The sequence below is a fragment of the Rhamphochromis sp. 'chilingali' genome, assembly GCF_963969265.1.
Source record: "Rhamphochromis sp. 'chilingali' genome assembly, chromosome: 11".
Lineage (NCBI taxonomy): Eukaryota > Metazoa > Chordata > Actinopteri > Cichliformes > Cichlidae > Rhamphochromis > Rhamphochromis sp. 'chilingali'.
In genome coordinates, this window is record NC_137938.1 from 24,470,441 (window position 1) to 24,611,656 (window position 141,216).

Below are 141,216 nucleotides of genomic sequence, written 5' to 3' on the forward strand. Positions count from 1 at the left end.
GATATGTGAGTGATTTGTATAACAATGACAACTTTACTATGGTTATTAACTACTGAGAAAGCCTGACATGAAAGCTCTGAAATGCTGTGACTCACTCTCATTAGCATTGTTAAATAGAAACCCACATGATTACTGTCACACTGCCCTGTTTCACAACTTTGTTGCACTTTCAGCTGCGCTCAGATTTTATGCACTTGCTAACCGAATTTGCACAACACCACGTTTTTTAAAAACAAAAATACTGTCTGCTACACACACACACACACACACACACACACACCTGGCTAACTGCAACAGATCCAACTTCCAAGAAGTAACTACACCCCATGAGTCAACTTTACTGCATTTTACTTAAAGCTGAAAGGTGTTTCTTACACTTTGCCTTTCCCATTTACTTTATAACAAGGAAATCCGTTTACTTTAAAATCTGTCAGATGATTTTATATACATGGCCACACCTTGTTTAAATGACTTGTTCAGCACTCTGTCGTTTGAGAAGATTTTATCACTGTCAGATTTATGTCCAAAAGTAGATTCTGTTCATCTGGACGTAGCATTTTCAGTGGGAGAAACGTTTTGTCACTTATCCAAGTGACTTCTTCAGTCTCAGCTGATTGCAGCTTTCCCCAATCTTATAAACAGATTTGTGCACTACCTATTATATTAGGCATGCCTACTCAGCGTCTCACCAGTGAACTACAGGATTTCATTGCATTTAGGCATGTAGAAATGCTGACAACCTGAAGTTCAAACTGAGCATCAGAATGAGGAAGATGGGTGATTTAAATGACTTTGAATGTTGGATGGTTGTTAGGACCAGACAAGCTGGTCTGAATATTTCAGAAGCTGCTGGTCTACTGGGATTTTCGCACACCAACATCTTTAGAGTTTACAGAGAATGGTCTCAGAAAGAGAAAAAATCCACAGAGCGACACTTCTCTGGGTGAAAATATTGGTGTCAGAGGAGAATGGTCAGACAGCTAGGGACGACAGTAACTCAAATAACCACTTATAATGATAAAGAGATGGACTAAAATAGCTGAAGACCACACCGAGTGCCACTCCTGTCAGCTAAGAACGGGTAAATTCCCGTTGGGACAACATAAGCTTGGAGAAATGTTTCCTAGTCTGACGACTCTCAATTTCTACTGTGACATTCAACATGCTGTAAACAACATGAAGGCATGGATTCATCCTGCCTTCTATCAGTAGTTCAGGGTGGCTGATACAACAGAGAATGAACAAACCAAATAGTAAGACAGAGTTCTTTAAAGCAAAAAACCTGAATGGAAAGACTAGTCCATCCAGCTCATGGTCCATCACTATTCAAAGGTTGCTATAATGTGAGAAGTACAGAAAGCAAATTATAGGATTCCTTGTCAGGGATTGGCTGCATTGCACAAGCTAATGAGGATTAAAATCCACTGAAAACTCAAAGACCCTCAAAAACAGTCATATCCGAGATGCATTAATCTCATGTCACTAAAATCTGACCAATAATCTAAGAGAAGTAGTGATTTTTATGAAAGTGGAAACGTATTCATAAAACAATTGATACGCTCTTGACCTTAATTTAGATGCAAGTCCATTAGGTGATATATTGTGTGAAAGGTTAACTAAAATCTTACCAATACTGCAGGAAGAGTAGCAACTGTGAAGGGCCGCCTCGCGAACATCTCAACAAGTGTTTCAACCAGATGAGCTAAAAATGACATTTTAAAAAAGGATCTCGATAAATGCTCAATCATTCAGGCAAGGAAATTCCAGAAAGTTGATTCTGTTGATCTGAAAATGCTACATCCAGATGAACAGAGTCAACTTTCTGATATTTCTGAAAATGGTATAAAAAAGACGGTACGTACAATGTAAATGAAGTCAAAGAGCCTGATGTAGCTGAGCTAATCAGAGCATGCAGGAATGAAAGAGCTCTTATAGCACACTTACTGGTCTCAAGCATAGCGAGTGCAGCTTATTACCTTTTAGTGAAATCCAGCAGAATGCAACAGACACTGAGGGCCATAGATTCTCAAACACACAGTCAGAGATCAATCTAAAAATACTGAGGGAAGTGAAACAGTGATCAAGGTGTGTGTGTGTGTGTGTGTGTGTGTGTGTGTGTGTGTGTGTGTGTGTGTGTGTGTGTGTGTGTGTGTGTATATACATTGTACGAAAGCTGAGCAAGTCCATACTTGACCACTGTTACTAAATGAATTTCAAGTTCATGGTAATTTTAGAGGCTATTGTTTAGTTTACGCTAGAGTAGTGTGGGGGTTAATCTGCCTTTCAAAACACTGAGTAATGATTATATTTCAGTAACCTCAGTTATGCCATCTTGAAATGGAAATCTGTGTTGTTGGTCTACCAGTCATCCACAAGTAAACATTCTGACATGTGAAAGTGAAAGTACACTCTCTTTCAGCTCTAAGGTTTTACTTATCACAACATATTAAAAATTACCTGTTCGTTAGCATGTTCTCAAATTCTCTAAATACAACCTGACATTAACAGCAACATATGACATATTCCCCCATCCTTATTTAACAAAATGCAAAAGCAGCTTGTGAGAAACTACACCCCATGATTCAGTCGCTTGTAGAAGCACCTTTGGTGTCAATAACTTAAAATAATTCTTTTCTGTATGACTTTATGAGTCTATCATTTAGTTGCACAGAAATTTTGCCACAACTTTACAATGGTGCTTCGGTTCATTGAGGTTTGCAGGCATTTCTTGCACAGCTCTATTAAGGTCAGACAGATCTATTGACTGGACCATTGCAACACCTTGATTCATTTCTTTTTCAGAACTGGGATCATTGCCCTGTTGTATGACTCAGTTCTGGCTAAGATTAAGCTTTTGAACAGCTGCCCTTGTACTTGGCTCAAGAATGCTTTGGTATACAAAGGAGTTCCTCATCGACTCAGTGACTGCAAGGTGCTCAGGTTCTATGGCTGCAAAATAAACCCAAATCATCATCGCTCAACCACTGAGGTTGACAGGTGGTGTGAGGTTTTATGATTGTTTTTTTTACCAGAGTGGCCTCAAACTTCTAGTACACTGTTGCATAGGTTTTTGGGTTTGTTCAGTGTTACAATGCAGCCATGTTCATTACTGGGAAATCGACAGGAGGAACGTGCCGAACAGGCCAATGACAACATCTGTAGACTGTGCTAATCTGACATGTAGTTACTTTTCTTGGGAGGTGCACCTATAGTCACAATCCCTGGGTAATTAAAACAATGAGATACCAGATACAAGTTTTCTGATGAATTTTCTTGATGTTCAAACCTTTTATTGATCTCTTTTTCAAACAGAGCTGAAAGAATGTCTAAAACATCAGAATCAAGGCATCTGGGATAAATGTCTTGAGCTAGGTCCTTAAAAACTTTTGGGGTAAATATCTGACATATTCATGTCTCTGAATATGAATTCTCAGGAATGTAGCTCAGGCTAACACAGAATGATGGCTTGCTTGAACTATAAATATTTGGATGTCTGATTTCCAGCAGCAGATGTCTATAGTAACCAAAATTTTGCAGGCGAGGAACTGATATTTTCATCCAACTTCATTGCAATATTCATCAGGTATGATACCATGTGCCAAGCCCATAACACCCTTTTTAGATAGACAAAGTTGTTTTAATTCCATTTATGCATGCTCACTCCCCAGAAAGTAGTTTTGTTTTCCAATCAAGAAGGTGAATTATTTTTATTGTTCGGAAATGTTTTCTTAATTTTGATTCATTTCAGTGTTTTAGTCTTTTTAATGATCATGATAGGGAAGTAATACCATACAAATTAAAATACTTATTGTCGGCAGCTGACTGGCAATCATGTAGAGTCTGAGTCACAGTGAAAACCTTCACCACCTGACTAAATACTGAAACTGAAATTATTTTTTATACTTAGTCAAAAATTTTTTTTAGCTCATTTTAAATTAAAGCAATGTTGATTTTAATGTAATTTTTACTACATTTAGCAAATTTGAAAAACATGTATTTACATAAATTCATCTTATTAGATTGTCAGGTAAATGAAGCACAAGACAGTATTGTGTATTATGACATATTATTATTAAAATTAAGTAATTTTCTTTAATTATGATTTCTTTACCAAAATATGTTTTTTGGATCTAAATCATAGAAATAACTCCAAACAATGTCACATGTGACATTGTTTGAACAAACAAGAATTTCCACTATGTAGTTATAAAGATAATATTTGCTATTTATATCAGTGATCAATTAAATTTACAGGTTTTAGTTAGATACATTTGTTTGAATAATAGTTGTTTAATTCTGTTTAGCAGCGCACACAAAACTCCACATTATACCATCAAGCGCATTTATTCATTTGCTTACTTTATTTTATTTATTTTAGTTTTATTTTATGTATTAGTTATGCATTTATTTTATTGTATTTATATGTATTATGTATTTATTATTCATTTTTTTGTTTATCTTGTTTATTTACTTACGTATTTATTTTATTTATTATTGTATGTATTAATTTTTTTTGCCTGACATAGAAATACCATGAATGGTGACGCTGTGACTTAGCAAACCCTGTCAGCTGACGCGGGTGTGCGTGGCCTCAGCCGCCTTTCATTGGCTGAGTTTCATTTGGACTGTCACATGCGCGTGTTGCTCTGTTTGGTTTCACTTCCGCACTCCTTCACCGCTATCTCTAGCCTGTTAGCCTCTTGGGCACAGTTGAATGGAAAGCGTGTTATCTCTTCAGGGCAGAATTAAAAGGGCGGAAAACGTTGATTAAAAATAATAATATAAAACAGACTCCGCGCAGATGAAGTTTGTTTTATGCGCATATCTAAAGAGTCGACTAGTTGCTAATTGAGTCAACCAGGAAGCGACGTTAGCGTGAGGAAGCTCAGAGCAACTGTTTAAACTGTCAGCTTGTATGATAAACTGTTAGATTTCTCACAAAGAAGATTTCCCCGCTGATTCGCCGTGACGGAAATCATGAAGGTAGGTGTGCAATCCAGGCCAAAGCAGCATCTTTGTCAGAGAAATTATAAACGGACTGTTTTCTCATCAGTAAAACTTATTGCCTCGTGCAAATAGAAGCAGACATTTTGGATGCATACTTTCTTTTCAGGAAAGACTTGCAAACATCGCCTTTCACAACTGAATTTCCTATATCGTTATTGTCTTTTAGTTTAGTGCTATGTTTTATGTCTTTAAATTTTTAAATGAATAGGAAAGTGGGCGTCTCTTTACTCCCCTCTCTTTGTTCAGGAAGCATGTGAAAGGTGCTTCATATTCAAAGTTTAACCACTGAAGCTTTGAGTATTCCCTTGTTTTACCTATTTTTATGAACTGTGGTGTTAAAAAACGCAAACGGTTTGTGGAATAATGCATTAAATGTAAGTACCTGATAACTGAGGTACTTTGTGTTAATGCAAAAACCTGCAACCTGTAACAAGGTGTCAAAAGCATGAGAACTGCCACAGATTCATTTTAATGTACACATTAAACTAACATAACAGGTTCATTGTGTTTTGAAGTGTCAGACGATTATCAAAAAAAGTGCTGCTAAATATTTAGATTTTTTTCTAGATAGCAGTCTTAAAACCCAAAAGAATTCAGCTGAATATAACAGATGATGAATATTCAAATTAAATGAGTAAATATTTGTTTTTAAATTTTTTAAATATATTTCTTTTTCTAGTTTTCTGTCATATGACTATGACATTACCCAATAACTGTTTCAGCTCTTAAAGGGATAGCTACCACACTGCAGTTGTTTCTGCTTCTTATTTGGTTGCTCCCTTTAGAGGTCGCCACAGCACATCTGCTTTCAGCTTAAGCTACCTTTATCTTCTGTCACATGCATGTCCTCCTTCACGACATGCATGAATCTACCCTGTGATTTTCCTCTTTTCTCCTGGCTGGCAGCTCCATATGAATCTAAAATCCCTCCTCTGCACATCACAACCTTGTCTCTCAAACTATCTTTCTAGACCGCTCTACGTCCGCCGTCCCTCGGATGTACTCATTTCTAATCCTGTCCCTTCTGATCACTCTGACTGAAGATCTTAGCATCTTCAGCTCTGCTACCTCCTGTGTGCCTGCTATTTTAGACCCACTGTCTCCTTTACCATCTCACTATAATCATGTAAGCCTTCCCGTTCAATCTTGCTGCTATCCTTCAGTTACAAATTACCCCTGATGCTCATCTCCACTGCCTTTGTATGGTTGACCGCAAGTATTTCAATAATGCCACCGTTTATATTACTGTAATGTAAATGGTATGAAACAGTCTTGCATTAGACAGTTTGTATGGTCTCACAATAAACGTAATCCTACTAACATGAAACAAATAGCAAGCAATCACAATTGAGAATTGCCCATTTTGATTGTTTTTTCTTTATCATCTAACATCTGTTCCAGGTGTTCAGTAGCTGCAGAGGAATCTCGTTCCTCATGTGGATCATGGCATTTCATCTGGTCCTCTCTGTGAGTGGGGTGTATAGTGTGAAGAGCACCAAAGACTGCAAACTGTTATCTCACAGTCCATTACAGCAGAAAGTTCTGGAGCGACTAGAGCCGCTCGTAGGAAAGAAGTAAGGAATGAGTCACTTGTGTACCAGCGTATTCAGTGCTTGTTAGGAGATGAGATGTTTTTGGAATCCCTGTTGTGTTTAATAATATAATTTTATGTTAAAGGAAGAATCTATATGGGCCATGTTTATTTAAATTTTCTCTGGGATTTGTTCTTTTTTGACAGCTTTACAGCTGAGGACAAGGCTTCGAACGAGAGCTACACATATGTGTTCCAGTTATGTGGGGATGCAGGGGGTGCTCCCAATGCTGGGGTTATTCAAGTGGACAAGAAATTACAGAAGACAACAGTGATTGGCAAATACACGCATACACAGGCCATTGGAGGAAGTAAGACTATGCAAAATCCGAAAAACATTCTCTTATTAGTTCAGACATGACCGTAAGGGCATGTGCGTGAATCTTAACTGTATTGGAAACTGATAAATAATTCATAATTGCATCATAGCCTGAGGCCAACTCTGAGGAGTAGAAATCTAAATCTTATCAAACGTGTCCTTTCAGGTGACTGGGTGATGCTGATCTACACAAATGGTGAAAAATACGATGCACACTGCAATAAGGAAGAAAGGAAAGCCATCATTATGATCTCTTGCGACAGGAATGTAAAAGTGGTAAATGAAATGTGCAAAGCTTCTAGCCGAGCAGATTTGAGTTTGAGGAAAAAAACAGAAACAAAAAGCAGTCAGCTGCAGCCGTGGCGGCATGTTGCATCAGGTCTGTGAAAATGAAATTTGATCCATGAGGACGCTCTGAATAATGTTTCCGTGAAGCTCAAGGCTTTCCAGACACCTGAAACCAAGCAAGGATATTTACAGTAGAGTGACGAAGACGTTTAATACAGTGGAACACAGAATGAGCCTATTTGTATTAAACAGTAGAGTTATTGAAATAAAAACATGTTATACACATGTTGCATGTTTAGAAAGTTGCACAAAGACACTTTGTATACACCTGTGTTTCACTCTCTCTCCCAGAGTAAGCTGGAGGTGGGTCTGGAGGAGAGGGAAAAGGAGGAAAACTGTTTCTATCTGTTTGAGTTGGACACCAGTTCAGTGTGTCCTGTAATTGAGTCCAAGCTCAGCACTGGCTCCATTATCAGCACTGGCTCCATTATTCTCATCATGTATGTAAAGTCATCTGTTAATTTAATGAATGTGAGAGCTTGTGATATTACAGATGATCAATAATCATAACCTCTCACATTTCAGTGGTTTCTCTCTTCTGGCTGTTTACCTTGTTGGAGGTTTCCTCTACCAGCGGGTGATCGTTGGAGCTAAAGGGGTGGAGCAATTCCCCAATTATGCTTTTTGGGTGGAGTTTGGAAACCTGGCAGCGGTAAGCTAAATCTAATTGATGAACACCGTCAGTGAAAGGTCAGAGTCTGATGAAATAAAAATAAATAAATAAATAAATAAGGACAATTGTTTTTGTTTTTTTCTTCGCTGTGCTTACAGGATGGATGTGACTTTGTGTGCCGGTCGCGCAAGCGAGAGGAATCGCCAGCTTACAGGGGAGAGGCTACAGACAATTTACAGGAAGAGCCAGAGGAGAGAGATGACCAGTTGCTGCCTATGTGACCTTAGTATGTTGGGACTAAAATCTTCACTGTGTGATGCAGTTTAATCGGTTACAGCTTATCAGGCTGCTTGTAGACACAAGTCTGTTTTCTTGTGGGGGGGTTGTGAGTGAATTACGTCAGTACTTGCTAATTCTGTGTTTATTCCAGACTTGTGCCTAGGGCAAAAAAAAATCTTTCATCTCCCTGTCACACAGGAGGGCATGTTACTCATAGGGCTGATGATCATGTCCACACTTTTTACACCGTACGTTTCAAACAGTTGTTTGATGTCAGACAAATGAGTGATTCCTTCAAGAAAGCTATTTCACAATAAAGACTCTTCTGTGAAAATCTGGCAGAAAAGGGAGAATTTGAAGAATCATATTTCTATCTTGTGTCAGCTAAATGCCACATTGTGTACAGTTCTTTTCTGCTAAACGAATGCTTTATTTTTTTTCTCAGATGTTGTTGGTTTGTCACGAGCAGAGGGGTGTACTGAAAAGCAAATTCAATATAATTGGTGGGGTTGTGTTAGCTGGCTTGATAAAAGCCTAGAAGCCCCGATAAGAGATAAGGGTTACAATGGTGGTTATCAGTTTTCTTCATTAACTCAGGCTTTCTGCTTCATGCTCTGTGCAGTTTTAGATGCGTCATTTAACTCTTTGACTTTACAAAATCGATCATTTGAGCTCCGTCTAATCAGGTGATACAGATCTATAAATAACATGCAACACTGCAGCTGCAAAGGAAACGAGAGTAATGCTGCCGAAAATCTTTAATCTTGTGAAGTCACGATCATTACACGCACACTTATCAGTAAATGAAATAGTTTACCTCATAATATATTTATTTCACCTCTGCTGTTGATTTCTAATGTGACAAATTACAGCTCTTAAACTTTAACACACTCCCACAGCCTAAAGAAAGCATCACTTCAGTTTGTCGTCACTTGTAAGATAAATTACTTTTATTCATTCAGAATTCTTGGTGTAACAGTTCTAAACTTTGTTCCAGTAGGTGGAATTCTAGCAGATTAGGACCAAAAATAAAGACATTTATAAAAGAAAAATTGAATATTCCAGTTAGAATCTGCAGTGCTGTTTTAGAAGTGTCTCAACAGGTTTTATATTCTGGATAAATGACATTCCTACAGCAGAGAATCTGTATTGCAGCTAAAGCTTACTGTAAATAAGAGAATCAGTGAAAATGTGGCTCTTCAGTTCAATTACAAACCGAAAGGCTGCGCAGGACCAGGCTACGTGTATGACAGTAGTTAAGATGCTAAAAAGAGAGTGAATGAAAGCCCAACATACCTCGCTAACCCATTAATCTGGCTTCATAGTACACCCCTCTGTGTTTATTTGGGTTGAGCTTGCTTAATGTTCACAGGCATACAAATAAATGTGTGTGCAGTTTAAACAGTTATTGTTTAGGTTAAAAAGTCAGGTTTGTAACATGTGAATGTAAATGTTTAAGTACAGGGACTGTACTTACAGCCTTACCACACATTTAGAAATCAGTGCAAACAAACCAAAGTTGAACTGAATTTGATTTTTAGCTGGGCGTCGTCCTTTCTCACATGTTGCAGAGAAGCTTAGTGCTAAGATCCCAGTCAGAAGGTCGGCTGCTTGACTGAAATCTGAGCTCCACGGTTTAATTTTTGTCAGAGGTCAGTGGTGCTGACGCAATACCAATGAAATTTGTGGTGAGGAGCAAAGCATCCAACTAAAATTCAAAATTAAATTCACTTAATGTATCTTTTGTCATTTAAATGTGATGAGAATTTGAAGGCAATTATATCTGAATTCTGCTATTTATACTTATTCAGAAATTGTCTTCTGTGCTTTTTCATGAAATAATCAAATATAAAGGAATATTTACATTTTAATAATCACAAAACAGTTTAATAATGAACATTATAGTGCTTAAACGCTGACCTGCTTCTTGATGTGGTGAAATTGACCCAAAGCGCAGAAACAGTGCTACATGTACCCACCTTACTACTATAGACTCATGTTCAGGCTGCAGTAGGAGATACATACGGCAGCAATGAGGGTACTTCATTTTCAGTACTCTAGTTGTAAAAATGTTACACTTTTAAACTTGGGATTTATAATATTTTTACATAAACCTAAACATCAGTGCTGCTAAGGACTGAACCAGGCTTTTTTTTTTTTGAACAGGACATGAATGTTATTTTTCTATTAATTATCATTGAGTTACTACTTGTATTCACTGTGAGCACTGATATTTGGTCTTTTTCGCTTTTGTGTTAACACTGAATTTTCTTTGCTTAGTTCACTGGTCTGAGGTTTCATATGATTAATGTTATGTTTGGCTAAAAGTTGACACAAGTCACAAATCTTTGTTTTTTTTTCTGATTCTATTAAAAAGAAATGATAAAACTAGTTTATGCTGTGATAACTCCATAAACCTATGTGCACTCATCTTTTAGGATTTGATGGAATAAATTAGGTTATATTAGAAATAATGGATTATATAAACAAATGCATTCATAAACTAGAATAGTCATAAACCTTGTATTAAATTAGGTGCAATTAAGCGCTTATAGTGATAAACTGTTGTTAACTAACATGGAGAAAGAGGCTCAGACATGACCAATGTTTATTCTTGAGCACACATCTTTTAGCAGCTTTCTTGTAATTTTTAAGTAGCCTTCAGGAATAGTCCTCCAGGCTTCTTGAAGACATTCAAAACTCTTCTTTAGGTGTTGGGTAATTTTTGCTCCGTTGTCAAAATAATCCCGCACTCCTTCAGTAAAATTGAGGTCCAGGCTATGGGGAGGTATGTTTTCACTGTACTGACAGTGTTTCTGGGAACACTGTGAAGATTTAGGCTAGGCGTCTTTTTATGCTTGAATCACTAAAAGGTTAGTGTATGACTCCTAGAAAATATAAAGAAATGAAGAGTGTCTTTTGCAGAATACTGTAGTTATCAAAAGTACTTCTATTCATTACAAAGGTTAGCTCGCTGTAAGTTTTTAAAAAACATATAAAAACTAATTGCATAAATCCCAGTTTGTTTGCCAAAGTACACAAATAGATTTCGATGCAGTTTACACACTGAAACAGTAGGTGGCTCCGTCCGTCTGTTAACAACGGTTTACAGTCTTCCAGAATATCCAAAAAAGAAGAAGAAGGAGGGGAAAAGAACTGCTTTGTGAGGGGCGGGGTTTTGTTGGAGGCAAAAAACCTAGAAATCCCTGTCGTTGTTGGCAGCTACAACCAATATCCGAAAAAGAACTCAATTTAACTGTGAAAAGGACGGAAAGCCAAGAAGAGGTAGACACAAACGGACACCGAAAGGCATTAAGCTCTGACATGTAGCAGCAGTAATAGTCAGCTAGCTGCTTGCTTTCTCTCTGCAGAAAACAGATAGCATTGCTAATTAGTTAGCCTCTGTTTATGTTTTTTAGTTAGGTGTTTGCGTCAAACAAACGACTCATCTACTTTCATTTTTCTATATATGCATTCGGAGTTTTGCTGCACACGGGAATGCATTTTTTAAACTATGGTATACTGTACTAGTGTCGAGAGATCGTTAAACCTGTGTAATCCTTTGTAGTTAGCCATCGCTGGATAGCTAGCTTCCTTTGCTATTTTCAACTTTTCCTCCATGTTGGTCTTTCTTTCCTACCCATCTATCATCTTGACAACAGGCCTGCTGTAGAAAATACCACAATGCTCCTGCTTGCCACGATAGTAAAAACTCGTGATATGCCCACAAGAGCGAATAATCTGCTGCACTTTAAAAACATAAACAATCAATTGGAAACTTTGAGGGTGCAGTCCAACAAAGGACGTTTAATAATCCGCCTTTGTTTATATTTAGTGACTAATCATTTCATTTGTCGTCTATTAATTATTTTTTTCTTTATTTTTCTCTGTACCCACAGTGAGAAATAGCAAATACACCATATAGATCGTTTATAGTTAAAACTGTTGACACAGCTACTTCTGATGATTGGCCTTTTCGTTTTGAGCAGTAAACATGGATGCAGGTGAAGACCAAAATACAGGCACCAACAATGGAAATTCTCAGACAAGTGGCAATTCTCATGCACCACAGATAGCCCGCATGTCTCTGTATGAGAGACAGGCTGTACAGGTGAGTGATTGTGTCCAAATGTTAACAAAACGAATGCTTTACATGTTACAATAACAGTACCATTTAAATTAAAAAATGAAAAACAAACTTTTGAATTGGTATTAGCCAAATAAGTATGTATGTGTTTTTTTTAGGCTCTGCAAGCTCTGCAAAGACAGCCTAATGCTGCTCAGTACTTCCAGCAGCTCATGCTGCAGCAGCAGATCGCAAATAGTGCTCAGTTCCACAACTTAGCTGCTGTGCAACAGGTATGACAAGAATATACATGCACAACAACAAGAAAAAGACTAAAATAAAAACAAACAGACATGTCCCAATCAAACCTTTTCATGTCTCTTTAAAACAGGCCACACTTGCTGCTAGTCGCCAGTCCAATACTCCAAGTAACAGCATCTCCCAAGTGCCCACCACTGTAAGTTTTTGTAAATTATTATTTAATTATATCTTACAGATAATTAGAAAGATTTGAATCTTCTTTCAGCTGCACCCTTTAGGGGTTGCCACAACGGATCATTTATGTTCATCACAGTTTATCCCTTGCTTCCTCTTTTGTAACACCAACAATCTGCATGTCCTCCTTCACTACATCCACGAACCTTCTCTCTGATTTTCCTCTATTCGTCTTACTTACCAGCTCTATATTCAGTATTCTTTGTCCAATATATCCACTATCAATCCTCTGTACATGTTCAAAACACCTCAGCCTTGGCTCTCTTAAAGTTTGAGTTAAAATATAAATATGTGTGTGCCTTCCAGGTCAATCTAAGCACCACCTCTGCGGGAGGGACTATGTCCAGTCCTCGTCCTCATGGTCCAGCCACCTCTGCAACCAAAACTGCTATCAACCAGTCAGTGCTGCTGGGTGGAAACTCAGCAGGACCGGGACAGATGTATCTTAGAGTGGGTTAAAACTGATTATCCACAAAATCTATTAAATGCATATACTTTGAATTAATTTATGTAACATATTGTTATGATATAGTAAGAACGGTTGGAAACCTTTGTGTAAAATTCACACTGACAATCCAGAGAAAATGCAGGGAAATCATTAAATCTTTCTTGCAGTCATTAAGAGAAATAAAGGTTGACCATCTCTGCTGTTTCCCACATAGGTCAACCGTTCTCAGCTCATCTTCATGCCTGGTGGCCCAGCAACTGCTACTGTTGCAGCAGTTGCTCAAACTCAGCCCCAGCAGCAGCAGCAACAGCACGAAGTTGCTTCTACCGGTGCTAGCACCCAGTCTGACAATGATCAGGTTTGTGTGCTTTTACCAAATGCTCTAGCCATGTAATCTTGAAGAAATGGTTGTGAAGGAAGAACTATTTAAATTTGATCACACGCTGCTCCTTTCTTCATCTCTCAGGTGCAGAACCTTGCCTTACACTGTGCTTCCACAACCAAAGCAGTTGCTGTTAAATCTGAGCTTCCAGAAAGGAAAGATGCTTCTGGTTTTCCTCTTGGTCAGCAGCAGCAACAGCAACAGAGTTTCCCACAGACAGTTCAGCAGCAACAAGTGCAACCACAACAGCAACAACAAATTGCCAAGAGCAGCTTTACACAACAGTCTGCCACAAATCCACTGACTGTAAAGACTGGAAATCAGGCTGCCATGACTGTAACTCCTACTTCTTCTGTAGCTTCTTCATCCACTTCCTCTCCAGGACTCCCTCTCTCCCAACTCCTCCTGACCCCCTCTGCTGCACCGGTGATCCTAGTACCCACGTCAAATGTTCCTACCTCCACCCAGGGCTACCCTATTGGCTCAGTAGCACCAAAGGCAAATGTTAACACTCAAACTCTGGTGGTGCAACCCCTGCAACAGTCCAGCACTAATGTAGACAAAGGTCCTGTTCCAATACAGCCCAAGACAGTTCAGGGACACCGTTTACCGTTGCAGCTGCCCCCTCGACACCCACCGCCCATTCTCCCAGCTCCACCTAGCAATAATCAGTCCACTGCTGCAGGTCACAACCCTCCTCACATCCCTGTCCAGCTTGTGGGAGCCAGGCAGGGCGTAGCAGGAAATATGCAAGCTGTGGCCCTGGCACAGGCACGAAATAGCACAGCCCAGGAAAGTCCATCTGGTGGGAATGTTGGCACGGTCTCCAGCAACAGTACTATGGTAAGATCAAAGGATTTACTGCTTGGGTTAGGTGTAGGGAGAGACGTCTTTGTACAAGGGATTGTAACAAGGCTTTTTCCCCCCCCACATGCTGTTAGACAAAAGCTCCTCTTGGCTCTCTCAAGAGGAAATATGACTGTGATGGCCTGAATGAGATGACAGAATCTTCAGACTCAGCACCCATGAAAGACTCGGCTCCTCCTTTATCTCCCGCACCTACAAAGGACTCAGGTACGTCAGCTTGTCTTCTCCAATTCATGCATAAAACGTTTGTAGAACGTCTTCAAAATTCTCACTGTAAGCTCATTATTTTTTCTTTTTCATGATTCACCAGCTCCTCCTTCAGAAGCTGCCTTCTCATCTCCTCCCACGCTTTCTTTGCCTCTCCCATTGTCAAGAGTAGGGCACGGGGACAAAGACAGAGCACCTGTTCCCCAGGCTGTCGTCAAACCACAAGTTCTCACTCATGTTATCGAGGGCTTTGTGATTCAGGAGGGAGCTGAGCCCTTCCCTGTAAGTGTGATAATACATGCACAGTCAGATAATGAATGTTAAGGTTACCATGAGAAAAAAAAAAGTGTCTTACTAGCTTGATGTGACAGGTTGCTCGGCTTCCCAAAGACGGAGATTTTGCCCTGGTTGGCTGCACAGAAAATGGACCTCCATGTAAGTGGTGGTTTATTATTCATTAAGTATGGTAGCTTTAAGCTGTGTTTATGGTCAGTAGTGTAAAGTCTTTCTTTCCCTACTCAGTGTTGAAGTGTGAATACTGTGGGAACCTTGCTCCAGCCAGCCAGTTCAGAGGATCAAAGAGGTTCTGTACTAATACTTGCGCCAAAAGGTACAGTTTTGTTTCTGTTTCAGCTTACATACACATTATGTGTTGTTTTGTTCCTTCTTAATTAGCCATAAAAGCTCAGAGGTTCAAAGGACATTCATATCTTATTAGGAAAACAGCTAAAGCCTTTGCAGTTTAAGCCACTGACTGCAGTATTTGGTTAGAACAGAGGTTCCCAAAGTGTGGGGCGTGCCCCCACGGGGGGGGGCGCAGAGCCATTGCAGGGGGCGGCACGATATGAGGAAAAAAAAGACTGCTTGCACACTGGTAGCATAATGGAGAGGTTTTTGACGGGGCTCCCACACAAACGCAAAGCAGGAGATGAAGCTTCGCCAAATTTGGCTTCACCTGCACAAGTTCCAAGGTAGGTCTCCCCTGCAGAATTGGTTTTCCCTGCGTCGGGAGCACGCGCTGGGCTCTCCAAATCACGGACAAACAGTATCCCACATTCTTGATTTTAAGTTCACAAACACTTCTTATAATAACTAACTACTCCTGACATTTTGGAGATGTTAGCTCTTCATACAGTAAAGTTACAGTGGGATACAAATAATATCAGGCTGATCCTGCCATAATTTGTTCCCCCCGTCCAAATCATGGACAAACAGTATCCCACAGTTGTTTATGTTTTTAAACTCATTTTGCACAGACGGGCATTTTTTGAAAAATGTATCGAAGATGTTTCTTGTAAAACAAAGGGGGGTCTAGCACTGGGTTAGAACATGCAAGCTCTGAAGAGTGAAATTCAAAGCAAAGAAACAATGTGCTTACAGTGAGTTTGAATTATTTGGAGGGTATTTTTGCATTTATTTGCTTTAAAAATGCTTTAAAAAGAGAGCAAGTTTCTTACTATGTTCTGGCCTATCTAGTTGAAGCTGCCATCTGCAGGTCTTGTCTAAGGGCTAAAATAAGCAAATTTAACCACTTACACTGAAGTTTGAAGCTAGCACACTAGCTAACAGGGTGGCACGACCGATTAAAGCAAATGATGAAAGTAGACAGATTCAAAGGAGGTGGAAGTACTTCTTTATCTAGGGCTCACGTAGCCCTTTGTCAGAGACAGTCTCTGCCATTTTAAAAATCCTGTAATTAGCATTGTAATTTTGAATCTACACAGCTGCAGAGCCACAGAGCCAGAGAACAAAAGCTTGAGAAAGTTAGTGTAGTAGAAAGTGATGTACATCTTTGAAATATTTTTTCAGCTAAATCTCAAATTGATGGGGCTTTGAATGCAGTTTCCAATTTGCCACTATGGCACAGATAAAGCTGTTTCATGTTCGGGCTTGTGAGAAATGCTGTGCAAGAACAAAAATATTCTGCTTTAACATCAGGAAGCTTTTTTCTTTTTTAATTCAGGCAGTAGCTTTTATACTCAGGCTGTTGTGAGTTGGCGCCATGGTGGCCTACTCTTATCTGAAAACATTTTTCTTGACAGAAAGATGGCTAAAAAATATGTTCATCGATTTGCTGTTAATTGGCTTTATTTGAGAAGATTAAGCAAGATATGTGTGCTGAAGACATCTGATCCTTAATGTGATTTTTATTTTACCCGTTTCGTTAAATGTGAAACTAAGTTTGACCCCCTTTTTAGACAATAGTAACACTGGAAATTTACTCAGGGGAGGCAAACAAACAAGAATGTCTCTCTCAGTGCTGACTTTGCTTTTCATTTGCAGGTATAATGTAAGCTGCAGCCAGCACTACAAATCCAGCAGAGGGAGAACAGCTGCAGGGCTGGCACCAAATCCAGCACCCACAGAGAGCACTGCTAGGCGTAGGGGCTCCACTCGCAGGAGCAGTTCTAATATCACCTCTAATAAAATATCAACCAAGCATCTACCTGTCAAGGTAACACCTGTAGGTTTTAAAGGATGTCTCGTGTGTTTTCTGTTGTTAACAGTCTTAAAAACAAAACAAAAATCAAGGCCATTATGTTTGAAAACTAACATTCACAGCTGTTTTTGGAAATCCTTTTTTCTTTTTTGTCCTGCAACATAATAATAGTATAAAAATGCTGCTGATTGTAGTTCAATGTCTGCTGTTTTGGGTGCAGTTTAACTCAGAGTCCAGTCGTTCAGATGAAGTATCCAGCGATGGCGAAGAAGACGATTCTCCTTCACTGTCTCCGAGTTCTTCCCGCTCCTGCTCAAGAGCCGAGCACAGCGCTCTTCAGTCTGACAGCTCAGCTCCTGGAAGTCTTCCACTAGAGGGGGCTAGCTTCCTGTCTTCGACTCCTTCCCAGTGGAGCGTGGACGAAGTCTACAGGTTTATCTCCTCACTTCAAGGTTGGTGGTCCATCTGATTACAGTTCACTCGTCACATGTTGTTTCTCTTTATTGTCTCCTGCATTAACCGAGTCTCTTGGTCGATCAGGTTGTGAGGAGCTGGCTGCCCAGTTTCAGTCTCAGGAAATAGACGGGCAGGCGCTGCTGCTTTTGCGTGAGGACCATCTCATCTCCACCATGAACATCAAGCTGGGTCCCGCTCTCAAGATCTGTGCCTCCATCAACAGCCTGCGTGAGTAATGCTGCCAGAAGGACTCCAGGATTGTGTTCTCATAGCCAACTTCTCACTGAAATCAACACTTGGACTCTTAAAAAAAAAAAGACTGAGAACTTTGGGATTAATGAAGATGCTCCATCGGTCTTGTAGAGACAAGAAGATGGCGAGTTTACTTTCAGGACACTGAATGTGCAGAAGACATGAATGCATATGTGTGAGTGGTTCGTGAGAAGTCCAGTATACATGTCAGTAGTGTTTTTCTTTTGTTTTTTTTCTGTCACTGTGAGTAGAGGCGTTTTTACGCGTGGAAGGAGAAACTGCAAATCAGACAGCATAGCGACATCGGTGCTAGGACAGTTCACCACTTGGGTGCAAAAAAAAAAAAAAAGAACCTTGCCTTCTTGTTGTATTTCAATCGGTGCTTTAACTTTAGCGACGTGATTAGCAACAGTCCATTACGTTGATATTTCCGTTCTTTTTGTAGTTAAGCTTATAGTTTGCCATAGATGTTCCATCCAGGCTCCAATCATATCACGGAAAAGACACAGAAAGCCTGGGCTTTTTAAATTAGGTTATTAAAACAGTTATTGAAAGTTTAGTTTTGTATCTTTTCCATTTTATACTACAAACAAAATTATTTTTTCATGGATACTGTAGTTTTAGTGGCTTTAATCAACCTAACTACCTGAAAATAGGTTTTCCTCATGGTTTGCTCTTTCAACAACTGGAAGCGCTCTCTGTGCGTGTATGCAGTACTACCAATAAAAAGTACCTGTTACTGGAGCTTTGTGTGTTTTTGTTTTTATCTCCTCCACTTAATGAAAGCCGCATGGAAAAATAAGGTCATCTTTATTTTATTCACATTTGAGTTCATGTAAACAGATTTTCATGTTCACATAAACTGAACTTGATCAGTAAACATAATTTACAATGGAAATAATGGAAAAATTACATTGATGGGTCCTTCATTTCCACACTTATGTCTGATACGAAATCATGAAAAAATGTGGCAAATATATATATTGGAACATACATTGGCATCTTCAAACAAAATTAGCAAACCATCATGTATGGACAGTATTTAGCACAGGTTCAGGTTGAAGCTGTACGTCGGTCAGGTTTACGGGTCCAAATGTCGAGTCGGAGGTTTTATTTCTCCAACTGAACATTAGAGACATTGGGAAAGGCAAGACACATGAATGAAATTTGGGGAAAAAAAAGAAAAAAAACAACCTAATGTTTCCCAAAGTTAACTGTTGAAAGAAGGAAAAAGGAGCAATTTCAATTCCCAGAGTGATCATACCCAGAGTTTTGAGCTATTGTATTGCATCTGAACGTCATTTTTTTGTTTCGTAAAAGTGCTTTTGCTGAGGATAACTGCAATCAGAAAACAGTGTAGCTGTTGGCTTCGCCGTATCCAGCTTCTTGAAGGTATTGCTCAATGTTAACTGTCCCAGATGCCTTGATGACCTTGTCAGAGGCCGCCTTCTCTCCTGAAGCCAGCTTCTTGCGCACTTCTGCCAGAGTGGGTCTTTCTTGATCCTTCCACTGGCAGCAACCTTTAATGATCGTGTACCTGTGCGAAGAAGAGATGAAGAAATTTATCTGACTTTTGCGGTGATTAACGAGAGGAAGTGTAGCGCTTCATGTTTGGCGTTTCTGGAGTATTGCAGTGGACACTCACAGTGTGTTGGAGCAGTTTGATGGTTTTTTAAGATTTTTTCCTCGCTGATGAAACTGCAGAAGCTCATTAGCCGGGATCTCTGCAAACGGAGCTTCACCTGGACAAACGCAAGAGAAATTAGTAGATACATTATAGCGTATAAATGTGAAAACTCTTTGATGCAATCCTGTGAAAAAAACCAAGTCCACCCTTACTCTTTCCATAGGAATTAAGATGGTAAGTAGCAGTCTGGGAAAAGATACCAGTAATGATCTAAAAGAAGAAACTGGTGCTGTCCATCAATCTTGGAGGAATTGAAAGGCTATTTTCAAACAATTTGAAGTCCGTGATTCACATGGAAAACATTCAAGACAGCTGCCAGGAGTCAGTGAGGCCGGACTGTGCAAAGCTCAGAGAAGCTTGTGAAGTTAATGACAGTACAATTAGAAAAAGACTGCACAAGTACGACTTGTTTGGAAGGCTTGCCAGGAGAGAACCTCTTCTCTCTGAAAAGAACACGGCAGCATGACTTGGATTTGCAAAGCTGCATTTGAAGAAACCACAAGACTTCTGGAGCAAAGAGACTAAAGTGGAGATGTTTGGTCAAATCAAACACTGAGTTAACTGTGAAGTCCTCTGTATACCAAAGTATTCTAGAGTCAAATATGAGGCCATCAATCTGATAGCTAAAACAACAGAATTGCTCAAATGACCTCAATCTGACTGAAATGCTGTGGTAAGACTTTAGAAGAGCAGTGGATAAATTAATCTGAACTGAGCAAAGTTTCATGTGACTGCATAGAAATAAGTACACAAGTGTTACTTTGCAATGTTAAAATACAGTAAATTCTAACGGTTTGCATGACTTTCTTAGGTAACTCTATCGAATTAAATATTTACAGATTAAGGATCAACACCGGCACAAAAATCCTTTTAAAATCCAAAATTACTGTCACACAAATGTATTGTTTTTAAAACACTGAGTCCATCTGCACACAGGAACCCAGAGTAAAAAGTACAGAGACATGTCTAACAGCTAATTCAAATTGTTCTATTATTCAACTCTTGAAAGATGTATTCATTAATAATTTTTAAAGTTACGAGTATATTCTAAAAAGTAAGAATTGAACTTACCCAAAGTTGTCATTTCATACAATAAGATACCAAAGGACCAGCTAAAAAGGGACAGACAAAAGCAACTGATGTTACAGTCTTTCTTCCAGGAGTTTAATAACAAGCTTGTAGACTACACATTTCATGTAGCAACATCTCTATCAGAGGATATTAAGGTAAACAGCACCAAGACATCTTTTATAGACGTGACACATAAAATTAGGCTCAAATGAGATCTAACAAGAACTCACACGTCGCTTTTCTCACTGGCAGGCCTCTTGGCTAGCACCTCTGGTGCCTGCCATTTCTTCATGCTCGGATCCTCCTTCTGCGTGGCTCCTTGGTTCTTTCGTGTATAGACTCCATGCAGGCCCCAAAGCTTGGCTGTGAACATCTTACTGATCAGTACACTACGGGCACGGATGTTTCCATGGAGAAGATCTTTGCTGTGAAGGAACGCCTGATCGGGCAACATGACAGCGAAGTCAAGATTAACCAGATGAGCATGTGCAGTTCCTATAAATATTAAAAGACTGCCCTCAAGCATTAAAAAAGAGCCAATGAAAATACAGTATATTTGTATACTAACCAGTGCACTGGCCACCTGGTTTGCCATGGTAAATATTCGTCTCTCTGTCATTTCACATGGCGGATCCCCATTGTCCTGGAAAGGCAGTCACAAAAATGTCTAAATAATTCTTCTTTTACATCTCGATTTGGAGATTTACATTTAGATTTTATCATACTTGAAGGAGAATCAATGTAGCACACGCTGCATCTTTGAAGCTCATTAAAAATGTATCTCCCTACCTCTCTGCATCTCCACAAGAAGCTGAGCAGGTCTCTGTTTTCCAGTTCTTCCACAACTGTAACCAGGGGAGCTCGCAGTGACACCACACCTAGGAGCTCAGGCAGGAAGGGATGTGGTCCGAGCTGGGCCAGGAAGGAAGCAAAGCCCAGGAAGTTGTGCCTTTCTGTGGCATTAGCCGAGTCTGCCAACGAGAGAAAAAGAAAATGCTGAATCTTGCACTGAAAACCAAATGAGATCTGCAAAACTCACAGACAAACCTCGGTGAAAATCTCACCATTTAGCACTCGCAGTACCACATTCCTGTTTTCCATACGGGCCCTGTAGATGGACACGGAGGAGTCTGTGCGCAGGGAGAAGGTGCCAGAGAGAGGCGTGACCAGGTTGAAGGACTCGGGGAGCCTCTGGCGGGGCAGCTCTCTGGGCTGCGGCGGGAGAGTGAAAGTGGGCTTGAAAATCTCCTGTGGCGGTGGGCTGGGATGTTGAGGGAGTGTCTCCACAGAATTGGAAAATGCTTTATTGAGGTAGGTGTGCGGGGACTGGAAGGTAGAGTAGGAATTGGGCATGTCCAAAGCAATGCTTTCATGCTCCAGAACATTGATACCTGATGGAGCTGCAGAGAGAATAGAGGCTCGTATGAAAACACAGGGAGTAAATGAGACCATAACCTAGACACTATTTCAAGTCATGTTATTTAACATTTATAAAAAGTTGAGAAGCAGAAACATGCATGTGGTTTTGAACACATAAAATTGTAGTAGTTGCTTATATAAGGATTTTTTCAGTACTTATTAATGCACAGTATTTGTAAACTCCTTCACCTGAAGTTACATCTGCCTAACACAACATTACAGTGTGTTACAAACCATTTATTAAATGTTCGTGTTTGCTTATATGAGTTAAATAAATTAAACAGTTCCAGAAAAACAATTAAAATTTGCACGTCTCACAGAAGTGAACAAAATTAAAAGGACACAAAAGCTTAAAATATTATTATTGTATTATTTTTGTTCATTTAGATTAAATTTTATATAATGTTGTTTCATGAACAAGCAAATACAGGCCACAAATTTGACTTAAACTACCAATATCACAAAAAACATTCAATCAATTTAATTTTATTTATGCAGCCCCAAATCACAACAAGAGTCGACTTCATTCTTTTTTGTGTTCTTACCATCAATGCCATGCAGTATCCTCCTGGTAGTGACCTTTGACTTTGGACGGATACGATCGACCTTCTCTGGACAGAAGCGCAGCAGTAAAATGAAGACCAGAGTTATCAGAAAGCTGGCCAACAGGAAGACGGGCACGACGATCACCTCCTGTTCGTACACTCGGATCTCTGCAAACAGGGAATGTACACAAGGAAACGTCCGTCTTTAGATTCAAAGTACTTAAAGAGGCAGATGTGGTTATGCAGTCTATGCTAATATTTTTGCTCAGCTGACGTGCAGAGTTTATCTTCTATCTTCAGGCGAAGACAGAAGACGTCTCTCTAACAAGGGTTAGGCTCGTCAAGCCCCATAAATGGTCAGACCTGTTTAGTGAGCAGAAGTAGCCACAAAACTTACCACAGATAGCGTCTCCAGTTTTGCACTGAGAGTCTGCAGCTGATACTGAAGACATCCTGTCACATATTTAAAAGAAAATAAAAAGCGATGAAGAGATGCAAGAAGCTCACACAACCAGACTTCATACTGAGGTGGTTTTTAGTGCTTTCATACACTTAAAAGTTGTCCAGATATTTTCTCAGTAGGAAAACCATTGATTTCTTTGTTATGGATGAAGTAGTCAAATTAGAATGTATTGCCTGACAGGCCTGTTGTTCCTGCAACAGAATCTGTTAATAGTAATGTGACTCTTACAGGTAATCAGTACGAGGAGGCATCTGAGCAAACAGGTAACTGAGACCAGAAACGTCAAATGTCGTATTGCTATCTGTGAGGTATACGGAGCATTTCCCTCCTGCTACAAACTAGTCATAAACATAAACAGCCCGTCAGAGTTAAAGTCTAGCACCTTTATTTTTGTCACGGAGGCTTTTGGACTACTTTAATCAAAGATGTATATCAGAGAAAGCCTAACAAAGCAGTCCTAATGATTTATGTCTAAATTCATAGAAGCTCATCTTCATGAGCACGCTTTTACGTCACAGCCAAGAGCTCCAAACCTGTTTACCTGCATTTTTTCATCACATTAGTTCCAGTGATGCACTACACGCCCAAAGGCCAAACATGATTGGCAAAACAGCACCGGCTCATTCACCCAGACTAAAAATAATACATTATGTCATAAAAATCACTAAAAGGCTCCAACCACACTACAGCCGCTTTCATAAAGTTAACATAGCGTGCATTAATCAGCTCACTCTTCCTACATGCTGCCACAAGGACAGGTCATGTGTTACAAACAGACAGAAGAAAAATAGGGGTCAAAGCCTTACCTCACCACCTGCAGTTTACTCTTAACAGCCAAACGAGAAATAATCAAAAGTGAAATCCTGTTATTGCGGTCAGGCACTTTTCATACATCTTCCCTGCTGAAGAGTCCGGGCTCAGCTGGGCTGTTCAGAGCTTCATTGTCTTGTTGTTCTCAGGTGATTTGTCAGGCTCAGGGGATCAATGCGCTCTCTGCTACTCTTCGTTCAGCCTTCTGTGTTTTCTTAACTCCACCCTCACCTGCTTCACCATATCCTTCTCCTATTTACTCCTTCCTTCTTCCTCCTTTCCACCTCCCTCCTCCTCAGAGTGTGCTGATGTGCTCTACCACATTCTGTAATGTGCTTTTCCCTGAAGTACAGCAGCGACTCGTGACCCTTGCCTTCCTCGTCTTTGTGTAAGGAAACTGGTACTGCTGCTCCTTGTAATTTTGTTTCAGTCGCTGGCCCTTTGTTAAACGTGTTTGGTAGTCTTTTGCTCAGAACTGGTATAACAAGCTCTGCCATCTCTAGTGAAAAGATTATCTTGGTCCAAAGAATTCACAGCAACCACATAACAGATTCTTTTTTTTGTGTTTAGTGCAAAATATTTACACCTAAAATTTTAATGTAGGGGGTAGAAGGAGAGTCTGTAACCTTCACTGTACAAAGACACGGTTACTTACAGTATATTTACAAGTAATTATTCATATGACAGCAATACTTGATGTTTGCAATATTACAGTTATTGTCAAGAAAACACGTAGTTCAAGCTAAACATTAGAAATGCTGAACACACACAGACTTGTGTTACTTTACGATACACTATGTGCTCACACACCACACATTAATCGCTGGCTCTCCACTCAGTGTGTCTTTTGTCCCGTCTTCAGCACTTAAACTCCCAACTGATCACAGCAGATGGCTGCCTGCTTCTGCTGGAGGTTTCTTCCTGTTAAAGGGGAGTTTTTCCTTCCAACTGTTGCCAAGTGCTCATCTGTAGGGGAGTCGCTTGATTGTTGGGGGTTTTCTCTGCGTTATTATAGGGTCTCTACCTTACGATATAAAGCACTTTGAAGCGACTGTTGTTGTGATTTGGTGTTATATAATTAAAAATGAATTGAACTGAACTTTATGCATGAATCATTTGATTTTATTCAGGAGTTTAACAGCCGAGCTGCCCTGCCGTTTGAGGCGAGGCATACAATCAAAGGGGCACGGCACTGTAGACACTGCGCCAGTGCTGTCGAAGTGATTTCAGCTATTTGCACAACAGCAAGTGCAGTATTTCAGTATACTGTAGCGTCTTTCTTTCCACTTTATGTTGTGGCATCATACATTTGTGACATAACAAACATTTAATGCATTTATCCATTTCCACATCCCGTTCTTACCCAGACCAGGAAAAGAGAGGATATTTACGCCCACAACAGGTCAGTAATCTCACACAAATCTAAAACAAACAAAAAGCCACATCCTCTCCAACATTAATACCTGAATGCAGTTCAACTGAGGGAGGATATGAAGGCCTCTGCTTGCCTACCTGTGAAAGGGTTGAAATTCAAAACCTGCTTGCTGTGAATGATGGGTTACAAAGGGATCGATGGATTAATTAATAATGACGTAGTAGTTCTCAGCGAGGTGACAAAAATCTCATCTCGTCTTTCTAAGAACGTCTGAACTTTCCGTCAGGAAAGGTGTTTCAAACCTGTGGCACAAGGGCCAGAAACGGTCCATCAGATATTCCAGTTCAAATTACTGTAAAGTCATTAGTTGTTAATAATTTAAATGAAAAGCCTTTTTATGGTGTTGTAATTTGATGCCAGGACTACTAAACAGGAAAGAAAATATATGAGAAGTATTTTTATATTTAGACGAGATCATAAAGGCAGAAAACACTTTTGCTCTGTTACAAAAACTTTACATATGAAGGTTTTGGTGCCTTGAATGATTCACTCTTAAATGTAAATTGTAATGTACATTTAATGAATAATGACTCATTATTATTGTTTTTTTTAAATATGTTAACTATGAACATTTTAGAGGGATGTTTTTTAGGTTATCATTACCATAGTTTTACTGCTTCAGCCCACTTGAGATTAAACTAAGATGTACAGCCTCATAAACTATGACTCCTCCTGGTTTAACCAAATTAGCACTTAACAATATGTTAGATATCATCCTGAGGATGATATATTGGTCCAGGGTGTACCGGCCCCACTGCAACTCTGAATTGGTGAAGTGGAAGAAAACGGGTCAATATTTCAGTCATGAATGGAAATAATGGGCCAACTGACCAGCTGGCAGTTAGAAGACATTTAAAAAAAAAAATCACAAATGTCAGCACTGGCAGAGAAAAAAAAAGTATCAGCTGGGACCATGAATATTACTGTAACAATAACAATAATAATAATAATGATAATAATAATAAGAATAATACTAAGGTTTAGTACAAGCTGCCAAAAATACTTTTCTTGTATTTCAAAGGCTTTTATTAGGCACATAATTAGCAGCACAATTGTATGATGCATTAATCACAATACTAGCAGTAGATTACATGATATGTCAAAATATGAGCACTGAGGTCTGTGAACACTGGTTGATCCTGGTAGACACACATCATGTGACCAAATCTACACCCACATTCGTTGTTGTTGTTGTTATTAGGGTTTTTTATGACTAACATTAAAAAAAAAGTCATATGTATACGCATATCTCAACAGTACCAGTTTGGAAACTTGTTACTGCCACTGACAGAACCTTTCACAACTTGGAAAACTGGGATTTTAATTCCAGAAAAATGAAAGATGGAACTTAATGACAAATCAAAACTGTGAGCAAATCGTCTTTAGATGAAAACAGGTTTCATTTTACAGCTTGGCAGCTGATTTGCTGGGTTGAGGTCCCAGCCATTTCTCTCCTGAAACAGAGAACAAAATGTGACTGAATAAGAAACTGCCAACAATAAGAAGGAAAAGTAGTGCCACTGCCAGAGTGCCAAACACTTTTTTGTTTGTTTTTGTAATTTTGAAATCATAGGTGATTTACAATAAAAACAAAACTAGAATAACTTTAATTGTTAGAGAGCAACAAGTTCAAAAAATAAGTGACAATTGATTCCTTAATATCGATTCAATATTCAGCTATAAAGAATTACTAAAAGAGCCAAAAGTATGCAAAGTCTTTCACTGACTACAAGTTAAGGTGTCATTTTATTCCATTTACTTGAGCCAGTTTGATAGTAAATTTGTAGAGATGGTAGAATCGTATTCTCACCGATGCAGTGGGCCATGAGCTCAAATCTGTCAGATCCAAAGAACATCTCTGGCTTTCCATCAACATGACACACAATCATGGGGAAACCAAAAGCCTGACAAGGATTTAGGAGGAGAGATTTGGGTTATAGCTGATGGTTTGTTTGTTTTTCACTTAGATCTACAAGAGGAGCTGAAGGACAACTGACCCCATAATCAAGAGCTGCCTGTGTTGTGCTTTTAAGCTTCTCTTTGACCTGCGTTGAGGTGGACATGGCCAACAGTTCTTTTATCTCACTTTCAGACAATCCAGCTTTCACTGCTGCCTGCAAAAACACAAAAAGTCTCAAAATTAAATTGTGCTTCTTAATTTTGTTTTAAATGCAGCCAGGATGTTAAAGAGTCTGCACCTCAGACAGCGACGCAGGTTCAGTGATGTCTTTGTCTTCACTCCAGATTCTTCTCCACAGCTCACGGGACACATTCACCACCTTCTCTCCATCCTTTTCTTTTTCTTGCACTGCTGCCACAAATCGCATTGCAGCCAAGCTGCCTATAAGAAGAAGGAAAAAAAAAAGGGCACTAACATGCATCTGTTACCTGAACCACTATTGACAAAATCATGAGATGTCACATCTCAAGCCTAATATTTCAATAAATCTCTTAATCTGCAGTTCTTTATTCGATCTTTGGTGAAAATCATTAAAAATTTTGAAGGAGGGTTTCTTATGAACCATACAACAGTATCTGGAATTGTTGGCTCTCTATAAAAAGGGAAGTAAACTTTCTTAGGTACACACATTCATTGCAAATATTGATTCAGCCAATCACATGGCAGAAATTCAATGCATTTAGACACGTGGACATGATTAAGACAACTTGCTGAAGTTCACACTGAGCATTTGAATAGGGAAGTAAGGTGATTTAAGTGACTTAAAATGTGGCATGGTTTTTGGTCCCAGACTGGTCTGAGTATTTCACAAACTGCTGATCTTCTGGGATTTACAGAGAATGGTCTAAAAAAAAAAAGAAAATATGACAGCGGTAGTTCTCTGGGGGAAAATATCTTCTTGTTACCAGAGCTGGTTTTGTCTGGTTTCTTGAAATGTCATCAGACGTCATCCAATAGAGCACCTTTAAGATGTTGCGTAACTGGAGACTCACGTCATGGATGTGCAGCAGCTGTGTGATCAACATGGACCAAAATCTTTGAGGAATTCTTATGAATTAAGGCAGTTCTCAAAGCAAACGCGGGTCCTATCTGGTACTGGTGAGATGTACCTAATAAAGTGTCAAGTGTATATTGTGTTGTGCTTACAGCTTGTTTTGCCACAGCCAAGTGTTTTAAAGTATTAAATTAAATTTGCTTTGTGTTGCTTTAACACCATGTCACAAGTCATGACTACGACATTATCACTTACCCAAACTTTTGGGAGTTAAGAATAGTAGAGTTCAGTTTCCCATATCTGAAGATAATCTGTTTTAGTTGCATGTTTCCCCCCCTTAAAAAAACAACAAAAAGTAGTAGACAGTTATGTTTTTCTTTAAATGTGGAACTTCTGTCAAAATCAAGCGTCATTGCTTCAGTTAAAATGTCTTTAGGGGTCAAATAAGGTCTAATAGGGTCAAATAGCTTGGGTCTAATAGTCCAATCAATAGACATTATAGAGCTGATTCTGCTTGTACCTTTCTGGAACATGACCTCAAAGGGGTCAGCAGGCGACTGCAAGGGGACACTGAAGTATTCTGCCAAGCGGTTGAGATCTTTTGTCATGTACGCGAACTTGTTAGGAACCAAACCAGGAGGCTTGTTGCCTGTCAAGAAAGAGAAATGTGAGAGCAAACAGAGTCAGTGCGCACCCAGATTTGACCGTGCAGCGTGTCCTGCAGCAGGTTTACAGGTGCCTGTCTGATCTTTACTGACCCGCTCCGTGCATGATGCCACCCAGAAACGCAGGGCGCAGTTTGAGGTCGATGTTCCAAACGTTTCTGTAGCGGCACATGACCTGCAAACACATGAGATATTTGCGCATCTCCTAAACAAACCGATCTGATGCTGTGGTGCACATCAAGACGGCACAAACCTCGAAACCAAGCCATGAATACGGAGAAACTACATCGTAGAACAACTCCACAACTTTTCTGGAGGTCATCCTGGGGTCAGCAGCCGCTCTTTGAGTTGTTAGCAAGAGCTTTAAATGAAGAGCAACAAAAACCTTAACGGCAGCGTGCGAATAATTCTCAAGGAGTGTTTAGTTTTTGGGGGCAGCCTCTGAGCAATGTTCACTGTGTCAAAGTTCAACTAACCTGAAGCAGAGCTGCTCGGGCTTAGCAGAAATAAAACTAATCGCAGCAAAGACCGCGAGCAGAAACCACTCGTTGTTTTTAACAGTTAGCTACAACCGATGCTATATTAAATGGTGTTAAAGACGGAGTTAAAAAACGATAGCAGGAGTTAGCCTGAGCTAGATAAATAACGAAAAAGCTCAGTAGCAGTGTCTGACCACAAGGGGGACCGAAATGATTTCGCCTACCTGCTCTAAAAGCTACAAATCAGGTGGTACAGAACAGCCAAAAGCCTTCCGCACGGGCTTCTTCTTCTTGAATGCTTAGCAGGCAAGACAGCCTACATGTGCATTACTGCCACCTACCGACTTCGAGCAGTAGTTCACTCTCTGATAACCCTAAAGACAACCATGACGATTACAAACTTACGCGCCAAAGCACGGGTGTGAAACATAAGGCTCGGGGGCCTGGCAAATACTCCAAACCGGCCCATTGTACTGCTTTAGAAAATCTGAAGAAGGACATACATTTTTGACTTTTTATTGTATTTTCACAAGTTTTACACCTTTTCCTACTGATAAACACCTCTTCCATAGCTATTCATGCGACAACAAAGGAATAAAGTAATAGATATTTAATAAATGACAGAAAAGTGCCAGTTTTCCACTATCTAATATATATCTACTATAAAAATGTCCGGTTTTTTTTTTTTTTTTTTGCTATGAATAAACTTTGTCTTTTATAATTAAAAAAACATCTAATTACAGAACTTTACAGACTGGCAGTTTAAGCCAGAAAAGTCATGATGACAGTTCATTTACTGCAGCAGCATTTCTTTACTATTTAGAAGAAGTGAGGTTTAGTGTTGAAAACGCACTTTTTACTTATATGCTGATTTATAATGGATTGAATATATAGTTAAACTTCTTTACACTGACAGCAAGGGGAATTTCACAGGTCCAGCTCACTCAAGATCAAAGTGGGCTGTATGTGGCCCAGAATATAAAATGAGTTTGACATCACTGAATTAAAGCATAAGCATGTAATAGTTATGCCATATAGTGCACTATAGCTGAAATACTTTTTTTTTTAAACTTATGCATAAAAATGAGTATTTTCTGCATATGTAAGAGATCTGAATACTTCCTGTACTGCCAATCTTGCTTCTCATCACATATTCTTCTTTCTGGCTGAGTGCATACACTAAGTGATGACCTATTTAGTGCAGTTTTATTTGACGGACTCTTGCATATCTTATTCGAATCAAACAATCTTATATATTATGCAGTAACAGTTCACCTCCTTCTGCCTCCTTACCTGCATCATCACTCCAGGACAGAACAGCACGTCCCTTTATTTTGTTGCTTCATTTCATTGTTATTCCAGTGTTCTTGCCACACTTTGTTAAAATCAGTTTAGAAACAGTTTTTATTGTGCATGTGTTGCTTTTATCCACAACCACCACACTCAAGTGACGATTTGGTGTGAGCGGTCAATTTATCAATTTATCAATTTTTTACAATATTTAAAAGGTTGGTTCTATCCAGATGCTGTATTTGTGCTTTATGTTGGTTGATTTGTATATTTAAGACATCAAAAATAACCAAGGATTTTTCCCAGTTTAGGTTTTGTATGGTTTTTCTGTTGAGCAATAAAGCTGTTTTTGAGTTCACGTTTTGTCTCCGGAGTCTGCACTGTGGGTCCTCCAGACCTGCACACAGCCAACACCTGACAATAGTAACTGATTTTTCAAATTACCGGTACATTTTATTGGTCTTTAAAACAAACCATTTATTTTCTACATTTTATGTTCAGTTTTAATTTAATTCATTATATGGTGTTGCCTTCCTGCAAATTCAGTCTCTGGCATAAACCTGATATTGTCTTATCATTTAAACTCTTGTCATCTGTTTTAAGTCAAAACATTTAAATTTAACGATTCTCATGAATCTAGAATATCACTCCTATAACAGTCATATAATTATATTTTATGCATTCAGAACTATTTACTTTTACAGTCTATTTACATACAGGTCATCCACCAGGATTTTAAAGTCTAACCATACAGGCCAGCAATGTCTATATTCATGTCTAAAATCTACAAGTACATTTTTGCTTTTATATCTCCTCTTGAGGACTTGTTTGATCTTTGAGTTCAGCTGCCCCCAAACTGTCAGTGGGAGCAGGCAGAGGTCCTGAAGATTTGTCACTAAAAAGAACAAAAAGTGATTTGTTTTACTTCCTCAGCTCATACACAACTGAACATTTTAATTTTTTAGAATATTTTTATGAGTCTCACCTATCTCCATCTTTCTCTGTCTGTCAAGGAAGGTAGAGGAGAACATCAGTGCATTTAGTATGAATAATCTTATGACTTTATTCAAACAGTTTCCATTGCACAACAAGCTTTTTCTTTCTTTTTCTTTTTTTTACCTTAGCCTTCTGCGATGTGCTGCTAGCATTCTTCCTGGGGACCCCCAGATTCTCAAAAGAATGGCTCCGCACTCTGATGGCTCTCTGGTACAGGAGACAGAGGTAAGAACGCTTAGTTAAAATTGTAAATTCAAACATGCAAGTATTTCAGAGAAATACAAACATTCACCTTAAAGTTTTCAATAAATCCCCCACTTCCTTCAGATGGCCCCCGCAGGCCCTCTGAAGTGGGGACAGCAATCAGTGATTGATCCCCCATCATGCACTGGGAACGGGTGAAGAGTTCAGCCTGCAAGTTCTCCAGGAGTGATGAACGAGTGCGGAGCTTTGTATGAGTGAAGGAGGGGAAAATGCAAAGGGCAGAGGTCAAAGTCAGAAGAATAAAAAACACAGATATTCAATAATGAAGTGCATTAGGGAAAAGTGTTCCTCCATCTACCTCCAGTCTGCTGAACTGCTCAGCCTTATAGCAGGATATCTCAGCGTTAATGAGTTTAGCCAGCAGAAACTCTCTGAACTTTGAATGCTAAAGGAAGGACAAAGGAAGACAAACCTTGTGAGATATTTCACACACTGATTATACTGGTAAATACTGAGCTCCCTTAAATAAAGGACTGACACAGAGAGCAGGTGGAGCAGAAGCAACCTTTCACTAATTAAATCAAGGTGTGTTCGCATTCAAGCAGTCTGAATGGTCAATGACGTCCAAAGGAGCAAAGCAAGGCAAGACAAAGGTTAGACTGACATGTTAAGCTGTGTCTTTTTAGAGCACATATTTAGACCTGTAAGGAAGGTGCAGGAGTTACTAGTAACACAAGCTCTGTTTTAGTGTCTCAATAAGCCATGACAGTGTGGCAATGAACCACAAAATACCAGAATTCTGAAACCACTTTCAGCCATCATATTACTATTTACACCTGTGCTCACTGTGACGAGTCGAACTGACATGTCTCCACTGAAGAAGGTTTGTCCACTAGAGCCCTAGTCTGGACAGCAAGTATACACTTTAGGGCCACTTTGCCACTGCCAGGTTGGACCTCCATGTTTTGAACTAGTGGTTATTTGAGTTACTGCTGCCTTCCTATCAGCTCAATCAGCCTGAATTGTTGACACAAGGATGAACTCTTCTTACCTTTTTCATGCGTCACAAATTGTTGTAGATCTTTTGGCCACTTACTCTCAACTTACGTAGCATGACTCCTATTTCTAAATATCTTGTGAGACCTCAAATTATTATGTAAATCTTTTCATAGCATGCAATGGGCCCCTCAGTACCAAGCAAGTAGGAAAAAAATTAGGAAGATTTCATTTCTGTAGCAAGCTCTGCCATCCAGAGATGAAGCAACAAAAGCTATTAAACATTTGACGTCCACTGACATTTCTGGGAGAAAATCGCAGTGGACATCAAATGAATATTACTGACAAAGCAAATAAAGTACAATATACCTAAAAAAATATGAATTGGCTGTAGCTGTTGCATTAAAGAATAAATAAACACATAAACAAAGTATACTGAGACAGATGAAGCTCTGTTTTTTCTTACATCTGTAAAGACAGGGGGATCTGGAAGCACTGGACCAAAGGGAGGAACATCTTCTCTTGCCGTGACAGACACCTGCAGAAGACAAAAATGGCAGAGATTAGCAGAGATTGTTGCATGATGTCAGTTTATCACAGATATATTTGAATCAACAGCTAGTCTCATCAGCTGGTTTTCAAACTGCCAGGGCATTCGCCCCTGACTGCCACCCAGCAGTCATTAAACCTGTACTCTACAGTGCCTCCTGCAGGTGGTCAGCCAGCCCGTGTTGCCTGTTCAGGCTGTGTCTGAGTGTCAGAGTGGGCCCCGTGGGATAAAGCCTGGTCATCAGGCTAGCTCCTTTGAGCTTCCTCCCAAGGTACATAGTATTCTGGTACCTGATGATTTTTTCTTCATCGGGGTTGTGTAAAATGCTCTTTGTCTGGTTCCCCAACAAGAAGAAATTTCCCTAGAAAGACCCAGTCAGGTTCAAAAGTTCCTAACAAATATAGCCCAGTCGTTCAGTCGTTCAGGACGGATTGAAAGCAGCGCTGCCGTTCTTCCGCACTGAGGTGGTCCAGGCATCTAATTTGGATACCTCCCTTCAGTGTACCTCTGGATGAGAGGGAGGTCTGGAATTCTCTGGTTAGGGTGGATGGATGAATGGATATTTGTATCTATATGGCAGCATATAAGTAACAACAATGGCTTTGCAAAAATGTCAGTGTTAATGCTGTAAGACACCAGCACTACCACACAACCACTACATCACCGGGCCACCCAGCTGCTATATTCCTTTACAAATATGGTGAATTTATTCAATTTGCATTGATGGGGATGTATTTTGCCCACTTACTTGATATGCTGCTCCACCTGTTTCCTCTTGCCTCTGAATCCTCCGGACGACAATAAAACAGTGAAGGAAGTGAGACTTGATAACATCAGACAGAAAGGGGGTTTGGCCCTCCTGGCAGACCAAAGCTACGATGTCATTACCGATGTGCCTTTTTCTTTGTAGCTGTGCAGGGTGATGAGAAAAATGTTGGTTAGTGTCTAAAAATAAGTTGATTCGTCCCTCCCCACATAAACTTAACTACACATAATATCCTCAGAGAGACTCTCCTGTGAATCATCAGCACAAACAGACTGAGGATGATGTGATTAATGACCTGCTGTGGGTCACCCTCTGTGTAAGGCAGTTTAGTTGCGACATGAAACATGATTTCTCTCCCATGAAAGGAAGTGTAGACTGCTTCACTTCCTGTCTGACCATGACACACATCCAGTCCTCCTCTAAAGCTGAGAAAAAGAGCGAGGAGAGAAGAAACCATGTGATTTTCCACATTTCTTGTGTCACTTCTTCACATTGTCAGCATACTTTACCCCGTGAATCCTTGCAGCTGAACCGTCTCTCCCAGAATAGACAGGAACTCTTTAAACTCCTCACTTTCCTCATTGTTACCCAGTATGTCTTCCTCAGTGAGCTACAGAGAAATGGATTTCTCTGAGAGGGATTGGTTATGATATGCTGCCATATTTTAGCCATTTTTTATAAAAATGCATGGCATTTTGAAGTAAAGCATCAGTTCTTACCTGCCTGTCCTTTTGGCACAAAACACCAAACTTGAAATTAGGAGAAACTCTGTGTTCATCAAATGTGGTTATAAGTTCTGGAGCCTGAGAGAGGAAGAAGAGAGAGTTGAAGAGCGAAGAGCTTCATAGAAAACATGCTGACATGTCACAGTAGGAAAGGCACAGGGAGAAAAACCACATCAGGTTCTTTGTATTACCTTTCTGCTCACTGTCACACTGTTTGGGACACCCGTTTGTGTTTAACTGAGCCATTCTTATTGTTTTTGGTGACACCTGTGGCATTCCTCCTGTGACGTATGTGAAATATGTGTCAATTTTTCAAGTCATTTCAGAGCATATTACCTTCAGGTAGCAGACCACGTCAAACTTTGAGGCAGTCACTCGGTCACAAAGCATCTAGAAAGAATGTGAGGAATAATTATAAGTGCTTGTCACGTATTCGGTGCTTGAAAGTGAGAACATTTATTCATGTACTGAGGTTTGATTTTGGGGTATCTTGAGCATTTCTTTTGGTTTATTTCTCCGTTTTCTGCTGCCTCTCAGAGTGAAACAATACTTTTTACTATGCTGCATTTTTTTTTTTTTACATATATATTACTCTTTTAGAAAAACTGCAAGATTAAAAAGTGCTACAGTCACCATCTGCAGTACTGCAAAAAGTGCTGTCTGCTCAGTAGCTCGTAGAACCACACTAGCAGCAGCAACTTGATGTGATTTGAAGATTTGAAGTTTCTGTATGACTTTATCAGACTCTCACTTCATTGCTTCAGTTCTTGGATGCTTGGAGACATTCCTTTACGCACAGCTCTCTTTAACTCCCACCACAGCATTCCATAGTTTAAAATCTAGACTTTGGACTGGGCCACTGAAACACCTTTATTCTTTTTTTTATGTCGCAGGTTTGCTGCTGAGTTTGAAATGATTGTCTTGTTGCATGGCCCTGCAGTAGCTTTAACTGGCCAACCAGACAGATGGCCGCCTGTTTGATTCTCCTTTACATACAGAGGGGTTCATTGTCAACTTAATCACTGCATGAAGCTGCAAAACAAGCAAAACTATTGCCCCACCGCCACTGTGCTTAACAGTGTGCATGAGGTGTTTTAGGTAATATGTTGTGTTTGGATTTTGCCAAACACTGGACTGTGCACTGTGATCAAATACCTTCATTTTAGTCTCATCGGTCCAGAAGATATTGTTCCACAAATCTTGTGATTTACACAGCCGTAGCTTTGCAAACCTAAGTCATGCTGTCATGTTCATTTTAGAGAGAAGAGGCTTTCTCCTGGCAATGCTTCAAATGAACCATACTTGTTCAGTCATTATCTAATTGTGCTGTCATGAACTTTAACAGTTGATGTGCTAGCTGAGGGCTGCAGAGTTTGAGATATAACTCTTGGGTTTTTTTTCTACGAGCATTGCACAATCTGACCTTGGGGTGAATTTGCTGGCATGTCCATTGCTGGAACAGTGTGTCATTGTGTTAACACACACACCTAAAAACTGCCAGAAGTTATGGTTTTATGGAGGAAGTCAGACTTGCGGATGATTGTTTTAGCATCTTACTGTCTTAATTCCTATGGAAGCATTAAGGGTGTGCTTAATTTTTCACAGAACAACATAGAGTCCAGTAAAAACTTTATTTTTCAGTGTAGAATGTAAGGCAATAAACAGTCTATAAAGTAGTTAGCCTTAGCCGCTCATCGTTTAGCTATTATGATGTCAGTGCATCCATAAAAATAATAAAACACATATGTAAGCTTTTAAGTACTTTAAATACACAGAATGTGCACAATTAATGCTTTTACTTGAAATAATAGTTTATCATTTGTGGTTACTATTTTGCCAAATAGAAATATAGGTATGATACAGTAAGAAGTTTGATACCTTTGCTAATTCAACTGCAGATGGCAGGGTGGGGAAAAGAGACACAGAGAAGACTCCATGCAGAGAACACTCCTTCATCCTGTGAGACATAAAGCACAATCATTATGCCTCCTTTTCTGTGATGCAGTTTCTTGTAATAATTGATCAACCACACTCTACATTAAACATATAAACTATAACAAAGAAACCTTAAAGATTCCTTTCAGAGCTACTTTAAGATCTTTTGTGATGCACAGCATGCACACGGGAAGTTTTAAATGACCTTGTTATGCTTGTAAAAGTTGCATATTAAACCAGGATTGACTTCTAAAATGAAATTCTGCTTGTCCCATGACACCTTCACATCAGATTTAAGTCAGATAAACATTCCTCTTTCAGCATATGAATCTGAAAGTTTACACAATAACCCTAGGAGAAAGACATTTTGGAGCTGAGGGGGCATTTAAGGAGAAGCACAATTTTCTGTTAAACATTTTTGGCTGCATTGTAGCTTAGAATAAAAAATGTCTCACAGTAAGCCAAAATAGCCAAAGATCACCTTAGAATCACCCTGAGCCTATTCTCCTCTTCCTCCAAACACACAGAGAGAACCAGCGAGCCCAAAGTTGGATCCACTGCTGTGAAAGAGTGATGGTACTGCGTGGCAAAAGGGTTAAAACATTAATATCAATGCAGAAAGAATATTCCTATAGATTTTACAGTTAAAGTCTACTTACTCGTGAGCGGAAGAACTCGTGATAGATTTTGGCCTCACCGTCTCTCTCCATGATGTCATAGCTCTCTGGGTCAACGGCATAATGGGAAGAGGTGGGACTCACATCTACCAGTCTGTCCAGAGGGGGGTCTATCCAATAGCCTCCCAGTTTCGAAGGAAGGATAAGCGGCAGCTCTCTCCCAGTTGTAGAAAGTGGAGACTGACAGACACAAAAAAGAAGAATCTGATTGGGCTGATGTTTGTTTGGGGAAACACCTGTTATCATCAGTACAGAGCCTGTGTCACTTTTTTATTATTACTATCAAGTAGAGAAACCTTGAGAGGAAGGGGGAATTCACATCGTTGCTCATCGATCCTGCTGCCCTGATGGACAAGAGCTTTAGTGATTACAAACATCTGCTGCTCAGGCATTGATGGATGCACACACTGCACAAAATGATGGACACTGTAACTCACCTGCAGCTTCTCAATGATTTCAAACAGCTCTGATTCCTAATATATATATAAAAAAGTGAAATTCAAGTTGAGAGAAAGGAAAGCAGAAGCACGGGTGAGGAAGAGGAACATGACTCATATTTCAGTCTTTCTCTAAACGGACTTCTAGAAATGTAGAACATGGATATTCATCCCTTAGAGTGAATTAAAATTAAAGCGAGAAAGTGCACACTAAAAATGATAAGGATGTCACCTTCTGGTTGCTGCTGGAAGAACGGAAAGGCTTGCGCTCACTGGTAGGAGAATCCAGGGTGTCCAGACTTTTGTCCTGCACGAATTCAGGTCTGCAGCAACAGGTTGGTTTACACAGCAAGACAGCACAGTTAGTAACTCCTTACATTATACAGGAAAGGTTAACATGTTAACTCGAAAAAGCTGCAGTAGAGAGGAAAATAAAGCCTCACCCCGTCTCATCCCCACATGTGAATCTATCCACACTGTAAACAAGGAAGTAAGAGCTTTTCAGAAACTTCTGCATAAACAGACAAGATGACTTAAATCTAAAAAAAGTGCCGTTTGTTCAGGTTGTGCCGCTGCTCCAAGGACAATGCCAGTCCTAATTTAAGACTAACAGTGTCTTTACTTACCTGCCATATGCCCCAAAAGTGAAACTTCTCTTTCTAGAGTAGGACATATCATTCCTCTTTTCTCTCTCCATGCCTTTGGTGTCACTGTGAATGTTTGTACATGCCAGTTTGGTGCTGAGTCAATCAGGGCTGGCTAAGGTTGAATTAATTCACTTTATCATTCTGTCACTCCTCTTCCTCCTCCTCTGCCCCCTGCCATTCACTCATTTAAGCTTCCCTTTCCTGCCTCTGTCCTGCTGTCAGCCAGACAGGCAGCATTAACCCGCTCGTGGTCACAGGTGCAGCCGCCGCCGCTAACTGTAAGATGGACACGGTCAGGTGCTCCACGCTGCTTCGCGCTATCGATCCCGAGTGACGCTTGTGGTAGTTTCACAGACCGGCTGAGCTTAAAGATAGGCGTGTAAATAAATAAAGAAATGAGTGAGACATTTTCTCCCGGACCTGCTACCCTTTGAGTCAGTGAGAATCATCAATTATTGACAGGTCACACAGTGAGGGTGAGGAGATAGACAGCAGGGGAGGGTGAAGGAGGGAGTGACAGAGAGAGAGGATGGAAAAGGAAGTAAGAAAGCGAGAAAAACAGAAAGGCAGGAATACATGCAATGCAAAGCACTCACCTGTTGGTTCTAATGCATTAATGGTTGCTGTCTGTCTCTGTGTTTGTCATAATGTGTGTGTAACTCTGATGCCTTATTGTAAAATACGCCCAGTAAGAATAAATTGTACCAGAAATGTTCCTCCATTAGTTTTATGTGATTCGTCATATTTTATTCATTAAAATGATTTATTTAGTATGGTTTTATTGCACTAATTATTATTTTAGTTCATGGTTCTCAACGTTGGAGCTTGTAATATTATTACTGAACTGGGAAAGAAGAAAAGAAACCTCTGGTACAACAATTTGGATTCAAAATTGTAAACTTTATTCTGAGTATTGCTTTTTCATGAGCAGATGGACTAACTTTCTAAATTTCAATCACCAGCTCAAATAAAGCTATGACATTTAAGTGAAATATCTCTTTGAGGGAACTGCAATGGCAAACATTAAAGAATAATTTAAAAAGGAAAACAGGTGGCTTCCTTTCACACACAAACTTTGCAATGTATACAAGAATGCTCTGTTTAAAATGTCAATTTTATATATTTAAACAGCTAAACAGATAGGTTTAGCTATCAAGTAATCATGGTTGAGTGAAAAGCATAGAGTACTCAAGTATAAGGGATATGACTGACAGAAAAAGATGCACCTCCACTGAACTGGACACTTCTGAAGCTGTGGTGGAAGTCACTGAGCAAACTGTTATCAATCATGACCACCTTCTGCACCACTTCCTGGACAGGCAGCAAATCACCTCCTCTTACGGACTGATAATTTCATACCACATTTTGTCACCCTGTATGATTAAAGTCCACTCTACCTTTTATCATTAGTGTGTCCCACACTTATTTTGTTCCCCCTCACTGCAAACGTGTGTCTCAATTTCCTTATCATATTTCAAAATTTCCTGTTCCTCTTGTTGTGGCTAGAAGCAAGTTTTGTATTTTTGTTTGTTTGTTTGAAAAAGTACAGAACTGTAATAACAGAACTGTTATAACAAAATAATTTCCCAAATCTGGGATAAATTCATTATTTCTTAGTTCTTATTATTTGGTATTTTAACATTTGTTAAATATCAATGGAGCTTGTTTTTCCCCTTTATACTAAAAAACTGACATCAGGTTGTTTTGAATATCAGATTGTAACTGGAGGCAGGACCTTACATTACAACTTATCCTGCCATTGCTCATTTACAAACTCAAATTTTAAACCCAAGTTTCAAGTTTTATTGTCATGTACAGATAAACAGTGTAGCCACATTTATCCATAATGAAATTCTTTGGCTCGTGCTCCTCAGCTTTAAATGAGCATATAGAGAGTGTGCAGCAACCCTGCTGCAAATATGTGACCTTTAAGTGTCTTTACACTCCTCCTTTTTAAATAGCTCTCTATTCGAGAGGCCTTTGTGCCTGCCTTCTTATCAATTGGTTACTTATTAACTGAAATGAGATTCAAATTCAAAATACCCTTATTTCTGTTGTTCACACAGCAGTTTACTGTACGGTTAAGATGCCATTAAGAAGAAAAGAAGAAACGATTGGTTCACTGAAACGCCACTCAAACTGTACAGCGCTCTCATTGGTCAGAATCAAACTCGAAGAGTCTGATGGTCTGTTTACCCCGCGGAAGTTCGTCTGTGGCTTGTAGACGGGATGTTGTTAGTTTGCGTTTAGTAAAGAGACTTACGGAGACATTTTGCTCATTTTTAGGGTGTGTTGATAGTCTGTTGCAGGAACAGAAGAGAGGTAAGTAGTGGGGATGCGGGGAGTCATATTAAACCCACTTCAGTGCAGAGAAAGTCGAAGTTAGCTAGCTAGTTAGCTAGCGTTTATCACCATCACCCAACACCATTTAGATTAGCGTAACTTCTCTTTTATTGTAACTCAGCATAGTAAACTTACATTGCTAATATTATACTTCCATTATTTTTCCTCTTTATCTTATTATTTGGTAGATACTTTACTGAGTTTACCATTGTATTGTTCAGCTTCTGTTGTTACTGGTTTATTATTGCTGGCTCAAAGAGTGCCTCATGGTAACGTTATCGCTTGTGTTGTATTTTGTTATAAGGGTGTAACTGAGGAGCCAAGCTAATAAAGTGACTGTTCCCAGTGTTGGACAAAAACGTCCATATGCTTGTATTGTTCACAATGTTCGTGTATCTTGTTACCTGCTCTGGATACAGTTTTTGAGGGGAAAAATGTTGGAGTGTGGCATGATGGAGCGGGACAGGCAGGCTCTCCGAAGAAACTCAGCTATCCTGTGCAGACAGCTGGTGGTGGATGAGCTGCTCATACAGTCACTGCAGGCAGAAGACATCCTCACGGAGAGCATGGCAGAGAGCATTATGGTATGTGGATAATAACTACTATATTAACAGTGAGACAGCTGATTCTTAACAGTTATGTGACTTTGAGTTACCTTCAGTTTGCTTAAATTGAAGTTAACTTGGCTGTCAGCAACTTTGCTGAAGGTTATGGTCAGTTTTTAGCTTGTGGTTTAAATGTATGTGGGAGTCAGAACCTCTAACCCTCCCATGAAATAGCTGTTAAGTAAAAGGTGACTACAGAAATGTTTCCTGCAGTTTTACAGGAACTACCACCATTTCTGCACTCTGGCAGCTAGTATAGGCTCCAGTGGCAGAGAAAACATGAGTTAGATAGGTAGTTAATAAAGTAGATGATTAATTCTACAATTAAAAAGATCTCTCACAGTCAAATCCATAAAGTTCGACAGTGATATAGTTTATAGTATAGTATAATATTTTTCTTTCAGCATGCTAACGCTTTTGATTAGAAATAAAGCAGTCATGATGTGATTGATGGATCCTTCTACATCTATTATCACAGCAAATTATCAACACTGCCTATTCAGTGATGAGTAGTTGTGCTTTGAATGAGGCCTTTATCTTCTGTGCTGTGATTTAGGTACACTTTAATTAGGTTTATCTGTCCCAGAGAAGTTTTGGGTTTTCTAGTTAAGTATAATCGAACTGTATACTCTTATTCTTCTTTAAAGTCCGTCACCTCAGGTATTTACATAGTTGGTTCACTGTAATGTAAATTCTCCTCAGATGATTCTGCATAGTCACAAAATGCAGGCGGGCACGTGGCTGTCCACGTGGCCACTCACGCTCCCCATCTGATGACAAAATTTACTTCATTCAGACCTGAGCGGACTCACAGAAATGGAAAATATAATTATGAAAATTGAACACATTTTAATTCTGTCATTCTGCAAGCTTTTTTAATAGCTATGTAATGTTTTTACAGCCTAATAAAACCCTTCATATTTATTTATCATTGGATGCATATATAGACTAACTGCAAAGTCAGCACTTAAAATCTCTACATGCTTTTTATTATTTTGATTTGGTAATTGAAATAATTAGGGAACATGCCACACCTGTTCTAAATACTTCAAGCATGTGAAAGATGTGTAACAATGCAAGAAATGTCTGCTTTCCTAAATTATTAACAAAATACTTTTGCTAAACCTTATGCATTTAAACTGAAAGTCTAGACTGGAGAGTCTAGTGTCTCACTATCCAAAGACTTAGGGATCTTACTATTTTAGAGGTTTACCAGAGAAAACCAGCTGGGAACCACAGGGCAACGTCCTTCAGAGACATTAATATCCCTTTTCCACCGACACAATGCTGGTTACCAATCTAGAACTAATGCCAGAAAGCTGGCACTGGCACAGCACCACAAATTGCCAGGCTAATGTCAGAGGAGATGCCATAATAAATAGTTTGTGTCTGCCATGATTTTACTGCAACTTCTAATAATTACAGCATAGTAACCTTTCAAATTGTCGGCTGTTTCTCAAAAGGCATCAACATAGAACAGGCTTATATTTGGTGGAAAGCCAGCTTTCTTCTCAAGATTTAAGATGGCGGCGCGCACAGACGCAGCGGCCCGGAGCTCCTACACTTTTGCACTTTGCCTGGAGAGACTGGTCATGCCTGGAGAGACTGGTCATTAAACACATCAGAGCTGCTTTTCCACCATCCCTGGACTCGCACCAGTTTGCATACAGGGAGAACCGGTCAACCGAGGATGCGATCGCCACAGTGCTGCACACATTACTGAAGCACTTGGAACACAGGAACACCTATGCACGGCTCCTCTTTGTAGACTACAGCTCGGCTTTTAATACCATCCGGCCATACAAACTCCGTCCCAAACTCCACCAACTGGGACTTAACTCCTCTCTGTGCAACTGGATTGTGGACTTCCTCACTAACCGTAGACAGAGTGTCAGAGTGGGTAAGAACACCTCTTCCACCCTTGTGGTCAACACCGGTGCCCCTCAGGGGTGTGTTCTGAGCCCTCTGCTATACACTCTCTTCACCCATGACTGTATTTCCTCCTGCGCGTCCAATCTCATTGTTAAGTTTGCAGATGACACTACAGTGCTCGGACTTATATCCAACAATGATGAGACAAACTATAGGACAGAGGTGCAACAACTAGAGTCATGGTGCCACGACAATAACTTGGTCTTAAACACCAAAAAGACCAAGGAGATCATTGTAGATTTCCGGAAGAGGGGTCATAACAACCATCTGCCTCTCTTCATTGGCAGTGAGGCGGTGGAGAGGGTGAGCAGTTTTAAATTCTTGGGGGTAACTGTGACCGAGGACCTGTCCTGGGGCAACCATATCACCTCAGTTGTACGGAAGGCCCAACAGCGCCTCTACTACCTGAGGAGACTGCGGAGCGCACACATTCCCAGATCTCTGATGTTGAACTTCTACAACTGTGCCATCAGCAGCGTTCTGACGTATGGATTTCTAGTGTGGTTCCCCAGCTGCACCAAGGCCGATCAGCAAGCACTCCAGCGGGTGGTGAAAGAAGCTGGCAGAATTATTGGAACAAGTCTGCCAGAGATCAGTAATATCTTCCCCTCTCGCTGTCTGAGGAGGGTGCACAGTATCCTGCGGGACCAACATCACCCTGCGCACCACCTTTTCCATCTGCTGCCCTCAGGGAGAAGGTACAGGTCTATACAGGCCAGAACATCCAGACTGGCCAACAGCCTGTATCCACAGGCTGTGAGGCTCCTGAACTCTCTGCCCCCCTCTCACGGACAATAACCATATCCAACTTCTTAATAGCAATGAACTGGTCTGCATTGGTGCATCATATCTTTATTCTCTTCCCCCTCCTGCCCCCCCCCCCCCCCCCCCCCCCCTCTTTCTTAAATAGATAACTATCATATCTGATATCATATCTCACAGTACAATAATATTGAATGGGTTGCATTGTTGTATTTTGTCATGTTTCTCAGGTCTTTGTCTGAATTTCTACGAACATTATTGCTAAGGATTGTCTTATTGCATTGGAGTCACACTGGGTTAAATATGTACACTTGGGTTTTAAGGGGTATTTATTATTTTCTTCTTTTTTTTTTGGGTTGTATGGAAGCCCCAAACGCAATTTCATTGTTCTTGACAATGACAATAAATAAATAAAATACTAAAATACTAAAGGCATTTGTGAAAGTTTTGATTTAATCCCTCAAGGTTGAAATCTTTACTTCCGACTGTCCTGTCTGAGGACCACCTTTAAACATCTAAAGTTTAAGGTGTCTGGATGAATTCACAATCAAATGTTATAATGTTGAGAAGGTGAAAAAAAAGTAAAACCAAATGTATTTTTTAATTAATTCATTGTTAGTAAATTTTATGTTTCCGATGTGATCTCTTCTACTCCAGGCAGAGCAAACGTCTCAGAAACGCAGCTGGCGTTTGCTTCTACTCTTACCAAAACGTGGACCCAGAGCCTTCAGCAGTTTCTGCTCAGCTCTTCAAGATACTGAACAGAAACACCTCTACGACCTGCTCATAAAATCACCAGAGAAAGATGGCAGAGAGACACACACAGATGTGAGTGTGTACTTGACATCAACCATACACATGTCGCACAGCAGCAGTATAAACAGCAGATTTAGTGCAGTTCTTAGACTGCTTTCTGCTCACAGAGTTTTCAGCCTGAGGAGGAGCCACAGGAGAAGGCAGGGCAGCTGGTTATGGAAAGAACAAAAAAGAAGAGAGAGGTGAGCTTGCCTAAGATTATCGAAGGCAATGTCACTCTTGGCATTTTTGAAGTAGAAGACATCATTGCATCATTGAACGCCTTTCATGCCTCTTTAATAGATTTTTCTTTAATTATAAATGCTAAGATTATATAGAGTAATATTTTGGGAATTGTAAGCTTCAGTAACATGACGTTTGGCAGGCATCTTCAGAAGACAGAGAGGAAATGTATGAGGTGAGCAGCACCTCATCATTCCCAGTCCAGGCATCAGATAGCTGGCCTGGCTCAGAGTCATCAGTCAGAGACTTACCCACAGTCAGGGCTGAGGACAGGAACAAACAGAGACTGAGGACAAAGAAACGAGGAGCAGATATGCAGACAGATGTGAGAATCACAAAATGCATCCATCTCATTATATATATCCAGATGGCCCACCTGAAGTAGAAAGGCAGGCAGGAGTTTCCCAAATATTTAATCTAGGACTGCAGATGTCATATTCCTACAAAAACAACAGCTGCTTCCACTGTATAGAACAAAATCCTTCATTATCTTTTTTGTACGGTCTGTCTTTAATAATTTGTGTATCATTTTAAATTTCAGAGGTCTACGGACTCTTCTCTTCCACTTCCAACTCAGGAGGAAATTGCAGCCAAGAGAGCGAGGACACATGGTGAGCGGTGCTGCAGAGCGTCTATGCGTTCATTTCAAAATGGGTTTCAGTGTGTGTAATGTTGTTGTCAGTCTTGTTTCCCTGGAGACATGAAGTTGTTTCTCAACAAAAGGCTTTATGTGTTGTTCATTGTTAAGACAATTTAATATATATGTCACAAAAAAAACCATTCTGTAGCCACTGACCACTTTAGGCCTTTAGTCTCCTGTTATTCTGTTGATTATTTGAACTGTTATAAACACACATCATAGAAAAAAGTGTAGAAATGTTGTTTTTCTAGCAGGTACCTACTGTCTCTACCTGCAGGCACCACACCCCAAGAATGACTCATTGACAACATGATACTCTGCTGTTAGACAACTCCATTCAGTGATGAGGACTAAGAATAGTTCAGTTTGTATTAGTTTGTGATTGTTTGTGTGTATGTGCTGCAGAATCCATGGAGTTTAGTCTGGATGCTGACAGTCCCATCAACAGTCCGGTCCTACCCTGCACACCTGACTTTTACCTCTCCCGCTGCCAGCAGGTACGATTTTGTTTTCCCATCAGCGGGTCAGTTGAGCCCATGCAAAGGTGCTCAGTTTTGTTTGGATTTACTGCGACCGCCTAAAAATGCATGTCTTCAGCATTTAGCTATGTTTATGTAACAAGCATAAAAATTGCAAATTTAATCTTTGGGTTTTGTCACTTTGTTAAGGTTTTTTGTTTTAAACAGATTAAAACAAAAAACCTTATTGTGTATGAATTTTCTTATATAGGTCATTCCATTCTTATTCAGTCTTACAGGTTGAGTTCATCGCCTCGTGGTTTTGGCTTGGTGATCAGTAATGTGACCTTTGACCCTTGTGCTGCCCCTGACCTTGACCCTAGAAAAGGTGGCGAGGTGGATGATGAGGTCCTCAGGAAGGTTTTTACAGAGCTGGATTACATTGTTGCTGTGCACAGAGACCTCACTGCTCAGGTAAAATGATGGATTTTGCAGGATGTTGGAAATGTGACACTTTTATCTTATTTATTGATAAACCTAAAGAAAGGACGTTTGGGCCAAACAAAAGAAGATGTTAGATCCTCAGCAACCTCTTCACCTGACACAGTTTGGAGAAAGTCACTTGTTGAAATGTTTAAGTTAAGAAAGACTGGGGATATGGTGTAGACAGGTTTTTTTAATGTAGGATTTGTTCTGGTTAGCCCACTTTCACTGCTGTCTGAGGAAGGTGGGAGGTTTGTCACAAAGTAAACACACTTCACGTTTAATTAATTTAAGTCCAGATGCACATATCCTGCCTTGAACCTGATTGTTTACTGCACATCATGGTCTAATGAATCCATTGCTAGTGAGGGGGTGTCATCCTGCACACTTTAAGTCAGACCCTAAGTTGAGTGTTTCCATTAGTGAGAATGAAAATGTTTGAATACAGCTTCTATGAAATTTGGACTGAAAGATTGTTGCGTTTGTGTTAACGCTGACTTTGACCACATATGCTGATGCTTGTTCTTGTTCGTATTCTTGTGTAGGGTATGAGGACCTGCATTGAGAACTTTTCCAGACGGCCAGAGCACCGGACAGTGGACAGCTGTGTGGTGTGTCTGCTCTCCCACGGAGTGGAAGGGGCAGTGTACGGTACAGATGGCAAACTCCTCCAGGTCAGTTTGTCTGACACTTTACTGTGTAGATGTATGGTATGTCATTCAATAACAAAGATTCAACTGCTTTTTTCTGACATTTAATGCTAATTGTGTTTAACTTGGTCAATTTCAGTTGGACTGGGTGTTTGAGGCCTTTGACAATGCACACTGTCCACTTCTACAAAACAAACCAAAGATGTTTTTCATCCAGGCCTGCAGAGGAGGTAAGATGAATGAGATTGTGCAGCACAGCAATAAAAAAGAATTATACGGTAAACATGTTCTGGGGACTGCACTGTCCACAGTTCTGAGAAACTACCTGGGTAAAATCTCTCAGAGCCGTGCAGCATTATGAAATAGTGGTACCAATCTTCCCCTTCACATGGCCAGATGTTGTCTGCTGTCATTGTCATGCCCACTGAGAGAATCACAGTGGGTGGCAGTTTCAGAATCGCCCATTTACTCTACAGTTCCAGCTGTGGATTGTGCCAAAATCTCAGTTTTGTGTCAGTTTTCATCTTCTTTATAATATTTTGATGAAACTTCAAACAAATTCAGCACAATAAAAATAAAATGAATCTGTGGCTTAACAAGCTCCAAGTCAGTTGTTCTGTCTCTGTGACGGAGGTTATGGCCTGACTGCACACCCAGTGATGCTCATGACAGATCCTTAGACCCCTCAGGAGCAAACCTAATTACTTCCCACACTCCCTCGCTGCACACAGAGCCCAACACAGGTGTGCTGCTGAAAGGCTATTAGATGTGCTTAGCAGCTCTGGAAATAGCTTCAGTGAAATTCAGATATTGCTTATTTAGAGTGTTCATGGATACATTGGTATACTGCCAGTTTTTCTTAATAAGTAAGAAAAATAAGTAAGTGTTGTTTGCAACACAGTGGTTAACACTGTGAGGTCACCGCAAGAGGGTCCTTGTTTTGTGGAATATACATGTTCTCTGTGTGCCTGCATGGTTTTCCCTCCAAGTAACCCAGGATCCTCCACCAGTCTAGGGCATGCACGTTAGTGGAATTTGTGATTCCCAGTTGGCCGCCGGTGTGAATGTCTCTGTGATAGCCTGGAGACCTGTCCAGGGTGTATGCCACTCCTCACTCAATGTTAGCCGGGATAGGATTTAGCTCTCCTGTGACCCTGAGTCCTTTAAACGGTTAAAGAAATGGATGGATGGATAGCTAAAGGCTTCAAAGTGCCTGCGGCGTAGTGCTGTGTGAATGTGGCTTGTGGTGTAGAGTGCTTTGGGGGCAGTCAGGAGGACTAGAAAAGTGCTATGTAAATTTCAGTGCAAGATTTCTTCGTTTTCTGCCGTTCAGAAGTTTAGAAAAACATTTCAACCAGGGCTCATGCTAAATGCCAGTGATAGCTTCGCTTTCAGACTTTTTCCAGAATTCATTTGGAATAATACTTGAGTTTATCAAAGAGCTGCAGGAAACCCATTGAGTTCAAGCTGTTTAGCTTTTTTAAGACTGGGGCAACAGCTTGAGAAGCATGCTAACTGAGCAGGCACAGCTTCATTGCTCCATCTATGTCTGCTCAGGTGGTGTTACAGTGCAGCGTTGAATCACACATGCATTTTTTAATCTTTCAGTTTTAATCTCTTCTGCTTTGGTTTGTTTTCACTGGCCTATAGTGTCAATAAAATGCTTTGCCCCTTTGGTGGACAGTTGCATTCATTATTAAAGAATATTTGAGACAAATGACTAAAAACTGCAGTAATCCAACCCAGTTATTGCAATAATATTGCTGCTAGATCTTTTTGGGCCTAATTGAAACTTACTTGTCTTCCAGAGGAGATGGACTGTGGCGTGGAGCAGATAGACGGGCCAAAGAGGACGTGCTCACCAAGCTGTGAACAGCGGGATGCTGGCAGGGAGGGACAGGGGGATGCAGACTCCAGACAGAGGGGGGACACAGGAAGACCCAGGATTAAACTTCCCCAGCGGTCGGACATGATCTGTGGCTTTGCGTCTCTCAAAGGTCAGAGAATTTGTAAGTTTATCTAATTTGTTATTCTGGGGTGGGTTTATATATGATATTTTATTCATTAACTGAAACACTGGTGTAAGAGGAAAACTAATGAGGCCATCGGGATCAGCAGTAATGGTTTTGTAATTCTTCTTTTTTAAATTATCTTTGGCCCTAATCATTATTTCTGCTTTTTGTGCAGTGCAATTAAAATTTCTGCTTGAGAGCGAATCAAAAGTGGATCTGAAATTGATTCTTATTATGTAAAGCTTTATTATGTAAAGCTCTACCAGACAACACCTTCGCTCTGTCTTTCTGTGTCTCATCTTGATGTATTACACTTCTGCTGTTTGATCTTTTCCTCCTCAAGGCACAGCAGCCATGCGAAACACTAAGAGAGGATCCTGGTTTATCCAGGAACTCAACTCAGCACTCCGCCTCCACGCCAGAGACACCCACCTTGCGGACATATTGGTGCAGGTAAACATGTTTTTTCAGACTGCAGTTGCAGATTACAAACTGCTATTTTGATATATAATACATTTTTGAAACCAACATGTCTTTTTTTTTTCTTTTTCTCCCAGGTGAACAGTCGTATTAAGGAGAGGGAGGGCTACGCCCCAGGTACTGCCCACCACCGCTGCAAAGAAATGTCAGAGTTCACCAGCTCATTGTGCAAAGACCTCTACTTTTTCCCCAAACACCAGCCCCAGTATTAATATGCACATTAACACACACAGATCATTCCTTGTATTGAAGCCTGGAGTAAGGGCATCACAGCTGTTTATTGCACACCACACACTCACACATTCCCCCCTGTTACAACTTGACATCCAAATGTCTAGTGGTTTTAATTTGTCCATTCAAACCACTAGACATTCACAAGCACACACACATATACACAAATCCTGGAAAGAAAAAAGGAGCGAGCTTCTGTTAATCTACATGTACATGGAAATGGGCAACCTATTGGCATACAATGTGCTCATGTATATATTTGTGTGTCTGTGTCTATGCCAGTTAGAGGGTTTAGATGTTAATCCTTTGCAGTCAAACTGCACAGCTACTTTGAGCTTTCACAAGCCTCTTTTTAAAATGTATTTTGTACACAGATCTATTTTTGTGGCTTTATTTTGTATGGAATTCTTTTTATAAGGATTGTAAGGCCCATTCTTATATTTGTACATAATGTATGTTAAATGTTATGAACATTTCTTGTTATTAACGAAGTGACAGGCAGGGGGCAGCGCAGCAAAATGCATTTCAGCATCTTGATTTCATCAATATTAACATCTCCTTCAGTTGAAGAAGAGCTTTATTGTCATGGCAGCCATGGTTACAGACAGCTATGTTTAAAATTAAACAATAGAGTTTTTGAACTATTAAATTAAAATATATGATTTTTTTTCCTCACATAGTTTGCCTTACGAAAAGAACAACACCTACAGGGCAGCTTCAGTATGAAGTTTATCTTCTCACTTTAAATTGACATTTACTGATATTTAGTAAATTTCTCTGTCAGGGTGGTGGAGTGCAGTCTGGTGCTACATGTAGGGTCACTTACAGACAGTATGAACTCTGACCTTTACACATTTTACTTGTAGTGTTTGTTCCTGCATAGGAGCTGCATATTTAGTCAGTCTCGCCATTGTATTTTACTATAATCGATGCACAACACATAAAAAAGTGTCTTCCATTTAAAAAAAGCCTGTGCCAGCTGAGGATGATGTGTTGGATAAGTTTATGACCATGGTGCTGCTTTCATAGCATATTATAAGTCTCTGGCACACCTCCAAACAAAGTATTTCTGAAAGCTGCTCCAGAATTTATGGTTCCCAGAAAGAAAAGAAAACTGACCAGGCAAAGTATGTTTTAGTTACAGCAGTGTTGCAGTGAGGGGCACAGTGGTTGAAACAGTATTGATTGTTAACTATCAGTAAAGGGATGATTTTAAAGATCCTGTGTATGAGGCGGTCTTAGCAGAGTTTACCCTGGTCTGAAGCGTGCTCACTCCACTTAGGTTTTAGTTTTAATAATTAAGAAACATAACTTAAGAGAGGAAAAGATTGGACTGTTATAAGAGGATAGTTTTCCTGTAGAATGAGACGTTTTGCTGCCAAACTCTGCTGAAGTGCTTTGTAGGGTGATGTGATGTAGGGTGGGGAGGGGGCAGGAGAGACTTCAATATTAATTACTGCCAAATGTTGAGTATAATAAAAGGCTGTGGGTTTTAAACAATAAAAAATGTCTGTGTTTGTTCTTAAAGCTGTGTTTGTAATTGCATTTTCTGCAACGACAGCTTTTATGCACAGGTTTAGATCACGTTGCATCCGTAAAGTCAAGGCCCTCTGCTCAAATGTACACTGTTGCCGCTCCTGTGCATGCTCCGCTCCATTTGATCCTCCTTGTTGCTGTGTTTGTGTGTGTTGTTCCCGGCGTTCAGCCTGTCCCCCTCCGTTCTCAGGTATAGTATAACTGGCTCCCCACTATTCCGCTGTGCTCAGGTCGTGCTGCGACCGGGACAACGTACACATCTCTCACACTGCCCGCCACCCACTGATAATGTTCTTAGTGTATCAGATAGAGCCCCCCGGGCCAGCTGTCCACAATCATTCTCGTTTGACATACACGCACACGCCGGTGGTCTGTGTAACACATTTCTCCCTGGCCTCCGGTATAGCTGTGAGATCAGGCTGTTATGCATTAGCGTGTGGGCCACAAAGCAGGGCTGGGTTAGGGGGGGATCTGCCTGTGCCTTTGTGGTTGTCATAATAGCTGCCGGTGTCAACGGGTTAGGAGGAGGAACCAGAGGAGAAACCCGCCAGTGAACTAGAGATGTTTAATTTAAAGTTGCTTGAATGGGATGTTGGCTGAGCACACCAAAGGCCCGATGTAAAGCACAAATTCACCTCCTCGCTTATCCTCTTGGTACCTGGAGCCTGTGCAGAGCTGATCAGTATGAGCTGAGCTCTTGCTATTGGGGGTGTGTTTAGGGGTGATTTTTTTTTCTTTCCCCCTCCTTCTAAGAGAGGGCTGCCATAGCATGTGAGTGTTACGGGGATTGCCTTGCGGCATTGGCTGAATAGGTGCGGGCTGTCATAGGGGTGTCATGTGCACCTTCCTGCTCACGTTGCAGGGGCAGCCCTATGTTGGGGCGGGGGGGGGGGGGGGGGGGGGATCCTTCCAACTACCACCCCTCTCAACACTCCTGTCCAAACAAGAACAGGCCATCCAAACACACACACCTAATGGCCATCTGGCAGGGAGGGTGCTGCTTAGGGCAACAAGTTGTGTGTGTGTGTGTGTTATTAGGTGTCTGCAGTTCTAATAAAGGAAAGCAGTGTGTCCTTCACTGCCTCATCAGATGGCTTTGCTCTGCTTTGTCTGCCTTTCTGATTTCTGTCTGTGTCTGTCGGTGTTGCGGTGGAGCTGGATGGCTCTTAGACTGTGGGTCATCTGGAGAAAGGCGCTTTCGGGATGGACCTCACCTGTGCTTACGGACTATCTCTATGCAATGAGTGTGTTTGAGACTGAGAAACTTTAGATGTTTTTGTGGTGTTTTTGACCTGGTGTGAAGTGGGTATACAATAAGGCAGCGTGTGTGTGTGTTTGTGTATGTGTGTGTGGCATTGCTGTTGCCCACGCCATTAGAAATGCTGGGGTGTCCAGCGAGATTATTTTTGGATCAGTGACAGCGTGTCAATGGCTGCAGATGCATCGCAAAGGAAGGCTCTGAGATACCAACAGACCCTGGTAGGTCTTTCCCAATCTTCCTTTACTTGCCTGCCTGTATGCTGTCCTATCTTTAACTTCCAAAGGTTTTCCCTCGTTTCTCTTGTTCTGCCATCACACCTGCTTCTCTCTCATCTTTCCATCAATTCACCTGTCACTTCCTCTCTTCAAACCCTTTTTTTTTTAACCGTTCTTCATTCTTAATGATTTTTTTTTTTTTTGGTCTAGCCTTCATTACTTCTCTCCTACGCCTACTTTTTCTACCCATCATGCTTCTCTGCTCCATCATACAAAGTCCTCCTCGTGCTCTCCTACTAAATCAATAATCTTCATCTCCGCTCTCATCCTCCCCCCACCCACCCCAACTCTGTCTTTTCTTCTCGAACAAGATTTATGCAACTTCATGTCAACTTTATTTCTGCAGCTCGGATAGACACGAACAGTCTGTACAATTTCTCACCGCCCACGCCTCAACCAGCTGAGTGAAGGCGATAAATGGAAAGTCATCCCTGGGAAAATGGAAAAAACCCTCGATCGTTTACATTTCGTTTGCGACTCATGTGCATCTTCTTTCTGATGCCTTGTAAAGTCATTGCTGTTTACATGTGGCGGTGGATATAAATACCTATATACAGGAAACCGGAGCAGACAGGTTAGATGTACGTGGTGAGATGAAGTCATGTCACTTTATCCTCCAGTTCATCTGTTTAAATGCTTATCCAGAATGATAGTCATTCCTCCCAGGAGCATCTCAAGATGTCTGGTGACATTTAGCCACTATTGACTCTTTTTTTTTTTTAGCATTTTTATTCTCTTCTCTGCTGTGGTCATAGATTACTAACAGCTTCAGCATGCTCTTTTCTGCAGAGCTGATTGTGAGTTTGAGACAAGACAATGAGCAATTGAGGCTGGAGCAGCTGGGCTGTGTATATTCATGTAACTGATCAAGTGCGGAGGAGCAACAGCAGTGTGTCAGTCCGTCCTTCTGCTCGTCTTCCTCTTCGCCTTTGAGAAGATGGACGATTGTCCAGAGCAAATCCCAAATCCCTGGTCCTCCTTCAGTCCCTTGGTGCTGCACAAGTCAGATATAAATAAGACAATTAATTAAATCACGCTGTTTACAAGCTTAATGTCTCTGTGAAGTCACACATCTCTCAGGTGTGAAAGCTGTGTCTGCGTGAGAGGAAATTCGAGCCTTGAAGGATCAGAGGATTTTATGTGCAGAGCTGTTAATAGATCGTCCTGATATAATTTGTTTATTGATCAGGAGAACTCTCCTGTGGTTAGTTTGGCTGGTTCACAGATTCACACTGGTGCCTTAAACTGAAGATGACTGTCTGTTTTTAGTGCTTGTTTTTAGGTGCAGTAAGTGTTGATGTTACGCCTGAGATTTGCTTTTAGATCACATATAACTGTTATTTCAACTTAATTCACAACAAGCCTTTCAATGATGTTCAAACAGCACTCGAGGGTCAGTTTTTGCTTTAGAGGATTGTGTGATGAATGAAGCCGTATTACAAAAAAAAGTAACTTTGCCCTCAGAAGGTTAATGTTTAGTTTTCATTCACTTACATGATTTGGTTCTTCACAAATTACACAAACTAGGTGACGAAAGATTTTAGTGGCACCAGTCGACTGATTTATACATTTTCATAACAAGCAAAAGTGTGACCTCTTTTTTTTTTCTTTTTTTTTCTCATGTGACCTCATGCGCAGATTACTCTCGAGCTATGGACCAAACACTGGTTGCCCTGGAAAAATGTGTTTTCCCCAACTGGTTGGCAGTGGTTTCTGGAGGTTCCTGGCACAAAAGTGTGCGGACTGACCAGAGCTTTTAGGAATAAAAGCAATTTTAAGCTGCTTCCTTATTCGCAATGATTCGCCAATACAGTTAGCACCAAATTTTTAATTTGGCAGATTTTTACGCCAAATGCATTTCCTTAAACCAAAAGGATTTGGGACTGAACCAGGGACCCTTCTGTGAATGTGGAAACCACTAACCTATGGGTTTTCTGTTAAATTGCTTAATAATCTCAGCTAAAAAATCTTTTTTAAAAAGGCAGTGAAGAGATCATGAGGATGTCTGGAAAGAAATGCTGTCCACCCTTCAATTTGGCCTCGGGCATGTCTTTATCCACACCTCATCAGGTGTAGTCAACAGTTTAGCCCAGGCAACACCAAAAGACTTGCACTGTCAGTCCAATGAGGGTAGAGAATATGGAGAAGTTTAAAAATACCAATATAATAATTAGAAAAGTTCAACTTTAGACAAAAGCTAATAAAAGATTTGAATTAATTTAGTTTCTTTTTTGTTTATCTGGTTTTCTGTGATATTTAATGACATTTAAGTGATGGATCTTTAAATTATCCACCCACAAAAATTAATGCTCACTGGCCTTGCAGAGTAGTGTTTATTAATTTAAAATCACACAACTGTTGGTGACTCTTCACTTTCCCAAAGAGGAAGCTCCCTCTGTGGACTCTTGTCACACTGACAGACGTTTCCACAGTGACAAGAGCAAATCGCTGCTTGTGAAGATGTACACACACACACACACACACACACACACACACACACACACACACACACACACACACACACACACACACACACACACAGTGTATATTTGTGCCTGCTTTTTACATCTGGTTGTGTGTAACAGTTGATGTGATGGATGAGGTTAAAAGCGAGGTTGTGTGAGGAGACGAGTCTCAATCTGTGAGAATGTCAACAGCAGTGAAATAGATCCCATAAGTCTCAAATGTTACAGGCTACTAAAAGGGATAACGTTCACCTGCCAAATGTCCCGTGGGCTGGAATGACTGCAATGTAGACGATTAAGCCATTAAATTTCATACGATAATGCGGACACGTTTTTTCAATTACAGGGGTAGTTCTAATGTAATAATTAAACAGTTGGATGTTACTTCCATAGCATAAAGGTGAAATGTCACATTGCTAAATAGTGTCAATAGCTTGTTATTGTTTTGTGTAAAGGTTAAAGCCTTCCATCTGTCTGTTCAACAAGCCTCCTGGGAGAGATGGCCCGAAAGAGAGGCAAACAGTGTCAGAGAGAGAGGCAGAGGGAGAACTGGGGAGAAGTGTGTCAGTGAACGTTGGATCACACTGCTGCTAAATTTATCGACGAGTAAGGTTTCACCTCAGGGGTGGGGGGGTTGGATGGACGTGGACAAGGGTTGGTGAACGGGAAAGTTTGAGGGTGAAGAGTGAGGCAGAAAGGTGAAAGGTCTCCAAAGAGTCCAGATGCAAGAGAGACCGCTTGGAAAAATAGACAAAAAAGTAACTTTTTGTGTTTCTGAAATTCATAAACGCAGATTTCTGATCTGTAACGGTACCTTTATGGGTGTGTGAAAGTGGAAAATCATAAAACATTGTGTTGCTTATGGAGAGTGGAGCCAAAATCACAAGAAATAGAACATTTAATACTGCTGGTGACTGAAAATATGAAAGCTTGTTGCCACCACTGGATTGTTTAAATTTCTTTTTTTTAATGTTGAAATTTTACTACAACTTTGAGTTAATTACTCTGAATTTCAAGATGCATAACTTGAGCTTTTCAGATAAACCCAAAAACAAACTTCCATAAAATGGACTCGTGGGAATTTGGTACTTAAACGCTTTCTGTCTAATAAATGAATACATTTCTATTAATATATCAGTTTTAAAAGAAACCCATTGTACTTTTTTCCAACTTTGTATTTTTAATTTCAGATTCAGGGTAGCTTTGCATAATTCAGTCACAATAAGCCTTGATTAACTCATACCGGACTTTGATGTCGCTCCAGTGTTCAACTATTGTCTGAAATAAGCTGTTTTAGCCCCTTTTACTCCTTTGTTTAAGGGATTTTATGGAAATCCACTCTACTTCATAGCCAAGAGTTGTTAGGATGCCTGGGTCGTTGACCCAGGGTATTTGAGTTTATTATATTATTTATACTTTTTAGTCTTTGGTTTCTTTGAGTTCTGTCTTATGGTTTATGTCTCTGTCTTCTTTAGTTGCTCTGTCTCCCCTATCACCTGTATCCCCTTGTCTAGTTCGCGTCTCTGTGTATCCTTAGTTCCTATATCCCCGTGTTCAGTCAGTGTTTGTGTCTGCCCTGGTCCCACGTCTCTGTTCCCTCTGTAGTGCCTGCATGTGAGTCTGTGTTATGTGTTTCCTGTTTTACTTTGAAGGTCTCTGTCTTATCTCAGTGTGTTCAGTTTACGCTTCCTTTTGTCTCGTCAGTTCTGATTTGCCCCAGCTGTGTTTCCCTCCTGTTATTCATTCCCTGATTGCTCCTTCTGTGTATTTAAGCCCTGTGTTTCTCTGTGTCCGTGTTGCGATCTACCGTTTACCAAGCTGTGTGTTCTGTCAGTCCTCCGGTGTTAGTTTATTTTGATTGTTTCCAGTTATGTTATATTTGAGTTTAACATTAAAGCGGTTTTGAGTTCACATCTGTCTCTGGAGTCTGCACCTTGGGTCCTATCCCTGTCCGCACACAGCCCTCACCTAACAAGAGTAGAAAATAACCCCTGAAACCAAGCTTTTTGAATATTTTGAACTCTGACCCTTTGGTTCACAGTGATTGCTTGGACATATGTTGATCTGACAACAGGAAACTTCAACCATATATGAACATCTGCAAAAAAAACCTCATTACAGGTCCCCTTTAAAAATCACAAATGTAGAGTTGTTAGACTGCCCAGAAGAGAACAAATGTAAACAAATAATAAATGTTAAACAATGAATCAAACTGATATCAAAGGGGGCGGGATTAAGGATTTAAGCCACAGTCAGACTATGTCAAAGTGTCAGTCCACCACATCTCTTCTTTCCACTAATTTCCTCTCTAATAAGGAATAAAATACCCAAAATACTGAGTGATACCTGAAATATTTACATCAGGAAAAAGAAGGCCATCCATTACACTCACAGCGGCTTAATATTTTTTCAGACTGATGTGCATTAGTTCTCTATTAAAAATCTGTTTTCATCTGTCTTTTTTTGGGACATGCTTGTGCAAAGAAGAGTGGTTGGATTCTGTCTTCTACTACACATATGAAGTGAAATATTTCTTACAAACAGGTAAAATAATAACTACTAATAAAAGTGCAGGGCTAACTGTAGTTGCTGGTGATGATAGGGGATCCTATACTACCACAGTTCAAGTTAAATACAACCCGACAGCCCTCCAAACTGACTGACGTTTCTTGTTTTTGCCAGATCTCAAGAACATTACAAACTGCTTCCTGCTGGGATCATAAATCATCAGCTCCCCAAAATAGAAGCCGACTGATATCCACGGCTTATCGCGGCTATACTGGCATCACAGTTCATATCTGTGCAATATGTGTACAAAAACGCGTATGCTTCTCCAAACAGAAGAGAAAAGAAAACCATAACTTGGGGTAATTTTGTGTGTTTCCAAAGGCATTGTTTACGATACTATCAGCACCTTCTACAGCACATGTGGCAGAACATGCAGCACATATAATAATAATAATGGATACTTTATTGATCCCCATGGGGAAATTACTTGTTTTTCTCTGCATTTGACCCATTCACTCAGTGAAGCAGTGGGCAGCCCACTAAGCAGGCGCCCGGGGAGCAGTGTGTAGGGACGGTACCTTGCTCAGGGGTACCTCAGGGTAGCCGTTAAGTGGATTCGAACCGCCGACCTTCCGATCATGGGGCGACCACTTTACCTACTGAGCTATCCCTGCCCTATGCAACAAAGTCAAGAGGTGTCTTCACAGTAAGCTATTAACTAATCTGTGAAGTGCATTGCTGGAGTAAACACATAAACACAAACTAATCCAGAATAACAATTATAGAGTTTATAAATCCATAAAATCGCCACGTCAAACTCAACATTCCCAAATCAGACTGCCTCTTCCCCAAATGGCACATAAACCACGTGAGAATTGCTGGGTCAGAACAGAACACCAGACTGACCCATAAGTACCACAGTTGGGAAAACAGAAGCTGAGGTCATCAACTTAAACCAAAGAAATCGCTTTGAGTTTGTAATGAACATTTTATAGAAGATTAAACTGTTTTATAGGCTGTATTTTATAATTAAAGGAAGCTAATTTGTGCTTTTACAGTAAGGTTTACTGTGTGTAAAGTCTCACATCATGTTTTTATGTAACTTAAGCATTAATTAATGGCACCAAAAAAGGCTTCTGTGTACAGAAACAGAGGAATAAAAACATGATATGGCACATTGTACCGGGGCTCAGCCAGGCTTTAGTGAAGCATGCCATTCATGCTGAAGGCACTTGAAGAGCAGTGCAGCATTATCCATACACAATGTTAATATATTTATGGTCCTCTCTCAGTCAGCAGGTATTATTTTCATGCCTTGAGCTTGCATCCTGCCTGCTGGGTATCATTTATGATCCTGCTGCTGGAATCTGCCAGATTGGCTGCATGACTGGGAATCTACCCTGCTGAATTAAGAGCTGCTGACAATTTATTGTCAAGCTTCAAGTGTCTGTATTAACCTCTGCTGCTTTCCCTTTTTAGTGTGTGTGTGTGCGCGCACACTCACCTAAGAGTCACTACACTCTTTCACTGTATGGAAGCAGGTAGCAGGTACGTGTCCCTCACACTGGCAAAGACAGGGAAGGACAGTTGTAAGACAGATATTCAGAGAAGGCATTACTGAGTGTTGGACACATGCAAGACAGTGAGCAGGAGGAAGAGCTGAGAAGATGAGGGAGCGCATCAATACTTTTCAGACAGGTCTGAATATCGATCAGTTTCTGGTAAGGCTCACTATTTCCTCCCTAAATAGTGAACTGCTTTTGCAAGATGAAATGCATGTATGCAAAAGTAATTGAATTCTAGCTTCCGTTTTCTTTTCGCCGACTTTAAATTTCATGTTGTGCCTTTATTTATTGAACATGAACCAGGTTTAGATAGGATTTAATGGCCTCACTGGTTTGATTTTTCTGAATTTCTTGGTGGTAACATGAAGTGTGGTCTCGCATGTAAGACACAGTTTGTTTTTTTGTTTTTTGGCTGCCTCGATTTGCCTTAATTAGAAAATGACAGCTTGAACAGTGTTTGGATGAGGCATGGAATTGTTATTGTGCTGGCTAATTAGTGTATGCATATGGAGACACTCGTGGAAGTGTGTGTGATAGCTGGGATGTGTGTGTGTGTGTGTGTGTGTGTGTGTGTGTGTGTGTGTGTGTGTGTGTGTGTGTGTGTAAGGGAGGTAATCTGCTGATCTGTCCATCAGTGAGCAGGTCAGGTTTTATCATTAACCTTGTGCTACAGGACAGGGCTATATTGTTGTAAGGCCTCACCACACACACACACACACACACACACACACACACACACACACACACACACACACACACACACACACTTAACAAACACACGTAATGTTCATTTAAGACACAAACACAGACTCTGTGCGCTGAGAAACCTGCACAAACACACACAGATATTTATGAATATGCAGTGCTCCCTCACAAGGGACACAGGAATATGCTTGTATTTTTTAATTAACTCTCAATGTCACACTGCCCTTCAACCTCTGCATCTATCAGCAGCTCTCACTGTGACTGAACCTCTCTCTCTCCATGTCTCTCTCTCTCTCTTTCTCTCTGCAAACCTGTTTGTTTTGTTTACACTTGAAGCTTCTTTTATTTTACAATATTTAATATCTTGTTCGAGCCAACTCGTACAGAACAGATCCATGAACAAATTAAAAGCTCGCGACTGCTCACCGGCGTAATTTGAATACAGGGTTTTAGTCTTAACAAACCCGAGGGAGTGATGTTTTACATTTTTCCGATTTCCTTCATCCCGTGAAACTTACATTAAGAACAACAGTAGAAGCTCGGGTTCTTGCGAGAAATTAATAACGAGATGTGTCAGGACCGTACAGTAACGCCTGGCTACGTCCGTGTGTCCGCGGAGATTAACGAGAAAAAAGCAAGGAGAGCTACGCAGGAATCTCATGGAGAGTAAACAAGTGTGGGAAAAGGAGGAAGAGGAGTTTGGAGAGGCGGGGATATGTCCTTGTGTTCTTGACTTGGAGTGGGAAGGTCATTCCACATTTGGGAGCCAAACAATGGCAACAGAAAATGTGCAAAAAGTATGTGAAAGTTGGACAAACTGTGGTTACTGATGATGATTGATTGTGAGATTCGGTGTGTAATGAACATGCAAGGTTATGCGAAACAGTGTAAACATAAGGCTGAGGGATGAAAACAGCAAAGTCACCTGACATTAATAAATCGCGGCTTTCAGTGTCTTTCTCACGCTGTCAGTCGGCATTGTTGTCTTGCTGAGACGTGCTTGCTCTCACCTTTTATTTGTCTTTATGTCTCACCATTTCACAGTCAGGTGACTTTCTGACAATGCAGGAGCTGCGGCTCAGTTTGTGACAGAAATATTAAAAGCCCAAAGTGACATTGTGAATTTCTCTTTATTAATAGTCCAAAAATGCCCAAATATGACATTTTTGAATAAACTTTTCACACTTGTTGAATTTGTTTTTGATTGTGACATGAAGACAAATGCAAAAACCCCAAACTAACATAAAACACAAAGATAAAGAGATTGAAACAACAAAGATTTTAGACTTTTTGAGATTTTGAGCAAGCAAACAAATAAAACTCAGCAGAAGAAGGAGGTGCATCCACTGCACTATGTAGATGATATAAAACTTAATTAATTAATTAAATAATTAATAGCAGCAATCACTGATTTATCCCTTTGATCGATCTGTTGATCTTGAATGAGAGGTCAGAGGTCAAATGTGGCATGATATTTTAAATCCTTACACAGTACTTTCTATATGTTGACAGTAAACACCACACTTTTAAGAATTTTGACCAATAAATCCTCAAGTTGACCTTGAAGACTTTGGTGAATGTAAGCCAAATGTTAATGGATCCCCTCTGCACCCCTACAAAGTTTTATCAGAATTCATTAAACTCTTTTCGAGCTCTCGTGTTTACAGGCAGAATGACACACACACACATACAAACGTTGCCAGAAACACAACCTCTTTAGTGAAAGTGATAAGACCAGTAAAATTATACTTAAGTGGGATTTGGCTGAGTAATAATTCCAGTTAATTAAAAATAATTACTTTAAAACAAGAGGAATATGTTAAGATATTTACTTTTAAAGATTATATTTACACAACATGAGATTTGTAATTCGTTTGAGGTTCACAGTGTGGTAGTGAAAAAAAAAATCTTATCAGACATCTGAAGGTCACTCGGCTCATTTTGAGGCTCCATCAGCAGCTTCAAGGCAACCTGGATCTCATTTGAACTGAGGGAAAGTGTAGAATAAAAAATGTCTAACTATGTTAAATGGGTCCCAGGCTCAATCTGGGAGTGGGTTGGGTATTATCTTTTAAACAATGGTCATGATCTGTCAGCCGTGTTCATACGCAACACACCTATTCAACAAGGATAGACACTAGGAAGAAGAAGCTTGAAAGACATCATCAACTGTGCTGCAGTTATTTTTCTCTTTTCCTTGAGGCAGGGCATGAGAGGTCACATTTTTTCCTCTCTCTCTATGAACAGTGCACAGGTTCCTGTTGTTTCTGTCCCTGGTTTTGATGCTGTCTGGTGCCAGCGGCTGTTTGATGATGTTGATGGATTAGGGCTTTGGTGCTAATGTGTAGTGCAGTGGTGAATTTGCGTGCAGTGCAGGACACGGAGACAGAACAGAGACAGAGCTGCTGCAGCATCATGCAACAGACAGGTGATGAGAACCAGGTAAAGACATGAGGACCGAAGGCTGTAGCTCGTCAGAGGTTGATTCTTTTTTTCTGTTTTCTCTGCCATGACTTAATTACACAGCCCTCTGCTGTCTTTCTCTAATCTTCAAAATTCACTTTGGATCATATGCATGCACTGAATTTGAATCTCTATTTCTTTTCGTAGCTCTCTTTTCCAACATTTTACCGATTGATCATTTTACTGATTTGTGTACTTTGACATATAAAATCAAGAAACCTGTATTGTAAAACCATATTGTTAAATATTTGCTGTTTTTTTAATAAACGTATGAAAATACGGCTTGTTTACCTGCCCTGTTCTTCCATACAGCGGAAGATGACAGAGGTCACTGTTATTTGTGTGATACATTTGCAGGCGGTGAAATTAGAAAGTAATCAGCAGTGACCTCTGTGATCTTTTGCTAGACTGAAGAACTGTAAAAGTATGTGAGTTCTTGTTGCCTTTAAAGCAGCAAAATGTGAAGGTAAACTGGTTTGCCCCGAAATAAAAACATGTTTTTTCACATTAGAACATTTTTATTCGTTTGTAGTGCAGACAATAAACAATCACAAACAGCTCACTGACGGATTCATTCCTCATTTTTAAGGTTGTAGACAAAGAAAGGAAAATAAGATATGTCAGTGTCATGAGTGGAGACCGTTTTATCTTTACTTGCAGCAGAAAATTCTTCAGTACGATATCTTTTTAGCACAGCTCTATTTTCTTGTCATATGTTTTATTTCTTTTACTTAATCCCCTTACCTAGGTTGTTTCCATCGTCAGAACAACAGAACAAAACTCTAACAACAAACATGGAGGGTTTTTTTCTTTGTTAATTATTTATTCAGTAAATTTGAACAAATTTATAAACAATAATCTAACATTTCATAATATATTATCTTAGTGCCTAACCATCTGAGTCCTCTTCAGTCCTGCATTTCTCCCACACTTTCATGTAAAAAGGTGCCTCCTTTAGATTTCAGCGACAAAATCATCCTCTCTGTTATAAAGATCTCCCTCACTATGTTCTTCCATTGTTCACAACTTGGACAGACATTTGTGTGAAATTAAATTAAATTCTGTATTTAAAAAAGTGATAGGAAAAGATCCTCCTATGTGCTTATAGACTCGCTGGCCACTTCATTAGATACACCTTGCTAGTACTGGTTGGACACCTTTTTGAAGCCGTTTCACCTCTCATCCAAGAAGCTTCTTCAGTTCTAAGGTCAAATGGTGGAGAGTCCCAGATTTAAACCTAGCGGGAGTTTCCCCCCACAGAGGGACAAAAGGACCCCCTGATGATCCTCTAATTGCCTGAGCCAAGGTGTGAAATTGGGTTTGGGTCCCAATCAGCCAGAACTGAAGAAGCTTCTCAGATGAGAGGTGAAACGTCTTCAAGCAACTTAAAGAAGTCCAGACGCTTTTCTTTGAAAGCTCCTTTGACTACGATGACCTGGATGACTGAGAACCTTCACAGACTTTAAAATTTACATTCTCCCAGTTGGTACTGTCATAACGAATCATAATATATCCTACCACTCTTATGCAGATGATATACAGTTGTACCTATCAGTTTCCTCTGAAGATCTGACCTCTGTTTATTAGCTAATGAGCTGCATTAATGACATCAACTGCTGGTTGTCTCGAAACTTTTTAGAACTGAACAGAGACAAGACAGAAATATTGTTGTTGGTCCAAAAAGTCAGAGACTGACAGTCTGTTTGATCTTAGATGGTAATCTCACATGTTCACAAAGCTCCTCCGCACACTCCACCTCTCTGTTTTGCTTCTTTAGCTGAGAGTGCTTTCAGTTCCTGTAGTCCTGTTCCAAGCTTTCTGCTGACCTGAGATCAGTAACATCTGTGCCAACATTCAAAAAACAGACTCAAGACGCGTTTTTTAATGTTTTATTTCGCTGTTTTCATTGTCTTGAGGCACTGTAAACCTAAATGGAGTTTTGTATTTTTATCTTTTGTGCTACTCAGTTTACATATAATGAATTAAATGTATTATATAAATAAAATCCCCATTGCCTGTGCCACTGAACAGGTGTGTCTAATAAAGTGTCCAGTGGGTGTATGCAGATAGAAACAAGACGGTACCTTCAGTTGCTGTCAAAAAACATAACCTTTGGAAGAAATAATCGCAGCAGAACTCAGGAGAAGTTTTCCGTTGCAAAAACTTTCATCAGTTTCCATCTTCACATCACACAGAAAAACTTGTATGTAACTTACTTTAAATATAAGTTTTCCCGCGTGATGCAAACTCTTGCAACCCGTTTTGAGGAGGTAATATTCAACCAGCTCTTTGCATATTAACAAATAACTGACAATACTTTGTTTCTCCTGCTGTTAGCTCAGGTTTTACGGGGCTGAAGGACAGGAGTATTAAGCTGTTAGTGGTGCAGCATTGTTCTGAATAACAGTTTGTGGTTTGTGGTGTTTAGTGAGATTTAAAATAACCTCCTCGACGATTTAGAGGCATCAAAGGTTTTCAAAAGCCTCCAGCAGTAACTGCTTGGCCACCTGCTATGTGGTATATTCATGTATTAATTATAAACTTCTATATCAGTCACGTTGTCATGTGGTTGTAGTGAGTCATGTATTGCAGTGGACTGGTTATGTGAGGCTGTTTTTTGTGTGCACTTGAACTGGAGAAAAATGAACTTGCGCTCTGTAGACGTAAAGACTTTTAGAGAAGATGTGGATTTTTGTCTCACCTTTCTTTCATTTCACCAGCACATAATTATGTGCAGTTAGCCGAGCTTTTGTCCTAGTTGGGCCTCATGGTTGGATGTGGCCGCTCTCCTTTCCTGTGTGAACATGAGACAGAAATGTGTGGCAGCCAGCTCTCTGTATGATTCAGTTTCTTGCTTTGCTGTGTGGTGGGATGCATGTGATCTGTAGGTTTCAGTTGCACACGCCATAGCTGCATCCAGATCTGCAGTATTTTACAGCTTCTACAGTTTTAACGAGTCCGGTGCAAGCTGACCGAATGTATGTGTGTGTGTTTGACAGCATGTGTGTAGGTGTCTGTGTAGTCATAGGTGTAAAATGCACACGCAGTCGGAAGTGGAACGTGTGGAATGTCCTCTCTTTCCGAATATCTTCCTCTGGCTTTTTTCCAGACCGTTCCTTTGCTCAGGGCGGGGATTTTCCAATCTCTATGCCCATTTTGTCTATTTCTGTCTGTCAGGCTATTCAGGTTGGTGTGTATCCCTTACATACACGCCACACATTCCCCATCTCTTTCTCGTTATCTCAAGACTCTTCACACTAGATCCAGTTTTATCCTTCTTCCAAGTCTCAGTTGTCAGAGGTATTTCGCCTGTTTTTCGTTCTCTCCCTCCTCTCCATTCTAGCGTGTTGTTTCTCTTCTGTGCAGCCCAAGAAACACATGATTTCTCGACTGGGTGCTTTTCGTTTCATAGTGATTGCCAGTGTGTCCCCTTGGTTACAGCTCTACGGAGAGTACAGGGAGCAGCTGGGAAACTTCGCCCGACGGGAGGCTGCCCGTTTACTGACAGAGAGACAATGGAGAAGACAGGCAGGGGACAATACCGCAGCCACAGGCCGCAAAGGCCACGGCCGGCGGCATCATCATCAGCACCCTGTGACCCTGGAGTCGCATCACAGCCATGCCTCCTCCACCAAGAAGCCTCGTCCCTACTCCAAATGCCAAGGTGACCAGCATGTGGTTATGAAAATGTATATGGAAACATTTGGCTGCTTTGCCACTTCCACACACTTTGTTGTTTTATTACATGACTTTTCAAAGAGTGAAGCTTTGCATTTGTCTAATGGTTTCAATTTCTGGTTACTTTGCACATTATGATTTTACATGCAACATGATGAGCTCATAAAATATGAGGCAGCACGGTAGTTTAATCAGGCTACACGAGGCACTTAGACTTAATACCACTTGAACTTAAGGGCTACTGCGATGGGGTATCTAAATGTAACCTACCCAGAGTTATAAAAAGAAAATCTCTAAAGGTGCAAGACTCAAAACATTTACCCAAATCTTAAGGTATAGAAGGTATTTTGTAGCTATATTTTGGAGGCTATAAATGCAGATGATTATGACATAAGAGGGACTTTAGAGTAAGCACTTGAAGGAGTTGTGCTCAGTATTGTGAACATGTGCACAGAGTTGAACTGTTGGTGTGTATTTATGTTGACATGGTGTCAGGGAGGTTGAGTCTCCTCTCTGACCTTCTTGCTGCTGTTTTAGGTTTTGCTGTAATGTCTATTTTGACTTTAATACATTTTGAGTGACTGCAGCTTTGTCTGAGTTTTTTTAAACTGACCTAGAGGGCCCCTCAAATCAGGATCCTCATCGTCATTGTTTCAGCCAATTCCAATGATTTTGAGAAGGAAAATAAATATGCAGTTTGTATCAAGTGGGAGTTAGTGCAGGGAATATTGAGATTCTTATATTATAGGAGTGTCACCTCTATCTGTGTAAATAATTACACTGCTTTGACTTTGTGATCTTTCATGTTGCATTTGTTGACTATTTGACTGAGTTAATCTGTACTTATCAGTCTACATTTACTTTATTTACTGCATCTGTTTCATCCATGATCTCACTAAGTGACTCCCTGACTCTTTGATTTTATCTCTCTGTTCCAGATTGTTTGGCTCGTGTGCGGCGCTACATAGTGACAAAAATGGGAGAGGACTGGATTTTCCTGGTTCTTCTGGGACTGACTATGGCTCTAGTTAGCTGGAGTATGGACTATGCTAGTGCCAAGAGCCTGCAAGGTAGAGCTGTCATGGAGATTATTGCCATTTCAAATCTCCAGTTTTTCTCTGCACTGCTCCTTTGTGTAATGTGCTTTTTTTCCTGTTCTTGTTTTTTTCTGTTTCTACTGTTATTCTGTCTTGCAGCCTATAAATGGGTGCATGGGGAGCTTAAGGGCAATGTACTGCTCCAGTACCTCGCCTGGGTTACGTATCCCATGATCCTTGTCATGTTCGCCTCGCTCTTCTGTCACCTGGTTTCCCCGCAGGCCATCGGTAAGCCCTCCATCACCTGTCAGCCTCTATTATCCTCTCTCATTATATTTCCTCCTGTATTTGCTTCTTTTTTCTCATTTTGTCTATTGTAAAGTACTGACATGATAACTTCTCTCTCTGTTTTTTAAATACAGGTTCTGGTATCCCTGAGCTGAAAACCATCCTGAGAGGTGTAGTCTTAAAAGAATATCTGACCCTTAAAGCCTTCATAGCTAAAGTCATCGGCCTAACCGCTGGCCTGGGCAGTGGGATGCCTGTGGGCAAAGAGGTAAACCCCCGTGTTAGGCAACATTACTTTAAAAACTATCGTGTTACATTACAAGATCAGTTGTGTTACAGTGTTTCCGACTGAGGAAACTCTTTAGAGTAGATCAGCCTCTACCGCTCTACTTCTGACTATGTTAACTTTACCTCATTTCAAAGCAAGTTGGTACTGGCAGCATTTCCTCCACCATAAAACAGGAACAAGCTTATTCATTTCCCTCAGAGTGACAGGTTTAGCACCAGCATCATTCATCTGCTCAGTTTGCTTCACTACCAGTGTTTTAGCTTACAGATGTTTTTTAAAAATATGACATAGAGCTCCTTGGCAGCTCAAATACACTCAATGATAATAATTCAAATACCTCAGCAATGTAACATCCACCCTGTCTGTCGTCACAAAAGCTGATCTTAATATTTGCACTCACCATAGGTTCTGCTGGATAATAGTGTGTAAGGCATAAACCTGATTTATCTACTAATAGGCGTCATGGGTGTTTACTGAGGTTAAGGAGCAAAAAGGGCCGTTTATCACAGACTTTTATACAACAGGGAACTTTTAAGAAACTTGTGCACTGGCTTCATCTTGCAGACCCAGGAGCTGCATCAGTCTACAGCACTAACACAACTGTAGGATTAGATACATTCCACTATGCATGCCAAGGATTCACAGGGATGTAGAAAAATATTATTCTTTCCTCACTGCAAAAGAGAAGGAAAATCTGGTAATATGTTAATAATAACACATATTTAAAAAACAGCTTAATAAGCGATTGTTTGCAAAGCTAACAGGTTGTATTACTACAGACTCTAGCCCATTGCTTTGCATTGCATTAAATCCAGCACTGAAGCAAACACATATTTTCACCTCCTTACTACTTGTGTGCTTCTGTGTCTATCCCCACTCATTCAGCATCTTGTTCCACATCTTCAGTCCTTTTTCTGTCTCACTCTCCAACTGGGAGGGGGTAATAAATCATCTTCTGTCATGTTGTTCCTCTCGCCCTCTTCTCACGGGACTGAGGCAAATTACTCCAGTCCTCAGCAAAGAACCACATTCGTTTTCCTTATTACAGTAGCATGGAAAGTGTCACATCCAGTAATTACACAGTGATTTATCAGTTCTGATAAAATATGTCCCAGTTTAGACTCTCTGTTTTTACAGACAGCACTCTGTGTCTCTGTAGATAACATTACACGTCACTCATATCTGTGTCAGTAATGTCCTCCCATCACCCCCAGGGTCCCTTTGTCCACATTGCCAGCATCTGCGCCGCAGTGTTGAGTCGATTCATGTCCATCTTCTCTGGAGTCTATGAGGTAAGCTGAGCCCCTGACCAAAGCCGACTACATTACCCACAACCCCCCCATCTCTTTACTGACCACAGTCAACATGCTGATTTAAATGAAGAATGCAGTGTTTTTGTAATAACTTATGGTGTTGCTGACATCTTTGTTGTAATTACAGGGTTCCCACTATTTTTCTCATTATTTTTTAAAATCTGAAAAACAGAAAAAGTTCAGGTATTTCTAGATATGTACAATTATCTCATTTTAAATTTAGTGCCATTTATCTCAACATCCCTGAGAACCTTGCTTTGTTTCTTAAATGTTATCATAGCACCATGATAGACGATGATTGGGAGAGCAGAACGCTGTAACTGTAATATCAACAGGTCAGTGTTGAGCATTCATATCAGGGTCCTTGAACTTGAACCCTTAATTATAGAATTTTAAATGAAGCTACTTTTGAGTCCCTGAAATTTTTGAAAGAACTTTAACACTAATGAAAAAGTGGGAACCCCGTGGCTGTGTTTTGTCTCTGTCATCCAGCTCACGCCAGCCCCTCCCCGTTTCTCCCGTGTCTTTGTTTTGGTTCGCCCCCTCACGCCTCGTCTGTGTTTGTCTCACTGTATTAATAGTGTGACCGTTATGTCTGGCATGTGTATTAACAGTGACCTCCCTGTCTCCCTCTTTCCCTCCCCCCCCTTCCCTCCCCTTGGCTTTCTCATTCATCTCTGCATTCACCCTTGACCTTTAACCCAGAATGGCTCCCATAACCAGGACCTGCTGGTGTGTGCGTGTGCTGTAGGAGTAGCCACTTGTTTCGGTGCCCCGATCGGAGGCAAGTCCCGCTCTGCTCGCTCGGCCTCAGGTCTACGGTCGGCTTTGACCTCATCAAGAAACATCAGTTACAATTAATTTGGAGGTTAAAACTGGCCTCACATCAGTGTGCTGCACTACTTGAAAGTGAACCAAACCACTATTCAAACATTTATATTTAGAATCAGTATCAATGCTACACCTGCAATGGATATTTTAAAGGTGCTGGCTCTTCATTTGCATACATTTTGTGCTACTGAAACATAGTGTGTTTTCACAAGGTTATAGTCTGACACAATCCACATTAAAACTCTAGGAAATATGAAAGCAAAATCACGGAAGAGCTGCTTTTCTTTTCTTTCTGACTGGACGTGATGCAAAGGTCAGGATAAGAAATACAAATTAGCAGTCAGGGCCGAGGATGTAGAATAAAACAAATATGGAGCGCAGATCCACTTTGTTTTTGCTGACAACTGTGCAGATAATCAAATTGCCCTGTATGGATGTTTTGTATGGATGCCTCCTTAAATCACGAGGTGGCTTTTAAAGGGGGCACTTACTGTTCTGTCTTGTCTGTCATGAAAATATGACAGTATGATGTTCCTCAAACCTTTTGTTTGTACATGGTAGCAAATCAGAAAAATAGCTGCTTTAAAGGGAGGGGGATTGGAGCTAATGAGGCTTGTTTAGGAGCTGAGGGGCCAGCTAAATAAGATAAATAAGGATTAGTTTGCTCTCTCAGTCATGAAGATCTGCTCTAGTAGACTTCATTCATCCATCCATTTTTTTCCCCACTTATCCAATTAAGGGTTGCAGGGAAGCTGGAGCCCATCCCAGTTGTTGCTGGTTGCAGCTGCTTCGAACCCGTAGTCTTTCTGTTTGCTGTGAGGTGACAGTGCTACAAAACTGTGGCACCCCTCTGGCAGAGTACAATAATAAAAATATGGAGCGATAATAGGCTCCATTAAACACCACAAAAGTGACCAATGTCAGGTGAATATTGGATTTTTTAAATGTAGTTGGGATAACTGAATTTGAATCCCCGATGTTGATGTTGTTACGCATTTATCTGTGTATTATTGGAGAATCTTTACCTCATAATATAAAGTGCCCTGAGGCCCCATTTGTTGTGATTTGGCGCTAAATAAATAAAACCGAATTGAATTGAATTACTGCACAATAGCCCACAGTCAGTCGTTTATATGGTTCAGACAAATTTAATGAGAACTTGTGAATTAGCTGTATTTGCTAGAAGGTACATTAAGACTGAATTAGGCTAATTCAACTGCCTGCTGGCTTAAGCTTTATGTTTAGCATACATATATAAATATGGCATAAATTTTTCCATCTACAGTGCTGCGAAAAAGTATTTATCTTTCTTTTATATTTTTGTCATGCATAGACGTTTCAGATCATGCAAATGAAACAAACTTGAATATGAAGATAACTTGAGTACATACAAAATGCAGTTTTTAAATGATGATATCATTCTGAACTCAGCTTTTAAAACATAAATGTGGGTAATCACAGTTAATTCATTATTTAACCAAGGGGACAATTGCTAGGCGTGCTTGGATAGCTTTTTCCCCTTGAAATATGAAATCATCATTTAAAAACAGGATTTTTTATTTACCTGGGTTATCTTTGTATAATATTAAAATTAGTTTGATGAGCTAAAACACATAAGGGTGACAAATGGGCAAAAAAAAAAGGTAAGAAATCAGGAAGGGGGCTAATACTTTTCACTGCACGTTAACTCTCAGCAGAAAGACAAGAATTGCAGATTATTCCTTTAAAACTATCCTAAAAAGTTAAACAGCAGCTCATCATTCAAGGTCATGAATAATCAGTGGAAGTATTTCATGTGTGCTACCTTCAATTTTCAGTCTGCAATCAGTTGCAGGGATCTGTCTCCAAGGACAATGTGACCACTTGGTTTGCTTCCTGATTGCTTAATTGCTTCCTCAAAGTCTGTATACTCACACTGGCATGCGCCTCCTCTGCTTCATATCCTCGTGGTGTAATTTCCCCTCCTTTATAACTTTTCTAATCACACTCTAGTGAACATTATTTATTCACTTTATTCCAATTTTCTTTTCTGTCATTTCTCCCTCTGTGTCCCCCTCTTGTCCTCACCACCTTGATCTTTTTTTCTCTCCCCCTCTTTCCGACTCACTCTGCTGTCTTTCTGTCAACACTCATGTTTCTTGTTATTGTCCCCCCCCCCCCCCCCCCCCCCAACACCACCACCACCCCTCATCATCTCTTGCCTTTCATCCCTCACTCTGTGACTCACCCCTCCACCTTCCCGCCCCCCCCCTCTCTGTTTTCTGTGTCAGTAGAACCCTTATGGTTACACAGATATACTGACTGTTGGCTGTGCCGTGGGGGTGGGATGCTGTTTTGGCACTCCACTAGGAGGTACTGTACATCTTCCACACTGCCTCTCAGCCACAACCTCTGCACCAACCGTCCTCCTGTACTGGATCAGATTCTTAGACCTGTTTGTTTCCCAAAGGGGACACATTATGCTTGTCTTTATTTCTTTACATATATAATATGTCTGATTTGTGAATTATTGAACGTGAGCATTACTATTACAGTTACTGAAGACCAGTGACAAATATGCACTTAGTTGCCATTTTAAGAGATACACATGTGAGCAATCAAATAGCTCAAACAGGTCAGCCACACCTTCAGTGGAAGCAATATGTACTCTTACAAGGTACTCTCCTCCAAACCAGTGACTGTGACCACAATGATAAACGTTCTGCATAATTTCATGGTAATACTTCCCCATCTCACATTGTAAATACACTTTTTAGGCCAAATTATGGAGTGGATTGATCTTGCCTAGCAAGACTAAACTTAGTACTTAGTGCTTCAATTTACTTACAGTAAAATTATCTCTGTTTCCTGTAAAAACCTGACTTTTTACCCCCTTATTGCAGTGTACATGCCCTTAAGTATTTGTAGTATTACACTGTAAATTCAAATAAAATATATTGAATTTCCATTTTTTATAAAGTGTTACTTGAAAGTTATAAAGAGTGTGAGTAATTCAAAGACTCAATACTGGTTCATATTAAAAATCAATAAATCCCCCTTAGTAACAGAGGTTAAACAGTTCAACGGTCCAATCAGCTGAAGTTAGTAAGCCAATAATTAAACTCTTCTAATGAAAAGCTTTGTAAAGATCCCAGTTTTTCGATAGATCATTTATTGAATAGGTTAATAATCTGTTTATTAATTATCAGTGCGAACAATCATGAGCTGAAGTACCAACCAAAGTACAAAAGTCAACAAAACATCGAATGCTGTGCAAACGTTTTAGGCATTAAAAAAAAAAAAAAAGGAAAGTTTGAAAGATAATGCCGTGAATAGTATTTAGTTAACTTTGACCACTTCTCAGCTTTTCAAGGTGCTTGTTGGGTAATTAGTCTGTCTCAGTGTCTCTTGTCTCTTCCTGTAATGCTGAGCTGAGGGGATTAAGGACAGACCGTCTTCTGCAAGGCTCGCTCTTACTGTCGAATGTGGCTCTTTTAATGACAGCGGCTTATTGTTTGGCCCTGTTGTCACGCTGCAGAATAATTTTGGGACGATTAAACTCTCCCCGAGGGCGGATGGGTGTGTGACAGATAAGAATCTAAACTTCTGAAATGCCTACAATTTTTGCACAGCACTATACTTAAGTCACTAGATGTATACAAAACAAACTAGAATGTATTTACTGCTGACATAATGTTGGTCCCAAAATATGTTTTTTAAATCTTTTTTTAGAAGCTTCACACAGCTTTGATTATTGTTTTATAGCTTCACATGCTGATTATGTCTCTGTTTGTGTGTCAGAGAGCGAGACTACATGTAAGTGTGTGTTTAGCTGCGTTTGAATGTGTGTTAACTCCCCGTGGTTCTCCTGGTGTGCATAATTACACCCTCAGCTTCAAGTGTTTTTGAATTCATTTTGTTGCTTTAACTCATAATACCGTCCTCTCTCTCTCTCGCTCCCTTCTCTTCCTCTCCTCTTCCTCCCCCTCATTTTCTCTCACTGCCCATCCTCATTGCTCTTCCTCTCTGTAATCCCTCCTCTCCCTCTGTCCTTCCTCCCCTTTTTTTCTGTCGATCCACCGTCACCAGGGGTGCTGTTTAGTATTGAGGTCACGTCTACCTACTTTGCGGTGAGGAATTACTGGCGGGGATACTTTGCCGCCACATTCAGTGCCTTCATATTCCGGGTGCTGTCTGTTTGGAACAAGGATGCTGGTGAGAAGCAGAGGAAATGCATATTCAACAGATATACACAAACTACTGGAAAAAAGACAGCTGAGCTTGCTGTTTATTAAAAGTAGCTGAATATGACAGCTGAGTAATACTTGCTTCTTTACATAAACCTGAAATGTTTCAATACATCATCGCAGTCTTAAAGCAGCCCAGCAGCCCTGTAGCCTAAAATCCCTACAAGCTGCATTCAGGTGACCCTGTCTCTTTATTACAATACTAGATATTTTCACATTTCCAGTGTAATTTTATAAATAATATATAACTCAGAAAAGGGTGATCATTACATAGCCACTCTTACCCAAACAGATTTTGGGAAATCTTCATCTTTTAAAGTCTGAAACCTCAGTTTCATGGAATTTATGTTAAAATATTACAGAAATGTGCCAGGGTGAATTTTTTTTCTCTATTGCAAACATAACCAGTTAGATTAGGTTCGATTTTTCAGAATACACTGTTCATGAATCTTCTTCACTGAAGCTCCGTTAATCAGTATTTACATTATTTAAGTATATTACTTCAAAGTATTTAAGTACCTCAAAGTATTTAAGTATCTGTAAGCTCTGTTTTCATTGTTTTGGTTTTCAGGCCTGCAACTTTACTGTTTACTGCTCTTTTAATATACAACTAATGGACATTTTATTAGGCACACCTTGGTAGGGTTGGGCTGTTTTTACCTTCAGAAAGTATTCATTCATTTTTTTTCATTTTTCATGGCATAGATTCACCAATTTTGGCCTGTATTATTATGATAGCGTCACACAGCTGCTGCAGATTCATGATGTGAATCTCCCGTTCCACCAAATACCAAAAGTGCTGGATTGAGTAATGTTGACTGTGGAGGCATATTCGAGAAACAAGTTTGAGAGGATCTGAGCTTTGTAACATAGCACATTACTTACCTGGAAGCTGCCATTAGAAGATGGGTACAGTGTGGTCATGAATGGATAGACATGGCATGTAACAATACTCACGTAAGTTGCGGTGATTAAATGATGCTCAGTTGTTACTCTTGTGCCAAGAAAATATCCCCCACACATTAAAACACCAGCACCATTAGCCTAAACGATGATACAAGGCAGGACTGATCCATGCAATCGTGTTGGTTGCACTAAATTCTGACCCTAATGTTTGAATGTTATTGTGCCAGACAAGGTTTTTTCAATCTTCCATTGTTCAATGTTGGTGAGGCCTCAGGTCCCTGTTTTTATTTGACAGGAGTGAAACGCAGTGTGGCCTTGTACTGCTGTAGCCCATCTACATAAAGTGCATTCAGAGATTCTCTTCTGCTCAAATAATCACTGGTTATTTGAGTTCCTGCTGCCTTCCAATCAGCTCAAAGCAGTGTGATCTTTCTCCTCTGATCTCTGGTATCAAGCAGCCAATCTCTGCAAACCCTGCAGGTGGTTGGATGGGAAAATTCCAGATCTCAGGCCAGCTTGTACAGCACCAACAACCATACCATGTTCAAATTACTTAAATCACTTTTCTTCCTCATTCTTACGCTCAGTTTGAACTTCAGTAGACTGTCTTGTCCGTGTCTATATGCCCAAATGCACTGAGTTGCTGCCACGTGATTGGATGAGCCAATATTTGCATTAACAAGCAGTTGAACAGGTGTACCTAATAAACTGTCAGAGAGAGAGAGTTGTTTTTAAAAGTTAGGGAACCCATTGCATATTACATAGCAGCACATTGTGGACTGAAACGAGCCACATAAAGAATCATTTGTTTCCTTCAGGAGTTGATGGAGACATAAAAACAGCTAAGGGAGCTTAAATATGGGCTCAGACTCATCAGGTGGACTGGAGTATTTGTTTTTTATTGTTATACTTTGTTTAATTTATCTTGTTGTCCCTGTTGTCAAAGTATTAGCATAGGAATGACAGACTGAGACCACATGTTCACTTGGTGGGAAACAGTTATTTCTCTCTTCCTCTCAGTCACAATCACAGCCCTCTTCAAAACAAACTTTCGGATGGATTTTCCCTTTGACCTTCAAGAGCTGCCTGCATTTGCAATAATAGGGTGAGGAGACTTTGTGAGCACTTGCATGCCTGCATGTGTTTGTGTTGAAATAATATGAGTCAGCAAGGTTCCTTTAATCTGAGATAGTCACGTAAAAGCTGCATCCTTGCTCCTTAACCCAGCTTTCTTTCGTCTTTCAGGATCTCGTGCGGCTTTTTGGGAGCGTTCTTCGTTTACCTGAACAGACAGGTGGTTCTCTTCATGAGAAGGCCTACGGCTCTTACACGCTTTCTAACCAAACAGTAAGATCCCCATACAGACGCAGAAACATAACAGAGACCTCCCCGCTGCTGTGGATTAATGTGGCGCTCAGCCCTTAAACTGCTGTGACTCTGGTAGCAGAAACTGTTTCTTGGAACTGAAACCATTTGTGCATTTAAATCCAATTCCTCTTAATGTTTCTCAGCTCCACTCTCCAAACTCATCAGTCTCACAACACTGGTCAGGACAGCAGCAAAGCCTTAACAACCTTTCAGCCAGTTATTCACTCAATGGGGAGATTCACTTACCCTCTGAGACTCAACAGTCAGGGAACATTAGTCTTCACCATTAGAGAAAAGAGAGTAGCAGCATCAAGAGAGCTCTACAATCAGCGCTGGTTCACACACACTGGTTATTTCTATGACAAGACAACTGTAGTCCTCTGGGGATACACTGCTGCTTTTAATGAACTCGTGTGTGTCTCCGTCTGTGTGTTGTCCCAGTCGTTTGATCTATCCAGGTGCAGTGACATTGATCATCGCCACCATCACGTTTCCTCCTGGATTTGGACAGTTTATGGCTGGAGAGGTCAGAATTCATCAATCTTGTTAATTCTCTGACTTTTTTCATGTTCATTTCTGGTGGTATTTTTTAAAACCTGATATGAATCAGGTGACTTTTCACTAAGTCCGCAAACACTAAAACCTTACCTGTGAAAGTGTGGCTGTCTGTCGCATGATTGTAAATTAATAGGATTGTTCTTTTAATGTAAATGGCCTGGAACATATATAATTTCTATTCTTCCTGAATATTTTTTATACTACATGTCACATTTTAGGTTTTTTTATTATGAACATGTAGCGTCATCAGGATGTGATGATTTTGTGTTTATGTAAACCTTGTTTAGGACAATTTTTTTCTGTGTGTTTGTGTTTCCTCTTGCAGCTGATGCCTAGAGAGTGTATCAACTCACTCTTTGATAATTTCACCTGGACCAAAATCTCAGAATACCCTGCTCCCCCCGGCCTGGGTCGCTCTGCCGCGTGGCTTCATCCTCGTGTCAGTGTCTTTATCATCCTTCTCCTCTTCTTCATCATGAAGGTATCTCTTCCTTCTTGCCTCCTCCTCACATTGTGTATGGAGTGGGTTTTGCCTTGAAAAGCACTGTGTGCGATAGCGTGAAAAACCTCTGGGATCGGTCTCGATCCTACTTTGATCCTGTTTTTGTGTTGCAGTTCTGGATGTCAGCAGTTTCCACCACTATGCCCATCCCCTCAGGTGCCTTTATGCCGGTGTTCATATTAGGTAAGAGGATTTTGTAATGCGAGTCTCCTGCTGATCTTCAGTTCAATTTGTCTTTACCAGAGTGCCTTATCTCTCTCCTCAAGGAGCTGCTTTCGGTCGCCTTGTCGGGGAGATCATGGCCACTCTGTTCCCAAATGGAATCCTGTTTGATGGGATAGTCTACCGCATCCTGCCAGGAGGTTACGCTGTCATTGGTCAGTCTGTTAACCTTCCCCCAGGTCCCCAAAGGCTATTTGAAGAGTTGTAGATTTAAGAAAAGTTTAAGAAAAGTTCTTTCCTTTTTTGGTGTTTTATATTCTCTTGTTCAAGCTGCAGATTTAGCAGCAGAAATCACCCCCAACATGCCAAATGATCAGTTTGTGTGCTAAAATAAACAAATTATAATTTAAAAAGTCATTACAAAATATTACATTTGATAACAACTGAGTGTTTTTTAAAACTAGATGTACTTTATCTGCCTCTCAAGACCGCTAAACTCTTGACGCTCCTAAAGGTTTCTGATTTACTGTGTCATAAATAGTATAATGCTTTCAAAGCTAATTGATGGTTTGTTTTATTTAGCTGAAATAGGTGTAGTGATTTACTAAAACATTCAACCACACTGAAATACACAGAAAACAGAGTTTGTACAATTCTAACGAGCTTAAAAGTAAAAGTTTCAACAGTCTGAACTCTTTCAAACTTTCTTATAATTTCTTTAAGTAATCTTCAGGATGGTTCCCCTGCCTTTTGTCCCATTCTCTGTTAAGATGATCTCACACTGGTTCAATAATGATGAGGTCCAGGCTCTTCTATTTTCTATCCAGATATGCTGTTACTGCATTGGTGGTGCATTTGGGATCACTTTCATGCTGAAAAATGAAGTTAGTGCCAATCAGACACTTTCCAGATGGTGTTACATGGTGGATCAAAATCTCACTGTACTTTTCACTGTAAAATCCCCAACACCAGTGACTGAAACACAGCCCTGAACTATGACAGAGCCTTGTCAGTGTTTTACAGACGGCTGTAGACACTCGCTGTTGTACCTCTCTCCTGACCTTTTCTGTATATACAGTCAAGCCCATAATTATTCATACCCCTGGTAAATTTTGAGTTAAAGTTACTTTTATTCAACAGGCAAGTTTTTGGTTTTTTTGACCAGAAATGACACAGGCGTCTCCCAAAAGATGATAAGACGATGAAGAGGCATCATCGTTCTGGGAAAAAAATAAAATAAAAAAACAAAATAAAAAACTTGCTGGTTGAATAAAAGTACATTTAAGTTGACTGTACAGATGATGATTTGACCCAAAAATTTCAATTTGGATTCATCAGTTTCATATATCTCAGCCTTTTCTACCCATTTCCCTTCCTTAATAATGGCTTCTTGATAGCCATCCTTCCTCTGTGTCCATTTTTGCTTCGGTGAACAGAAGATGATCAGCTGAAGGGCATGAAGGACATTTATCAGGTCCTGTGTCAGATCGTTACTGAATATTTTTCTCTTTATTAAAGGCATGACTTTGAGATAGACTTCATGCCTGCATTTTTTTGCAGATTGAACTCAAGGTTGCTAGTAACAAAGTGTCTAAAGATACAATTCAAAATGGACTCTTTGCTAAGTTGTAGATAGAAACAGGTTTATTTGGTGTCTTTTTTATGCTTGACTCATGGGTCAGTTTTAAGTGGACTAACAAACAAAACCATTCCTCTGAAAATGACGATGTACAATAATCAGGAGGAATTATATCACACCCCCATCACAGGTGCAGCAGCGATGACGGGGGCCGTCACACATACAGTTTCCACAGCAGTAATTTGCTTTGAGCTCACTGGTCAAATCTCCCACATCCTACCCATGATGGTGGCCGTCATCTTAGCTAATATGGTGGCGCAGGGTCTACAGCCGTCTCTCTACGACTCCATCATCCAGGTGAAGAAGCTACCCTACCTGCCTGAGCTGGCCCTTGGGCACATAAGGTAAAGTTAAAATACCTAAAAGTCCTTATTTTGTTTTCATATCGCTGTCATGAAAGACAACCTGTGCTTATTGTTGTATCCCGTCATTCCCAGCAAGTATAACATCTTTGTGGAGGACATTATGGTGCGCAAAGTGAGATTTCTGTCTTCTCAAGCCACCTTTCGGGAATTAAACCATCTGCTTGACACCACGACCCTGAAAACCATCCCCATCGTCGACTCCAAAGGTAGGATGACCAACATCTTTGCCGTCTCTGTGAGCCATAATTGTCACGGCTGCGGGGGCAGACGTGTGATGAGTGTGAGACAGGATCCAGACGCAGGCACTGGCTTGGAAGTGAGCGAGCTTTATTTAACACAGGTGGCACAAACAGAGCGAGTAAAGCAAAACCTCAAGGTGACTTAAACTGGGAATGACTAACAAAACGAACCTGAATGGACGACTGGGAGAACCACGAAGGGGAGAAACCGAGACGGACTAGCAACTAACATGAGTGAACACGCACACTATAAATACACAGAAGGGAACGAGGAAACGACACACAGGAGGGAGGCACAGCTGATTATGATCAACAAGACGAGACAGGGGAAACACAAACGAACACACTGGCATAAGACACAGACTTTCACAATAAAACAGGAAACTCAAAACACGCGCGAAGGCACAGACTCAGAGACGCGGGCTTTACACAGAGACTACACTAGAGGGAATACACAGGTAGGGATGACACAGAACAGAGGGAGCACGGAATTAACACTGGGAGGTCAAAGAACGAAACCTAAAAATCAGAACCACAAAACTAGGGAGCTAGAAACACTAGGATAGAAACCCAAAACACAAACAGTCACAAACCATGATGAAATCAAAAGTAAAAGTACAAAAACCAAAAACACTGGGTCACCGACCCAGGACCATAACAATAATACTTTATTTTGCTTTTAAAAGGCTTAGTACTAATGGGATAGACCAGGTCTATAAGTAGCTTTCCATGATTAACAGTTCAAAATAATTCCTCTTAGCCTTGGTGCAGATCTTCAGTTGACTATCCGTCTGAAACAAGCTTCTGATTGGCCGCCCTCGTAAACAGAAGGGTTTAATCACATGTGGGTGGAGCTTCTGTGCGCAGAGGCAAAGCTGTGTCCATGAGATGATCATATTGGGGAGATATCAGCTCCTAATGATATCATATGGAGCCAAGAGTAGAGAAAATTTTAAGAAAACAGCTTTTACTGTCTGAAGCCTGAGCTTTTGTCTAACAGGGATTACTCTCACCTCTTTTTTGGAACCTTGGCCACTGTCAACATTATCCATTGTAACAATATATATATATATATTTATGACAGAAAATAAGGACCATTAAATTCGTTTTTTACCTTAAACTTATTTTTTCTGACTTGGTGCTAAGCTGATCTCATGTAAGTATCAACAGTTTCCCCCTGAATGCCAAACTTTTTCTCTGTGAAACTTCCTTTTTTGCAGAATCTATGATTCTGCTAGGTTCAATTGAGAGGACAGAGCTTCAAGCCCTCTTGGACTGGTGGCTTTCACCTCAAAGACGAGTCTTTGAAAGAGGTCAAAGTTCACCGGGTCAAGCCTCCAAAATCAGCTGGGAGTCATTCACCTTTGTAGATGAGGAGGGAGGCGAGGAAAGCCCCGACAAGGTGGAAAAATGTGACCTATTCCTGACCATCAGGTGTTGTTTGTTTGTGTCTGCAACCCCCTTACTGACAGCGTTGTGTCCATCAGACCACCACTCCTGTGCAGGAAGAATGTAATGGACCCGTTCCTGCCCCCAAACCTCAGGAGCCCTCCGCCAACCACACAGACTCAGGTAACACGTTATTTCCACTACATACAAGGACAGGTTCGCTCATCCATGTCACTTGTCTCTACTCTGACATGCGTTGCCATACCACATCCCCAGACAAGCGCAAGCTGCCATCTGTCAGGAGGACCCTTCAAAGACTCTTCTCCTCCACGTCTTTGTCAGGCCAGACAGATACTCAGGTACTGGGATCAACCTTATGTATCCATTGCTTTGAGGCTAAACACTCAAAGAAGCAGTGCATCAGTGATCTGCTACTGAGTTGGCAGTGACAGCTAAGACAGGGATATCAGTCCAGCATGGCAGTCTAAGCCAGCCTCAATAATGTGATGAGGGGGGTGGGGGCATAACCTGAAGCTGACCTAGTGATAACTTTTGCAGTAGGTAATACTTTAAAACCAGCAGGGGGCATCTATCTTTCTTTTCATCATTTGGTCTATCATCTCTTTCTTCCTCCACCTTTCTCAGGAGACCACAACCCCTCAGCTGACTGACACCATGTCTCCAGAGGAGGTACTTTACACTATTGATTGCGCAGCCTCATACTCAACGATGGACCAACAAACCACTCTAATTGATAATTACAACCTAGTTTGCGCCTTCGTCTCTCTGCTTTGTGATTGGCTGCAGATCAAAGCCTGGGAAGAGGCAGAGCTGAACAAACCAATTGATATGGAGCAGATACGCATAGACCCCTCTCCATTTCAGCTGGTGGAAAGAACGTCTCTGCATAAGGTGATCATCAAAACTCATATACACATACTGGTTCTGTACACTTACAACTATGACTTATTTTCATGTCATGATCTCTGCTCACAGACTGGAAACGGGGGGAAAAAACTCTTCATAACTAAACTATACTGAAACTATATCCAAGTTCATCTTCTGCCTGAAACAAACTGTTTAGCCTCTCTCCCATAAATGCTATGCTCCCTTTGAACCAGCTTTGTTGTGTGTGACTTTGTGAGTTTTTGATTCATCTGTCCCAGCTTCAGTTTTCAGTTTTTTAAGTGTATACCAAGTCCACCTGTCTGCCAACTGTAGCTCTAAAGGAGCTTTCTGAAAGCTGTGATGAAACATTAGACTCATTTCAGCTTGGCCTAAGAGTCTGAACAAACAGAACGCCCTGTTTGTTCTTTGTCCATATGATAAAACTTTGAAACTTGAATTTTTTTTATTATGCATCTATTTAGCAAAGCCATGCATTTCCTCTTTTGTTGCAGAAAAATTGCTTATGAGAAACAGTGCAGTCATGCAAGCAGAACACTGTCACAGTACAGCACATCTAACACTGACTGGATCGTGTCCTCTCTCTCCTCTCTCATTACTCAGACCCACACTCTGTTCTCCTTGCTGGGTCTCAGTCACGCCTATGTCACCAGCATTGGTAAGCTGGTGGGTGTTGTGGCACTGAAAGAGGTAAAGTCACTTTTTGCTTTTCATTTTGTTTTAATTTATCGGCTTGTTTTTTGTCACCTCTCTGGATTTGATCCGGTAATGTGGCATGACGAGCTGTGAGCTGTTCTGTCACCGCGTGCATCATTCTTTACGCTCTGATTCATGCAGTTATTCCACTAACCGCCCTCACAACTCATCTCGCTGGATGTTCACTTTAATGATCTTATGTTGTTGCTCTGCTTCGTGGTATGTTTGGGTTTTGTTTTTTTTGCTTCTGTGGATGTTTAAACCTCGTTCACTCTTGTAACAGTTGCAGAAAGCCATAGAGGGCTCAACTCGGAGCGGGGTGAGGCTTCGTCCTCCTCTGGCCAGTTTCAGAGACACCAGTAGGAAAGCCAAGAAGCACCAGCCTCCCTCATCCACCACTTCCTCGCCAACACAGGACAGAGACCTGTGGGGGGAGGGTAGCAGAAGGGAAGGGGAGCTGGTGAGGAGGGAGTCCAAAGACGATTCCCGAGGGAAGCCTTCAAGAGGAGCTCCTGGGTGTGACGTTGCTTCCTCTTCCCCCAGCACCATGGAGAGCAATAGTAGCTCCACCTCCACAAGAGGGGCCGAAGGCCCTGCTCAGGAGGCAGCATCCCCCTCCACCTCCTCCTCTACCTCGCCGTCAGCCCCTGCCTCTCCCATGTCAGCCACAAGCCCTGTCCTCACACTGTCCTCCCTGCAGGAGGAGAGGGAGAGCGAGGACTCTGATGAGCCCATTTAGGAGAAGTGGCTTTCAAGAAGAAAAACTTTTACCTTCTTTTAATGTCACTCCTTTTCCGAAAAGACAAAGCTGCAGTTTAGATGGAGGAGTCAAAGCCACCTGCGGCTGTCACAGACATTCAGCTCTCGGTGGGCAGGAGGAACTGGTGCACACAAAGCTCAAGAAACTTTTAGTACAGGATATTTTTTTCTATTCTGATGATAGTTTCACTTTTCCACTCTTTAAAATCTCAGGTGCTTTCCCGTGTCTTCTGAACTGCTGACAACCGTTTCACTGAAGTTCAATCTTCCAAGCGTATCTCTGAAATGCCGAAAACAGCTGATTTTCACATGTATTAAGATCTGTTAATGTCATTAAAGGTATAATATGCAGCAATGGTCAGTTATTGTAAACTTGGCCTTGAGAATGAGGATGGAGGGAACAGCTTTAGCAAGAAAAAAAGCAAAATTGTTTTACAATGATGGAGTTCTGAAGCAGAAATCACACAAGTCAGCAGGGAAGGTGCTGCATTTCTTAATTTAGTGTGAATTAGGTGTGGCTCTAGGCTATAAACTGGTGTTGACAATGACTATAACACGTATGATAACATTACCAGATAACATTGCATTAATACTTTCTGTAGTTTTTAAGTAGCTACTGCCCAGTGTGTGACACTGGAAACCATAAAAACATGAGTGCCAGTCAGTAGTAGTTATTCCAGTCTAATTATTAAAATTTCTTTCTTATTTTGGATATTGGTGTAATGAAAACATGCAATGAAAACTAACATCACAACAGCTCTTTTATAATATTTATGAGGAAAGAAATAGAGGCAGTGATGTAATCCCGCCCTCCTGTTGTTATTAGCTGGGGGCTACACAATCATTGCCCAATGCTTGCAACCCAGGAATGTACAGAAAACAGGAAAAACAGAATATATTAAATCAGTCTGTGCAGATAAATACAACAGTAAAGGAAAACTGAGAGATTTTACTGTTTTAGGAAAATCCTGCATATTATACCTTTAAGTACCTGTAGGGTAGCTGACAGTAAAGAATTGTATTATAATGAAATAATATAGTGATTAAGACTTAATTAATTTGACTGATGGGTCAAAGAGATCACACATTTAAAGTTTACTGATTGAGGTTAATTTAAAATTATAACTTGTTATAACATGTTTATTATGTATTTTCTGTATTGTGAATCTAAATCATTATTACTGGTTTGTAATTTTTAAAAAAAATAAATAAATACTATATTTGCCCACTAACTTATTTGAGTTCTTTACTGCTGTTAAATATCTTTCTCAGTGAGGCTGGATGCAGCAGTGCTTCCAGCTAAATGCTAAAATAAATATATTTTCATTTGTTTCTGGATTGAGACGCAATGCTGAAAATGTGGGTTTTGTCACTGAAGAAATATTTAACACATTAAAAAGGAAATGTTTTTATAGAAGGTTGAGATTAGCAGATGGAAAACAAAAGTTTGGAGAATGATTGATTTGACTTTATGGTCTGAAACAGCAATTTTGCAGAACCCCCAGTTTACTTAATCCTGTATCAGCGTTACCCAGGAGAAGATAAAACAACTAATAAAACAAATAAAACTTTATCCAGCTAACTGCAAATCCATTTTTAATTATAAAGAGAAATCTTCTATATTTATCAGGTTTATTTGAAGACACTGTACTCAGATGGTTTTAGTAACATTATCACCTTCAAGTTTAGCCTGAGCTGGCTTTAGTTTAGTCTGTTAGCATGCAAACATTAGGAAAATGTCAGCAGCAGAGAGCAACAGTGTGCTGTTACTGAAGTAGTGTTCTTTAGCACGGTTGTACTCACCTTTAGTACTCTATTTCTATATTATGTCATAGCACTGATCTGTTGTTTGACACAGTTATTGTAAAGCAATGCAATTTTTTTGTCACAAAAAAGCCAAAGAGGGATAGTATTAATAATTATCATAATTATAAGGTAAATAGACAGAAACTTCAGAGCTGGAGTGGACAAATTTAGTGTGCGTGGGGGAGCATTTCTCTCTAACCTGCTGCTGAACCCACTATTTTTTTTAAACGCACAATTTTATCACCACTGACATTTTTCTAAAATTTGACAGACTTTTTAATCTGCAGGATCTGAGAAAAGGTTGGCCATCTTATTGACATTTTGGCAATTTTTGGAAAAAATCTGTAACTTGCTGCTGCATATCTTGGCCAGGTCTCCCTTGAAAAAGAGGTTTTTAATCTCAGTGGGATTTTCCTGGTTAAATAAAGGTTAAATTTAAATTAAAAACTGTCTTGTTGTATGTCACTCCCATGACTTCATGTTTAGCATTGGTAACATTAGCACCTGCAAAGCAACTTCTTAAGGCGCTCACAGTTTTTAGTGTTGAGCTTTGGTTTGGAGTTTCTGGGTTCCATAATGTAGTTATCAACTTAATAATTACTGCAAGGTGTATAGATCACAGATTAAACAACCCAAAGTATAATAAGTTGTTGAAAATTACAACATGTATCAATAGAGTATATATTACATCTATACATGATATAAGCGTACTTCATATTTTTTAAAATACTCCACATTCAGTAAAAGTAAAGCTTAAGTGGAACACAATTATTTATCCACTGAGGAGCATTAATGTTTGTACAAATTAGTTTTGTAATTGTTGGGATATACTACGTCAAGAAAAGGAGGGTAATAAAAAAAAAGTCTAAAAAGAGAACATCTGCATGCATATAAAGATTTCTGTGCTGTGAAGGTCAGCAGTGTGTTCCAGCCTCTGATTCCTATGTGAGCTTGAACAAATCAGCAGTTAGTCCCTATGGAGGAGGCCTGGCTGTGTTAATATTCTCCTGGCATAAAAGTCCCTGATAAGGACTGGAGAGGGATGTTTTTGGAAAAGCATGACAGGCTGGATTACTCTGCTGCCAGCTCCTTGTGACTGCTGTTTTTGCCTGTCAAGCACATGGTCGCAGACACCCACTGTCAGTCCAAAAAAGAAAAAGACCCCCCCCCCCCCTCCCCCAAAAGCATATCACTAAGCTCTTGAGAGAAAGGAGGTGAACATGTGAGAATCTAATTATTTCCAACCTGTGAAAACATGAAAACATAACCACACGTGTGCACAAGAAATGCCGTTTGTTGGTTTTGTTTATTTGCTCTTTCTCCACCGGAGGAAAAGGAGAGGAGGCAGGTAAAAGGAGCCGGAGGGTCAATAGGAGGTCGTGCAGGAAAAAGAGGGGAAAGGAAGAGAAACGGGAAGAAACAGAGAGTTGACAGAAGAGAGAGAGAGGGGGGAGCACGGAAGAACCATCCTGTGACAGCCATCCAACAAGCATGCATAGGTGGGAGTGTTATAAGTGTTCACTGGTATCACCAGTCACACTGCCTCATTTCAAACAAATCCAATTTTATGCAGACTTTTACAGAAGCCATCCAATTTTATACAGCGTTTTATACAGCAGTTACTTTTTTTGCCAGACACTTCCAGATTATAATTATCAAATTCCCTATGACTGATGTGAAAACGTCAAGTTATTTTTCTGTTTTTTTTTCTCTCTTTTGTTGGCAGTGATTTTTCCAACAAGACAGTGGACATCTTACTGTACACAGACAGACATACAGACAGACACAAATATACAGAGCAGATACAAAGAGATAGACGGAAAGGAAGAGAAGGAGCAAGGCAGAGGACCAGAAGCAGGTTTTGAGCATCATGCCTGCAGACAAGTTGTAACTGTAACTGGAAGATGGCAGTAGAAATACAAAAAGAGTGACTCAACTGCAAACCAGTAGGTTAACAAAGATGTGATCAGTAAACCTTAACATCCACAGAAATATTTTTGGCTTCTTATTATTTGTTTATTCATTCATTGAGATTTAATTAAAAAAGAAAAAAAAGAAAGAAAGCAACAACACAAAATAAATAAAAAGATAAATAAATAAATAAAAATAACCCAAAGCGAAGCAGTGTCTATAATGGAGTTCATGCATGTTTCCTTGTGATGTAGCTTATTAGCAAACAGTCAAGCCCAAATAAGCTGCGATGGTCAAAGAAATATATATAAAGCATTGGTCTTTCCACCACATTACGTCATCTGACTCATTAAAAAAAAAGATACTGCTCCCAGAAGGGTTGGTACCCGCGTGAAATTATACTCTGTACAAGATGTCTTATTTTTCCTCCCCACCAAGTAATTTTTCAATAAATAAATTAATATTTGCCATTGCGTAAAGACATTCTGTTTGCAGTTTTGAGCAGTCTTCAAGTTGTTTTTGTCACCTGGCACTACTGAAATTCTTGAAGTTTTTAAAAACAGTGAGCTGCCAAACTGCTCCATCTCTTCTTGGTTTAAAGTGCTCAAAACCAGACAAAACGAGAGTGCTTTACAGCCGTGACACCTACTCTAACTCAGAATTCAGCAGGTCAGTAGAAAAATAAACATTGTCCCCAACATTGCATAAAGAAGCAATCAATAAATAAATTCATTCAAGTCAATAAACCATATATCTTATCATCTTAAAAGTTTCTCACACAATCATCAAAGTGAGAGAAGGTGCTCCTTCAACAGAGAAAACAGTGGTTTTGTAGTGTCGTAAAGTTTTGTCAGTGAGCCATGCACGGAAAGTCCACTTTGTTCACCGCCGCTGTTTAACTCCACGTCTCGCTAGCAAACACCGTCCTTCCTCCAGTGAAAGAAAAACAAAAACCCACAAAAAATAAACCATGCTTGTCAAACATCCAGGCAGCTGCTTCACAGTAAGAACGATGAGCAGGAAGACACCGATCTTTTCAGCTCCAGTGTTCAGTCCTTATCGTCCGCTCTATTCCCTGATTGGCTGACTGAATGGCAACCTTCTGTCGCCGTCGCCAAACTTTTTCCACCGCCGATGATCTCAGCGAGTTGAATGCCCCTCAGTTTGATTCGATCACCCAACTTAAAACACAACATCCCTCCCATTTCCTCCGATTTTGTCTTTGTGTTGTTGCACACAGAAGAAGAAAAAACTAAACTTTGCTAGGCTAAGCTGTGAGTTTGAGAGCAATCCCCAAAATAAGGTGGGACCCAAGAGGTGTACAAAAATAAAGAAATCATACTGTAATAGAACAGTTGTGATTGTGAGCGAGAGGCAATTTCTTTATTTACTCAGAATATTTACATATTTGTGACAGAGCTGACACTGATCTGGGAAGCCAGTGTCTCGCCTGCCTATTGCTGGTTACAATTTAGATATTCATATCTGTGTGTGCGTGTGTGTGTGTGTTGTTGTGGTCTTGGTGAGCCAGCAGTGAATCCACTTTCCAACATGGTTGAAAGACTCCCCCACTTGTTTTTGTTTCACAAAACAGAACAGCGCTCCCTTCTCTCTCTTGTGGACCACGGAGGAGGCATCAAAGCAGCACTCGTGTACTGCCGCCTGTCTTCCAGTACATTCAAAATAGTGGTTATCATCCTTTATTCATCGCGATTACGTCTATGGAAAAAAAAAAGCAGCTGAGGGTTCGCGTTGTCAAGTGGCTCGGTTTTGGTTGTCGGTGAAAGCTTTCAGAGCGGAAACTGGGTAACCTCAACAGTCCAAAGGGAACCTCTGATCTGTTGGGATTGCATCAGTGCAAAAGAGATTCACATATGCAGCTCTTTGTTTATTTCTGAGTCATGAAAGCCACCGCTCAAACCCACCGCAGGCCCACTGCAGGGCCACTGTGGCCACACCTGGGATACTATGGTTCAGTGCAAAGTCTATACAGAGCTGTATAGTACAGGTACTCCATAGTACTCTGAAGAAACATGCATACAGAGAGACAGAGTAGGAAGCACGGTATACAGTACAATCCTTATCTGTGCAGGGTTTTTGGGTGTCCAGTCAGCAGGGCGAGCCTGTCCCTGGATTGTGCCTCGGGGAAAACGGCATTTCACTGAAATGCTGAGATTTTCTGGGCCTACTTCAATCATCTGTGAAAGTGCTTGGGTTGCCAGATGTAAAGTATAGTGCATGTGTTTGATGCAATGGGGAAATAAATTTGACTAAACTCTATCTTATGTGTTGAATAACAGCTGTAAACAGAGTAGTTCTCCCACTGGAAATCTCATATCTTATCATACACTTATACATAGATTGTTGTCCTTTTTTTTGTTTCTTTTATTACAAAATTATTGTTATTTTTTTTATTACTTTAGATTTCTATTATCATTATTAGATGATGACAGGGTTGAGTTGCTTGTCTCATAAAAAGCATGCATGTTTCCATTCCCCTCTTTTTTGTCTCAGTGCAGTTTCCCGGTGGATATAATTCACTCGGTTGGTGCTTCTCTTCCGCCTTCATCTGTCTTTTCTTCAGTTACCTTTGGGATGTAAGGCTTGCAAAGAAACAGGTGTCCATTGTTGCATCAGCTCTACTGTTATTGGGAGTCCACCAAATCTATTTCTCACCATTTTGAAGAAATGACCTTGCAACCAAAAAAGTTGTGGTTTTGATACCTGAAAAGGAACAGAGTAATAGAGATATATTGTGTTATTATGCTCATTTCTTGCTGACTCCCCAGTCAGTTCTTCATTTGTCTCTTGTCTGCCACAAACTCAGTTGGCTGCCACAGAAGCAGGAGGCCCCTCTTCTGGCTCTTCCTTCTCCTCTAGTGTCTGAATGAGACCAGAAGTGACATCAGACAACTTCCGCTCTGTGATTGGCTCTGCTGGCAGCTGCCCCGGACTACTGCCACCAGAAGCATCCCCTTGTTGTGTGGGTGGAGTCAATGTGGCCGACTCTTGCTCCATGCACAGTGCCACATCTTCTTCCTGATCAGGGCAGAAAGAGTGAAACACACAAGGTCAACTAGATGACTAACTTATGTATGTGGATAGATTTTTACCTATTGTCCTCTTCAGTAGTGAAAACAAATATTTGATCCCCTGCTGAATTTGTAAGTTTGGTTACTTACAAAGAAATGAACAGTCTCAGGTTTTTATGATATTTTCATTTTAATGGAATATCACCCCAAAATCCAGGAAACACATTATATAAAAGTTATAAATTGATTTGCATAGCATTGAGTGAAGTAAGCATGATACGTATAATCATTCAACCAATCAATCAACCAGTCAACCAAGCAACCAATAACAGAGGCACTTGATCTCAATTATGTGTATAAAGCACACTTGTCCACAGAGTCAGTTTCTTTCTTTCCAGCCTCTCCGCCACTATGAAAAGACCAAGGAGTTGTCAAAAGATATCGTGGATAAGATTATAGACCTGCACAAGGCTGGGATATACTACTAGACCATCAGCAAGAAGCCTGGTGAAAAGGTGACAACTCTTGGTCCAACTATTTGCTAATGAAAGAAATATAAAATGACCATCAATTGCGCTTTTCCTGGAGCTTCACTCATAAGATCTTGCCTCATGTTTTGAGGATGATCATGAGAAAGGTGGTGGATCAGCCTAAAACTACACAGGTGGAGTTTATTACTGATCTGAAGGCAGTTGGGACTACAGTCCCCAAGAAAACCACTGATAACACACGCCATAGGGTCCCCCCTGCTCAAGAAGCAACATGTGAAGATCGGTCTTAGGTTTTCTACTGAACAGTGAACAGTGTGGTCAGATGAAACCAAAACCTTTGGTATCAACTCAACCCGCTGTTTTTGGAGAAGAGAAACAATGAGCCAAAGCCAGTTTCCAGACCTCAGTCCTGTAGAAAATCTGTGGAAGGAGCTGAAGCTTCAAGTTGCCAATGGGCAGTCAAGAAATCTGAAGGAATTAAAGTTTCTGTAAAGAGGAGTGGGCCAAAATCCATCCTCAGATTTCTCCTACTGTATCAGCTAACAGACTGATTGGCAAATATGAAGATCACCGTGACGCATCAAAGTACACTTTGTCAAGACAGTCTCAACTCAAGGCCAACTGTCAAACTGTTTTGAAGCTTGCAATACATAATCTTTCTCTGCAGACCTCAAGTCAATGCTGGTTTAAAGTCAAGGTTTCCAAAGTCCAAATAATTAATTTTTAATGGTAAATGGTCTGCACTTAGCATGCCTTTTAACTTTAGCTGTGTCTGCAGAGCTCTTTGCAGTCATTCACACAGACATTCTGAAGTGACTTGGGGTTCAGTGTTTTGCTCAAAGACTCTTAAATGTAGTCAGAAATCGAATGACCAACCTATCAGCCTCTCTGCACTATAATAAAACACTATTGGGATACATAATAGTCCGTTTTTAGTGGCTGTTACCATTTTCCCCCTTTCCCCCCATTTCTCTCAGTAAAATTGCAGTTATATTGTGACATAAACAAGTAGGAACAAGCTTACTACTCTCTAACAGGTAGAAATGTTAGCATGTTTGTTGACATGGGTGGAAAAGCCAATGAATCTTTTCCTAAAGCTTTTTGTGCTACCATGATACCACTGTAGGTTGTCAAAGTCAAAAATTATATTCAATATATCCAATTGGGATAAAAACAATTATTGTGTTATATGATTGTGTTTTATAGGGGCAGCTGTAGCTGAGGATGTAGAGCAAGATGTTGACCAATCAGAAGATCAGTCACGACGCATCCATCAGAGTTTGGCGTGTCTGTGTGAATGTTAGATAAAACCGCTTAGGTGTTGATTTGTATGAATGTGTATGTGATTGGGTGAATGAGGTTCGTAGTATAAAATGCTTTGAGTGCTCAGTTAGAACAGATAAGTGCTACATAAGTACCATTCAGCATTCAGTCCATTTATATGGACCAAAATAATTGTGATTACGGTTTTTGTCATAAGGAAGAGCAGCCAATCCTATACCACTGCTTATTCAATGATGGATTGCCAACAAGAGCTCAGCTGCTAAAAAGTGTTGCCTTCTTGAGCTGCACAGCAAAATCAACCTGAAGATGAGGACTTCATGAATTAGATATATAGGTGACTGATTGTTTTGTGCATTAATAAGGTTGCTCCCTGCAATTTTCATGAAAACTTTCATAGCAGTCCCTTTTGCTTCACACCTTTTACATAATTTATCCCCAAAATAACTGAAGTTTGGAGGCCTGTCGCAACTGTGGTTTTCAACTCTCCTTCTTGTTTCCTGACATTTCTGCTATCTAATCTATTCAAATTTTTCCATCCCCAACTTTATCTTATTGAGGCCACAAATCTAATATTTTTATCATCAGTTAATGTTGTCATCAATTCAGTCAAAATAATGGAAATGTAAAAGTATATGTCTTCGGCAGGTCAAAAGTTAAAAAATCCATCCATTCAGTTTATTCCGCTTATCTAATTCAATGGTCAGGAGGCCGGAGCCGATACCAAGGTAGGGTACAACTGCTCAGGTTGCCAATTTTGTCGCACAGCTAACACAGAGAGACAGATAAGCATTCACACCTATTTCACCAATTAACTTAATATGGACGTCTGTGCACTGTGGCCAGAGTGCCCATATAGAGCCCACACAGGTACAGGGAGAACATTCATTTCATTTCATTTCATTTATTTGTTCATTTTCAGGCACAACAAATACCTATATTGAACATAAAATGCACAAAACAAAAAACAAAAATTGCCTGAAAAAGGAGTGAGACGAAGAAAACTTATTAAATCCCACCCCTATACTCACTCATCAACAAAAAAAACAAACTTCCCGCAGCTACGCCCATCATTGCATACAGACCCATCAACAGCCCCGGGCACATACAAGCATCTAAACGGCAGCTCGCAAACAACAATTAGAGCCTTCATAACTGAATACAGAATATATAAATTATAAATTGCATTACCACAGGTAACAGGCAGTAATAACTACAAGTAACAGACACACATACATATACATACATATATATCTGCACACACATGTACATATATGTACATACATACGCACACTTTTTTTTTTTTGGAATCCATACCAGCAATGGTAAGAGAACAGACATTACAGAGCACACTAAAAGCATCATTGAGTATACTGTGACCAGACCAACTGTTTGTAGAGAAATTTAAATCTATGAATATTTTTGCATTGTTTCAATTGTAAACTCAGACTGTTCCAGATTTTCACACCACATACAGACACACAAAAACCTTTACGGGTTGTTCGAGTTCTGGGTAATTTGAATTCTCCAAAGCCTCTCACATTATAAACCTTTTCTCGAATTTCAAATCTAGTTTGTAAATTTGCCGGTAAAAGTTTAGTAAAAGCTTTATACAAAATTATGGATGTATTGTAATTAACCAGATCCTGGAATTTAAGTAACTTTGCCTGAAGAAAGAATTTGTGAGTATGATCTAGATAACCAGCCTTGTGAATAATACGCAGTGCTCGTTTCTGTACTGTGACTAATGGATTAGTTGTATTTTTATATGTGTTTCCCCACACTTCCACACAATATGGAAGATATGGAAGAACCAGAGTACAGTACAGAGTACGAAGTGCATCTTTATCAAGGTATGGTTTCACTTTGTTCAAAACTGCGAGGCTTCTGGAAATTTTGGTTTTTATGTGTCTGACGTGGGGTTTCCATGAAATTTTGTTATCAATTACGACTCCCAAAAATTTGTTTTCACTCACATTATCAATTGGTACACCTTCAATGATAATTGGTAATTCTACATTATATTTTAAATTACCAAAAAACATTGCTTTAGTTTTATTTATATTTAATGATAATTTATTTATGTCCATCCATTTTTTTATTAATTTTAGCTCCCTGTTTACGGTCATTACAAGATCAGCATAATCATCGCTACTGAAAAATATGTTGGTGTCATCTGCGAACAGTATGAGTTTAAGTACTTGAGAAACATCAAAAATATCATTTATGTATACATTGAAAAGTTTTGGTCCCAACACTGACCCTTGGGGAACACCACATGTAATACCAAGTTTCTCTGAATGGTAATGCCCTATGCTAACATATTGTTCCCGACCCGTTAGGTAACTTTTTAACCAGTTACCAGCTTTCCCTCGAATACCATATCTTTCCAATTTATCCAATAATATTGAGTGATTGATTGTGTCAAAGGCCTTTTTGAGATCAACAAAAATACCAACTGCATATTTATTTTTATCCAGTGTATCAGTAATTTCTTCTACTGCCTCAATTATCGCCATTGAAGTGGTTCTTTGCGTTCTGAAACCATACTGACCAACATTTATTATTTGATGTTTTTCAAGGAATTTTTCTAATCTTGAATTAAAAAGTTTTTCTAGAATTTTTGAGAATTGAGGCAGTAGAGAAATAGGCCTATAATTGGTAAAACTGTGTTTGTCATTACTTTTATATAGTGGTATTACTTTCGCAATTTTCATTTTTTTTGGAAAACAACCGGACTGAAATGATAAATTACAGATATATGTTAAGGGACTAGCAATATTCAGAATAACCTGTTTAACTACAGACATATTTATGTCATGATAATCCATTGAAGACTTACTTTTACATTTTAATGTGATATTTATTACTTCTTGCTCATTTGTAGTTGAGAGGAACAGTGAAAAGGGATTTGATGTTATATTACTGATATTTTCATTTTTATGACACGGGATGTCTGCTGCTAGTTCAGGGCCAACATTTATGAAGAATTTATTGAAGCCATCGACAATATTACTCATGTTGTGATTTTCACCATTTGCATCAGTAAAATATTCAGGATATGATGTTCCAGAAGATCCTTGTTTAATTAAGTTGTTTAACACATCCCAAGTTCCTTTTATATTGTTTTTATTTTCATATAATCTTCTTCTATAATAAAGTTGTTTGCTCGTTCTTATAATATCAGTCAATTTATTTCTATATGCTTTATATCTTTGTTCCACTTCTTTTGTTTTTACTTTGATGAACTGTTTATACAGATTGTTTTTCTTTTTGCAAGCATTAATAATTCCTTTTGTGAGCCAAGGACTTTTTATCTTTTTTTTCTTTGTCATGTGTTCGTTTACAGGACAATGTTTATTGTACCACATAGTAAAAATATCTAGGAAATTATCATAAGCCTTGTCCACATCTGACTCTTCATACACCGAACTCCAATCTTGTTGTGCTAAATCGAAATTGAAGGCATGAATTGCTTTTTCATTTATTGTTCGCTTTGCTATCATGATCTTGGTATCTATTTTTTTTAAATCACAGTCACACAAAGTAAAAACTGGTAAGTGGTCAGTTATATCACAGACAAGCAGGCCACTATTAATTTGGAAATCCATGACATTAGTAAAAATATTGTCAATAATAGTGGCGCTATGTGAAGTTATTCTGCTTGGCTTTGTTATTGTTGGATATAGTGATAAGCTGTACATCGTGTCAGTAAAGTCATCAATGGCTTTTAACCTTGTTGGATTTAGCAAATCAATATTAAAATCACCACAGATAAATAGTAATTTTTGGTTCACCGAAGCAAACGTTTTTTCTATCCATTCATTAAAAGTGTCAATACTTGAACTGGGTGTCCGATATATGCAACTTATTATAACATTTCTCTTTTTGTCATTCATAATCTCAATAGTCAAACATTCCAAAATTCCATCAATAGCCATAGACATAGTTGTTACAAAATGAATATTCCACATGGGAAAGCCCCATCTGACCAGCAAATCCTAATCCAGGACCTTCTGGATGTGATGGTGTTAACCCTTCTAACAATCATGCACATACTCGCACCCTGATCGATGTCTCGGGGGAAAAATGGGTTCAGTATCTTAACCAAGAACACAGCTGCCCGGCTAGCGTAATAAAACTTTTAAATGTACCCAAGGAAAAGCTAGAAATCCTCACTTTCCTCTTTTTGCCATTTCCCCCAACCATCCACAGCAGATGACTGCCCGTTCCTGACCATGGTTCACTCAGAGGTTTCTTCCTGTCAAAAGGGAGTTTTTCCTTTCCAATGTTGCCAAGTGATTGCTCAAAGGGGGTCGTCTAATGGTTGGGGTTTCTTCTGTTATTGTAGGTTTTCTAGCTTATAATATAAAGTAACTTCAGGTGAATGTTGTTGTGATTTGGTGCTATGCGTACAAAGAAAACTGCACTGAATTAAAGTACTGGCAGACAATTCTTTTCAAAAATGTCAATCAGTATCCCCTCTATTGACAAATTGATCTTAGATTGCTACACGTGCATAAAATCAAACCAATCTTATGATTAAATGATTCGAGACAAAACTTTAAGTACAGTCTGCAGATTTAAAACAGAAATGACACACATGTTGCAGTAAGCAGAACTAAACCTCCAGTCTGGTGCCTCTGAGAACTCGCTTAGAAAGCTACAAAATCAAATATTAATCACTGAAGAGATAATTTTATGTAATGCAACCCCATGTTCAACTCACCTTGACCTCCTCCTCCTCCTGCTGTTCCAGTAGCGGGGAGTGTTCCGTTCCTACTATCTCTTCACCAGTGGGAACGCACAGGCTTGGCTCCACTGTCGCCGCCACACCCATGTACCCGCCGGCTTCTGCCTGATAGGTTTCCATCTGCCCCGTGTTCCACAGATCAACCAGCGGAGGGTGAATTTGATGAACCAGACTGTGGATGGTGCTGTTGGGTGTTGCTTGCAAAGAGTGGTTGGCACTGTGTAGCCTGTGCTCCAGAGACTTGAAACACACAGAAAAGACTAATCAGTAAAATGTGAGGAATGAGCAGTGCGACCTGTTTGCCAGCTTGAATGTTTCATGACATGCTCCCCATGTCAGTATGCAGTAAGCTGACTTTGTTTTCCTTAGGCAACAGAGGTGATATGCAGATCTTTTTGTACAGTATAAGAAATTCCATCCTCATGCATGGAATTCTTTTTATTTTTGTTTAAAAAATGATTTGGATGCGTCCCTTTGGAAGAATGTCATATTTTTGCAGGTTCAGCTGAGCATTTAATGAGGGATTCTTGACAAGAGTGATGACTCAACAGTGTGAGGTGTGTCAGCGTTCACATCAGATGCGGTTGAGTCATTGCTTAGGCTAAAATCTTTTCTATGAAGTAATGCAAAAACAAAAACGAATAAAAGGAGATGATTAGATAGAAAAATGTCGAGTTAAGATTATTTTGTTGAATTTCTATTTCCACAGTCAAGAGCGAATTTCAGACTGAGCATGAAACCCAGGAGGTAAGAGTTTCTGAGAACATGTTCTGAATAAAAGCCCAGCTTTTTTAGTCTATAAATGCTGTGATGTGTGGGTTTGTTCATGTGCTGTACTTGTGCCTATACAAAAGTGAACAAATAAATAAAATAATGTGTTGATAGATTTATTTTACCAGACAGTATTTTATAACAACCATCTCTGATACTCAAGCCTTACGCATTAGCAGCAACATGTAGTGTCTCATTTGGATTAAAACCCAGACGGCGGCACTCTCAATCAATCACCTGCTGTTGCTGATACTGCAGAAGCTGCTGTTGGTGGTAGTGCTGAAACTGTTGGATCTGCTGCAGCTGTTGTAGTTGACTCTGCTGGAGAGTGAACTGCTGCTGCTGTTGCTGAGACAGGAAGTGAGCTGCGGCCTGCCCATCGTAGCCCTCCGTACCCATAACGTAGGAGCCAGCAGGGGGAGACGCCACAACGGAGGGATCGTTGTTGATGGGCTCCCAAGCGTCAGAAGAGGAGAGGCAGTAGTGGCCCTGGGAGACGTATGTGTGAGGCCACACCTCCGCTGAGGAGTGGTGCAATATCTGATCTGCAGGAAATAAAAAAATGTGGCAGCTGTTAGCACTCTTCAAAATGGGGGCAGCAGATGGACGCAGGAACACTGTGTTTTATGATTTTTACAAAAATCCCACTTTTCAAATTTGCTGGAATTGGAAAAAGAATGAGCAATTTCTTAAAATCTTGAAATTACGACTTGACCAACAGTTAAAGCTAATAGCTGTTGAGATAAATGTATATCTGGCTGTTAACTACTCTGAAAAAAACTCAGCTGAAATCTTTCCACACTGGGTGAAAATGTTATGACAGAAACTCTCCAGTATGAACCGAACAGAGTTGAACACTGGCACACCTCGCACTGTTGAGTCATCATTTTGTCAAACTGTATAGTGCAGACAGAGCTTTGATTGCCTCCAGTGTTTCTTACTCAAAGTTGGAGGGCTATAAAGTGGGCTCACAGCCACATATTTTGCCAAGTGTCTGACTTAAAAACGATGGGATCAGTTAAGACGAATGCATTCAGGGTGCAGTTAAGAAAGTCTATTTTAACTCAGCAAAGCACTTACTCTAATTTTCTGCATTCAGAAGTCTGTGCTAAGGCAACATTGCAGTAAATTGCAAATATCCAAAATCACTGTTTATATCGATACAGTGTCTGGGTTTACCTTCCAAAAGTTCATGCTGGAAACTGAAATGGCCTAAAGTCTAGAGCAGAGGTGTCAAACATAAGGTCTGAGGTAGAGTTGGATGTCTCGAGACCCGTCTCGAGACCCGTCTCGAGACTACTTTTACGTGGTCTGGGTCTTGTCTTGGTCTCGACAGACTTTGGTCTTGGTCTTGGTCTTGGTCTTGTCTTGGTCCTGATCCCTCGGTCTTGTCTTGGTCTCGCTGTCTCGGTCTTGCTGTCTCAGATTGGCATAGAGGTCAGGAGATTTGGACTCAACAGTATCCATGACACACAAGGTAATGTTCGATAATGTGTCATTCGCAAAAGCATCAGCTCTAAGAGCCGTGCTTAGAGAGTTAGAGAGTGCTTTGTAGTGAATCAGAAGAGTCGACTCCCATTGAGCGAGAGCCAGCTCCTCACTTAATTTCCTTTAGCTGCTCAGGTCTCACACAGTGGCTCAGCTATGCTCCAATCCCTCCATATTGTGGCCAATCACATGCGAGGATATAGGATAATATCATTATGTGAAAAACAGAGAGGGTGAGAGACGCGACAGTCAAGTGGAGCGTGCGTCTGTCCTCTCAGTGAGTGAGTGAGACAGTAGACAGCGGTGAGGAGGGCTGTGCGAGTGCATCGCAAAGACACATAAATATGCCTGACACCCGTAAACGAAGCAGCATCTGGCTGCAGTTTAAAGACTTTTTTGTCTTGGTCTCGTCTCGACTTTGTCTTGGTCTTGACTCAGTCTGTCTTGGTCTTGGTCTTGTCTTGGTCTCGATAACCTCTGGTCTTGGTATTGTCTTGGTCTTGGTTTAGGCGGTCTTGACTACAAGTCTAGTCTGGGGTCTGTGAAGGTTCTCAGTCATCCAGGTCATCGTGGTCTAAGGAGCTTGGAAAGAAGAGCATCTGGACTTCTTTAAGTTGCTTGAAGTCGTTTCGCCTCTGATCCGAGAAGCTTCTTCAGTTCTAAGGTCAAATGGTGGAGAGTCCCAGATTTAAGCCCCGTTGGAGTGTCCCCCTAAGAGGGACAATTGACCCCCTAATGATCCTCTACCTAATCACACGAGCCAAGGTGTGAAAACGGGTGTAGGTCAGAGTTTCGGGTGAACTCATTGCGAAACCTGGCCCCGCCCTATCATGCAATTTCCTGAGGTCAGAAGGCCCAGGATGTGAGTGGGCGTTAAGGCATCTGGGAAGGGATCTCAAAACTGGATTATAGATGGTAAACAGTTGGTGTAGTAAACCACCACCTCTGTTCAAAGATGGCTATTCACAGTGGACATAGATAGCTTCTTTCACTCCTCTTTCAAACCAAATTGTCCTCTCTGTCCAAAATGTGAACACTGGCATCCTCAAAGGAGTGACCTTTGTCCTTAAGATGCAGATAGACTGCAAATGGTCCATCCCCATCTAAAGTCCAGACGCTTTTCTTTCCAAGCTCCTTAGAATAAGGTCTGGGGGCCAGAAGTGGCCTGCTTAAGTCTCCAATCTGGCCCACTGGACAGTTCTGGAAAATGGAAGATTGGCATAAATTCCAGACTTCTGTGTTTTCATAAGTTTTACAGCTTTTCCTACTGGTTTGAAATATACAAGTAAATAAGTAATAAGTAAATAGGAAAGATCCTGTTTTTACGCCATCTACTATAGAAATTTATGACTTTTACAGTGGGTTCATTATAAAAAATTAAAATTAAAAAAAAGCCCAAGAAAACAAAAAGAGGACATTCAGTCAATTAACAAAACTTTTCTGTTTTATGATTATAGGACAGTCTGCGCAACGAGCTAACAGAACATTTTCTCTAAATTTACCAAATTATTTCTTGCAGTTTATGGCCAAAGCAGCACTTTCTTGTCATGTAAAGAAAGCAGTGCATTGTTTGTTTTATTAAACTTGCTTACGCTTACAGAAAGAGGAGTTTCACTTGTCCAGGCAACTTACGATCAGAGCGGGCTGTCTGTTGGCCACAATCTAAAGTGAGTTTGACATCTCTGGTCTAGAGAGACGAGACGCTGTAACACAATACTCTAACTACTCTGTTTAAAATTGATTTGCCACTTTCCAACCTCTTCCATTTTCTTACTCATAAATGATGTGGCTGTGTTTCACCAACAGCTGTTTCCTGGACTTTAAGCCTCAGACATATTTGTAGTCCTTTACCTCGACTGGTGATGCTCTCCTGGTTGACCTCACTGAGGTGAGCCACGCTTCCCTGGTTTGATCCTGACTGCGGAGTCTCACCATCCATTGACGACCACGCCAGGAGCGTTGCCTCTGAGATTGCAAACTGCTGCAGGATGCCTGAGGTGAGAATTCAGAGGGCAAGTCAGGATAATTGTTACTAAGACCTGCAGTACCACTCAAGTGGCTGATGACAGTTAATAGGGTGTGAAACTCTTGTCCTCATCCAACCGACCTGCTGCAAAGCGAGCCTCTTTCTCCCCATCACTGAGGTCACTGTAGGCGTCGTTCTCCAGCCGCCGCTCCTTTTCTCGCTCCTGGGTAGTGATGCGGGACTGGAGGACGCTCCCCGAACCCACCGTCGTCATGCCCCAGTTTTGCCATTCAATCATGTGAGCGACACGACCCTGGGCCATGGCTGTGGGCTTGGTCACTCTTTCCTTCATTGTGCGTGTGACACCTGTTTTAGGAGAAAGACCCAGACAAGGAAGGAGCAGAAGGAGGAGGGAGGGTGGCCAATTTAAACAAAATGGGTGGAAGTAAGAGAAATTAAAAGACCAGAGGTTTAGAGAGAGGTGATTAGCCGAGTTGAGGGAAGGAGTAGAGAATGAACCGGTAGATGGGGAACAAAATGGGGGAAAAAACAAAAGAAGAGGAAGGAAGAGACATAAGATAGATTCGTTATTATCAAGTGTGCACTGGTTTTGGGAGGAGGAGGGTATGACGCTATGATGTGATGGCTCATGGAAATATGGATATCCGGCACGGTTCGACTGATAAATTGATTAAAGCAACTGTCATATAAATAATAAACCTTTCAGTGTTGGAGTTGTTGTGTCTGAAATTGGCTTTACCTCACATGATTAACCAGAACGAGTTTAAGTATAGCATACCGTTCCCATTTTTAAGGATCATTTACAACAAAAGCGCCTGATGTATTATATATATTTGTTTTGATGTTAAACAGGACCTATTAGGCTCATTATTAACTCACATTTTAATTCTTGGACTTCACTGGAGTGGCTTTAAATGACTCGGGATCAAAATAAAACTCTCTCATCTTACACTGTGCCTTGGTTTAGCCTCTCTGTTCATCACATACAGTTTCACTTTGTCTCCCCTGAAATCCACCTTACCTGTGAGCCAGCTTTCTTTTGATTGGCTGCCCTTTGCAAACAAAAGGTTTGAACAGCAGGTGGTGGAGCTCATGTGCTCACAGCCAGAGCTGTGTCCCTGAGATAACCACATTAAGGATATCCGCATTCACTGACGTGTCTGAAGTAGTCTGAAAGTGAGCGATTAGAGCAATGTGAAGCCTGAGCTTTTGGCCTGCTGGGATTACTTTCACACACGCTGACCTCATTATTTAAAACTTTAACCATATTTAATATTAGCATCCAGAACTGTACCAGTGTATAAGCCTATTCAAGATTATTTATCTAAAGTTCAGGAGCAGGACCACACCCACAACAGTTCCTTTTCCAGCCGTATTTCTATAAGTGCCTATTTGGCCCATCATCACTTTTTCTCTGCTTGTAAGCCTCTCTCAAAGGTATCAAGGGATCCACCGCCTCAGCGAGCCTGTGGCATAGTTCATTGCTTCGTTATTAACAAACATTTTCATTCGCATCTGGGGCTTTAGTCCTTGGTAGTGAATATCAATCTATACATTTATCTTTAGAGAAATAAACAAGGATAACCACAATAGGCCCGCCTTTAAGAAGTAAACAAAATACCCAAACGCCTCTGGGATGTTTGAGACTGCTCATTTTCTTAAAATATTGAATATCTTAAATTAATAACTGCTCGTAAGGAAAACATTATCAGCCAAATCCAACTATTCAAAAGTCTGTAGTTAAAAGAGGGTTTTCATGAGCACCCATTATAAGCTCAGAGAAATGAAAAAGGGTTGTGGAGGTGACATTCGCGTGTTTAATGAGACTGTTAACATCACATGGAGGGGAGACGGCAGGAGACGTGTCTTGTCTGACAAAGGTGCATCATGGGATGGAGCAGGTTAATTGGGGTGAGGCGGCTGTGTGGCATGAATAATGAGAGGTTGGCTTGTTGACATGATAGCTTCTTCACACCTCTGCTAAGCTGCGCCGGGTAAACAAAAAAACTCCTCTCTTTCTCTTTATTGCGCTTCGGAAAACTCAAAGCTGCTGAACATACATTTAATTTCCTGGTGCCATGCCACTACAAACTCATATCTGTTTAACAGCTCTGCTCCATATTTCCACGCGACTAACATGTACTGTAAATCCCTGGCTGCCTGATTCTCTCTGATGGTAGCACATGACGATGGGATTCATGAATAAATTATAGGACAAATCCGTACCACAGCACACGGTATAGCAGCTGGACTTCATTACACTGTACTGCAGTACAATTCACTGCACTCAAATAAACTGCACTACACAAAACAGCTGGATGAAACCAAAAAACGCTGCACTAAAAGAAAGCACTTCACTACACTAACTCTGTTTGACACGGCACTTTGCACAGTCAAAACATCCATACTAATACTTGCTCAGAACAGCACAATTTCACAACCACTTAACATAAAAAACTACACTTCCCACTCACCTTTCCTTAGAGCAACAAGCTGTGTTTGTGTGTGTGTGTGTGTGTGTGTGTGTGTGTGTGTGTGTGTGTGTGTGTGTGTGTGTGTATGTGTGTGTTGTTTTTGAAGCTGAATTTGTTCCGTCAATGACTCACGAGGAGTCATTGACGACTGATATCACAGCGTGGAGAGGAAGTGATACAGGGGAACCCATTTAGGGTACCATGCTGACTCCAGGGCCCGTCTGAGGACAGAGCCAGCATGGGGTCGTTTACCAGTTACAGCACAGACACACACCTGACACACCTGACAGAGAAGACTTAGCCAGAGCCCCGATGCCATAGGCGTTTGAGTTCCTCTTGAGCCGGGGCAGGATTGATGTGGTGTCTTCCATAGACAGCTAGAAGGAGAGAAGAGAGAGGAATGGAGGAGGAAAGTGTGGAGAAAAGGACAGCATGGATGGTGTGAGAGGCCACACAGAGACAGTGTGACATGACAGTGTGTGTGTCAGAGGGGTGAGTGGAGAGGACAAGTGATGGAGGTGTTGGGTTAATACAAGAGACAGAATTTGCATTTCCCAAATCTTGATTCAAGAGATATTCTACAAAATAAATATCATATAAATCTAGGGTTTCTGATTGTGCTCACACCAGTATAATAAACCGCAAGACGGACTATACGGCTCAGGAGGTGGGGATGTCATAAATCAAAACGCGCAAAAGCAACAAATAGATAGGGAGAGAAAAGTAGTAGATGAAGGAATGATGCCACAACACTTACATTGATTCCTTCCCATGAAAATTCTGAACGTCCATGCTGAGGAAGAGAAATAGGAGGAGAGAGGGATGGGGAAAGGAGGAGCAGGAAAGAGTAAGAGAGTGACAGGACAGAGAGGACATTGACATGCATCGGGGTTGGGGGAGTGGGGGAGTGGGGGGAGGACGGAGGGGTTGATTGCACATCAAGCATGCGGAGGAAGAAATTAGGAGAAGGGAGAGGAAAATAAGAGGCAGACACACAGGATTTTCCAGGAACAAGGAAAGTGAAGAGCCAGAATGACAGGGAGAAGGGAGGGGATTAAACAGGGATCAGTTTATATTTGCTTAGTTGTGTAAAGCAAACTGAATACGCTACGGATGAATGAATTTCCTCTTCGGTTACATGTGCTGCCAGAAACATTGAAAGCCAGCAGAAAACTGTGTGTGTTTGCGAGAGCGAGATATCAATAGTGTGTTGAACTGTATCTGATCCTGCACACAGACAGGGGACTGAGGCTTTCAGGAGGAAGGGGACATTATGTGTTTATGTGTGCGTGTGGCAGACGCTGAGAACAAAGCAGATAAACACTCTCTCTATCAGCTGGACTGATACTAACCGCACTGGGAACACTGGTGTGCTACTGGCTGAGCTGATATTTTGTCCCCTTTACTGTTGATGTACACAAGCGGCAGACAGACAGTCAAGACTGTCAGAAAGCTCCAGGTCTACTTTCTTCTGGATAAATGCAATGCAAGCTGCACTGATGGCACAAGTCTGAAGATCCTTCACTTCAGTAAAGGCATCACTAACATCACGTCAGTGATTACATACATCAGCTAGTTTGCATAAACCTGGGAACATGTAGCCTGGCACAAAGTCTCCCTAAAAGCACCTCTTAAACTCACTAATTAACATTTAAATGCTTAATTAGTCTTCAAATCCCTCTTTTCCTAGATTTGTGTCATTAGCTTATTTTTTCTGGTCAATCTGCAGACTCAACAGAGTGTCACCTGAGAAGAAATAGCCTGTAATTAGAAAAACAGCTGTGGCCCTTCTTCTTTTTTTTTTGCACATTTATGCAGATTAAACAAACAACATATGGTGCTGATAGTTGGAATTTTCATTTTTAGACTAGTTGTTTTTAGTTAACTACCTGCTGCCTGTAGCTTTGTGTTTCTTTTAAACCTCCATTTAATCAGGAATTAAAACTTGGGAAAGTCATTCCAGTCCGGCCCTTACACTGTCATGCTGTTTCAAATTCATGCGTAGGATCTGCCACATTTAGTCCTGTTCCAAACCAACTATCCTTAAGTAAAAGTAGAATAAAGACTTCCCTCAATACTGAGTCTGCACCCATGCAGGCTTACTAATTACATGAGGTAAAGGTGCCGCACCAGTTTTGTGATGTGAAAAAAAACTCCATGCACTTCCAAACATAATATGCTTGTTATTCTTTCAGTAATAAAAAAAAATTAAAGTGACTTTCATGGAAATTTAGTACATTTCTGCATGTTTTTGTAATTGCAGGTATAGGTCCCAGAGAAAACACTATACTATATATTTAGCTTATAGTAATGTCTCCTCATTGTATTCTCAGCATCTATTTTCACATACTGCAACACATCAAATTTTAAAAAAAGTAATAATACAACGTAAAATATGCTCAACTCGAAGTAAATAAATTAGAATTAGAATTTTTAGCTACATTAAAAATAACAGTGTAATGTTAAATAATTATAGAAATGAATTAAAGTTCAATGTAAACACAGTTCTTTGTTAGTCTTACTGACTGCTCTGCTAGTCACGTTCTAGTGCTTTATTCTCTACACGTCAAGCACTTTATCGAAAAACTACAAAACTTTGTGAATTAACTTCAGTGGTCAATAGAGTAAAATGTAAAGATTATGTAATTCAATTCTAGGTTAAGATAATATAATAATGAGAGTGTGATGAGAAGGGAGTGTTTATAATCTCCTTCAGCTACATCTAGATGCTTTATGTTAATCAATGTCTGCCTCTTCCTTCCCTCATGTAATTCTATTCTTTGCTCCCACTTCCTCCATCACTCGCTCTCTGGTCGTCCCTGTCTCGCTCTCCATTCACAGGAGTGGGTGTGAGGAGAGAGCTGGGCTGCCTGGAGCAGCTTTCCCTATGTTCTTTTCCAATAGCCCTGACAACACTGATATATATGTATAGAAAGTGTTTGTGTGTGTGTGTGTGTCTTTTTTCCCCTCTCTGCAGAACCACGGGGGCATTCTGGGGCACGACACATAAATAAATGATGCAATCAGTCCACAGTGCATTTGGTGGAAAAGTGAAGGTCTCTACACTTTAGTCCAAAATGGATCCTGCTCCTGTGTCCTTTCTCAGAGGCATCAGTTTTAGAGCACGAGATCAGTAATGCAGCGGGAGAGGAGAGGAGAGGAAAATGTACAGTGATAATGATGTGTAGGAAGTTGGAGAAAGAGAGGAGTGATGCCTCTGCCATTCTGCTTTGAACCAGCACTGAGGAGTGACTCTGTCAGACAGCTATAACAAGCTTCAGACATCCTAGCAACAGCAATAAGCCAACCAAACCAGCGATTATTCAGTCATCCAGCCACACCACCCCATCTTGGCGATGGAAGTGTAGCGGGAGCGACTGACATTGCCATGGCGTGATCTACTTCGCTAATCTACTAGCATAAGCACTGGTGTTACAGCTCATCGTGTGGCCATGTTGGTTCCTCAGGTGGTGTGGAAAACAGTTCACTGTCAGAGGAAGTCAACAACACGGATGAGCAGGAGGAATCACTGAAGACTTACTTGTTCCCCATCCTTTTGGACTGGCACCCCATCTGACGCTGAGAACGCGTTGAACAAGAGAGACAGAGAGGCACACAGAGAGAGGGAAGAGGGGGGAGAAGAGAAAGAAACATTAATATTTATTCTTAATTACATTCAGTGACAAAACTGCTTCCACAAAATGTTCATGAAGACATGGTTAAAAACTAATAAGGGAGATATTTTTCTCTTGTGTGCCTACATTAACAAATCATTTTTACACTTTATTTATAAAAGTAGTAGTAAGACCCACCTCCAAAAGAAAACCAATAACTCAGATGAAACCACAAGTGTCACACCTGAATTATAATAAATACATCCACTAAGCACTTATTGGCAAATGTGTGAACAGATTTTAATGTCACATAAAAATCTGGACATTTCCCTGAATTCCTCTCAGCCTTTTCAATCTCGATGAATCTGGATAGATTTTCCAGGAAAATCCAATCACCTTTAAGTCTCATCCTTTTCTGCTCCTCAGCACCAGCAGTGCGTAAAACTGGTGAGAATCACCTTAGAAATACAATCTGATAATGTCAACAAATAGAGGCTCACTGCACAGTGGATTCCAATACACACCACACAAAAAACAAACACACAAAATCTTGTGATTCCACTTTTACAAAGACAAACAGATGGCAATGTTTTATAACATATGTATAACACTTTTATAAAACCATTTATGTTCGTCAACCAATCGCCTCTCACAGTCACACATAACTACACGATGTTAGTGATGCAGCACTGATGAGTGGCAGTCTAAATAATCTTTAATTACACCAGTGAGGAGAGTCAATAATTTATATATAAAAAATGATATAAACAGAGGGTTTAATGGCTGTTTGTAACCAAGAAATTGAATTGACAATTGTTTTAGGAATATATTTATAAATACGTATATATTTTTTTTACATATTCTGTACTTTCTTTATGTTTGGTGATGTATTAATTAATTAAAGGACGGATATTAATAAATATCAAGGAGAATAACAGCATATCTCTGAGTCCGTGCTGCCATTTCACTTGAATCTAACAGGGCGCGCTCCACTTATGTAGGCTAACTAACCTCATTAAGGTGTTAGCCCTTAATGAAGGACGCCTTGGACATCTCTGTGCTGTGTCAGACACCATAACATTGAAATCTTGCAAAGAGATGTGACCAAGCCAGCTGTTCTCATTGGGGTGAATCACGGTTAGTAACATTTTCAATCCACATGGATATTCACGCATAAGACAAATAGTGCACTAAAAAAGGAAATATATATAGTAAATATTAGCCCCATTAATGATACGAAGAGAAACAGAAAGTTCTTGATTTTTGTACCCAAGCCTGTACAATAAAGGTGAAGGTGGCTCTTCACCTTTATTACCGGAAGTTAGTATGGCTGAGAAAAATACTGCTCAGCCACAGCATATACTTACCTCTGTGTCATTAAGGCTGTAAACACGATATCTCAAAAAGCTTTGAACTCATCCTGATTAAACTTTGTAGGGGTGTAGAGTGAGGTCATGTTAACGATCCATTAAAATTTGGTTTACATCCATTGAGGTGTTCAAGTTCAACTTAATGATTTGTTGGTCATAAATAAACAAAAAGCGTCATAACTGAGAAACCATGGTTCTTAAAAGTGTGGTGTATGTTGCAAACATATAGAAAGTACCTTATAAAGATTTGAACTATCATATCACATTTAACCTCTGACCTCTCCTTCAAGGTCAATAGATTGCGCTGAAGGTCAAAGTGATAACAATGCTCTATAGAGTTATTTAAAAGTGTTTCTTACTGGCATGTAGTCACATCACTTGCTTTGGACCTCTGACCTCTTCTTCAAGGTCAAATAAGGTCAAACATTTTTAAAACTATGTTTAAAATTCTACCGCCTTTGTTAGTATTGACAGCATTTAGGAAGTGATACAGGTACATGTGGATTCTAAATATAACTTTATTGTTTGCATGTAAATATCATGTCATATTTGACCTGTGACCTCACTTTTACATTTCACAGCTGCCTTTCTTTCAAGCTGACCCCAGAATGTGTTACATCTTTAAAGAGATCATCAGGAGAAAGAGCTGCCTACTTCTACTGCTATTACCCATCCACTACTCCTGCATAATGTTTGCGTTATAAAAGTAAATATCTGTCATGCAATCCTCATGTGATTTTTATTGCACTCCAAACTTCTTAAAGTATGTTTAAAAAGATAAAAAAAACAAAATTAATATATAAAAACCACGTTACAATTCCTTTAAAAGTAAATACTGCCGAGAGAGTGAGCTGCAATGGTGAAGTTTTCCAGCTGAGTGCTTCTTGTCTTACATATACAGTCGGACTACAGTAACAATGTACCTTTAGTAACTTATCAACATGACTTCAGTCGGTTCTGTTCATTGTTATGCATTATCACTGCTTTGCCTAGTATGTTAGCCCAGGCCTACATACCTAGCATTAGTGCAAGCAACAGGATGCTGACTGCAGCTCACTTAGTGGCCACAACAAGAGCTACTACACAATGACCTTAAAATGTAATTACCTTCATTCGGCATTCATGGCAACACATTCAACAAACCAACATATTCCTCCTTTTTTTAAAGCCTTTAAGTGTTCATGGTGAAGCAGACTGGAGTAAATAAAAGATTTTTCTCCCAAGTTTGACTCTTGGCTGAACCCGTTAAGCTGTCATTAAAATTTTGTTATTCTGCATTTCAGACCTGGTCAGTCTACTATGCTTCAATCAAGACCATTACCTCCTTGTTTAGCTGAGAGCTTCTATCAGCCCCCTGCAGGTTTTACTCTCAAATCACTAGAATGCAAACCAGTGCTGGAGAGCAACAGAGGAAATTTAATCAGTGATTGTATTTTGGTCAAATTCTGAAGTATACTAGAGAGGAAACAACACCACTGCATCAATCTGCAATCTTAACTTGTAGTTAACTGTACTGAAAAATGACATTTGAAAGCTGATTAATCTATTTGTGGTCATGCAGTTTCTAACATACTTTAACTGCATCTTGTTAAGTAAACTTTTGAACATTTACATAAGTAAGATTTCATATCGCAGACTTCTAATAGTCTACTTTGCTTCTATTGTGTTCCTATAAAACTGATAAATATTGACGCCTGCGTCACACTTAGCAATGTACTGCTTAAAATGGCAGATCAAATACAAAGCTGTCCACCCTGCATATTGTAGGTGTAACTTGTGTGAAATACACCCTCTCTGTTGGATAAATGAACGTTATTATCCCTCCTCGTTCCTGGTTGTCCAAATCCTAATTAAAACATTGGTTTAATTAGAGAGTCGTTGGCGGTAATGGAGTTTAAACACGGCCTCAGTCTCTAGGTGCTCCTCTGTATCAGAGGGTCTGTGCTCTGTGTGTACAACTCTCAGAGGGGCTTACTCCTGTATCAGCACACTGTGAGTCTGCGTATGTGTCTGAGTTTGCGTGTTTGTGTGTTGCTGAGCCAGTCGCGGTTCTCAACAGCTGCATTTGGCAATCATGAGCGATTCCTCGGGAGCTCTGAAAAAAAAAAACACAGAGAGTTGTTGGCTCTCTAGATGTCCAGTGATGTCTGTGACCCACTGACCCAGTGATTCAGAAACATCAGCTCTGGTCTGTCTCTGTTGGGCTCTCAGATATTACCCTTCCCTCTGAACTCCATCCAGTCACATCAAATCACTGCAAGGGCAGTGGACAAGGGACAGGCTTCATTCCAGAAATTGGCCCTCTTTGCTCAGCAGGAAGGGATGTGCATATTTCTTTGGACACAGGAATCACACTCATTTCAGTGGGAATTTTGGGTAAAGTATTGGCATATATCATAAGTCTGTAGGTTTTAATATATTTAAAGTGTTTCTTCCAGGAGAGACTGTGTTTTATCATCCTGTTTTCTTCGACCCAGTTTTCCTCAACCATCCAAAGTTTTTTTTGCTTTTGTTTCTCTTAATACCTCAGGACATCTTCACAGGAGATGTGTGACGTTACTGTATGTATAAATAGCTGCTTGGATAGTTATTACTGGATTAAATTCACCTAAGGGACATTGAAAGTGATGCCTGTAGTTTAGGTCTGAAGGTAAAATTACAAGGAGTTTGTTAACAGTTGTATCTCAGCCTGGACATGGTGATTAAATAAACATTTTTTTAAACTTAACAATGTTTAAATGAAGAGTCAAACAAATACCAATATGGCAACTCATAAGTTAGACTGCTGGCTTGATGTGTAACCAGTGGTGATCCATGCCACAATTTTGATTTCCTCCTGCCTGTCAGTGTTTACAAGTGCAGAAAAACACAGAGAATACATTTTGGAAAGTGCGATTTCTTTTTTGTTCTCCACACTGACTGTTTACCTGCATGCAAGCAAAGCGTGCTCAAACATGATTATCATGCAGCGTGTTTGCTATTGACCAAACTACAGACTCTGTAAACGCTACATGATTGTACATATGCAAATACTAAATAGGCTATTTATTTTTCTGCTGTCTTCACTGTGCGATCGTAAACATACAGTTATGGATCTGACTATAATTTTACTTTGATAATACTTTGTGTAAAATTTCAGTTTGGTCACTCGGCTCCAAAGACAGGAAGTTGAATTCTGGCATAATGACTAGAACTGATGAGCTAATATGACTTAAACTGTGGATGAATGTCAGACACAGGGATGAACCCTTTCCTAGTGACACATGTGAGCCACATAAAACATTTCCACTGATGATCACAGTATCTAAATCTTCTGATTATGTTTAAATGGAACTAACAGCATACATAATAATGCACATTTTTCTTTCAAATGACTTGTGGAATACGGCAGAAACATTATCGTAGATTAGCTGATGGTTCCGCCACAAACTGCAGAAATAAAGAGACCACTTTGTATCCAATGAGTGGACGGACTCATTAATATTCAAGTGATAAATTAACGATTAGAAATGAACTCTGTGTGACCTCGGAAGGATTAATCATGCATGTGTGATTGTTAGCACTGAGGATTGAGGTGTGATGGGGTTATTTATTGGCTGATATGAGGTAGCTGGGGAGATGTCTCATTTTCTGCCTGGGTGGGAGAGAGTGTCCCAGATTTCTTCCCCATCTGGGTTAAAAATCTGCCCAGCAAACACAAACTACATAAACATACATGCACATTCACTTGAGTCAAGCCTCCAGCAACCTAGTGTATAGTACACTGCACAGTGACTCACACCATGCCACTCCCACTCTCCCTCACTTTAGCTTTTACAGTCTCTCTCCCTTGCATCCCTCAGCCTCATTTGGCCAATTAGCAGATTAGCAGTCAGTCTCCCCACGCATGAATCACAATATGGCAAAAGAGTAGGTACAACCTACCACTGGGAAGACCTCCAGCCTTTACACAGCAATGGACCAGAAACATTACATTAATATATAGCTATAGTCGTATGCACAGTATATTTACTTTGCGATTACATCAAAGAAGATTTTGTGAAGTGAGGCATGAGAGTTTGTGTCTAAATCGTGCCATTTTTAGTCAGTTATTCGTAGTTCACAGAAAATCTCTTTATATGATGGGGTCAGTAGTCATTATCCAGCATCTCAGTAGTTTCTTTTTATCATGGCATACACTGTATCTCCGCACTCGAGTAGGTGATGCTGTTGGGCTCTCAGCAGCACAGTGAGCGAATGTGTTATTCTGCAGGACGGATCCCTCCTTGAGGAAACAGCAACAACAACAGAGCACATGACCAGAGCTCTGAGCCAGCTTTTCCTCCCCTGGCACTCACCCTCCTCCACCGCACACACAGCAGTGCAGCGCTCTGGATACCCCCAGCTTAGCTCAGCCGAGGAAAAGGAGCAAGTAGCTGTAAGGGAGGAAGGGCAGAGAGACTGAAGAGGGAGGGAATAAAAAGGGAGTAACGCGACTGTGCGTAACGAACAACTAAAGATCTGCAGCGGCCGCACTGTCAACTCCAGCTCTGGCTGTAGTGGGTTGATGGCTCCTGCTGAAGTGGGAATCGTTTGAGCGTCATCTGTCTTTTTTACCCCCAGTGCCCTGCAGCAATAACAGCAAGGATCCAGGGGGTTTGGTGCTTGTTTACCGTGACAGCTGCAGTAAGGCTGGTTGCCACCATGGGGTACCGGCTTGGATGGCAGCCCTCTTGCAGCGATATGTGCAGATGCTGGGTTATTGAGCATCAGAGTTCAGCAAGAACACAGCTGAGGACCAGAGCCCAGATGGCTGGGAGAGATGGCAGAAAACTGAGCTAACGGTGTCTCAGGACATGATCCAGTCACATGCAGACACCCTGACATACACATACTGACACTATAACACAGCACGAGACGACCATTAACCTGGTGAAATGGCATTTCTAAGGTTTGTGCCCTCTTCCTGACACGCTTCATTAATCTGTCTCTGCACGAATGTGGCTGCTATCCCGAGCAGGTCTCCATCACTGATACGGGGTGAATAACTTCCAGCAGTCACCTGTGCAGTGTGGTAACTAAAAGCCTTGGGCAGAAGTACCTGAAGCCCATCATTGTGACTCTAATAAACACCCTAATAGCCTGTTAAATATATAATGAACAATTAGACCTGAAAAGGAGGAAATGCTGTTATCCAGTTCTGTTTAGATAAATGGATGGAAACCTGTAGAAAGAGAAGAAATCATTAAAGTATGAGGCAGCTCGTGTACTTTGTATGCAGGAAATCTTTGTTTTCCTTGCTCTTTGATATTCAAAGGAGACTTCCCATCTGTGAGAACATGGCCTTTTTTATCAGCACTGAAGTGGTTAGTAGCTGCAGATAACACAGAGACAATCTGTGCCGGTCGCACACTAATGCCGAGCGCATCCACAAACGCACATATATTCATTCTTTCTCACACACAGCACACACACACTAAGAGATCAAACTGTAGGGATGAATTTTCTCCTTCACAGCATTATATTTCAATTTCATAACTCACTCTGCGGCTGAGTCACATTGTTTATAGAATCGCCTGCCATCATGTGCCCACACACAGGCCTCTTATTTCTGATCTGCCACATACACACAAGCTCACATTTGCATGCACATATACAATATACAATGTTATACCTATAATCATCCAGGTTTGTAACCTGGTATTGGTAACAAGGCAAATTATAATAGCGCACATCAGAGAAGTGACAAAGAGGCGCTCACACACACACACACACACACACACATACACCTTCAGGTTAAGACCCTGTGTTATATTTGTTACATTAGAATCCTTGAACATAAGAATACTCTTTGAGCACACATACCATTGCACGCACACAATGGTCATCGGGTCTCACCAGGTGTCTCTGAGTACTACATCACTGAGTCATTCACCTTGAATATGCTCCTGAGCGCAAGGCTTTTCTATCCTATTCTAGCCAATCAATCAGACTCTACCTCTGCCAGATTTGCTAGTTTACAGGCAGACTGCTAACTGGCAAATACGGGACATGGTGTCAGTTGTTGTGTGTGTGTGTGTGTGTGTGTGTGTGTGTGTGTGTGTGTGTGTGTGTGTGTGTGTGTGTGTGTGTGTGTGTGTGTAAAGGCATGGTGTAGCGGGGGTGTTCGGTTTTAAATTTAATGGCAGGGAATCCCTCGCTGTAACGCAGCAGAAACAGAGCAATGGAAGAAAGCGCTGAAGTAACATTGGTGCACATGGCGCTTTCACACCCACACAAAACATAAAAAATTCAGTAAGACCGCTACACCACAAGACGCAGGTAAACTGGGGCTCCATACACAAACACATGCAGTACCATGGAGGCGCAAAGACACCAAAACTTCTGAAAACTGAATGGGCTGAAATCCAACATTCTACTTTTTTAATAATATGTTACTAAATGTAAACATGATTTTCTACAATTAATTTGTTTTATTTAATAGGATGTTGATAAAAAAAATAAAATGAAAGAACAAATCATAAACAAAACATCCTCCTTTTACACATGCAATACTCTTTCTTACAAACGCATTTCAGTCACCTCAGGCCCAGAAAAGCGTTGTGAATCGATGCCCAGCCTTAAGCAAGTAAACAACCACAAACACTCACTCACACTCATACTAGAACTGGCTCTTACTGCTTATTGAATCAGCAAATAGTGTGTCAGCTAACTGGTAGTGACGAGTCTAGATAAAGGGCTGCACAAACAGGTGAAAGTCATCACAATGTCCCACATTCATATCTATAATTTCACCACAGCAGGATGAACTACAGCAGTTACAGTCACAAAGCACACAATGCCCTAAATTATAGTGATTAATGCTTCAAGGAGTTGCAGGTATAGTGCTGCCTGGTAAGTGGACACAGGAAAATTAGCTCAAGTGTAGCTTTTGCCACAGTTATTACTGATTAGATTATCTGCATTACATTGAGAAATATGATCGGCATCGTGGGGCTGTGACAGTTTTACACTGACACTGGCTTTTCTGCGGGAAGTTGCTCTTAAAGATGCAATTAAACTCTAATTTTGTCATAGAATGTAGTGCCTTTTGTCACTGACGAGGTTAAGAAGAATGCGCATCTCCCATCTGCTGCATCTCAAGGCCTTTTACCCTCTGAAGTGGTGATGGATGGATGCAGACAGTTTATCTGCTGTCTGTACGTCTGTCTTCGCTTGACTCGGTAACAATCAGTAACACAAAGCAACCACTATCATATACTGTAGCGAGCCTACTGTACTTGTATGCAATTAGGTCGATAAGGCTATAAGCCAAACCTTTGCCTGGCAAAATAACAAGCAAACAAATAAAATATTTGCACAGCCTTAAAAATTTGTAGTTCATTTTTGCCTACGTGTATCAGTTATTGAGTCTTTCGGATGAGATCTTTCCGTTTAACCTGACACCCGACACCTTTAGAGTAAAATAAGGGGCAAATAAAGCTTTTGGTTCACATTTCTAATATAAAAAATACAGAATCAATATAGAACTATTTCCTGAGGGATACTATGCAGTATACTATATCAAAGGCTGGGCACAGCCGTATCGTTTGTGAGAAGAATCAAACAATAGTACAAACTGATATCAGAGCCTGGCCACAGAGTGCACTCCCAGATATGATGGAGCTGGGAGAGATAGAAGGGAGACAGATACATCAGGGCTACTCCCGTGCAGAGACAGATCCACTCCTTTTGCCTGCTGCTCCTCCTGTTGATCTCTGTTTGGCAGCGTGCACTGCAGTTGAGCTGGTCGATCAATAGCACACACTGAAGCCATTCTCACCCAGGATAAACACAACCCCGCCTTTGGATGGGCAGCACTGCTGCTGATTCTGTTACTTACAAGGAAATCAGACCGAGTCACACAAGCTGCTTGAAAATGCCCAGGCTTCCTTCTCTTAACTACTGTTTGTTTACGCATTTGTGTTAGATTATAGTGCACACAGCTTAAGATAACACTTGCAAACTGAAGGGAAATATTCCTTTTAGTGGATCTACAATCTCTACTGCTCTGGGCTGCTAAAAACATATTCTCCCTTATCTTTATTGCTTATCCCTGACTCGAAAACATAATTGCAATTACTAGAGCTCCCTTATTAAATTCCTAAGCTTCCATGATCGCATGTATAAAAACGAGCATCAGTATACAGGTGACTCACCATTAGATTAATGGGGCACCTTTTTAAAGCTTTCTGCCTATTTCAGTCACATTATTTCCAACATCTGGAGGCTTGTAGGGTCTTCTGTCTTGATGTGAGTGTTGAAATAGGATCCCAGTCTCTTCTCCTGCTACACACTGTGTCAAGAAAAAACAGCCAGAGCTGCTGGATTTGCTGTTTCTGCTGTATTCAGTTCACACCTGCCTTCTTAACTGTGTCATCTTGTACTCTTTTTTGCATATTCTAGATATTTTTAAGAAGAATTTACATTTAGTTTTAAAAAAAAAAAAAGGGGGCCTGGGAAAGGCGCAGCATGGACCCTGTTTGCAACAGGGTTCTGGTAGCCCAGTAAAGGCTGTGCTTGAGTGTTTTAGAAGAGTGAGTGACCACCGTGTCCAGACCCATGCTGTGCCATAAATATGTTTAAGAGCTGGATGTGCTAAGTGAGACATGAATATTTAACAGCAAAGAAAGTCTGTGTTTATTTTTACCTCGGCACGTGATTGATGCTACACACTAGGACGTGTAAGCGTGCACTGCAACATACCTGAATACATTTAAGCAAACAAGTGATTGTTTACCCGAGCTTTTTGTTTTTTTTCCCCAGTGCCGGCGCTGTCAACACGACAGCTACGGGTTTATCCAGGACTATCCTCACCTGAAAACTCCCATCACTGCCACACACCCTCGCCTATGCATTTGCCCCTCCCTCTCCCCCTCTCTCCCTCGCCATCCGCCCATCTCTTCTCCTCCCCGCCTGCATTCTTCCTGCTCTCTCGTTATCCCCTTCCACTCTATGCCTATTATTCATGCAAATAACAATAAACTGTGCAAATGTCCCAAACAATGGCATTATCCCTTCTCTCTTTCTCCAAGCTATGTCTCCCTATAAATAAGCACCGCGCTTCCCTCTCCCGCCTCTCTCTCTCTCTCTCTCCTCTCCATCCCTCTGCCTCCTACTCACACATATACATACTGCCAAACAGCATCATAAATCATGGGATGGGAGGAGGGAAGAAGGGGAGCAAGGAGGTGGGGGGTGCAGCCACACACACAGTAGCACATTTTAACACATATTGCTTTTGACATCTAGGCGGTATACTGTGCATACTGCCTCTGTGACCACACGTCCAGAGCTTGCCTTGAGACTGCACAGAAACAGAGGCAAGCAGCTCCCGTGCACAAACACATACAAAGACTGCTCCTAGTCTACACAAACCCTTTGCTCCTGTATGGACCCGCATCCTCCAGCATCTCCGCTGCACCCCTGCACCCCTCACCCCAACCTCCCTCTAGCCCGCAGTAAGAGAAGTGGAGCTTACTCAGTCTCCTGGAGCCGATGCACCCCATGGTGTATTCACAAAGGCCCTGGACACAAGCGTAAAAGTGTTACCCAGACACGGCGCATTCTCCTTCTCCTTCCTCCTGCGACTCTCTCTTTCTCTCAGCTCTGGCTTCTTTTCTCTCGCTTCTCCGCTGCCGTCTCTTTTTCTCTCTCCCTCCTGCGCTTGCTCGATCACTCTCTCTCCCTCACCCCCTCTCTCTCCCTCTCTCTCTCCCTGCTGCTCTCTCTCCAGTGCAGTGTCTTAGAAGAGATCCGGTTAGTAAGTCAGTATGCCTGAGGGGAAAAGATTAGGACTAAATAAAGATGTGATGCATTACTGTAATTATTTCAAAACATGTATCATATATTTTTTTATTATAGTTATCAATAATAAGGATATCAACATATTTTATTACCTGTAACATTTGATTTTTAATGTTTAATTTAAGTGGCAGGAGTTCTGACTTTTCACGCAAATAATTTAACCTAAAGAGTGTGACGATGACAAAATATCTGAATATCCACCACATGCAGTCGTTTAAAGACAGGTCAAACAACAATTGGACTGAGTATGTGTGCAGTGACGTGCCATCACTAAGATCAATAGCTGTGCTGAGAGTGTCGGTCTGCCATTGTTGTAGATATCACTGCACTGCTGTAATATTGTTGAGCTAAAATGGGGGATTCTCTCTCTGTCTCCCTCTCCCGTGTGCGTTCAGCCTAACAATGCACTGCAGCGGTTTCCTCGCTCCTCTCCTCCCCTCGCCATCTCCCTCTCAATCACCCAACACCTCCTCCCTCTTTGCACCCCCCTCTCCCCAACCTCCCCAACACTCATCGCTCAAAAAACATTCTCATACACCAACATGAAACAATCCTGAGGAGAGAGGAAAAAAGCAGCAGAGGGTTTTCCTTCACAGTCAAACTGCTGCTGAGTCTCCACCTCCTCCCTCTGTCATCCCTCACTATTGATCCGCCCACAGTCATCTCTGCGCCTATTTCTTCTGTTCACTAAGGATTACATTCCCCCTTTTTTGCCTTTTTTTTTATCCCCTTTTCACCTTGCCTGCTACACTTCTCTATTCTGGTAAAAAAAAAAAAAGCAAAAACAAACACCTGTCTCCTTAATCTACAGCTCTTTCTGCGTCTCTCATTAGACCTGTGCCTCTTTCCATTAAGTCTGTGTAATTAATCACGTTTTACGTTCAGCTACAGTTTTGCTTTCTAAAGAGGGTGAAAAGAAGATAATCGAGATAAAATGGTTATTGTGACACAACCTGTTTCACAGTTTCTTCACAGCATGTGCCTTTTGGCCCTTCCCTAAAAGCCCTACATCACTCCTCCCTAAACTAAACTTAGCGCTCAAAGAAGACCTCGTTATAAACCAAAACAATTATCATTATGACTTCTGCACCCTCCGTCTACTATATCTATAACGCCATCATACCAAAACCTTTCCTCTCATCGGTTTTCTATGAAATCGTGCATTTATTTTTACTTTGATGTGTGCTGTTTCTAAGCAGTCTGGAGACAGGTTTATTTGTGGTCATTTCTTTGTTGACTTTGAACTCTCTGGGTAAAGAGCAGAGAGAGAGAGTGAGAGAGGGAAAAGAGCTGGGCAGATGGATGGAAGGAAGAACAGAAAGCAGGAAAAAAGGCGCAGATGGAGGGAGTGATGAGAAGCAAGGCAGGCAGAGAACAGTGGAGTCATGTGCGGGAGAGGTGTGGAGAGGATGCTGTGTGAAATAAAAATTAGCACTCCAGAATGGATGAAAGAAAATGACGGTCACTTGGAAATATACAGTCATGGTTGTGATGCTGCAAAAAAAAAAAAAAAAAAAAGGGGGGGGGGGGGGTGCCAGACATTAGAAATCATACATAATCCAGCCAATCCCTGCACTCTGGATTTCCATGTGTATTAGCTCTGTTTGTCAACTCCCACAGGGGTTTCTGCAGGGGTCAGCTTCACTTCTATAACATGAACCTGAACCCTCTAACCCTGTTTGCAGCTGACTGGCTGACGCTGTTGTTTTAAATCTCTGTCTCAGTTCTCACTCCATCTGCCCATCACTGCATGTCAGTCAGTGGAAGTCTCTAAAATCCTCAGCTAATCTAGGCGTATCTATCCTGCTTTACCTGCATTTCCCTGTCAATAGGATTCCTGTTTTATACTCCTTTTCTCCTACAACACTTTGTACATTGTGCTTCTATAAGGGTTAATTGATTGACTATTTTGAAAATCGATTAACCGTTAAAGAGACGTAGAACCCACAATCCCAGTTCATGAGACGCCGCTTTTAAATCTCTCACATAACAAATTATTCCTGTTGTTGTTTTCAGCTGAACAAAAGAAGATATCATAACACATTTCTCACTGCTTTCTTTTTCTTTTTGTTTGTAGAGCAAAGATTAACCGAGGATAATATTTTCACATTAATCAATAATGGAAAATAATTTTAGCAGCAGCCTTTTCAGGCAGTCTGTGACAATATGGTGATCTATGATACCGCCTAGCAATGTGAGACAAGGTCAGCCATAGATGGAGGAAATTCCTGACACTAATCTCACGCATGATGCATAGGCCACTCACAAATGTGACTGCCTCTCATCGTCGTCGCCGTCTCATTACTTATTCTCTCACACGCAGAGACTACAAAAAAAAAGATACCGTGACGTAAAACGGCCTCGCAACACATGACACGGACGACTTCTATCATGTTCCTGTCACCGCATCTCTTGTTTTCTTATCTCGGGTGATGATGCTGCATTGAATTTAGATGCAGTGGCTCCTGTTTAATGTTGCCTTGGGGACTCACACCCAGATAATTTCTGTAATCAATGATTTTCATGTACCTGTCACTATCTGTCTATCAGCTCCTGGCTGCTATGTAGGTTACACCTCAAGGATAATGAATACCAGCTTCAATACTGTCTTGTTCAGACAATCTAAAGGCGTTCTGGCTGATGCACAGGAATGCCTGCTCCAGTCTTTCTAAAGGTAGTATTAAAAACTAGCTCAGACTGGTTAAACTCCTTTGAGAAAGGCCCTTTTTTCTCCACCCTCTGCCACCTTTAGTCGGTGACTGTCTACTGTTTTGTCTGGCTTTTTTGTGATGAATCAAACTGCTAGAGTGTGTCATTATATGTGTTAATTGGAACCACATGTTACACACTTGCCTTCGCTACGTTAGCCATAAGGAGAAAGGGGATGAGAGGAGGGGTGGCATCTGGCTGAAACTGGCGAAAGAGAACTGATGCGAAAGGCAAGGAGAGAAAAGAAGATGAAGGGGGAATGAAAAAAAAAAGGGAGGGAATTACTAAATTGTTTGTTTTTGAGGAGGCAAGGGGTGTAGGAGGTGGGTGGGAACAAGGGAGCAATATAAATGTTGTTATGAGAAGAGGCAGTCTCTGATAAGACATTCTCTAATGACCGAGTTTATGTCATTAGCTTTGTTTTAGCCAGTGGGAGAATAGAGTTTATGTGTATTATTAGCTGGCGCACTGAGCCACAGTTTCTAGCTTGGATTCTTCAGCACACATATTTTTGGGCTGTTTTATATTTGTGTGTGGGTGGTATAGAGTCTCTCTGTGCATGACTTGTGCGTATATGTGTTTATGCAGCCGTTACACCAGGCAAAACCTTGCGTACGAGGAGTTCCCAACTCTCCTCTATTATTTACAATTCTCTTTCCTCTTCTCCCGCAATTACCCTACATTCTCTCTCGCTCCAGCCCTCCTCGTCTAGACCACCATGCAGCATGTTCGTCCTTAGATACGTTTCTGCGTTCAGCTCGTTTCCTTCAGCTTCTCAGCATCTCTAAGAGTCACGTCTGAATTTGCGGGTTTCCACCTTACACACCTCTGTCTTTTACACATCTCTAGCTCAAGCCGATTTGCTTGCTGTCAGAGAACGTGGGGGAATCTTCTAACCTCAAGCCATTTGATTCTGGGCTGTGTGCAGCACAGTAATGAATATCAGTCTGACACCTGCTGGGGGGATTAGAACACTGCAGTCTAACCCTGGCTTTGATTGGAAGCCAGTTTGGCAGCGAAGAGACTTTTCCTCTCAGTGCTGAGTGACGAGGACATGTTTTGCCACAAATATGCAGGTTCTCATCTTGGCTGATGTGCACCTGGAATTTATGCTTTGCAGATTTATGTGCATGCCGTTTGCTTTGCATATCTATTGCAGGCTACACTTTGTGTTTATACTGGATTTTCACATGAAAGATTCTTCATCGGCTTTTTCTCACACTCCAGTCTAAATTTATTTAGCCTGCTTTCAGGCTGGCAACCTGATAAACAAAGTAAACACAACATCTGTAGAACCTTTGCTGACATTTATTTGCAGGATAATTATCTTGGTCTGTATTAGTGTTTAGCTATCTGTTCAATAAACTGGCAACTGATTGTATAGAAGGTGAAGAATGCATGCATTACTCTAATGCTGAAGCTGATAGTGAGTATACTGGGTAACTTGTGCCTTATCTACGGTGGCCCTGAAGTGCAAATCACACCAACAAATTGCTAAACACAACAACAAAATTGAGAAACAAAAAAACAAATGGAGAATCACAAAAACAAAACAGAATCACAAAAACAAAATTGAGAAGCACAAAAACAAAACTGAGAATCACAAAAACAAAATTGAGAAGCACAAAAACAAAACTGAGAATCACAAAAACAAAATTGAGAAGCACAAAAACAAAACTGAGAATCACAAAAACAAATCAAGAAGCACAAAAACAAAAGAAGAATCACAAAAACAAATCAAGAAGCACAAAAACAAAAGAAGAATCACAAAAACAAATCAAGAAGCACAAAAACAAAAGAAGAATCACAAAAACAAATCAAGAAGCACAAAAACAAAAGAAGAATCACAAAAACAAATTGAGAAGCACAATTACGTTAAGAAAACCGGAAAGGGTAGGTACCAGTCGGCAACAGGAGACATCACTGATTGGACGTCCGCGCTGTTCATCTTTAGAACCGGAAGTTACTCTGCCTGTGGCGCATTTTTTTCAAACATGAACATTAGCGGTGACCCAAACATAGCTGTCGCTATTCGAGAATATTTTGATTCAGGACATACATACGAGGTGATACTGGATATGCTCAAGTAGAGCTGGGCGATATATCGAGTTTTTAAAACATATCGATATATTTTTATACGAGATATAAGATGTGACAATATCCTTTATATCGATATAGTCTATGTTACGTTATAATTATAGTTGTGGAGCCGCAAGTTTGCCTCTCTTTCGTCCACTTTTGTCTCTACGCAACGTTACTCCGCCTCGCCTTCACTGAAGACAACTCCCCCTCCTCCCCCATCGCTTCACGTGCAGGCAGCGACAAGACGGACACGGCAAATCTCCGTTAACGAGTTACTGCGCATCGCCCCATGCGTGGGGCTGGACGGCGTCAACGTGCTAACGAGCTAAACATGCTAACGAGCTAACAGCGCTAACCCTAAAATCCTTTCATTCTCTCAAAAGTTGATAGCGCGCCTTATGTATGAATTCTGGTTGTGCTTGATGGCCGCGAACCGATTTTATGTGGTACACGGCGCTCAGCAATCTGTCAAAAATGTTTGAGTACGACTTTGGTAAGCTACGGAGCTGCACCGCTTGATAGATTGTCGGCGCATTACGGCTACCGAGGAGCTTCGCGGAGTGATACGTACTGTGCATCAACGTAATATTACCGTATTGTGTGTGTATAAGGACCATAAATGGCACCTGTAAGAGAGGTGGTTATGAAGCGGATTTCAAACTCCAGGCTATCAGTCACACAGTAAAACTTGGGAACAGAGCAGCTGTGAAATCTGTCTTTGTTATTACGCTCAGCGTCTTTTAGTTTACATTTTGACTGCACAATTGTGAGCTCTTTGTTTAGCACAAAAACAACCTTGTTTTCTTTTATTTATGGAGCATTATTATTTAATGAATTCTCATAATTTAATTTTGAGTAATTTTTCATGTACATCTGTGCTGTATGTTAATAAAAGTGCCTGTGTGACATCTGGGACACAGCTTTGACTAAGAACTCTCTTTTTGTTCTTACTTTATGGCTTAAAAAAAAAATCGAGATATATATCTTATATCGCCATCCAGCTAAAAAATATCGAGATATGAATTTTGGGTCATATCGCCCAGCCCTATGCTCAAGTGTAATCATGACATTGCAATTAGTATGCGTACACTGAAAACGCATTTAAAAGAATCTGGACTGTACAGACGAGGCAACTATTCTCCACTTCCTGAGGTGAGGCGTGCCATTTTGGCCGAGCTTCGAGGACCAGGACAATTGTTTGGATATCGGACCATGTGGCAAGTTCTCAAACAAAAACACAAGCTGCGTGTCAAGCGTGATGTAGTTATGAGGCTGTTGAGACAACTAAATCCTCAAGGAATCGCTTTGAGAACTCGAAGGAGGTTCACAAGACGCACGTATCACTCCATGGGGCCCAATTACATATGGCATGTAGATGGCTATGATAAACTGAAACCCTTTGGCTTGGCCCTGTCAGGATGTATAGATGGCTTTTCAAGAAGACTGATGTGGCTTGTGTGTGGAGCAACAAACAACAACCCGGCTGTTATAGCTCACAATTATATAAACTGTGTAAAGAGTCTTGGTGTGATACCAATGAGATTACGAACAGACTTCGGGACTGAGAATGGGACTATGGCAGCAATACAGTGTACCCTCCGTCACGCGCACACGGACTATTATGCTGGATCGTCAAGCCACAGTTACGGATCATCTACTGGGAATCAGCGCATCGAGTCATGGTGGTCTTATTTCAGAAGAGGAAGGTGGGTACATTTGTGTCTGGTAGGTGTAAGTGTAACCCAGTGAGTTTACACGACTCAGTAATGCACTACAACATGTTATTGTTAATTGGGATTTATCATTACTCTGTTAATCACTGAGTTGATCAAAAATAAATCAATAATAAAAGATAAATACTATAAATATAAGAATAAAACCCAAAGAGTATATTTAACACCCCTACTGGTTAGGAAGGAACAAGCCCCGCCTTCCCCTGCTCTGTACCGTCACGTGCTCAGACACAGAGAGAGACGGAGGTGCACGAGACCATCACTGATTTTCACCGCCAAGCTTTTCGCTGGAAAATAACTATTAACTTGATAAATTGAGCAAATATCCATACCGGAGATCTGCATGGACCTTGGAGAAACGGACCTGATTTATTGTGAACATTTCGGACCTTGAAACCATCGCGGTGAGTCAGAAGCTGTTAAGCTAACCTTGAAGCTAAAAAGCTAACAAGAAGTTAACAGGGAATATAATGGCCCGATTTCAATGTTGTAGATCTGCGCGGGAGCGGATGAAGTGGACAAGATCCTCTCTGAGAGTTGAACAAGATCCTCTCTGAGAGTTGAACATTAGAAGTGTGCTGGTGAGTTAAACTGGGACTGGGCGAATCAGGCTAATTGAAAAGCTAACTAGCCTAATGCTCATAGCTGTAGCTGACCACGTTTTCACTGTGGGAGAACACACGGGGTTTCTCACTGAGTTCAGCCATTTTGAGCACTCAGCTTGTGTGCTGATGATGTTCTAGTATTACTTGTTGAATATTAAATGCACTAAAATTAGATGATGGAATAAGTTAATGTTGATCTTAAAGGTCATGAATCTACTTTATTTTGTTACATTTGATGCTCGAGCGGCACTGGATAGATGTCAGTGTGTATTCTTACTGTGCTGATACGTTACCACATACTGTAAAACTACAGCCTGTGGGTTTTTGTATATTCTTTTGGTAATTTTATTCTGTACATTGAGTGTAAATAATATATTGCTTCATTGCTATGCAGTGTAAAGCAATGCTCCTGTAATTCAGTTAAAGGGCAATACTGTAAAAAAATAATCTACCATAGTTTATGGTTTATTTCTGATTTCTGATAGAAATGTGCACCTTGACGATAGAATAAGCTGATTGTGATTTAAAGATTGCATTCATGATTAAGATGCACTGTATAGACTATAGTTAGAAATTAGAATTAATGTTTTGTGCTTGTTTTATTATAGCACTTACATTATTTACATATGGCCATGTATATCATTAGAGTGTGAACTGAATTAGTAATAGTCCTGTTGTTTACAGGCTAGGTTTTTTTATGGGATCGTGAGACCTGGATCTCTTCCTGACGAGGAAGATGGCGAGCCTTTCCCTTTGAACCGAACCGAACCACAGCCATTCTGAGTTGGCCCAGAAGGGCAGGTTGCTCTTCTCTCACGAACAATTGCAACAGTGCGGTAGGACGAAATCGCACCAATCACAAACTTTTGACCTGTTGGATTTGACTTGACTGAACACTGACTATTAAGCCGGCAAGACTGACATATCTGAGCTCAGATAGGATTCTGACTGTTATTATTATTGCTGTCACTGTATTTTATTTTATGTTTTCATTCCTGTTCATAAAATGCTGTTAAATTGTTGCTAAATAGTTTAATACAATTCATAGCAACTTTACCTGTGGCTCCAGTCATTCTTCTCCACGCAACTCCCTTTATCCCTCCTGCGAATCTAGCTATTGGCCCATTCTCTCCATCTTACTTTAATTTCCCCTACCCTATCCTGTACTTGGCTACATAAGCTACAGTGAAAGCTGATCAGATCGTTTTTTTTACATGCATTTATTAAGAAAATAGAGTAGCGTCCTGCTGGACGTGTTGAAAAGTTGGATGAGATAGACGTTAACAGCCGTCACTTTATTGCAGGAACTCAAAATGGTCACTGTCAGCTGTTGTGCCGAAATGAGCATGCTTGCCTAGATTTAACGACGCCAATACAAAATGAAAAACTCAGACCAAACTCTCCACTCCTCACAATCAACACACAGAACAGAGTGAAAAGAATACAGCATTTTTAACAAGAACATTACTGCAGGGTCGCTACAATATTTATGGAAAACTAATATGCATTACTTTGTTTGACATCCATTTGTGGCATGTTTTAAATGGGACCAAAATGTAACAAACCCTATAAAATGACCAAGAACAAAGCTAAATTGATTCTTAAATATTAATTATATACCCAGGTCTCAGTTTTGGATGGACTTGTTTGGAGACCTAAGAGACTCTGGAAACTTAAATGGAAGCCACGAACACCAATGCTTGCTGAGATTCTGCTTCAGAGGGGTTCTACAGAAAGACCTGGATGAATGCAAAGACCTCTGGAACAAACACAGGATCCGGCCAAGCAGACTTGCATCGTGTCCAGGGGGGATTCCAAACGAACTCTATCTCTTGCCTCACAGGTATTTGAGTTCTTAACAAAATGAATTAACCTTTTGCATCAAACTAAATGCAAGGTGTTGTTATTGCTTAAGTTGGTTAATATATATTCATAATTTTACACATAAGTATGATACAGCAGTTTATAACATGTCACTGCATGCGTTGATTTATATAGTTCCATATTGTCAGCAAAAAATCCTTCACTGTTCTATTTTCATTTTGCAGATATGGTTCAAGAGACTGTGGACTTGCTGTTGAGGAGAGGGAACTGGATGTGTTTCCCGAGGAGGGGCTACCGGTTGGATTGTGTGGTGATCCAAACATTGAGGAATATTTACAACAGGCTGTACAACAAAACACACTGCAGCAGCCACAAGACTGGGAATCGGCCACAGAACTGTATTTGGCCCTGAAGGACATAGCTGGGTTTTAGATACCAACTGAACTTCAGTTTGTAATGACATTTGTCAGAGTTACTCTGACGAAGACACACACTGTGTCGAAACGTTAGTTTCTTTCCTTTTTTTGCACCTAATAAAACCTTTGGACTTGAGTGCTCCAGCCCTTCTGTTTTTCCTTCATTTTTTTAATGTTAGTAGTGTTTCCTTTCCCTCTTGCTAAATTGAATATAATATTGTTCATAATATACAGCAACTGGCATGAATTTAAATATTAACATTTAACCACAAGGAAACATTTACAATTTTCTTTAATAAAACCATTTACAAATAGTGTCCAGCATTTCTGTCACTTTTCCAACATACACAATATTAAGAAAAAACAACTAAATGTTTAACAATATGGAAGTTGCTTATCACATGAATGTGTTAGGTTCAGCTGCCGTTGGCACACTACTTAACAGGGTAACTCAGTAACTGTAACTTGATGACCTTGCTGATTTAAGAACATCCAAATCCTGGAGCATTTTGAATTCCAAAGTCCATGTTGGCCTTAAAGATGCCATATGAGTCACAGATGGGTAGCTTCAGAGTATTTGCACAGGTGTTTGCAACTGGAAAAGGCGAATCACTTAAAAACTGGATGCATGGTGGTGGTGTCATTCCTGCCGGTGGAACTGCCGTCAGCCCTGTGGCAAACATCATCAAATCTTCCAGACACACTGCTGTTGCCTTCTCTGAAAGAAGAAAGTAAACACTGTAGTACATTACAGAAAATTAATTTCCTTACCTCTCCTTTCATAAAACTATAAACAAATAAAAACGGCCATTCAAACCTTCACAATCAAGGAGATAATCTGCCCAAAAGCCAAGTGTTAGGACCTCCTTATGCCGCTTGTTGCTTCCTGCTGGGCTGAGATCTGGTCTGAACATGCTCTCCAGTTCTGAAGCAGTCAGGGCCTTTGCAGAGAAGCATAGGAGTGGGGCCAGCACACTGGAATGTTTTTGCAGTGCACTTAAAAAATTCAGACTTTCCAGTCCATCTTTAAATCTGCAAAGGATAGACAAATAACTAATAATTGGTTTATAGCTATGACTATTGCAGTCTTCTAAATTGTGTTTAAATGACTTTACCTACTAGATCTTTCATTATAAATTTGGACAGATTTCAAATGCATACACAAAAATAATTAATAGTGCTCATAAATTAACTGTGACAGCAAAAAAAGAAGAGCTCATTGGGATTTCAGCATTTAAAAAAAAAAATAGTGCTTTCACACTGGAATAAACAAGTGTGTCGAAAAAGGGATCACCTCTTTTTATAAATAACTGAAAAATTAATCATGTTGCATGACTGATTATTATGGGTCATTGTGAACAATAAATGTATACTAAATTAGAGTTCTAGTGTCAAAAGGTTAATAGCGTGCAACAGTGGCTCAGGAATTAAGTTGTTGTTCATCAGATCACCGGATGCTACCGAATCAGTTTTTTCATATACATCTGAAGGTCTGAAAATGTCAGTGGCTGCTGTGATGAGCAACTGGCCATCCTGAATTTAAAAGGAGTAATGAGTTTACCGTTGTATGACACTTTGGTTTCTTTCAAGGATGTACCATCTGAGGTATTCCTCCACAAATGCTTGTTTCTCACAAGGCTTGACATTTCTGAGGCATCCAGCAGTTTGGAAGATTGTGCTGTTTTGCAAAATAAGATTATGCAAAGACTCTGATTCAGCTTTCAGGACCTATAAAAAAAAAAAAAAAGGTTTACTGTAAGAAAAACAAAAATAATTTTCACTACTTTTACGATTCATTCAAACATTGGATTAAAGAAATAATCAATTTGTTATTTCACTTGTGTTGTTGGGAGGTGGAAATCTGTCCTTTCAGATTACAGAATCTACCTTGAACCTACTTTCAAGATATGATCCAACACGGATAACTGTTATCCTGATTTAATCTTTTAAACTGGCCCCAAGTGTCTTCTAAGTAAACCCATTCCCTGAGCCTAGGTAATTTTCTACCTGATGTAGAACTTTTGTGATCTCCTCATCTTGCACATCTTCTACAGTGGCGCTGAAACTCTGATTCCCTGTGATGTGGTTGACCAGGTTCTTGGAGAGGAAATGTGGTGCTGGTCCCCCATGCACAATGGATACAGCGATCATCTTTCCTGCTAAAAAGTACTCATCTTGCCTGGCAGCTGTAATACAGGGCACATAATTATCATGGTTAATTGCTATTAAATATGCTAATGAAAAAAATAAGCCAATTTTTATTAAAATTTCCATTGTAATAATTACGGAGAAAACATCCACCTCTTGAATTATATACAAGATAACGGCTCTCTGGAGGTCCATCAAAGATGGGGCGATTTCTCAGACTGCCCATAAGAAGTGTGAGGAATTCACGCCTCGGGCCACCTGTATCCAAACCGTCTTCAAAGCTGCCAGCATCATCATTAAACTTGATGAACATGTCGTAGTTGTCAGAGTATGTGCTGCGTCGAAATCCTCTAACAGCTCCATCCCATACAGCTGACCTTGATATATTGAACCTGCTGACCTTCTTGTGGTCAAGTTCCAGTGCCAAATTTGCAATAATTTCATGTGCCTCCAAATTGGTGTCTGGAGAAAGGGAAACTTATTTTTTAAAGGTGTATATACTTCTCTCATGATTGCATGATGTCTTGTACAGAACAAGATGGCGGTTAATTGGATTCAAATGTTTAAATTACTAACACAGGTTCTTCTGGGGGCTCAGCTTTGGCTTCGTTAGGAGTAGGATCTTCATCATCAATCACAATCGGTTCAAACAGCTGTGTGTAGTTTCTGCAGAGTGAAAACATGTACACAAAGTGTAGATGCAAAAATACAAATGCATAAACATGCAGTTCCACTTTTATAGAACGATTCTACTATTTATTTTTCTGAAGAATCAAATGTAAAAGAGTCAAACTACATACATTTATAATAATTGTGTGTATATATTTTGTGCAAACCTCTGGAATAATTACTCAAGATACAACGCACCTGTAACAGGAGCTCTCGACAGTGAGGCATTCAGTAGTGCCTGTATCGTTTTCTTCTTCCAAATCTATGACCTGGAAATACAGAAAAGAGGATGAATGAAAATTCATATTTGACCAATTGATAATTATTTATCTTAGTTATAACAGAACCATTCACTCTCTTCCACTTATCCAATTCAGGGTCGTGGAGGTGCTGCAGGCCATATCATAGAGACCATAGAGACGTGGGGTACAGCCTTGACAGGACGTCAGTCGCTTGCAGCAATAACACAGAAAGACAGACAACCATTCAGTTTTGCATTCACAAACACAGTCAATTTACAATCACCAGTTAACCTAACATGCATGTCTTTGGACTGTGGGAGGAACTGGAGTACCCAGAGATAACAGGAAAACATGCAAACTCCACAGAGAAAAATGCAGCCTGGATTCAAACCCAGGACCTTCTTGCTTTGAGGATACAGGGCTTACCGATTCTTAATGTGGTGCAGTAGCCATGAAAAGCAGCTGAAACCACTGTTTGCTGAATTTAAAAGTGGAAGTTAGCCTTATTTCTTACAAGTTCTTTAAAGGGGTCACTGGATAACCTGAGTTGGATTAAATGTTACCTAATTACCTTATTAATGTTAAAAAAGCAAGGGCACAAAATTAAAAAGGTAAAGATGCATTTATGTACAAGATAAGTTTTTATGGATCATTTAATTTATTCTGGATGAGCAGTTCAAAGTTAAAAACATTTCAATCGCCTTGCATACAAATGGTTTCCCACATTCTCAAGAAATTATTAAAAGAGAGAGAGGGGGGGGGGAGAGAGAGAGAGAGAGAGAGAGAGAGCGAGCGAGATGGAGCGACCATGCCTCTGTATGGACAGGAAATTATTAGGATTTTAATCATAAGCACTGAGGTATTACGTACTAAGTACTGATTCACGCACAGTATGTGGTGGACAGAGAGAAGTAAAATTTAAAAAAAGAAAGAAAGGAAAGAAAATTGCAGCGTAAGGAGGACAGCCTGAGAAATGAAGCAATTGGAGAAGAAAAGTGGTGAAAAAAATGCAGCATTATAGAGAGGGGGGGGGGGGGGGGATATGGCACTTTAGCGAGGGAGGGGTGGAGGAACTGTTCATTCCAAGGCTTGGCCACATTCCAGTCTGTCTGGCTCTGATTCCAACAGCCTCCTGTTTTTTGCCTTACCTTCACACTCATTGGACCCTGGAGCTGCCTTCTCACTGCCTGATCCAAACTTCAGTCACCAAGGCACCACCTGGTTTAAAAAAAAAACAAAGGAGGAGAAGAGCATTAAACATGTGTCATTTAGCTTAAACCCTTCACCCGTCAAAAACAGTCACAAGAGAGTGGAGGAAATTTGGAACAACACACAAACATTTGTCATCTGCCTAAAAGCCCCCACCCTGGATGGGGTGCATATTCATTCTCTGTGGAAACCTCTGGGTGGAAATTCAACATATTTTTGTCCCACTGGAAATGTGGAGAGACTGGAAACATTCCTCGCCGGACAATAGGCTATCAAAGACCCCACAGACCACACCCTGTAGTTCACAGATATGAATCAGGCAGCAACAGGTTACACAAGCGCCGCTGCAGAGGTAACGGAACTGAGCAGAGAGCTCTGCTTACGGTTTCACAATCAGACTGAAGTGCAACTCTGTCCTGTCTCAACCTGAACATCATATGACGATCTGTGAGTTGGCAGCAGCGATGAGAATGTGCAATGAGACGATTAATATATGTGTGTACAAATAAAGATGACTCACATGGTTTTCATGTGATACACATTTGCTTTTTAAAAGGTTAATCCAACATTCAGGCTCCAACATTAATCATGCTAAAAGCACAAAATAAACATTCTGTTTGCAGCTTTCCCCCTTGTTTATATGTTGAAATACACAGGATGGGACTTTTCATTTGACTTTTAATTGTGAAGACTAATGTTTACACACTACCATGTCTTCAGAAGACTTGATCGCTCAGTTATGTTTGCCCTCTAACGTGTAAGGAAATCATTTTAAAAAATGAAACAAGTAAAATCGTGGAATTTCTGGTTTTGTATGACCAAATAAAATAAGCAAGTTGCCAGTACTAGAAGCTAAAACATGACCATCAAGTTCTTAAAATAACCAGTTGTTAATCAGTTAATCTACTTATCATTTTAGCCCTAAACAAGAACAAAGTGTGACTGCTGTGAGAACTGAGAGCATGCTCTGTTATTTTTAGTGTCTCCATCTAACTGAAATGAAACATTAAAAAAGACTTACTTAATAAAACAGAAAAATGACTACACGTGAAGAGGTGATATATGACTCACACCAGGTAGGCTGTGTGAACAATGTGAGTTGGATGTTGGTGAGAAACAAAAGAGCATTATGTCATTGACGTGGCTGAGCTACAGGATGGGAGGTGTCACTTTAACACCAGGTTGCACATCCTGATTACAGGGACAGATAAAATGCAGTTGGTATCTATAATCGAGTTTACTAATCATGCGCACAGAGACTTTCCACGTTTACGGTCTTGCTGCAAAGCAAACAATGATGTGGCAGCCCACTTGGCAACCAATACAAATAATGCCTTTACAATCTGATCTTGAGCTGTGCTAGTCTAGGCAGGTAAGAAGAGCGGCACTAAATGCAGCTTTGTATATTTTCATAAGCTTGTTTAAAAGCAGAAGCGGTCAACTTTTTACAGCCACTGTGCCTCACAGCGCTTTAAACCCGCTGACTGCTTTCAGTGCCTGCATCTAATCAAGCTTCTAGCCCCATTATCTCTCCCTCCCATTTGCTCCCTCGTTCCCCCACTCTGACCTTACAAGGAGAGGCAACAGGGTTGATGTCATTGAATGAAGAATGCTGCAAGAATCCAGAGAGAAAAGAGAGCAGGAGGAGGAGGAGGAGGACGAAGAGGGGGTCTGACTGGACAGTTTATGAACACACACACACACACACACAGAGAGAGAGAGGGAGAGAGAGAGAGAGAGAGAGATTTTGTTTACATAGTAATGCACAAGTCCTAAGCCAGACTCAAACGAGAAAGAACTTGTTTGGAAGGATGGTGTCATTCTTTCTCCAGGCTGAAAAGCAAAGGGGGAGGGTCTAATAGCTGGAGAGGGGAAGAGAGAAAGAGAAGTTGCCATTACTGACAACTCTTACTCAGCCCAGGAGCCAGAGAGGAGGAAGAAGAACAAAAGGAAAAGGGGGGAAGTAAAAGGGAGATCCACAGTGCAGCTGTGCTAACAGGGTAAGTAAATGTCTCTCTTGTGACTGGGATCAGGATGGAAGGAGGTGGTGGCATGCTTTAGTTACGTGAGCAAATTTTTACAGGTTACCTAATAAGGTAAAGTCCTTTTGCAGCGGCATGCTAGGGCAGATTTTCGTTACTCGGAAGGAGGTGTTGAAGGAATGTCAGCTTTGTTGGCGTGACAAGCAGTGTGGATTTGTCATAAGGTTCGGTTTTTACCGTTAAAAAAAACAATGGTGCAGAAAGACACCTCGTGGTGTGCGGGGCTTCCCTGGTGTCTCTGTCAGACTAGCAGTTTAGCGTTGAACGTGAACAAATCCACTCTCCAGCTGATGATACTGATGATAAGGCATGGCTATGCGGAAGCTCCTGCAGGAAGTCCAGCTTTTCTAAAAAAAAAAAAAAAAAAAAAAAGGAAAAAAAAGTTGTTTAAGCTAGGCAGCTAGCCATGCAGCTGTATGCTTTTATTTATTTCACAGGGTAGCACAATTATTAGATTTGATGACAGTGCTACTGGGACAAACTGGTTTCCATATGTGGTAACGTTACAAAAAAAGGGGCAGTGGTGTTTGCGTTTCACCGGGGCGAAACCTACTGACCAAAGCATGAGTCGCCTGGGAGTGTAGGGGCGTGTGCGGAGCTAATAGTACCATTAGTGTGACTGATGCTAAGCCACGCAGGTTATCACACAGCTGACCTACGGTGCAGGTGAGTATCGGTAAAAATATGTTTTTGTTGGTTTAATTTTGGGGTTAACGTGTGTTAAAGCTAAACTGGATGGGCTAACGTTGTCATGGCGTTGTGTATGTTAATATTAACCTGATTGGGACACGTCGTTAGCTACGCTAGCAAGCTTTAGCGTAAACCCTTCATTTGTTATCCTTAATTTTGCCCTAATGAAGGGCTGGTTCAAGTACCCTAGCTGCCGCTCACCCAAGCCTGTCAGCTGTCAAAGTAATGACCAACAGATGTAAACCTAACTGAGCAGCAAACTACTGTACATAGAGTATGTTAAACCTATTGATTGTGCCAGTAGGTGGAACTTGACTTCGCTGTTATAACTCCATTGATTAGGGCTGTAAGCATGGCTGTTTCAACTCTTCAGCGCAGGGGGGGTGTCACACTTATTTTAGTTCTTGGTGCACAGCTAGCCTACTATCTGAAGTGGGCCGGACCAGTAAAACCATTACATCAGGTTTTTCCCCCCTCCTGCAGGTGGGGCCCAGTGCTGTGCCAAATAGTGATCATCTGCTAGATAGTGACTTCGGATGTTTCTCTGTGCAGTACCTTTGGTTATATTGGTGATATAATGTAGTCAACACAATTTTCGAAGCAGTTGTGCATAAAATAAAATAAAAAATGCTTGTTTTGTAAGCATCTTTAAGACGCTGGGTTATTGTACTCACTTTTTGTTCTACGTTGTAATCAGTCCAGTCCTTTGTGGCCACTTTAAATATCTTTATAGAACTGTAATGTTAGATATTTTTTATTGTTGTTATCTGCTGTCAAAAGAGCTATGACAAAATAATAATGACCGTTTTTACCCAGATAAATAAATGTAATGTGTAAGTCACTTTGCCATAAACTGGTTAAAGCTTCTGCCTTGTGATAAAATGTTCTTCTTGGCTCAAAATGGTTTGGTATCATTAATGTTACCAAGTCATATTGAAACGACTCATTTGCAGCAGTTTAAATATAGAAAATCATTTTTGAGCAGATACCAGAAGTCACATTTTACCACAGCACCTTCTTTTTTGTTGATCTTTCTTCATAATAATTTAAGTTGGATCTCTCTCTCTCTCTCTCTCTCTCTCTCTTTTTTTTTTTTTTTAATTCTAAGTGATCAAAACAAACTGAGTTGTGTGTGGCCCCCAGGCCAAATGTTTGACACCTTTATTGTTGTGTGCCATAATGAGGTGAATGAAATATTTAGAACACTTCTGACTATTCTTGTCACAACCACACCCAAAATAAAGCAGAAGACATCACCTTTCTGACACTGTCAACAAAAACTGAAAATGTCTGCGCTTCATCAAAGTACGATAGAGCTGGACTGCACTAGTATCAGTTGAGCTAAGCTCAACTAAGCTGCCTATTAGAAAGGAATAAGGCTGTACACTGGTTTGTGCTTTTACAAATGCAAGTGTCCAACGGTGGTGTAAAATATCAGGAATGTGTAGGGTATATGGAGGGAAAGTATCAGTCACTAACAGGCAAATTATAACAGCAGGCAGTGGTGGAGACAAATGTACAGCTTTGCATACTAACATGCGATTAGTGCTCAGTGGATTAAAGGAAATTGGGGCTTGTATGGATATACCATTTTTAGCATAGATTTCTGCAACCCTGAGAATGTTAAATTCCTCTGACTAGGAGGACTCAAGGAGCCTTAACCCAAGGCCACAGTAACTAAGCTGTGTTTAAGAACAACTTAAAGTACGAACACTCTGGTCTGAGGTTTGTGTGGTGCAGTTGCAAAGACTGGGAATATTATGATCTCTGACGCCTCTGTAAGTTGGTGAGGCAACTAAAAGATATGAGAACAAGGACTAAATCGAGCAAAGAGCAATCCTCCTTAATTGTAGGAGCTGTGAATCAAAAGGCACGAGTTATTGTAGAGGAACACTTTGCCTCAAATCACTTTTTTCGTCTCTCACTTCCTTGTGACTCCTCTTTGGCCAACACTAGACTGTATGTAAATGCATTAAGAAAGAGTTTTTGGTGGTGTAAGTGTCTGACGTGATAATCCAGTGGATGATGATGTGACCAGTTTTGAAATGTTTCCTGTTTCCATCACTCATCCAGCTGCGTCAGAACACAGCACTGTTGCTCAGTGCACGTCCAGTGACCTGTAAGACTGGACTCAAAAGAGTTGTTTGTCTCCCGCATTAGTGACCCGTGGCCCAGACACGCTTTCCCAGAAACCGGGTGTGCTATTAACATCAGAACAATAGAGAGTTTCATGAACAACACAGTAGTCACAGATAATGTGTCTAACCAGGGAGGAAATACTGGAAGTACTGTTAGGTTTTCTTTGGGATAGCTGTTCTTTAATATTCCTAGTGTTGTTTTGGCTTAAAAAATGAGACTACAGCAGTTTTGTTTTTTTGGTTTTGTGTTGTTTTTACTCATCCCATGTGGGCATGGTGGTTATGTCACTTGTAAGAAAACAGTATCCACATACTGTGGGTGTTTTTGTTTTCTTTCAGTAGCATTAGGACATAGACTTGTTTAATGAGGCATCGTGTTTCAGTGCTTCCTTTTACAAAGCTAGAGCACAGTATATTAACTAAATTTAGTTCCTCTATAACCATAAACCAACAGGCCACTGCTAAGTTCAAAGCCATCCTCGTCAAAAGTGGAATAAAGTTTTCCTTAAAAGCCACATAGTTGCTGCTTTCAGAGACAGCTTGTTCGTGTTAAACTTTGTCCAGGACAAAAAGCAGCGATAACTGAAGGCATGCCACAAAATGCCCTGGTTTTACAGTTTTAAATATTATTTCATGCTGTGCCTAAGGTCTTTATTTTATAGTCTTGAAGAAGTATCCCAGTTTTCTAAGGCAGTGAGCCTGCAGCCAAGCTGATGAGTGCAATAACCCTACTAGTTTCTATATCCTTCAGGTAGTTAGGCTGTTTACACTTTACCTCAGTCTTTTTCTTTTTTGGTGAAAATGAGTTCCTGGTATGAAGGAATCAAAACCAACTGTGCCGGTTTTCTACTCTGTTAAAGCTGTCCAGCCATGTGGCGTTTATACAAAGTTCAAAAGCTAAAGAGCACCATATGTGATCTATGCTCGGCCTGCACGATGCCATCCTTCATCACAGCTGTAATGTAGAAATGACTAAGTGCGTCCTCAAGTGATGTCATTCAGTTCAAGTGGCTGGTAAGAAACCGCAACCGGGGTTTCTCACCCACCACTTGTACTATGATTTTCAGAAAAGACTATGAGATACAAATCTATAGCTGTGCTCCTTTACAGAAGATTAATACATACATTGGATTATGAGGGCAAGCAAAGACATCCATGTCTTGTTAAAAGAGAAAAAACACTGCAAAGATGCATAGAAGGAAATGGTGATTACGGGAAAGCAGAAAATGGGGGAAAGGGGAGGGGGGGGTGATGTCATTGAGTTGGTGTGCCAGAAATGTTCCTCAGCTGAGGGTCTCTCTCATCTCAAGGATCGGGTTTCAAGATTTGCAGCAGGGCATCTGGACCTGAGTGTGTGGTGATCTCACCGCCTTGAATCCCCCAAGACTGCATCGAGGAACATATGAAACCTAACGCTAGCTTATCATCACTGTTTGAATAATTAAGAGGACTATTGTTGATTTAGAAACTGTAACTAAAGGGCGAACTCATAGCCTCCCATTTTAAGAAGGCACTCATTTTAGAAAGCCACATGGAGCTAAGTGTTCTGTTTAGAGTCTGTTGTGGCCACTACTTTCAACATGAAGTAGGTCTTGATAGTAGGTTAATAAGTAGCCAGCCATTTTTCCAAAAGGCTGAACACTCTTTCTTTGAGTAGTCTTATTCTCCCATTCCTGCAGCGAGTAGTGGAGCCTCTCTGATGCCACTTTCACCTCTTTACAAATGAAACAAAATGGTTTACATCACATCATGCTCAGATTCTACTTTACAGTTAAACTAATTTATTCTGTCTAGGTGACTCTAGTGTGCACTATAAGCAAAGAAGAAGCGAGAGGAAGGTAAAGGAGAAAAGGCAAACCGAGGGAAATCGGCTGTTAACACATTTCTTTCAATATAAAGTTGAGCAGAGCACAGCTGAAAGGTACAGAAGTGTTGAGCTGTTAAAACCAGAGTGACACTGTCATAATTACCTAGCACAAGTTAACATTATGAAACGCATGAGCCTTAATTTTAGGGTGCAGTATCTTGCACAAGGACTCTCCAACATACAGACGAAGGAGCCGAGAATCAAACCACTGAAGTTTTGAATAAATCTCTAAATCCTGAGTCACCATGAACAAGACTCTTTGGGAGGCACAGATGAGAACTGGGTAACCAGTGAGTAGTGTAAGGGCTTCATCCAGGAGTGTGGCTGAAGCAGATATTGTGATGTGTATGATTTGACATGAAGATGATTCAAAAAGCCAAGTTTAATTTCCCTTATCCAAAAACAGACTTTGTTGACAGCCACTTTGAAGAAAGCCACCATCTTGGCTAATGGGGTTTACCAAAGAAGTCATCATAAAAGGGTAACTATAGCAGTTTGGGTACTTGAATCCACCTACAGAGAATTTCCCTGTAATGCTAAATTTCTGCGGCACTATTAAGCTTTATCATATGTTGGGCCAGTTGGTTTTAACTGGTGGGCAGTGAGCTATCCAAGACATTCTGAGGAAATTGCATTTTCAAATGCCACAATGACATGGCTTCTTAATTTAAAAAACAAACAAACATGGGTGCAGGTACTTATTTATATGGGGATAGATGCATTTTTTATTTCTTTTGCTTTTGCAAGTTCTAATCAAACCTTTGCACACTCATGCAAACACATGCACCACTAAATTATTACGTATCTGGAAGACTGGCTGGTGTAGAATCTCATTTAGTAAACATAATTTATTGTAATGCGTATTACTGTATTGGTATTAGTTACTGTAACTTCAGCGTTACAGTACCCGTGTAATATCAGACACTCTGTTAATCTTTTACATTTATCAGGATAATACAATCATTTACAATTATGGTGACCTCTGATCTCTTGTCCCTTAACACCAGAGAGGTTGATAAAAGGTATCTGGCTATAAACAGCTTAAGAGGCTATTTATCAGTCGCGTATGTGCCAGTCTGTGTAACAGATAATGAGCAAAGAGATGTGATACAGAGTACAGGCTGTTGAGCAATGAGGGTTGAAATGTCGAGGGATCGAAACTGCAAACTCATCATAGATGTTTGTTTGTTTATTTATTTGATTTTAATGTGGTTCATGAACAGTTGTCAATTACTGGTTATTCCAATGAACGCTACAGACTGCTGTCTCAATTGTTTGTTAAAAACGACAAGTAACAGAGCGTCCATTTTACATAAATGTTTAAGGGTCATATCAATATGTAGGATGGGTGGCTATTCAGATTTTCCTTTAGAAAATACCTTTGACACATGAATCATCATCGTGTCTCGTATCAAATTTTAAGTGAAAAGGGGGCTTAAGTTACAAAAAAAAAATGTAATAACCGAAATGGTAAAAGCTAGATACATCAAGCAGGATCTCTGCTGCAGCGATTATTTATCTCATGAAACTTTGTCTTGTAAAAAGGAAATCTGTTGCTCACAACTTTTTACTGGTATTCAATAATGCACGGAAAATATGCTCAAAGCATGAATCATGACTTTCACATCAATCTATGATTCAAAAAAGGATGCCTTAGACTACGTCATGACGCAGTGGAGCAGCTGACACTTGTGTGAAAGTTTTAACACCGTTGGTTTGGACATATATGGTTAGAATTGTTTACCATCAATAAATCTTGCGCTGGAGGAAGCTGACCCTGAAAGCAGAAGTACTGCCGTCTCATCAGAGAAGCTAGTAAATCATGAGCACCAGGAGGAGCTGTGAGGGTTTTCGTGTCTTGTCAGAACATGAAGCGTTGTCTGTGTCCCAACAAAAAGGAATGAGGATGAAATGCTCACTGTTATTCCTGTTTGGTTTAGTTTTTACCATCCTTT

At 40.5% G+C, this 141,216-nt stretch overlaps 9 protein-coding genes and 3 long non-coding RNA genes across 21 annotated transcripts in view; 7 read left to right on the top strand and 5 right to left on the bottom strand.

Annotated features, from left to right (window-relative positions):
* The first annotated feature begins 4,646 nt into the window (after positions 1–4,646).
* On the top strand, positions 4,647–8,829 carry m6pr (mannose-6-phosphate receptor (cation dependent)). The gene is made up of 7 exons (XM_080896404.1): positions 4,647–4,983; positions 6,409–6,581; positions 6,746–6,909; positions 7,084–7,193; positions 7,557–7,705; positions 7,791–7,917; positions 8,037–8,829. The coding sequence occupies exons 1-7, from the start codon at positions 4,978–4,980 to the stop codon at positions 8,157–8,159; spliced, it is 852 nt and encodes a 283-aa protein (XP_080752530.1). The 5' UTR covers positions 4,647–4,977; the 3' UTR covers positions 8,160–8,829.
* Positions 8,830–11,285: 2,456 nt separating this feature from the next.
* phc1 (polyhomeotic homolog 1) lies at positions 11,286–18,055 on the top strand. The gene is made up of 14 exons (XM_080896392.1): positions 11,286–11,442; positions 12,147–12,268; positions 12,403–12,516; positions 12,615–12,680; positions 13,025–13,168; positions 13,381–13,524; positions 13,633–14,391; positions 14,490–14,622; positions 14,726–14,904; positions 14,994–15,057; positions 15,145–15,232; positions 16,906–17,077; positions 17,283–17,514; positions 17,603–18,055. Exons 2-14 carry the CDS (start codon positions 12,152–12,154, stop codon positions 17,752–17,754), a joined length of 2,364 nt encoding a protein of 787 aa, XP_080752518.1. The 5' UTR covers positions 11,286–11,442; positions 12,147–12,151; the 3' UTR covers positions 17,755–18,055.
* A 514-nt stretch (positions 18,056–18,569) lies between these two features.
* Positions 18,570–24,109, bottom strand: styk1b (serine/threonine/tyrosine kinase 1b). 2 transcript variants are annotated; one of them, XM_080896402.1, is made up of 10 exons: positions 23,762–24,109; positions 22,890–22,945; positions 22,493–22,660; positions 21,593–21,928; positions 21,318–21,499; positions 21,097–21,171; positions 20,759–20,967; positions 20,529–20,569; positions 19,416–19,512; positions 18,570–19,307 (listed from the first exon to the last, which is right to left on the bottom strand). In XM_080896402.1, the coding sequence occupies exons 2-10, from the start codon at positions 22,942–22,944 to the stop codon at positions 19,115–19,117; spliced, it is 1,356 nt and encodes a 451-aa protein (XP_080752528.1). In that variant the 5' UTR covers position 22,945; positions 23,762–24,109; the 3' UTR covers positions 18,570–19,114. The 2 variants fall into 2 exon arrangements, with proteins under 2 accessions (XP_080752528.1, XP_080752529.1); XM_080896403.1 differs by lacking the exon at positions 23,762–24,109 and adding an exon at positions 23,043–23,712.
* A 2,074-nt stretch (positions 24,110–26,183) lies between these two features.
* On the bottom strand, positions 26,184–29,618 carry LOC308405698 (glutathione S-transferase kappa 1-like). Of its 2 annotated transcripts, none has more exons than XM_080896407.1 (8): positions 29,523–29,618; positions 29,073–29,180; positions 28,913–28,994; positions 28,675–28,803; positions 27,399–27,541; positions 27,198–27,314; positions 27,011–27,104; positions 26,184–26,654 (listed from the first exon to the last, which is right to left on the bottom strand). In XM_080896407.1, the coding sequence occupies exons 2-8, from the start codon at positions 29,139–29,141 to the stop codon at positions 26,605–26,607; spliced, it is 684 nt and encodes a 227-aa protein (XP_080752533.1). In that variant the 5' UTR covers positions 29,142–29,180; positions 29,523–29,618; the 3' UTR covers positions 26,184–26,604. The 2 variants fall into 2 exon arrangements, with proteins under 2 accessions (XP_080752533.1, XP_080752532.1); XM_080896406.1 differs by lacking the exon at positions 29,523–29,618 and adding an exon at positions 29,296–29,516.
* Positions 29,619–29,974: 356 nt separating this feature from the next.
* On the bottom strand, positions 29,975–38,945 carry rap1gapl (RAP1 GTPase activating protein-like). Its single transcript, XM_080896395.1, has 19 exons — positions 38,501–38,945; positions 38,318–38,350; positions 38,107–38,197; positions 37,875–37,910; positions 37,734–37,781; positions 37,420–37,617; positions 37,242–37,339; positions 36,704–36,782; positions 35,162–35,215; positions 34,820–34,903; positions 34,610–34,710; positions 34,396–34,525; positions 34,083–34,244; positions 33,251–33,322; positions 32,147–32,233; positions 31,877–32,032; positions 31,708–31,791; positions 31,574–31,593; positions 29,975–31,483 (listed from the first exon to the last, which is right to left on the bottom strand). The coding sequence occupies exons 1-19, from the start codon at positions 38,569–38,571 to the stop codon at positions 31,393–31,395; spliced, it is 1,695 nt and encodes a 564-aa protein (XP_080752521.1). The 5' UTR covers positions 38,572–38,945; the 3' UTR covers positions 29,975–31,392.
* Positions 38,946–40,708: 1,763 nt separating this feature from the next.
* casp2 (caspase 2, apoptosis-related cysteine peptidase) lies at positions 40,709–51,662 on the top strand. 4 transcript variants are annotated; one of them, XM_080896397.1, is made up of 12 exons: positions 40,709–40,843; positions 41,284–41,448; positions 44,821–44,991; positions 45,087–45,161; positions 45,743–45,812; positions 46,247–46,338; positions 46,591–46,773; positions 47,328–47,456; positions 47,572–47,662; positions 49,241–49,441; positions 49,788–49,897; positions 50,002–51,662. In XM_080896397.1, exons 2-12 carry the CDS (start codon positions 41,299–41,301, stop codon positions 50,134–50,136), a joined length of 1,407 nt encoding a protein of 468 aa, XP_080752523.1. In that variant the 5' UTR covers positions 40,709–40,843; positions 41,284–41,298; the 3' UTR covers positions 50,137–51,662. The 4 variants fall into 4 exon arrangements, with proteins under 4 accessions (XP_080752523.1, XP_080752524.1, XP_080752525.1 ...); XM_080896398.1 differs by having other exon boundaries at positions 49,241–49,429; XM_080896399.1 differs by lacking the exon at positions 45,087–45,161.
* A 997-nt stretch (positions 51,663–52,659) lies between these two features.
* clcn1b (chloride channel, voltage-sensitive 1b) lies at positions 52,660–84,503 on the top strand. Its single transcript, XM_080896391.1, has 23 exons — positions 52,660–53,170; positions 66,375–66,597; positions 67,550–67,681; positions 67,808–67,936; positions 68,071–68,204; positions 69,440–69,517; positions 72,643–72,721; positions 74,438–74,563; positions 76,522–76,606; positions 76,747–76,848; positions 77,311–77,395; positions 77,753–77,908; positions 78,043–78,112; positions 78,196–78,306; positions 79,861–80,074; positions 80,168–80,301; positions 81,555–81,736; positions 81,822–81,906; positions 82,000–82,082; positions 82,369–82,413; positions 82,531–82,635; positions 83,233–83,319; positions 83,609–84,503. Exons 1-23 carry the CDS (start codon positions 53,120–53,122, stop codon positions 84,062–84,064), a joined length of 2,952 nt encoding a protein of 983 aa, XP_080752517.1. The 5' UTR covers positions 52,660–53,119; the 3' UTR covers positions 84,065–84,503.
* A 2,691-nt stretch (positions 84,504–87,194) lies between these two features.
* On the bottom strand, positions 87,195–118,715 carry fam131bb (family with sequence similarity 131 member Bb). 4 transcript variants are annotated; one of them, XM_080896578.1, is made up of 9 exons: positions 118,562–118,715; positions 107,620–107,657; positions 104,836–104,871; positions 104,362–104,455; positions 101,725–101,949; positions 101,469–101,609; positions 98,367–98,674; positions 97,335–97,598; positions 87,195–90,840 (listed from the first exon to the last, which is right to left on the bottom strand). In XM_080896578.1, exons 1-9 carry the CDS (start codon positions 118,587–118,589, stop codon positions 90,625–90,627), a joined length of 1,350 nt encoding a protein of 449 aa, XP_080752704.1. In that variant the 5' UTR covers positions 118,590–118,715; the 3' UTR covers positions 87,195–90,624. The 4 variants fall into 4 exon arrangements, with proteins under 4 accessions (XP_080752704.1, XP_080752703.1, XP_080752706.1 ...); XM_080896577.1 differs by having other exon boundaries at positions 104,353–104,455; XM_080896580.1 differs by lacking the exon at positions 104,836–104,871.
* A 6,704-nt stretch (positions 118,716–125,419) lies between these two features.
* Positions 125,420–127,192, top strand: LOC308406347. The gene is made up of 3 exons (XR_013973525.1): positions 125,420–125,815; positions 125,905–125,992; positions 126,701–127,192. It is a non-coding gene; the product is annotated as an uncharacterized lncRNA (long non-coding RNA).
* Positions 127,193–127,201: 9 nt separating this feature from the next.
* Positions 127,202–128,392, top strand: LOC308406350. Its single transcript, XR_013973527.1, has 2 exons — positions 127,202–127,859; positions 128,065–128,392. It is a non-coding gene; the product is annotated as an uncharacterized lncRNA (long non-coding RNA).
* A 130-nt stretch (positions 128,393–128,522) lies between these two features.
* Positions 128,523–129,959, bottom strand: LOC308406349. The gene is made up of 3 exons (XR_013973526.1): positions 129,818–129,959; positions 129,074–129,288; positions 128,523–128,974 (listed from the first exon to the last, which is right to left on the bottom strand). It is a non-coding gene; the product is annotated as an uncharacterized lncRNA (long non-coding RNA).
* A 4,243-nt stretch (positions 129,960–134,202) lies between these two features.
* Positions 134,203–141,216, top strand: part of zyx (zyxin) — a 19,270-nt gene continuing 12,256 nt past the window's right edge. The window contains exon 1 of one of the 2 annotated variants that reach the window (XM_080897311.1): positions 134,203–134,524. The gene's annotated coding sequence lies outside the window, so the exon portion shown is untranslated. Of the gene's footprint in view, positions 134,525–135,084; positions 135,233–141,216 lie in introns of those variants that run through there. The other variant, XM_080897312.1, reaches the window with a different exon arrangement.

Coding starts and splice junctions, on each gene's coding strand:
- m6pr (XM_080896404.1), top strand. Junction 7,706..7,790: donor GGCTCCATTATTCTCATCAT/GTATGTAAAGTC, acceptor CTCACATTTCAG/TGGTTTCTCTCTTCTGGCTG. Junction 7,918..8,036: donor AGTTTGGAAACCTGGCAGCG/GTAAGCTAAATC, acceptor CTGTGCTTACAG/GATGGATGTGACTTTGTGTG.
- phc1 (XM_080896392.1), top strand. CDS start 12,152: ATGGATGCAGGTGAAGACCAAAATACAGGCACCAACAATGGAAATTCT. Junction 15,058..15,144: donor CACAGAAAATGGACCTCCAT/GTAAGTGGTGGT, acceptor TTCCCTACTCAG/TGTTGAAGTGTGAATACTGT. Junction 17,078..17,282: donor CCAAGCATCTACCTGTCAAG/GTAACACCTGTA, acceptor TTTTGGGTGCAG/TTTAACTCAGAGTCCAGTCG.
- styk1b (XM_080896402.1), bottom strand. CDS start 22,944: ATGTCTTCAGTATCAGCTGCAGACTCTCAGTGCAAAACTGGAGACGCT. Junction 22,661..22,889: donor AACTGGAGACGCTATCTGTG/GTAAGTTTTGTG, acceptor CCCTGTTTGCAG/AGATCCGAGTGTACGAACAG. Junction 21,929..22,492: donor GATACTGCATGGCATTGATG/GTAAGAACACAA, acceptor TTCTCTCTGCAG/CTCCATCAGGTATCAATGTT.
- LOC308405698 (XM_080896407.1), bottom strand. CDS start 29,141: ATGACCTCCAGAAAAGTTGTGGAGTTGTTCTACGATGTAGTTTCTCCG. Junction 28,995..29,072: donor ATTCATGGCTTGGTTTCGAG/GTTTGTGCCGTC, acceptor ATGTGTTTGCAG/GTCATGTGCCGCTACAGAAA. Junction 28,804..28,912: donor TGGCATCATGCACGGAGCGG/GTCAGTAAAGAT, acceptor CTTTCTTGACAG/GCAACAAGCCTCCTGGTTTG.
- rap1gapl (XM_080896395.1), bottom strand. CDS start 38,571: ATGGAGAGAGAAAAGAGGAATGATATGTCCTACTCTAGAAAGAGAAGT. Junction 38,198..38,317: donor ACATGTGGGGATGAGACGGG/GTGAGGCTTTAT, acceptor CTGTTGCTGCAG/ACCTGAATTCGTGCAGGACA. Junction 33,323..34,082: donor CAGGTGGAGCAGCATATCAA/GTAAGTGGGCAA, acceptor TGTCTTCTGCAG/GTGTCTGTCACGGCAAGAGA.
- casp2 (XM_080896397.1), top strand. CDS start 41,299: ATGTTGGAGTGTGGCATGATGGAGCGGGACAGGCAGGCTCTCCGAAGA. Junction 41,449..44,820: donor GCATGGCAGAGAGCATTATG/GTATGTGGATAA, acceptor CTTCTACTCCAG/GCAGAGCAAACGTCTCAGAA. Junction 44,992..45,086: donor GCAGAGAGACACACACAGAT/GTGAGTGTGTAC, acceptor TTCTGCTCACAG/AGTTTTCAGCCTGAGGAGGA.
- clcn1b (XM_080896391.1), top strand. CDS start 53,120: ATGGCTGCAGATGCATCGCAAAGGAAGGCTCTGAGATACCAACAGACC. Junction 67,682..67,807: donor TAGTGCCAAGAGCCTGCAAG/GTAGAGCTGTCA, acceptor TCTGTCTTGCAG/CCTATAAATGGGTGCATGGG. Junction 77,396..77,752: donor GACAGTTTATGGCTGGAGAG/GTCAGAATTCAT, acceptor TTCCTCTTGCAG/CTGATGCCTAGAGAGTGTAT.
- fam131bb (XM_080896577.1), bottom strand. CDS start 118,589: ATGGGGTGCATCGGCTCCAGGAGACTGA. Junction 104,456..104,835: donor TTTCATGGGAAGGAATCAAT/GTAAGTGTTGTG, acceptor CTCTCCTTCTAG/CTGTCTATGGAAGACACCAC. Junction 97,599..98,366: donor TGCAGTATCAGCAACAGCAG/GTGATTGATTGA, acceptor GTGTGTTTCAAG/TCTCTGGAGCACAGGCTACA.